Source organism: Pavona decussata, unplaced genomic scaffold, assembly GCF_977016875.1.
Source record: "Pavona decussata unplaced genomic scaffold, jaPavDecu1.1 SCAFFOLD_210, whole genome shotgun sequence".
NCBI lineage: Eukaryota > Metazoa > Cnidaria > Anthozoa > Scleractinia > Agariciidae > Pavona > Pavona decussata.
In genome coordinates, this window is record NW_028145615.1 from 16915 (window position 1) to 159325 (window position 142411).

A 142411-nucleotide genomic window follows, 5' to 3' on the forward strand; every position below is an offset into this window, starting at 1 on the left:
TAAAAATTACAATGAATATTTGTATCGATAAAAACTACACATTCACAATCATGAGTTTGTAATATACTCGGAGAAGTTTCAGGCAGTGTTCAGTGTTCTTGTTGTAAAACAAAACCCTTTCCGAGAAGAAAGACGGTACTACAAGTCCACGCCTATTTCCATTAATTAAGGTGTACGTGTTTACAACTTTCAGCTACCTTATTAAAAATACAGTACGTGGTTACAGAACAAAAAGTGTTGACATTGACAGTCACCTTCAAATGAAAAGATCTAAATAAATACAGTAAAAACTAACTTAAATAACAAGATATCGGCTGGTATAGATTCGGTAAGAAACACTGAATATCTTTACTAGAAAACGATAAAAAACAAGAAGGATGGCCATTTCCAGGCAAATGCCAGCGAAAGGTTAACTTAAGGTCAGATACAATAAACTACGGCTTGACCTTATGTAAACAATGTATTGTTCTTGAGGAAAAACTTATTTTAAACATATTTGGTAGAAGGATCAATTTCCTGGGAAACAATCCAAAACAGAACACCTGCTTATACCAAATCTATACCAGGAGAAAACAACATTTGATCAGAGCTAGATCAGCATTATACTAAAACATTAATAGAAGGACAAACCATTGAACTTTTTAATATTTTTATCCCTTTGATTCGAATATTCCCGTAAATATCGCATATGTTGTATCGCTTCCCAACACCGAACAATAGATAAACCCCAAAAAACCAATAATAAAATATTACAAGAGTGAGTTTCTACATTGTTTGTATTCTTATTGTTTAACAAACTTCCTTTGGGATCATTTTTAGGTGCAAATAACGCCCTCACAAAGAATTGAAAGAATTTCCTCTTTTCCCCTTATTCAGTCTCCATCTTTCCTGGGCTATTTCTTTGTCCATGGTCCCTTGGGAGACCTAAAACGTGTCCCAGGAGACGTTTGCGGACATTCTGATTCGATTGGAAGCTTTTTTAAAGATTATTTGTTTTTTGTCCAAAAATCGACTTTTTGCCAAGGGGTAAGCCTATGGCTTTTGGGGAAAAATGAGAAAAATTTTGAAGTCGGCATTTTCCACTCGTTTATGTTCCTAGGGATCTCGGCGTGTCTTTAAACTCCCTTTGGCATCATTTTTAGGTGCAAATAACGCCCTGACAAAGAATTGAAAGAATTTCCTCTTTTGCCCATTATCAGGCTCCATGTTTCCTGGGCTATTTCTTTGTTCCTAGTCCAATGGGAGACCTAAACCGCGTCTTAGGAGACATTGTTGGACATACTGATTCGATTGGAAGCTTTCAAAAGAATATTTGTTTTTCGTCCAAAAATCGACTTGTTGCGAAGGGGTAAGCCCACGGTTTTTGGTGACAAAATGAACAAATTTTGAAGTCGGCATTTTTCACTCTTTTATGTCCCTAGGGATCTTGGCGTGTCGTTGAATTTCCTTTGGGATCACTTTAAGGTGCAAATAACGCCCTGACAAAGAATTGAAAGAATTTTCTCTTTTGCCCATATTCAGGCTCCATGTTTCTTGGGCTATTTCTTTGTTCCTAGTCCAATGGGAGACCTAAAACGTGTCCCAGGAGACGTTTGCGGACATTCTGTTTCGATTGGAAGCTTTTAAAAGAATATTTGTTTTTCGTGCAAAAATCGACTTTTTCCCAAGGGGAAAGAACACGGTTTTTGGTAAAAAATGATAAAATTTTGAAGTCAGCATTTTTCACTCCTTTATGTCCCTTAGGATGTCGGTGTGTCGTTAAACTCCCTTTGGGATCATTTTTAGGTGGAAATAACGCCCTGACAAAGAATGGAAAGAATTTTCTCTTTTGCCTTTATTCAGTCTCCATCTTTCCTGGGCAATTTTTTTTGTCCATTGTCCCTTGGGAGACCCAGGAGACGTCATCAGACATACTGATTTTGTTGGAAGCTTTTAAAGGAATATTTGTTTTTCCTCCAAAAATCGATTATTTGCCAAGGGGTATGCCCGCTGTTTTTGGTCAAAAATGACCAAATTTTGAAGTCGGCATTTTTCACTTGTTTACGTCGTTAGGAATCTCGGCGTCTCGAGAACACCCTTGGGAATCATTGTTAACTGCAGATAACGCCCTGACAAAGAATTGAAAGAATTTTCTCTTTTGAGCTTGTTCAGGCTCCATCTGTCCTTGGCTATTTCTTTGTCCCTAGTCCCTTCGGAGACCTAAAACGTGTCTTAGGAGACGTTTTCGGACATACTGTTTCGATTGGAAGGTTTTAAAATAATATTTGTTTTTCGTCCAAAAATCGACTTTTTGCCAAGGGGTAAGCCCAACGGTTTTTGGTCAAAAATGACCAAATTTTGAAGTCGGACTTTTGCACTCCTTTATGACCCTAGGGATCTCGGCGTGTAGTAAAACTACCTATGGGATCTTTTTTAAGTGGAAATACCGCCCTGACAAAGAATTTAAAGAATTTTCTCTTTTGTCCATATTGAGGCCCCATCTTTTCTGGGCTATTCCTTTGTCTCTGGTCCCTTGGGAGACCTAATACGTGTCTCTGGGGACGTTTTCGGACATACTGATTTGATTGGAAGCTTCTAAAAGAATATTTGTTGTTCGTACAAAAGTCGATTTTTTGCCAAGGGTTAAGGCCACGGCTTTTGGTCAAAAATGACAAAATTTTAAAGTGTGCATTTTCACTCCTTTATGTCCCTTTGAATCTCGGTGTGTCGTAAAACTCCCTTTGGGATCATTTTTAAGTGCAAAGAATTCACTGACAAAGAATTGACAGAATTATTTTGCCTTTTTCTCTTCTCCAAGGACCATTATTTCTAGGCTCTTTTTTTGTACCTGGTTCGTCAGGAGGCCTAAAAAGTGTGTCAGGAGACGCTGTCGGACACACGGATTCGATTTGGAACGTCTAAAAGGATAGTTGTATTTGGTTCAAAAATCGACTTTATTCCAATGGGTCAGTCCATGGGTTTTTTGCAAACATGGCCAAATTTTGAACTCGGTATTTCTTACTTGTTAATGTCACTAGGGATCTCGGAGTGTCGTAAAACTCCCTTGGGAATCATTTTTAGCTGCAAATAACGCCCGGAAAAAGAAGTTTCTGTTTGACTGTTACCCTGACTTCGTCTTTTGTGGGCTATTTCTTTGTCCAGGGACGTTTTCGGACACACTGATTCGATTGGAAGCTTTAAACCGACCTTTTTCCATGGTTCTTGGCCAAAAATAGCCAAATTTTGCAGATAACGCCCTGACAGAGAATTTTCTGTTCAACTCTCACCCTGACTTTATCTATTGTGGGCTATTTCTTTGTCCCTGGTCCCTTGAGGGGCCTAAAAATTGTCTCAGGGGACGTTTTCGGACACACTGATTCGATTGGAAGCTTTTAAAAGAATACTTGTATTTGGTCCAAAAATCGATATTTTTCCAAAGGATTAGTCCATGTTTTTTGGCCAAAAATGAAAAAAAAAAATTAAAGTCGGCATTTTTCACTTGTTTTTGTCCCTAGGGATCTCGGCGTGTCCTAAAACCGTCTTGGGAATCATTTTTAATTGAAAAAAACGGCCTGACAAAGAATGTTCTGTTTAACTCTCACCCTGACTTCGTCTTTTGTGGGCTATTTTTTTGTCTATGGTCCATTATTGGGAGGCCTAAAAAGTGTCTCAGGGGACGTTTTCGGACACACTGATTCGATTGGATGCTTTTAATAGAATATTTGTATTCGGTCCAAAAATCGACTTACTTCCATGGTTTTGACAAAAAAATGACCAAATTTTGAAGTGGGCACTTTTCACTTGTTTATGTCCCTACGGATCTCGGCGTGTCCTAAAACTCCATTGGGAATGATTGCTTAGTGGAAATAACGCGCTGACAAAGAATTGTCTTTTTAACTCTCACCCTGACTTCATCTTTTGTGGGGTATTCTTTTGTCCCTGGTCCCTTTGGAGGCCTAAAAAGTATCTCACGGTACGTCTTCGAACAAACTGATGATTTTATTGGAGGGTTTTAAAGCATATTAATATTTCGTCCAAAAATTGACGTTTATCCAAAGGGCTAGTCCATGGTTTTTGGTCAAAAATGAACAAATTTTTAAGTCGGCATTTTTCACTTGTTTATGTCCCTAGGGATCTCGGCGTGTCGTAGAATTCCCTCTGGAATCATTTTCAAGTGCAAATAATGCCCTGACAGAGAATGCCATATTTCTTTGTCCCTGGTCCCTTGGGAGGCCTAAAAATTGTGTCAGGGGACGTTTACGGACACACTGATTCGATTGGAAGCTTTGAAAAAAATACTCTATTTGGTCCAAAAATCGACTTTTTTCCAAGGGGTTAGTCCATGGTTTTTGAAATCGGCATTTTTCATAAATAGACTTTTTTCCGAGGGGTAGTCCAGGGTTTGGGTCAAAAATGACCGAATTTTGAAGTCGGCATGTTTCACTTATGTATTTCCCTTGGGATCTCGGCGTGTCGTAAAACTCCCTTGGAAATCAGTTGGAAGTGGAAATAACGTTCTAAGAAAGAATTTTAATGCATAAGAATAAAAACTAGGCCTTTGTGTATGGTATTAGGATGAAAATGATGCAAAAATTCATAGTGCATAGTATTAGGACGTAAATTTGGCCAAAATCCATAGTGTATAGCATTAGACTGAAAATTAGGCCAAAATCCATAGTGCATTGTGGTGATGGTGGGCGGTCACTTCTCCAAACCCAGAGCCAATTTCAGACTAAACATGTAATTTTCCGATAACCCTTTTTCAGGTGTGGTTTCTAGAATCCACAATCCATATCCTCTCGAACATCATGTCACAAAAAAGACCACAAAAAAGAATGTGCAAAGTGGATTTAATCCTCACCATTACTGATATCATTTATAGATATTAAAGTTACAAACACAATATTTGACTCCAAATTTCGTTATTGATTCAGTTATTACTCGTGTAGCTTCTTTTCTTTTCTAACAGTAGCTCATGACCCTGGGCCCTTTTATCCGTGCTTTATCCAGTCTTTATTTTCGTTTTGTAACTAACCTACTTATAGTCCAAAAATTGAAAGCGGAATACAAAAGAACAACAGTCTAAAACCAGTGTTACCATGGTTTCCAGACTCGGTGCTCAAAACTGTAGCTTCTCTCCCTTCTTTGGTCCCTGCTGCATGCGCAGTAGTTTCTCCATCACGTTATCAGTGCGAGGCAGCGCCTCCTCCAGAGCTTCGAACTGGGCCCGACACAGGTCTCGCTTGTCACGGATCTCCTGCTTTTCTTGAAGAAACTCGACCAAGTCTTCCCCCTCCAAGGCGCGGCCAAGATCATCCACCAGTTGGGTGATAAAGAAATGCAGGATGCAGCGGGGAACTGTGTCACAAACGTTTAACTTCAGCACGTTGAAGCAGCGCACCACATTCAGTTTGATTTTCTTCATATCTTCGATCTCCTAAAAAACGAGGAACGCAATGCGCCAAATTCACATAAATGAACACCTTTGGAAGCACCAAACACCTTATAAAGCACCTTATAAAGCAGTCACCTTTTTAATAGAAATGAACGTCGAAAAGCAATCCATCGTCAAACGACTCTTTATTACGACTCTTTATTGCTTGAGTTCCAGTCAGCGGCACCTTATCTTTGGAATGTATTACCTTCAACAATTCGCAACATAAAGACATTGGACACTTTCAAGAGATGGGTGTCCATCTTAGAGAGATGTCTGCCTCACTGAAGTGAGGCAGTTTGTGGTGAACACCCATCTCAGTGAGGCAGACACCTCTAAGATGGACACCCATCTCAGTGAGGCAGACACCTCTCTAAGATGGACACCCATCTCAGTGAGGCAGACACCTCTCTAAGATGGACATCCATCTCAGTGAGGCAGACATCTCTCTAAGATGGACACCCATCGCAGTGAGGCAGACACCTCTCTAAGATGGACACCCATCTCAGTGAGGCAGACACCTCTCTAAGATGGACACTCATCTCAGTGAGGCAGACATCTCTCTAAGATTGACACCCATCTCAGTGAGGCAGACACCTCTCTAAGATGGACACCCATCTCAGTGAGGCAGACATCTCTCTAAGATGGACACCCATCTCAGTGAGGCAGACACCTCTCTAAGATGGACACCCATCTCAGTGAGGCAGACATCTCTCTACGATGGACACCCATCTCTTGAAAGTGTCCAATGTCTTTGTGTTGCGAATTGTTGAAGGTAATGCATTCCAAAGATAAGGTGCCTCTGACTGGAACTCAAATAATAAAGAGTTGTTTGACAAAAGAGAGTACCTGGATTTCTTCTTGATACTAATTAATTCAAACAAATAATTAGGAGTTAGACCATATAACCAAACACTTAAATGTCAAAAGCAGAATCTTAAACTTTATACGGAAATTAATCGGGAGCCAATGAAGGTGAGAAAAGAAATGGTGTAACATGACAGAATCTTGATGTTCCCGTGACCAACCGAGCTGCGGCATTTTGTATCCGTTGAAGTTTCATGATATGTGAATTCGGGAGGCCATATAGTAAGTAGGCTGTTACGGTAATCTACTCTACTGGTTATAAAGACATAAACTAATGATTCAGTGACTGGACGACTTAAATATTTCCTCATTCTACGTATATTATGAAGATAATAGAAAGCGCATGAGCAAGTTATGTTAATATGACTTGAAGTCATATTAACGTAACAAAATATATATGTGAATTCCTGTTATCATATAAAGTTGGATTAATGTGGAAAATTAGCTATATTATTGAAAAACAGATTCTACTAACGTTTGTGGTGATATGTGAATAATTTAACACGACCCATCCCTAATGCAGTGCATTTTTGTCCCCGACCCACCCTTTGCAATGTGTTAAAAGCAAGTGAATACAATAAAATCTGCGATTCCACAGCGACAAACCAATGAGTGGTGCCGGATCACTTGTAGACCTGGATCAGCAAATTATCTCAAATACAAAATATTAACGGCAGACTGATCCCAACGGCGGAGGTGACGAGCTTGATAGAACAAACAACAAAAGCTAGAATAACTGAAATATATTTGTTTTTTTAAAAAACAAATTCCCAAAAAAATTTGGGCCAAAAAAATTTGTTTTTTTAAAAAACAAATATATTCCAGTTATTCTAGCTTTTGTTGTTTGTTCTATCAAGCTCGTCACCTCCGCCGTTGGGATCAGTCTGCTGTTAATATTTTGTAAAAGCAAGTGACCCACCCCCAATTTTTCATAGCCCACCCCTCCCCCTACTTTATGACTGGTCCCTTAGCATACTCATTTTCGAGTCAAACCAGGTTCCTAAGTTTCGAACTTCACATGGTGGAGCAATTTGGGAGTCGTCAACCAATAAGATACTGATGTTACACCCATCTCAGTGAGGCAGACATCTCTCTAAGATGGACATCCATCTCAGTGAGGCAGACAACTCTCTGAGATACACGTGATGTATACGGACTCATTATACCACCTTATATTATTCATTTCATGAGGTGATCATATGGTGAACGCCCGTCAAGTGTGCTAAATGTACTAACCTTGTAGTTTCCTCGCCTATTTTGGCTCTCGATCTCATCAATCATTTTTTCAGGATAAAGCTTTTTGGCCAGGTACTTCAAATGACTCATCGTTTGAGACACCATGCAAGGGTGGGTTTTGTTCTGGTGCGTTGTTACGGCATCCCACGTGCTTATTTCGTTAGGAAACGGTACCGGGGCAAACACCACGTCAGTACTCTTCTTCTGCATCTCTAGAAATTGCTGGATAAACATGATCGTCTGATCACGTTTAGTTTCGAAAATTTTGGTCACCACTTTGACCTCCACTGCTTGCTTGAGGGTAGGGAACTTGGACAGGCTAAGGTCGATCGCGTCCTGAACAATCTTTCGCAGAGTTTTCTCCACGTTGTTCACAAGACCTTCAGATATCGGCATCAGTTGATCGACCGGGGCTTGGAATTCAACTACTTCAAATCTTTGCGCCATTGATCCTTAGGATAAAGATACAACACCGTTTAAAATCGTTTCCTATGCAAAGTCAAATACCAATTCAAGCCGTGTATCTTCGGTTCCTCCGAGAATAAAGCGTTTAGGAGTAACACTACTTTTCCGGGAGCATTCTTTCTTGAGTCTATGAGAGAGAGCACTTATCCCTTGTCCCCTTAAACGTTCTTCGGTTCTCAAAAGGATATGTTGGTTTCTGCTCCCTTAAAATAAGTACACAGTTCTTAGTTTACACTTCAGTACTTTGTATCCATTCTTAGCGCACACAAACTGGGGATCTCGTGTCCCATAGAGCACATCATTGCAGTCCCAAATTTGATGCTCCACATCCCAGATCCCCTTCAGTCAAACTCTCATATAACTTTATTATGTATCTCAGCTCCCTATAACCACCCATTAGTCTTCGTTTTCATTAGTATTCTACAAAAATTTGGTCGTAGCTAAAAAAAATTAGACTACGTTCGCAGTCTTCTATCTCGTCTTCCAAACAAAGGCGAGCGCGCGAGGTGTACGTGAAAAAAAAAGGAGTGCCGCAAGGTCATCTTCTTTCTTTCCATTACCCCTTTCGCGCGCCTCTCGTAGTGAGCAAGCGGAAAGACTGGGGACTTGTTTTCTTTACCGAAAAATCAAGGAGGAGCAGCCAAGTGATTATTCACTCATAGATAACTCGGACGACTAGTCTGACTGTTTTAATCGACAACTAAATTATTGTTATCGGAAAACAGGGATTCCGAGTCGTCGTCTAGACCACGACCAAGACCTCTCTGTATATCGCCAGTTGGTGAGGGAGCTTTCCTGTTAATATATTAATTATTATTTATAAATTCTACTGTCCAAGCCAAGACGGTAGGCAACGCACCTGTTCTGTATTAGTGAATTTCACGGCGGTCAAAAGTAAAAGAAACAATAAAAGCCCGTTAAAGACAAGATAACATTAAAAGGTCAAAGATGACAAGATTTTGTGGATCTGTGAGTTTTACGATTTACTAAAAACGTTTCAAGCTTGTTTAAAGTGAAGTGTGCGGAGACTGTAATCTCGTACCCAGATCTCCCACGACCTCCCCTAACCGACTGAGATCTGGGTACGAGATTACGAAGACTGATCACCACTTTGTGTGTATTTGAACTGTTTGAATGCCTGACATTTGCAAAACCGATTCACCTAATCTCACGGTTTCGTAAACCTTTTTAGTAAAATCATAAAATGATTTAGTAAACTCAGACTCACTAAACACTTGGCATCTTTGAGCTGTTAATGTAAAAACCTAATATTGAAGGGACTTTTCTTTCGTACATTAATGGATGGGCAATCACAATTCAGCCAATAATAATAATAATAATAATAATAATAATAATAATAATAATAATAATAATAATAATAATAATCTTTAAACAGGGTGCGTTCTCACAAAAGTGGTTTTCAGAACGGCCCTGTATAAAATAAATAAATAAATAGATAAGAATAAAATAAATAAAATTTACAGACATAACTATACTTAGTCTATTACAATGATATAAGATAAAAGGATAACATAGCTACATTACTATACATAAAATTATAATTTAAAAAGGTAATAGTTGGATATTAACAAAATACTACGATAAAAGCTGCACTTTCTTTTTAAGCAATAAAATCGATTTAGTTCCCTGAATTTCTGGATTAGATTCAATTTAATTCTGAACAACGAAGGGTCAATTTAATTCTGCACAATCACGTTGAACATTAACTAATTACACTTATTGGTAGACAGAAGTGATTTCAAGATTTTTTTAACTCGTCTAAGAGGACACACAATGTGGGCATTCTGACACTCTAACTCCCAACCCATCGCGAAACGCAGTCAATCGCTGCAGTAGATTTTCCCGCTAAGAGAGGATCAAAATATTTCCAGGTCAATAATTTAAGTATCTTAACCTGCGTTTCCTATGGTGCCGTAAGCGGTGGCGCCTGTTGGAATCATACGTCTCCCTTGGTATTTCTCGTAGAGTAGTTTCTGAAGCAGCTGACTATTTTCGCTGCTGTCTCCCAGAGGAGCGGCCACGCCCTCAAGTTTTTTCTGCTGTGTTCGAATCTCATCGTCACTTCGCGAAGCTAGAGGGTCCACCTACGCACAACACAAAAACAAATCTTGACTTAAACCCAGTCGATGATTATGGGATTTTGAGGAAAAAGCGGACTGAATACTTTCTCTGTAGGAGCAACAGTTTGTATTTTACCGCTCCAAAGGGTTCAGGTTTTTTGGAACTTATTGTAATTATCGTATTAATAGCCAATCCAAACCATACATAAAATAATGTCGGATATTTAATTTCTGGTCTACTGTTATTAGGTTTCCTTGAATTGATCCGGCATCCTTCCAGTTGGCTTCAATTTTCATCTCCTTATAATACGGAGGCGAAAAGCTAACAACGAATGTCTATATCACCTAGGTAGAGCATCTGATGGTAGTGGAGAGGCTAGGCTCGTCATGGTCCCAAAGGGGTTAGGGCTCCTGTCGTCCGAGCCAAAAAATGCAGTGCTCCAGGGATCCAAGTAAATCATAGATTTAGCGCCCCAAGGCCCCTCTCCATAATTCAACTTGGCCTGAGTCTGCATTATTGTCCGAACTTGAAGAAGAGAAAGGCTTTGGGATTTCGGCAACCCCCACTTAAGCATCCTGGCTCGTGGATTCAATTCCGTCGGGGGACTCCCAGCTCTCGTAGAAAACTGGATACAATTTGTTTTTTAATAACTTCGTAGTTAACCACCTTACCTTAAAAACATCGTCATGGAATTTGTTGAACAATCGTCTCACTTCCTCGCCTCCTCCAATGGATGTGGATGTGTTATTAAACAACAGCTTCTTAAGCTCATCGATGAGATTGTGTTTGATTTTCATCACAAGGGCTCCTCTTCCTTCGCTCGACTCTGGTACCTCGCTAAGAGCCAATATTTTGAGCTCCTTTTCTACCTAAAACCATCATCAGTTCGGTTAGTTTTTTCAACAGACAGGCTGTAATTGAACAAGTAAATGAGCTCCCTAACCATACGGAGCGGTATTCCGTGTAGTAAAACCAAAACAAACGTCCTCTCTCTGGGCAATCACAACGGACGTACACAACACAATGAACCAATCAGAATTCGAAGCAAATACAAGCAGTCTGCGCCAAGTGCGGGAAAACGCGTGCGAGCAAGTCGCGATTAGTTTTGGTTTTGTTCTCATTGGTTGAGACAGTGGTGCAAATTTTGTTGACAAATCACAGAACATAGTGAAGCAAAACCAAAGCAAACAGGAATAAATTTCGACACTCAACTGAAAACTGCTCTATACAAAAAGTAATAAAGTTAACTTTGTGAGAGGAAAATAGCACAAAGTCGAACAGGGTGCAGATTGGTTTGTGATCTGTAACTTGGATTTCAGTAAACGCGGCGAAACTGCTTATTAATTAATAGAGCTTACCTCTGACTTTCGGTTTCTCATTTCTCGCACTAAGATAGGAATCTCTTTGATCATTTTGCTTGCCAGTAAAGAGATCATGGTCTCCATAAGCCGGTCAATTCCACACAGATGCTGAATGCCTTTGTACTGCGGATGCCTGGCGAACCATTCCTTTTCCTTTTCACGGGTCGTTGGTGCGTCCCAGTCCTTCTCGACCGAGTCCGTGCCATCTTTACCTGTTTGTCGAAAACAAAATTTTGTTTTTATTGATTCAACCATCACTTAATGGACCAATCTTCATTTAAGGCGCTAGTGGAGCAGAAAAAGACTCTTTTAACTTGGAATTTTTTCGCAGCAAAACTGCCATATACTCATGCTTCTGAGGAATGACTAAGACTGGTAAGAAGGCCGATGCCACACTGAATGACAGGCAGCTAAAAGACGTCTTTTTTGTTTGGCTGGCTGCGGCAATTAAGGAGTCCTGGCTCACCTATAACAAATACCCTAAAACGAAGAAATCTTAAAGCCTGGTTCACACTTGTGACATAAGCATAAGCATAAGAATGTGTAGTGTGAACCGGTGTGACATAAGCATAAGCATAAGCATAAGCATAAGCATAAGCATAAGCATAAGCATAAGCATAAGCATAAGCATAAGCATAAGCATAAGCATAAGCATAAGCATAAGCATAAGAAAAAGGAAACTTTTTCTTTTTCTTTTTCTTATGCTTATGCTTATGTCACGTTATCACAAGTGTGAACCGGTTCGACATAAGCATAAGCATAAGCATAACGAGGCAGCAGTGTTTGATATCAGCGGAAATATAATTGAAAATAGTGCCCAATCTCTGCCGGCTGATCTGCAGTTCCAAGATGGCGTCTTCCGCGGATTTTTCGGAAAAATTAGCCGAAGCTGTTCGCATTTATCCTTGTTTATACGACAAGGCATCACCTGATTTTAAAGACAACAAGAAAAGAAACCTAGCCTGGCGAGATGTCGCCAAAGCCGTCGGCATAGAGAATGGTAAGTTGACATGATTTGTCTGAGTACTCAGCCTGTATGAAGAGTTTTTTGAATTTCCCGCTTGTCCTGGATCAAAGTCTGAAGCCCAATGCGCCTGCGTATGTCGCCTTTTTTATGCTTATGTCAGAAGTGTGAACATTCTTATGCTTATGCTTATGTTTATGCTTATGCTTATGTCACAAGTGTGAACCAAGCTTTAGTCTGCCTCGATCAGCTATGCTATATGCAGACTGCGTATTTCTGTAATTAATATAAAGATTAATTTTATAAAAAAAAAAAAGAAAAACAGAAAAAGGCGACCTCTCAAAACGGTTGTAGAAAGAGGGAAAACTAAAAACTGGAGGAAATATGTAGGGTACTCGGGCTCATATGGCTTTTCTTTTTTCTGAGTAGCTTATACGAAATTTCGTCTCGTGACAAATTGAAAGAAATATTTCGAACTTCGTATATAGCTTAATCACTTGTACGACACTAAAATTGAATAATTTTCATTGTTTGACAATGTTAAGTGTCAGCATGCAAAATTCAAAAACTTAGTTTAAGCCCCATGGCATTTCTAATGTTGTACTTAATACCAACCGTAATCAAGTTGTAAATTTGCATTGGACAATGTAGTTCTATTTATGTTGTACGCATGGTGTAAGCTAGTTGCCGGAACGCCACAGTAACCGTAAGTTAAATTTTACCGTTTTAAACGGTCTTAACGATAATTCAAAACACAATTCTACGTCTGCGGCTGCTGGGTCCCAGCAGTGAACACACAAAAGTAAATTCAAACTTTTCCTGGCTTTCGAAAAAAGCAACAAATATATAACGTTGCTTCTAAATGACGACCGTCAGGTGGATGTAGTCTACATAGCAATAAATGCGGATAACAAAAACAGTCCCAAAGCTTCTTACCTCTTAACAAAATGAAGCGATTGTCCTCCAGAGTAAAACTTGACATATTCAAGGCGACTTTCCTTCCCATATCATCCGAGTCTCTGAGCCTGTCCGGCTTGGTCAGGACACAGATGGTCCGGCTCTTAAAATCCGTGGCCTGGGTCATGACAAGGTTGATGGCACTGTCCCCGGTAGGGTCCCCAACTTCGGACACTATCACGATGATGCTCTTGGTGTTCTTCTTGATGTACTCCAGCACGAGCTCTTGGGTCACGTGGTTCATTCGGACGTCATCGTTGGCGAAGTGGGCGCCGGGAAGGTCCACCAAAGTGAGGGTCGTAAGTTCGGGGCCTGGGGAAGAGGGAAGAAAGCATTTTCAGCGGCTGTTTCCATAAGATCCTCATCGCCAATTGGCCGCAAATAGACTTGCTTCATATCTTGCATGTGAATTCAACTTTGTCCAGTTACTTTCAACACACTTTTAGTTTGGGCCCTGAACGCTTTTTTCCTCACTTTCAAACGGGGGGGGGGACTCAGTGGGCTAAAATTGGGCTAGGTTAATTTTTTTTCAGTCCTGTCATAGGGACAGAGAGCTTGTTAGAGAGGAGTTGCTTCATAGAGAGAGGTGGATCGTTATAGGGCTTTACAGCATGTTAGCTGACTCTGTTTGAGCGCAGTTGCTTTTAAATACAGATTCTATGAGATTCGTGTAACATAGGCAACAGGTGATTTCTATAAAATGTCCATAATATCGTAGGTTATCCAGCCAGTGCATGACTTGATCTGATATGATATATGATACGATGATATGATGTGGCACGGGATAGGTTAGGATAGAATAAAATACGATATACGGGATAGGATAGGATAGTACGATACGATAAGATAGGATACGATATGACTTGATTTGATGGATACAATTTAATGTGATCTGATGTGATGTGTGCATTGTTCTTGTACACCTCACCTTGCAGAGTTACGTTAACCGGGGTCTTGGAAATCGGAGTTCCCGGTTCCTTGGGGAGACGACTATCAACTTGCTTTAGAAACTCCTCTACCACGCCGTCCTTGGGGTTTTCCACCGCACCCCCAATATCCGGGATCTTGTCGCATTTTACTTCCACGATTGGTTTCTCGCCATTACGAAGATTGAGTATTATGGGGTATGTGGTGCGCGCCTGCAGGGTATTGGCTGTTTCATTGCGTCGCATAGGAAGAAGATAACGACCGATAAGCCGGTTGATAAGCGTTGTTTTCGCCATGTTTTGTCGACCAACCATAACTAGATGCGGAATGTCGAAATTTTGCCTAAGTGTATCGTTGCTGATCATGCGCTGAATGAAATCCAACACGACGCCAAACTCGCTACTGCGGCCATATTTGGAAACCGGTGACTGAACTGTTCCAGACATCTTGTGAGACTGAAAAGGCTGTAATGAAAACATACGGCACGCAGTGCGTGAATAGTTGTTAAACATAAACGCGTATATCAAAATGACCAAATTTCCTGAAACGTTTAGCGAATATTGATTTTATGGTATCACGTGATATCTGATGCTGATTTCACCTTTTTGATTGGCGCAACTGTACAGATTGATGAATTTACCAAAGCACAAGTTCTGAATCACGCCATTTACATCCAAATATTTTCTGTGTGTACCGTAGTTTATGCAACACTGACCGAAGGGTCGTTTGCACGACAGGGAAAATGTTACCTACCCATTAAAAATTGTTATGGGACCAATAATCCCTTTCATTCTGGATCCATAGGCGCCTATGGACCAAGAACGGAACGACTATTTATTTACCACCATTTCTTCATGAGGGTAGGAAAGAAAGGAAGGAAATTATCATAAAATACTTGATGCACGCAAAAAATCTAGCCGTTACACAATTTTTTAAGGCCATCAGCCCTAAGACATCGGACATACATCATCATCATCATCATCATCAAGTCGATCTTTATCAGTTCTCGATGAACGCCTTGCACAATTGCATGTCCAGCTTGCGATATCATATTTTAGTTCTGCCACGCTGTAATCCGTGAGATCATTTCTCCAAAATATAATATAATATAGAAACAAGTTCTCCTTCTCATTCTGAGAAATGGTGCGGGGCTTTTTACTTACAAATCTCTTCTTGTGGTTATTTTAAGGTTCCGCTATGGTCGCCATTTTCGGGCCGGCGCCTGCGACCGTCATGCTCTCAGAACATCAAGTGTATTTTGAAATCGCTATTGTTTTGTTTTATAATCCTGCTTCAGCAACGCTCTAACGTAGTGCATAATAGAGGCCTCTACCTGGTAATATTACTGAGTTGGACGATGGTTATAAGCAAATGTTCGACCCGCATCTGTGTGGTGCAGGTCGAACATTTGCTTAAAACGAAACTAACTTACAAGGTCAGAAACCAGCCTACGGGCCTGGATATGTGCCATTTTGAAAAAAACATGTATTTCAATTTAGCCGTTTAGTATACAGCTTTTATAATTAAAGTTCTCGGATTTTAAAGCCCCGAGCGTACGTGACAATACTGAAAGGTAGTATGGGTAGCTATAAACTACATGTCGTAATTCGGATGTAATTTTACGGATTTTAGTACCATAGGATAGTTGAAAATGTCTTAGCTACATCCCTGTCATAGACATTTGCTTCTGTATTTACTTTCTGAGAAGCTGAGTTTAATTAATTAATTTAAACATAATTACTCATGACACTTTGAAGTATTGTTGCGTACGCTTTCCGACAACGTTATTTGAAATGGCTGTATTCTTTGGAGGTTTAGAAGTTGTACCCACGGTATCCACCACAGCAAGAACGAATGCAAATTAACAGATTCACCTCTTTTAACGTCTGCTAGTTAGGTTCACCGGGGTTTTTGTCAAGAATGTATAAGGCTCAAGATTGTTTTTCTGTTGGTTTTCAAGTGCTATTTTTCAGTCACGTTATTAATTCGTCCGTTGGAATGTTTGAAACCGATTAGGTGATATCTTCACGATCCATGGTTGAGCGTGCTGTTACATTCAATTACTGGCCGGACCACGACCAAATTTTTCTAGTATTGTAGTGTTGTGAATTGCGATAATCATGGTTGTTGTGAGTTGAAACACCTGTCTTCAGTTGCAAGAACCTTTCTCCTTTTTTGTAATACCGTACCCATCATAAATTGTTTTTGTTTAAAATAAGGCTTCACATGTTTTGACTAAACACGGGGGTTCGATTCTATGTTAGCTTAACCTTTCAGTTTAATATTCCTCCACCTCAAACCTGAGAGTGGAATCTTTAAACCTTTAAGCTGAACTTTGTCACTTTACAAGACTCTCCCCACCACATGAGTTCAAAAGAGCGAGAAACTGGAACAAGAGAAAAAACAGAGAAGAGACGGGGGGGAGTGGCGGCCTGTCCTCTTTAAATAATTTTATCTGTTGTGGAAAGAGTTGCTGTTTCTTAAGAAAACCCTGATAGCACCCAGCAAGGGGCACAATTAAAGGTTGTATCACATTGGATTAAGATCCTTGAGGAATGATATGTTTTCCCCAAAATCTTTGTGTTTATTTAAATATCTTAAATTTAGAGATATTTCCTTAAAAAAAAAAACCTTAGGAAAAAATGTTGAAAAGCTTATTAAACGTTATCAATCATCAAGATTCACATCAGAATATTTTCTAGATATGTCTAAATATATCTTTAGTTAGTTCATTGATTATTTACCACAATTTACAATGACAACATTTTACTGATATTACAATTTATAATGAGAGGGAAAAAACACAAATTTATACTCATAAATTCAACTAAACAAATATACTCAAGAGGCGAGGAAGCCTAAAAGAATCAAGAAGGCTTAGGGGGTTAGGCTTCCTCCTTAAATAAACGTGAATTAAAGTAAATATCATATGTAGCTACATTATGATAATCCATGTAAGTGTTTGAGGTGACTGAGGTTTTGACAACCTGAGCGGAAGTCATCACCAGAGTCAAGTAAATTGTGGATCGTCAGTGAATGGTATTCAAGTAAGACGCTGGATAGAATTTTTATTCCGTTGCGAAAAATACTCCGGCCTGGTGTGAACAGAAGTGGCCCAAAACCGCCGCCATCTTTCCACTAGAATCCAATCCTCGCTCCTCGTTGTCGAGTTCCGTTCCGGTTCACACTACTCAAGGACGTGTTACGAAAACCTATCCACATGTGACGATTCACTTTCAAGACCAAAGCATCGCAGCATCGCTCCGGCACAAAAAATCGTTCCGAAATCGGCGTTTTTCGTGTGAATGAAAGCCCTATCCGATATGCTCTTGATGCCGGCACAAGAGTTATCCGGTATACAGTAGAGTCTAATCGTCAACGGACAGGTTTTGGCGTCCAATGACATGTATTTGATTACAAATGAGGCTAATAACTACATAGGCCAAACTTTTTTTAGCTTTGCTTTAAAAGAGGAGGAAAGTCGAATTAACATCATATGTTTCCAAAATATTACATAATTTTGTTCCAGTGTAGCAGACCGAGAATTGTCATATATTTAAAATTACGTTGACGATAGAAATGACCACGTGACCATGTTTACCCTACATTTGCCGCTCGCTGTTTTCAGTTTCTCCGAAAAATTGAATAGATTTGCGTTAGCATCAAAGGCCAGAATTATTTTGCACTATTCTTATCTATGTTCTTATTTTTTCAAGAAAGAAACGCGAATCTCACGTTTACCGTTTGCCGCTAACGCGATCCTAAATCTCTCTCTCTCCCTTGTTCGGCACAAGGATAAACTATATGTAAATCAATTAGCGTGTCTTTATATCGTTTCGTTTGTAGATTTCCAGCTTTTTAGGTTTTATACAGCATGATGTCAAAAACCATTGAAAAATAGGCTGTCCGTTAAATTAGATCTACACCTCTAAGTACGACATAAGAGCTAAACCGGGTGCGAGTCCAGCGAATCGGAAGGTACTGGTGGTCTGAGAATACGAGCTTTCCTCTGTGGGTCTTACCTTCCTTCTAAGCTTTTTCCAAGTGCGCTTGCACTCAAGGTGAATGTAAAATCAAACCGTCCTGACTCAAAGAGTTGAAATGGTGACCAAGCAGTAAAGCGCTCAAACACGCAGCTATATTTAAAAGCCGAGAGCGTGAGGTCAAGCGAACGCACAAACGCAAAGTAAGTCGAACACATTTATTGTTCTTGTCCAAACTTCACTGGGAACAGACCTATGTTCTACTCGTACTAACACAAGAGTAGAGTCATGTGTATGAGTTCAATTAGTTCTCACGATGGAATAGCTGTTAATATAACCTTCCGCTATTAGTCTGTTTATGTGCTTAGCACTAATTGCTCGGCGGTGTCAGGTGATTTTGGGTTTCGCTGAGTGAAAGCTCGTGCTTTTCGAAGCACCACTGCAACAGGTTTCACTAACGCCTCGTCTACTTTCACCGAAAAATTATAAATTAAAACACTGAAATTGTGCTTGTGTCTTTCTTGGAAGCCGGGCTTCACTAAACTTGTTTACTATCAAACTATATTCCCATAGTTACTCACCTTTCGGGCTTTCTGACACCGATATTTTCCTAACATTGAATTTTATCATACATAAGTTTACTTATCATACCTTAATTTGGCTGAATCCGTTGACCAGTGTCTCAAGAAACACTGAAGAAACTTTCGGACGATATTCAAGTGAATTTGCTTCTGGTTTCTTCGGAGCTCAGAAGGGTAAAAAAGCGAGTCTTCCGCTTTACCCAGAATCAATTTTTAGCTTTCTTGGAAAAGCGTTATATTATGGACACCAGGCCCCCAGCAACCAAGTCAAGCATCTCGCAGGCGGAAATAGACTATGTTCGAGTCTTCCGCTTTAATTTCTCGGAATCTATTTTCCACTTAATTGGAAAAGTGCTATATTGTGCATATGAGTCTTCCGCTTCACCCGCAATCTATTTTTGCAGATTTCCAGCTTTCTTGGAAAAGTGCTAAATTATAGATATCAAGTCCCCAGCGACAAAGTCAAGCTCTACTGGCGGAAAGAGGGATCTAAACGATCTCAAGGTGGGGGAGGGGGGGGGGGGGAATGCTTTGACGGTTGAGGGTTAAATCTGAGGGCTTTTGACGGTTGACGGTTATCAAGGGGGAAATTTCTTCCTTGAGTTAAAGTTAATATTAACTTTTGTGTTTTGTTGTGTGGTCAGAAACACGTTATCAATTTAATAAATCATTAATATTTTGAAACCGGAAGTAATTCCAAACGGAAGTTAGCTGTGATGTCAATTTAGACCCATAAAATGAGTATATTTGGGAACATGGAAACTGGTTTATCAGTTGAAACGATTTTTTGAGAGCCAAAAGTCCGGGGTAAGTAGCTGAAATAGTGATATTTGAAAGACCTTAGAAGGCTTGATTGGAGGGAAGGAACGTTAGGTGCTATCATGAGCAGACGTAGTAAGACGTGCATCAGTCACGCTACTCGCCGCCGTTCTCACACGTTTTGATGTCATCTGTACGTTATCAGAGTACAGACACATGGCAAAATGAAATCTTTTTATTAAACTAGTAATAATCTAAGATTAGGGAGTGCATTCGATGTCGCCAGGCTCTCTCTCCTTTGCCAAGTTGGTGATGATGTCATCCCCCCCTGCAAAATCTGCGGGAGATGCCAGATACGAGTCATTCATCCAATCAACGTTGTCCCATACAACCTCGACTCCAATTTGTATTAGGAGTGCGTTCTTGCTACGTCCAGCGCACTAATGTATTATGTAAAGCCCTTTTCATTTGTCAATAAAGTATTCAAAAAATAAGTTTACTGTATGGAATACGTTTTAACCATCTTCTGTTGTAATCATCACGGTGAGTTTCATGTGTTCAGTTTTCTTAGCCCTAGATGTTTTGCATTTGACGGAATCGAATGAGCTGCATCAATGCGTCTTGGAGATAGAATAATTACCTCAAATAATAGGATTTTGCGTGATCAGAGATCAAGACAATTAAACGCTGCACATTGCGTGATCAGTGATCAAGCCAATTAAACGCTGCACATTGCGTGATCAGTGATCAAGTCAATTAAACGCTGCACATTGCGTGACCAAGCCAATTAAACGCTGCAAATTGCGTGATCAGTGATCAAGCCAATTACACGCTGCACATTGCGTGACCAAGCCAATTAAACGCTGCAAATTGCGTGATCAGTGATCAAGCCAATTACACGCTGCACATTGCGTGACCAAGCCAATTAAACGCTGCAAATTGCGTGATCAGTGATCAAGCCAATTAAACGCTGCACATTGCGTGACCAAGCCAATTAAACTCTGCACAATGGGTGATCAGTGATCAAGAAAATTAAACGCTGCACATTAACTAATCAGGTCAATAAAATGTTCCCGTTTAACAGAAAGGCTTTATTTCAATACAACGTGACCATTTTAATTATAGAAGTTTGGCATATTTTCTTGAGATGCCAATCATTCAATTCAAGCAGTAGCTACATAGGATACTAGGTCTTGAATTGATTTCCTATAAAAACATATCTAATTGGATATTCGGTAAAACTATCCTAACTAACTTCCTATCTGGCATAACAAAACAGGACTTCCTTTTTTCCCAGAATATGACCTTTAAACTCTGTAAATGACGCTGCTGTGCAAAGCTTATTTTATACAATTTTTTTGCTACACAGGCAAGTAAAAACTAACGATATAAGGTTCCGACGCTTCGGCAACGTCATGACGCCATTCTCAAGGAATGAATAATATAAGCGAGTTCAACGGAGTAAGATCGGTCATTAATAACAAAAAAACAACAACAACAACAACAACAATACACGTTGTTACATGATTTGGTGTGAAAAATATAAATAAATAAATAAATTAATAAGAATCACTGTACATTTTTACGAGTTGTATTGTATTTTGCGGGCTCGTACTAATATACAGCAAAACCACACCAAAACATCTGATAAGAGATTCATTATCCGACGTGACCTTATAATATTAAAGCGGCGAGAAAACTATGAGAAAAACTGAATTACGATGAGCGCGTGCGTTCGCAAACCGAATATTTTACTGGACAATGTGTGAATAGTTTTTTTGGCGCAATATTTTGTCCTTTTAGGAACTTGTTTTTATTTTTGAAAGCGGTGACAAAACTAGCGATGCACTACATCGCCCCCGTCTAAATCCGAGCATCTGCAAATGCGCAACCCCAGGTCCCAGTCGTCTTCATCGCTTTCTAGAGCGTTTTAGTGTGTACAGGCGGAAACCATAGGAAACGCTTGTGTGGAGGGAAATATTTTGCTACGTTTTCGACGAGTTTAAAAACGGAGGGTTTTGAAAACGCATTAGTGTAGGCGTGGCCTAAGATATCACTATTACCCCTTTAACCCCTAATATCAAAGACAAATTCTCTTATCTTGTCCCTATACTATTCTTATAAGAGCACTGTGGAGAATTTAGTAACATATCAAGAAAATTCACCTTGGGTGATTATATCATTAATTCTCATGACCTCAGGGGTTGAATAAGCATTGATATCACAAGGAGAAATTTGATGCTGATCATTGGTAGGGCTTAAAGGGATAATTAATATCCCTAGAATACAAAAAAGGATACTTGGCACGGAAAATTGTTCTCAGCTAAAGTCAACGGTTAATTTATTCTTTGTTTTACTAAAGTTTTATCACGTTAGTTCTTATAGCAGTTACGTACTGCGAAAAAACTCTGTTGAGACTCCTCTGTAATACGCCAACCACCAGCTCCCTCTCTAGGGAATTCAAATTTTGTCATGAACCTCCCCTCCCTCCAATAATAAAAATTCTATTGTGAAATAAAGGCTTTTAAACACTCTTCTCATCGCTTATTACTGTCACGGTAATCATTCGTATGGAAATTAAGAAAATATTGCAGGCCAAAGTCTTTCAAAATAGTGGCCTTCCTCAGGGTTCTGATGGTCATTCACGAAGCTAATAGCTTTTTTGTAAAACTCGATTGGATGCTTCTTAATCATGTCCCGGGTTGCCGAGAAACATCCCGCGGGACAAAATACGTAATGGCCAGGTGGGTGTTCCACGCCAAACAGTTCATGGTAAAATTCTCCCATAGTTAACTTAGCACGTCGCATTACACCAGTATTTAGTTCATTTAGCCATTTGCCAATGTGGTGAATCCTTCCCCAGTTTCCTTCACTACCCAAAGCTTTGCAAGTAATGCCCTTTTTTATGTTATCAAGGAATTCATCCAGAGTTCTAAAGCAAAATTGAGACAGTTTCTCGCCCTGAACGAAAACAGTGAAATCAGCCAGCTTTTCATAATTGTTAATAATGTGATGCAGGTAAGTATGACTCTCGCGTCCAACATTTGGTAACTTTTCCCAGGCATACAATCCCATTGGCGGAGGCTGTAAATCTGTCCCCTTATGATAAACATGGCAATGACTGGCATGTGGCGCAAGCCAATCAAGATTTTCGTTATACTGAGCAATCACAAACTCGTAATCTTGCAGACGCTCTTTGAAAAACTGGCGACCAGTGTTTTTCCTGGAATTGACAAGATTTGCATCAAAGTAAGTTTCCTCTGGGATTCCTCGTACTAGCTTGTCGCTGATTTCAACACCCTGCATGAACGAGTGGTCTTGATTGGCAACCTCGTATCGCCAGCCTCCAAACCGACCTCGGGAGTAGATACCTTTGGATTCCAACCAAGGTTGGACCTTTTCAAGAATCCCTTCTCTGTTGACAGAAGGCACTGGATAGCCATGGTCCAGTCGTCGATAGTATTTTGAAACAACCATTTCCGATGTAATGAATCCGTAAGTGATTAAGGCTTGAATGGTAGCATCAATCAAATGTTCCTTTGTCCAATGTTCTGGATTGGTGTTTCTCAAAGGTTCAGCCGCCTCACACATGAGTGACCACTGTTTCCCAGGCTCTGGAACATGATCATCTGAGTAACTGGAGAAAACCGTTATACGATAGAAAGGAGCATCAGAATCAGGAAAGTACATCCAGGACTTGCTTGAGAGTGTTTCAGGAGGCTGACCTGTCAGTCCAATGCCTATCACGTGAGTATGTGAATAAACTAGCTGAGATGTCAGTTTTTTCATTTCTTCTAGAGAACTATCTTGCCCCTGTATCATATTGACAAATATATCGAGTGGCACTGTTGATATTAAAGAGTCAAATTTGAATTCCTGGACAGCTTTTGACTGTTCACCACTCTCTACTATTATAGATTTTGTGTCGATGTTTATGCCTGTAACTTTGTGATGGAACCTAAACCACTCGTGTGGAAGAAGATCGGCAACTGCTTGCCATATGCCACCTGTTCCGTTGTACTTTGGGAATCGAAAAACATTATTAGGTCCCCAAGCCGAGTCTTTTGCTGGAGTTCCACTGTCAAAGGCTGCAATCTTAGCTTTAATCTTGGCGATGTCTGGAACAGCAACTCGCTCACCGACCCAGACTGAGTTCATCTCCGTAGGATCTACAGTCCAAACCTTTCGGTTGTACTTCCTCATGAACACCTCGCAAAGACCAGCGCCAAAATGGCGAAGAAGCCACTGGTCAAAGTTGGCAGGCTTTTCCTTCACTGGATTTGCAGCAACTTCTTCCAGGCCTGCTAAGCTCTTCTGTTGGTCCACTTTGTCCATCACCTCGATGTTGTTCTGCACAGGGTACGGAATAAATCTTCTTTTGCCATCAGATCCTTTCATGAAGGCATATGCTGCTCTTTGTTTCTCATTCCACTCCTTTACCGCCCTGTCAAGGGTCGCATCAAAATATTTATAATGCGAGAAGACCACATGTCCACCCATATCCCAAAGGAAGCCTTGATCATCTCTCTCAGATGAGGCAAGTCCTCCAGCTTTTCCACTTTGTTCAAATATGGCAACTGATATGTTAGAAAACTCTTTCTTAAGCTCATGAAGCCTTTGAGCTGCACCCAGAGCTGTTGGACCTGAACCGATAATGATGATGTTAAATTTACCGGCAATGTTAGACTCAGACTTATGGAGACTTCGATCTTTCCCAGTTGCTGTTGGTCTTGAACCAATCACGACGTCGAATTTCCTGGCATTGACATAATTCTTGTAAGGAGGGCGATCGCAATCTATATAATAATGTTAGAAATAAACAGGTGTCAATCAGTTTCTACATTTAGAATTGTACTGTTACGATTTTGATGGAAACAAACAGCACAGGGTCTACTTTCTACATTTTCTCGTGATGACGAAAATCAATCTTGTAATTGTTTCATTTACATTATACAAATATTCGTCTGTTCCATTTAGATTATACAAATATTTGTCTGTTGCTTGAAATGAAAAAGGTTGAATCTTCTGCCTATCTTTTATTCAGTAGCAACACTGATCCAACTAATCTGCATCTTTTCGATGGTTATCCGTTAGTAACGCTTCTTTGATTGATGTTTGTTAAACAGGCACTGCGTCGGAGATACGAAATGATTTCTCCGAAAAATAATAAACTAAAATGTGTTTTTAGCGTTTTCTTCAAAATAACGTCAGGGACTTGAAAAAATTGTTGCAATCCATTTCTATCCCAGCTGTCCACAAAAATGATAAATACTAGTTTCTTTCCACTATAGTAGGGTTATTTGTAAGAAAATTGAACCATTATATTAACTTTTCCATCGATGCAAGTATTTTTTTTTTCTGCTAAGTGACACAAAATATAAGTGCCACTTCCCCTTTAACACATTAAAAATCGGAAAGACGCTATTCGGTTGATAGCAGCCAAGATATAATGACAAAATTTTATTAAAAGACTATCAGAATGCAAAGAAACTATCCACGGATATTTTCACCGGCAGATGACCAAGATAGAGAGGGGTTCAAATTTGAAAACGTCTGGCGGACGTTTTCAAATTTCGCTGTTGTAACGCACTAAAAATCGCCAGTTGTACTATATTTTGGTTCAACCTTTCGTCTTAGAATCACTATTAATATTTCTTTGAATTAACGATTGAGAAATTAATTAACACAGTGTTCAAAGTTTAAATTTAGTGAATTTTGGCCAAAAATCATGATATATCCCATCTCCCATGATACTGCCCCTTTAAAACATCCAGAACAGTACAGAACACGTGAACACACTAGTTGAAACGTAATACTAGAAATTCCCAAGCAGTGATGACAACTGGGTTGGCCCAGGCTTTCAAGGTAATTTTCCAGGTAGTATTTCCCTAGTGGGCGAGACAACTCAGAATGTCACATTCTATATAGTTAACCCAGTAAATAAAAAAGTTTTTTCTCATTGTTTTTTATTTTTTAACCATTGAAATTATGGTTACAACACGATCAGTATGGGGTATCGTTTTCCAGTAGAACTTTATCAAGTTTATAGACAATTTATGTTATGTCATAAATTAATCTACGAAACAAGCTCCCTCGTGGCAAGTCTGAACAACGTCCTTCTCAGAGCTGGGCCACAGGGTCCTGCCACCGGGCACCTACTCTGAACAGAGCCTAAAACGTGATGACTTGCTGATCGGTCTCATTTTATTGATTGTATGAATAAAGTATTATTATTATCAGGGACCGGGACCTCCGAATTTCAAGTCCAGCGCCCTACTGAACCGCTCGCCCACGTGGCGTCTGGTTATGTGTCCTGTAGTCCGCCAAGATTAAAAGCGACCTTAAGATGAGACGACGACATCGCCAATGAAAACAGAACTTAAAAATAACCTTTCCATTTTCAGAATAAATGCACGATAATTTTTTTCCATTTAGCTTGTGTACTGTGGCTGGTGGGACGTTTTATGGGGGACGTAAACACGTGACGACGAATTTTTCTTTCTCTTTCTAAACTTGGGTGCGGTGTTCAAGAATTCAGCTCCAGCAAATTTCACCTACATTTGACTTTTAAAGCGAGTGGGAATATTCGCGACGACGTTTGCAAACACGAGAATTCATTTTAATAGTGACGCTTTCGCTTCCGTAGCCGTCGTCGTTGCTAAGGCTCCCTCAAGCCCCAGACAGTGTCGTTGAAGACGCACTAGAGCCGATGGTTGCCCTGGAAACATAATCGTTCTTGAGGCCCTTTATACTTGGCGAACTATGAGAGGCATAACCAGAACAATGGGGATACAGTCCATCCAAGACGCACGCATCTCTTAAGAATTTAAGAAAAGCACCATTTATTGTTTAGCTTTGGTTTATTATTTGTAACTTTTATAATCCTAGTTAGGTAGATAGATAGTTAGTTGATAATGATAATCTAAGTAGCTGATGGAAAAACCGTGTATAAATAAAGTTATCCTATCCTATCCTAATTAGTTTACCAATGAATAATTAGCTATGAATAGCTTTAGCAATACTGTATTTGTTATAGTCATGCAAATAAAGCTTGTTGTTGTTGTTCCATTTCTAGCATTAAACGGCCAATTTAGAAAACATTTGTTACCATGGGCTCTTGTGACCACGTCAACCAAATTTTTCGTCGAACCACGCTATGACACTTTCTCGATAATTATGTCAACAACCATTGTTTACCTTGCATTAATTTTTTTATGTATATTCCATCAAACAACTGACAAAGAACCACGTATTGTTGTAATATTTTCCGATTTCGCTGTTGTTACGCTGTGCTCAAAACACATATATTCCTGTAGGAAAAGTAAATTATTTTCGATTTACTGACTTTTCTAAAGTCGAGATGTACCCACTCAGTTCTGTCTCCGTTGACCCTTTAATGAGTTACGAACAGAAGTCATCAAAAATTCAGTTCATGTTGTACTTTAAAGTTGTTCGAAATTAGCATAAAGTGTTATGTTTGATCGACGACGCTTTACATGAAAAGAACTGAACACGAAAATGTAAAAACTTGCTTCAGCGCCACCGGCCTTATGTCTTTACTGCAGTGCATGGTTACCCCGTCAAAACTTATGCACTTCTCGCGTTTATTTCGAGTAATTTAACAGACTAAACACTTACTAAAACATCATTTCCCAACGCGACGAAAGCATATTAAACGTACCGATTAATCGAGCCGATTTGGCCCAATTTGACAAAGAAAACCAACGAGCGGACGCAAATCGGTCCGATTTATAAATATATGTGGCAGTGCTACAGATTTTTGGAATCGGGCCGAATTTCACCCCTCGCTACACCGACAGAAAACCGAGAAATCGACCGGATATTGTAACGTGTAAATTGGCCCAAGCGATCGGTTATCGGTGTAAATCAGCCGTCCTTCTCGGCTACTGTAACGACGAAGTTCAGCGAGTGACCATTCAACTTCAATCGTATATCACGAGCGTCCGGTTGAGTATTAAAACTGAACAACGGCAACATATTTTACAAGCCAGGCATGTAAACAACCGATCGAGGAAGTATAAACGTACGAACACGTTCATTCGTCCTATTAAATCAATAACATACTCTTCGCCAGTTGATATCGCCGGATATCTGCTGAAATGCAGCGATTTAAAACATCAAAAGAAGGTAATGGCGGGTTTTTACAGACGGAAAACGTGCAAACAGAGGCGAAACCAGAGCACGATTCTTCGTCATGTTCAAAAATAATATTAAACTACCCACCAGCTTCAGTTGTTACGATCGGCATGACAAGCCTGTCCAAATTAAAGAGGCAAAAAGTCTCGCTTACCGTGCAAACAAACTTGCTTAGGTCTTGCCTTGAAATAAAACTGAAACACAAGGAGGCAATGAAAAGCAGCCAGAAAACCCAAGAAAAGAACGCAAGTCAACTTCCACGAAGCCATGTTTATAATCAAGCTGTCATCAAGCTGCCATCTTGAATCGCAAGGCATTATGGGACGTCACGGCAGCAGGACCGCACTGGTCAGTGGTTACTCGGATGGGAGGGAGTAGGCGGGGATGGGGGGGGGGGGGGGGGGGTTAGATTGGGACTAATCAGAGTTTCATTTTCAATCAAATTTTCCCCCCTGTTAAAGCGGGGATAAGATTGTATTGACCCACCATCTCTACCAAAAGCAAACATGTTGAGACTGTTCAGGAGGGCGACAGACAGCCAGGGGTATTCTTACTAAGAGTGCTTTCCATTCATCAGAAGTAGCCGGTCGGACCGCCCACTCTGTAAATGGAACGCGTCATTTTAGGGGACGTATCACGCAAATTTGCTGTCATCTCAAAACCCCAAAAAAATGTTTGTCTATCAGCAGAAACAAAGAAATAATTATCAAGTTTATTATAATTATCCCCCCAGTGCAATAAAACTGTCGATTAGTGCCTCTGGCCAGAGACAGAGTAGGTCGGTATGGATTGAAACTTGAAAAATGCTAGGTTAATGTTTTTCAAGTTCTCGCATTTCTGTTTCAAAATTAAACGCGCCAGAACAGATCACGAGTTGTTCCTTTCAAAAATTGAGTTGATTTCTTTCCTCTCGTCATTCTAGAATTATTTGGCAGCTTTTTGAAGGTCTCATCATTTTTAACAAAATGTATCAAAAAACCCATGATACTGCCCCTTTAAGGGAATGGTGCTGCAAAATCTTGAAAACGAATCACTCCGAAACTGGTACGCGCTACTTTGAAGAAACTGGAAGGACTGGGATAAAACTTATCAAGAGAGGATAATCGTCATCCTCTATTGAACTTATCCAGCTTCCAAATGGTACATTCCGTTTACGAATGACCTTCTAGTCAGCCAGTTCTGACAAATGGAAAGCGCCCTAAGCGAATCAGCCACTTAACAAATCGACGGCAGTTTTCCATGTTCTATACTCTTATAGACCATAAAATGACGTCAAAAAATTTTCTAAACTCAAGTGGAACCACGAGCTGCAAGCGAGTGGTTTCACTGCCAAGTTTTGGACATTTTATGGCGTCATTTTATGGTCTATAAGAGTATAGACCATAGAAAACTGCCGTCGATTTGTTTTTTACAATAACATGGAAAAAGTACGAGCGGAATTGGTTTTATTTTCCGTTAAGAAAACGCGCGCGTTACATCTGACGTCATTTTTATTGTCTCTACTCTTATAGACAATAGCTATGAGCCAATCAGCGCGAAGGAATTTGGACAGTTATTGTAAAAATCTGTTTATTTTGTGTTGTTATATGTTATACCTTGGTTTTGTACGTTTACAGCTGGCAATGCAAACTGGGTAAATTCAAACGTGGAATACTGACTTCTACTAAAAGGAATAATTATGATTAGCGAGGTCATCTGAACACGGCTTTATATTTTTTACTCAGAAGCTTCCTTTCCCTGGCTTTGCCTAGTCGCCAGGTATCTTGATGAATTTTGAATTTGTAAATGAGTAAATGAACATTTCACAGTCTAACCGGCTTTGTAACATGACTTTTGTCACATGTCACACGGAAAAGAAAAACATACAGCGGAACCTCGATTTAACGAACCTCTATACTGATTGCGAAGTCCTCGGTATAACGAATGATATTCTCTAGCCGGCTTTTTAAAATGTATGGAAAAGAACCTCGATAAAACGAACCAATTTCCCGAGTCCCTTAGCACTTTGTTAAATCGAGGTTCCACCCCAGCAAGAATCGAACCCAGGTCTCCCCGGATGCTAGTGGGTGTGATGACCACTATACCATAGAGGCGAGTAGAATCATTCGCAGGTCATTTCATTTCATTGTATTCTATTAATTGTTTATTGCAATAACATAGGAAAAAGAGGCAACGAAATATTCTTAGCTTAAATACGCCAAACTCGTAAATTTGATAAGAATTGCAAGGAGCAGATCGCAAACAGTTTATTTTCAAAACTATGATGACCTACACGGATGTTATTTTATTTAAAACAAGCGATAAGCGATATAGCTGTCATCCAAAGTCTATGAAGGTTCTCAAAGGTAAAGTATATGAGATAATCAGTGATCTCTCAGCCCCGTCAAGACCTGATCACTGATTATCTCATATGCTTAACCTTTGAGAACCCTCAGAGACTTTTTACCGTTTGGATGGTACTGTATGTCCACTGATTTCCTTTATTTTCCGTTTTTCTTGTGTTTTCTTTCATTTTGCCAAAAGGACGTAAAAGCAGCAATTTAGAGATAGTCTTGATGAAGAGAACAATTTTCCGCCTTATATTGATCATATTTGTAATTCCATCCGTAAACTGACAATGGCACAGGAGTTGCCGAAACATGTCTTTAAAATTTAAAAGTCTTGTTCTCTTCATCAAGATTCTTAAATTTTCTTTTTAACAAATCGATGGCAGTTTTCTATGGTCTATAATACTCTTATAGACAATAGCTACAAGCCAATCAGCGCGCGGGAATTTTGACAGTTATTGTAAAATCTTGAATGGAAAAATGGACAAGTATTATTTAACTTAACTAACAGATTAAGTTTAAACATTAGTCCCCGTATTTACGTGTGCAGTGGACGGACATCAATTACCAGACGTTTGATTCTGCTACACGGATTTAACATCTCATGGTTGCTAAGAACGTATGTCTTCAAGAAAGTCTATGAATCAGGTTAACTATTTTAACTCTTTTACGCTATTATTTTGAATTATATTGCAAAGTTAGCTCTATAGAACATTTTTTAAAGTTTTAGCGCTTTAGAAATGCATTTTGCTATGTGTTATCATTAAGAATAAGAAATTATATCGAGCTATAGTACTCTGGAAATTAAGAGAATATTGTAGGCCACATTCTTTCAAAATAGTGGCCTTCCTCAGGGTTTGGATGGTCATTTACGAAAGTGATGGCTTTTTTGTAAAACTCAATTGGATGCTTCCTTATCATGTGACGGGTTGCCGCGAAACATCCCGCGGGACAAAATGTAAAACTGCCAGGTGGGTGTGGAAATCCAAATAGTTCTTGAAAAAAATCACCCAAGGTCGACTTAGCTCGTCGCATTACACCACTGTTTAGTTCATTTAGCCATTTGCCAATGTGGTGAATTCTTCCCCAGTTGTCCTGGGGTCCCAAAGGTTTGCAAGTAATGTTCTTTTTTATGTTAATAAGGTAATCTTCTGGAGTACTAAAACAAAAATAAGACAGTTTCTCGCCCTGAAGAAAAACAGTTACTTCAGGCAGGTTGTCATAATTGTGTATAATGTGATGCAGGTAAGTGTGACTCTCGCGTCCAACATTTGGTAACTTTTCCCAGGCATACAATTCCATTGGCGGAGGCTGTAAATCTGTCCCCTTATGATAAACATGGGCGTGGTCGGCATGTGGTGCAAGCCAATCAAGGTTTTCGTTGTAATGAGCGATCACAAATTCGTAATCCTGCAGGCGCTTGTTGAAAAAGCGTCCAGTGGACGTTTTATGAAGACTTTGATCCTTGCCCGGAGCTGTTGAAGCGGAATCAGTGATAGTGTTGAATTTGCCGGCATTGTTAGACTTATGAAGTCTTTGATCCTCGCCCGGAGCTGTTGAAGCGGAATCAGTTATAATGTTGAATTTGCCGGCATTGTTAGACTTATGAAGTCTTTGATCCTTGCCCGGAGCTGTTGAAGCGGAATCAGTGATAGTGTTGAATTTGCCGGCATTGTTAGACTTATGAAGTCTTTGATCCTTGCCCGGAGCTGTTGAAGCGGAATCAGTGATAGTGTTGAATTTGCCGGCATTGTTAGACTTATGAAGTCTTTGATCCTCGCCCGGAGCTGTTGAAGCGGAATCAGTTATAATGTTGAATTTGCCGGCATTGTTAGACTTATGAAGTCTTTGATCTATGCCAGAAGTTTTTCGCGCAAAATCCATGATAATGTTGAATTTACCGCCATTGTTAGACTTATAAAGCCTTTGATCCTTGCCCGGAGCTGTTGGAGCAGAATCAATGATCATGTTGAATTTACTATCAGTGTACGTCTTGTTATTAGGCTCACGAAGTTCCAGAGTGGTTGGATCTGAACCAATGTTGCTGGCACTGTAAGTTTCGTTATCAGGGTGATTGCAATCTATAGCAAAAATGTTAGAGAATAAATAGTTGTTAAATAATTTTTTGTGTTTACAAAATGTAGTGTTACGATTATGACGTAAACAAACACGGCACAGGGTCTACTTATTACATTTTCGTGTAATGAAGGAAATCAAACTTGCGATTTTTCAATGCAAGGTTACGCCAATAATAGTCTGTTTGAAGAAATGAAAAAGATAGACTCTTCTTGTTTTCCCTTTATTTTACAGCAACACCGATGAGACTATTCCGTGCAACTTTTCGTTAGCTACCCACGGGGAGGCTCTGCCGGAGCTAACCACTGTCATGGAGATTTTGCTGTATGTTAGCCAAAATTAAACAGCTCAAATATTTGATAAAGAATCCCTTCTTTAATTTGAAATTGCTCTTAGAGCACCGGGAGGAAAATATGAGAGGAATTCTCCGAGGAAGACTATAATCAATTTTTTAGCGATTTCTTCAAAATGCATAGGAGGAACTTGACAAAAGTTGGCCAATTTTTTCAAGTTGCAATCCTTTTCCATCCAAGCTGATGGAAAAGACATGCGCAGACTAAAATGATTGATATTAGTTTCTGTGCACTAGTAGGGTTGTTTTTACAATATCGACCCATTATTTCAACGTTTCCATTGATACAAGTATGTTTTTTCACTATTCAAAGTGACACTAAAATAAGTGACTGTAGTTTCTGTGCATTATGTATAGTAGGCTTGTTTTTACAATATTGACCCACTATTTCAACGTTTCCATTGATACAAGTATGTTCTTCGCTATTCAAAGTGATGTAAAAATAGGTGACACCACTTTAAGTAAAAACAATCTGTTCAAACAATGAAACGAGTCTATCGTTAGCATACTCATGAGGGTCAAAACTGAAATAACATCGCCAATGGCGACATGCCTTGGTTGTATAGTTTTTGTAAGGTTTTCGTCTGATTTCCAGTTTTCGGAAAGAAGGTATATCACTGCCACTGATATTGATCGCCGTACGAAAACAACATACATCTCTGAAAATTGAAAGTAGCTATTTGTGGAAAACGTACCGTAACGCTGTTTTCACCAGCGACGGAGTCGTCAGCTCGATAGAAGGTGCGATCAAAATGAAACATCGGAGTCGCAAGCAATTTTTCAGTTTGTGCTTTTGATTCTGTCGCTTACGATCAAGTGAAATGTTAAAGGACAGAGTTTAGTACTCAAACCAAGACGTAGAATTAAAGTTGTGAGCAGTTTAATTTGGAAGTTCTTGAGCATACAAGGTCGAGCGTACCCAAGGGCGAGCTGAATTCAAGTCAGTAATCGAACGCATTACAAGCAGTTGGTTTTCCTTAAAGATAAGTATTATTGTTATGCGAAAACTAGGTGTCCTTAGCTGCCATGAGTCCGAAAGCTAAAAGAATATGAAACTGGGTAGGATTTATTTGCTTGTGCAAAAATTTGGAAATACGAAGATATCTGAAACCGAGCTTCGATACAGCAATTCAAATCGCTAGTCTGAAACGTTACCGCAAGTTTTACTGAGATTCTGTCGAAACGGATTTTAGTTTAAGGCTGAAAAGAAAGGTAAAATTTTACTGAAAATAGTCCAGTTGACAACAATGGACCTAAGAGGTGTTAAAGTGTGCGAACGAACTAAGATTTTAATGAGGTTTGCTAAACTAATAATTATGCGAACTTCGGCTTCAAGGTGTGTGTGAACGTTTTCCCATTTCACAGCTGAAAACACCTTCTAAAGAAAGTAATTGCTTTTGTTTTAAGATAAGTTTCTAAAGGTGTTGTTTCCCTTAATTGAAAACTTAAACAACAAAATGCTAAGAACTCAGTTTGTATGAAGCAAAAAATGGAATTCGAGAAAGCGGATAAATATTTAGGCTTCAGTGAGAAGTGAATATAATAGGGTAAAATAGAGCTAAATATTATCGTACTTTTTTATCTGAACATTGAAGTTTTAGAATTTCTAGGAATAAGCCAAAATATACGCTTACAGAAAACCAGATTGTCGATATCGGAAGCAGAAGCGGAAGAATAAAATAATCGCGATGCCCGAGAAAAAGCATCATAAGCGCACTCGGAAGAAAATGTAACCAGCTTTAAACAATTTGCATCTTTAAAGAATTCCTTTCAAATCATGGAATTGGCCTCAAAATTCAAACTTCAAGAAAGTCCTTCTTCTTCTCCAAGTACAACCTGAAATGTAGAAACATTTCCTTCGTACGTCTTCGCGCCTTTTGTATATATGAGCTTTTTCCTTGGTTTGGTTCGCCTGAAAAGGTAGCCAATCATGTGGTTTTTGCTAGCATCATTCCATTTGGTAAATAAGGAAGGTAGGTCGCCAGTTTACAGAGTATAGAAGAACTCAAAGAAATCGCACGCATGCAAAGGCATTTTACTGGCGTGTACCGCGTGCAGCCTTCGAAGTACCCGCGTGCACTGAGTATAGAAACCGCACCTGGAGATCTGGAAGAAATATTAATGAAAAAGTCATCTGAATCATACTCCTTTTTTGTATTGTCCGTTGTCACCATTTTGAATTTTTATTCTTATAACATTTATGTTGGACTGTCCTTTTTAGTCAGAATGGAAATTTAAGATTCTGAGAACGGTATTAGTGAAAGCTATTTTCAGCAAGTTAATTAAGTAGCTTAAATTTGGCGTACATCACGGAAATTTTTGGCTTGTACACAAAACGTGCGCGAAAGATACTCGCGTGTGCAGGAGCCGTACAGTGGAACCCCAATACAACCATGTACCAACTAGGAAAATATATTCGGACGTTAGGAATGAAACCCTGTTTGTTTGAGGAAAAACAACCGAAATCTTCGTTATATCAGGTTTGTGCTAACACACTCAATTTGCTGAATTTTTCATTTTATAAGAACTGATGAGAAAACTGAAGAGACAGTGGATAAAGGTCATAAGAGGTGTGGATGTCATGTGCCGTCTAGCGGTATACAACAAGCTTTCAATGAAATCTAATAGGGAAACACTCCATGATGGGATTAACGTCCAGAAATAATTACACCGGAATGTATTGTGCTCACGGAAGGTTTATCGGCAATAGTTAACGATCGATAGCTTCATCAGCCTGCTTGGCTCGCGAACTAATATAGGAACAAACAAAGTTGAGAGGAGGGGAGGGGGAGAGGAGGAGAAGTTTTCTTTCCACTTCCTCTGCCCCCCTCCCCCCTCCGTTCTCCATTATTTTTGCTACTTCTGCTCGGTTGCTAATTAGGTTCATTTCTTGAGCATCCGCTCGCCTGGAAAGGAAAAAGATTGCGATGCATGGCTATGCTTAGATAATCAGCCCTGTGTGCGACTTTTCGATCAGACATCGTAGCTACCAATCGATATCAATCGATTAATTACTAACAACTAGTGCTGATTGATCGATTCATTGGGTTACCGATGATTGTCTTGTACCGACACAATTACAAAGCACTGCTTACGAATTGGATTAACCCTGGGGGGGTCAACGGAAAACAGTCACAGTTTGGTGAAAGAGTTACATTTTTGTGGAAAATGATCGGCTTATGTTCATTTTTCTGTGGGATAGATATATTTACAAAGGGTTGCGTCGGTTGTTATTTCTCGATTATGCCTTAGTTGTCCAGTTTGTTATGCTCGGACCGTTCCAGGCCTTTATTGAATATTTGAATGGGCAAATAAAATGCTTGATTGATTGACTGATTGATTGACGGCAACCTATTAAGCGCCATGCACGTAAACACAAATTCGTGCTCAGAATACTGTATCATGTTTTCAAACGACAGATTTACATTTACGTTTCCTCAATAGAATTAACAAATAGATGGGAAAGCTCAAAAGAATTCCGGCCTTTTCTTAACGCGAAATTATTTCACTTCACTTAAAACGAAATAAAGGCGAACAGCGAACGGACGTACACGCAGGCTGATATGCTCTGATGGACACGTGACTATTTTTTGCCATTTGTCGTTTCTCGCTGCGTTTCTCGTCAACGTCTCGAAAACGTGATCGTAAAACTCTCTGATATTACTGAACTGATCTACAGAAACGAAGAAGAAGAGAATAATTGGTTTTCACAAATGGAAAGAGTATATATAATCCGAAGCGAGAGCAAAGCAACTTCGTCATAATCATTTAAAGCTCATTGTGATTCGGTCAGGAATACAATCAAACAAACAGACCAAATAACCTCTCTCACTTACCTTGAAAGCAAAAATTGTTAAGTCTTGCCTTGATATAGAAGTGAAACACCAAAAAGCAATGCAAGGCAGCCAAGAGACCCAACGAAAGGATACAAAGCAACCTCCACGAAGACATGTTTCAGATGCTTATTTCCCACGATCATAGAGAGTGTTGAATGTTTTTGACGGCTTCCGGCAACGTTTACGTCACTTCAAGTCTGGAGGTCAAGCTGTCAAGTCCTGCGGAAGTTTAAACAGAAAAAGATTTAACAACATTCCATTTTCTGAGAATTATTGTCTCGGAGATCGGAGTACAAAGGTTAACAATGTACTGACAGCCTTCTCTTCTTTATGTTTATTTTGAAGATAAGTCAGTAATTGAAAAAAAAATTATATATATATATATATATATATATATATATATATATATATATATATATATATATCTAGCAATTATTCACCGAAGTGGAGGTGAATGGATACCTCTTTATACTATCCGAGCTCGAGGTCCGTACTGAAAGTTACGGACCGAGTTTTTCCCCGTTGATTTATGGCCCAAGCGCGAAGCGCCGCATGGGCCATTAATCAACGGGAAAGAATGAGCATCCGTAACTTACAGTATAGTCTCCCTCGCAGCCGTTTTTTGGGCTGTCACGCACCGCTCCCCCCAAAAAACAGCTGCGAGGGAGACTACTTACAGTACGGACCGAGAAAACGAGGTTAGTAAGATATTTATTATATCTCTGAGGTTAATCGGGCGCCCGGGAAAGGAAACTCTTAAATTTAGCGGGCCGTACAGTGAAGTACCTGAAATATGGCCCGCAAAATTTACCATTCACACCGCGCGTACTAACTCGCGGCTCGGTAAATATCCATCCCTTTCACGATACTGAGGTGAATAATTGTTTTAGTATATACTACACAAGCTGAATAACTAGCAGGACCAAAAAATTATTTTACTTCTGACAATATACCGACAAATGGTATGAAATTTTAAAATCACGCGCGCCACGCGGTAAGCGATTTCTTATTGTAGAAAGTTCCGTCTCGCTTTCTTGCAGACAAATAAAACTTTTGGAGACAGTTGTTTAGTTCCTACGCACCCTGCTAGCAGAGCCTTTCTTTTGTCTGCTCGATTTTGGCGTTCGCGTGAAAGTTGAAACCATGCTGAAAACTATTAAATGTTTCATTGTTTTCATTGTAATTTTAGTGCACGGCAGTTTTCGTAAACAAGGGATCGTATTTTCATTTTTCGCCTAACAATATGAGATTGAAAAGATTAAATAACTTACCATTTAATGCCGTCAACCAAACTATGTATCTCTTTTAACAGCCGCCTCGTTTATCGAAATAATTTCCTCTTAAGTAACCGTGGCGAAACGGGGATCCATCTTGTTTCTCCTCAGCTGCTCGGAGGTGAATAGTACTTGGCTAATCACTTCCGAGCTAGCCAATCAGCGTGCGCGAAAAGTACTATTCACTTCAATAAGTAAAATAATTTTTTGGATCACTAGTTATTCAGCTCGTGTGGCATATACTAAAACAATTATTCACCTCAGTGTCGGTGAAAGTGATGGATATTTACCTAGCCTACGTGTAGCCGTACCCACTTCGGGGGGTGGGTACGGCTACACGTAGGCTAATATTTACCTCACCGCTTGTTAATTATTAACACAGTATATTATATTATCTGTATATTTTATTTGTATAATATTGTATTGCATGATTAGAGGTTTACTGAAAAACTTCAGTAGAAAAATTGAAACTAACGCGGTCCGACGTTTCAAAGTGACTGTTTATTCGTGGTTTGAATTTAAATGAGCGAGTGTGTCATAAACAAGAAAAGACAAACTAAGGAAATAACGTTTTCTCACCTTGGATGTATTTGTCTGCAATCATGCCGTGACCATCGCTGGTCATCACATCGGCAGCAGTTACGTTTTCAATTGAGTGTCGAAAGTAATTTCGTATTTGCAGTGGTTTTGCTTTACTACGCTCTGTGATTGGTTTGAAAAACTGTCGTTACTTTCTTAACTTATGAAAAGCAAGACCGAAAGCAATCGTGACTTGCTTGGTCGCGGCAAGCGCGGGCTATGTATTTGCTTCGAATTCTGATTGGTTCATTGCGCTGTTTAATTTCTAAAACGCGCGCGCTAGCGCGCGCGTTTTAGAAATTAACGGGTTATCGAAATTAAAAACCCCTTTACGGCTACCCCTAAAAATTTCACAGTTGTTCTTGAAGCGACTTTTAATTGAGTTATTAATTTAATTACGAATAATTAATTTTAGTTGTTAATTATTCTTTTAATTATGATAATTCAGTGATGATGATTGACGTTTTTGTTCAACTTGGTTCCCAGGGCTTTTCCCTTGTAAATTGGCAGGGGTGAGTTTACAAGGGGGGAACAAGGTTGACTTTAGTTTCAACGTTACGCGTCTTCACGAGTTAAAAACAGTAAATTGCTGTAGGTTTTAGAACAGCATCAAACACCAGTAACATTATTCAAACAACGCAACAATGATACTTGCAAACCTGCAGGTAGCTATTGAGCTTGTCATGCAAGGCGGGCGCAAGAAAAAGAAATATAGAATGAACGAATGAATATAAAATATTAATTTACAAACTCTAGAAGCAACTCAAGTTTAGTATCGTTAGCGCACATCATAGATAACGGCGTGTAGGACGATAATAATATACGTCGCCATTTTTTAAACTTTAAAGGGAACCTCCACTCTCACAACAAATTGACAGGTAAGCGTTGGAAATAGTGTCTGAATTCTAAATTTTTGTTTAAAACGTAGAAATGACATTCAAGTGTGTTAAAAATTAGATATGATTATCGACAACTTTCGCCTTTAAATTTCCTGGGGGCATCCATTTTGAATTTGATGACGTGTAATGGTTGCCGCTATTGTTATTCAGCAGAAGTTTTTTTTGTGTAAAACAATTGAGCAACCTTATTACGTCATGAAATCCAAGATGGCGGCGCGCGGGAAATTTAAAAGCGAAAATAGCCGATAATCAAAGCATGTTTTTTCCACCACTGAAATATTATTTCCATGTTTTCGAATGAAATTTCAAAGTAAATTGTATTTTTAATAGTGCAACGTTAACATGTTTCGAGAGTGGAGGTTTCCTTTAAAGCTCACACGCTTTATCTCAGAGACTCCAACCACCGAACAGACAAGTACTTTAGATGAAGTATTCCAAAACATTGTCAAGCCTGGAAGCACCTCTTCTTCACTTTCCAAATTTCGACCAAGGAAACATTTGGCAAACGCTCCACCGACTCACGTCAATGCCGCTTTTAGAAAAGAGATGGATGATCGTTCTGAGCGGGAATGAATCGATCTATTTCCTAAAGCACCAGTATGGTGATGTACGGAGACATGACTCGAGGTCATCGGAAAAGGAGTCAGCATCCTTGCCGCCATATCGTCCTTCAATGCCGGCATAGCCTCGTTCTTCCCTCTCTTCTTGTTGAACTATATGTTTTATTATTCTACGTATTGTAACTGATAGTTTATTACACTGATTGTAGGTATTAAAAACCGTTGTATTGCTATCTTTTAGTTGTTAGAGTAATTCGGCAGCCTTTTTTGTTTTTGCCTGGTGAAAGAGGTGTTTTAATAAAACTTAAGTCTATGTCTGACTTGCGGGTTTAAATTGATTCTATCCTTCAAACGGCGGGCGCCGGGCAAATTTGCAGCGAATCTGACGTTATAACTGACAGAGCTTGCAGGAAGGCTTCGAACTTGACGAGCATTTCGCGTCGCTTCGATAACTTCTAGGCGTCAAAACACAGTTATCAACAAACTCATCTTCCAGTCCGTTAGGGAACAGAATTCAGTGTAAAGGGAATCTAGAATCCAACCAGTGAACAGTCCAGCCTTCCAGCCGCAGACGACTTTCATGAGTGTCGCTTGCTAAGTCGACAGTGCTATCGCAAAGGCAAGTCACCACACTGGATGTTAAAGGTTCTGGTGGAATTGCAGTAACATGACAGGAACAATAAATGTGATTTGGATAATTAACACATAAGACAAGTCAACCGTTGACGTATGTTCTTGTACTTATCCAGTTTTCATTCTAGAAGTTGTCCCCGGAGTGGGAAATGTGTCCAACTGTCTAAAGAAATTGGGGACATTTCCAAGATAAGAGGTGACATTACTTTAAACTCAATGGAAAACTGGGGACTTTTTTTCTGTTCAGTTATGACTGTTTTATCTGAATCAGATGCTTCTTATTATGCGCTGTTTAATAGCTGAGAAAAGAACCGAAGCACATGCTACTGGCAATGAACTGAACCCTTTATAATATTATCTATATCGAATAGTCAAGTCCAGGAATTTGAAGCTTTTGCTATTCGAACAAACAAACAAAGAAGAGAAAAACAAAACCAATATATACAGAGTAATGAACTGAATCGATAAGGTGTAACAACTGAACGCAGTCTAGTCAGCTTACGAAAAATATAGATGCATGGTAGAGCGAAAATATTTTATTCAGAAATATCGAGAACTAACGATTTGTCTCATTCTTGCTTTGCTTTTTTAGGGTTGGTTTCCACTGGATTAGGATCTGAAAATGTCAGTTGTCGTTTTGCGCAATCGACCAGCGGCCTTCGCCGCAATAAGGCGGCCTTAAAGATTAAACGGATTCTTTCATCATGCTCATCGCTGAAATGGTAAGCTAAATCTATTTTCTTACTCGGAGAATCTACAAGAGTCTTACCCCTTAGAGAGGAAGTGTCATAGAATTCTCCTGCTCTTGCCGCAAAGGGCATTAAGTCTTCATCTAAAGTTTTACGTTCTTTTAAGAGCCTTTCCATAGTAAGGAACAGTTCGGTATCGATGCGACATTGTGGAAATTTCTTCAACAGGTCTACAATGTTTGAATAATTGTTCTTTTCCAGGAGTTTTCTCAGGAGTGAATTAGTTGCGAGGGAATCACCAATCGCATCATGGAGTCCTTCTTTCCAGCATTCTTCGTTCCTCTCGAATAAAGAATATTCTTGCACGATTTGTTCCCCATGAGAATTTATACACGATAATTGATAATGAAAGGTTTGAGCCTTTTTCGGGTGTATTGAGAACTTGTTAAATAAGGTACCAGCTTTAAAATCTGGCAAATCCTTAAAATCCTCGTGAAACGTTTTGGCAGTTTTGATAGCAAGACGATAAACGTCAATCCACTGGATTTTTGAAAGAAGCTTCATGCCCTCTTCTTGGTCGGTGGCATCTTGGAGCCGGCAAAACTCTGCCACCAAAAAACTCCAGTCGAACAAGCAGTTGTAGCAAAAAACGTACTTTACGCCTTCCAAGAAATTTCGCAGCTTGGGTGCAATGTCTTCAAATGTTTGTTTATTTATGTTGAAAATCTTTGGCGAGATACCTTCATCCTCAAATCCATTTAGCTGCGAATATTTACTTTTTTTAGGGTTGAGATATGTCATCCACGGTTTTATCTGGTCATTCTCGACTTTTATAACACCTATTTGAATGATGCGGTCTTCTTTTCGATCACGTCCCGTGGTTCCGACGTCCAACACTGCATACACTGGCTCAAAAATCTGACATTTGCTAACGGAGCACATGGTTAAAATACTGGTAAGTGGTGACTCGGAAGGTCCAAAGTCATTACGGTCATAACTCGCTTCTTTCTCTCACTGGTCAGGACTGACACTGTTCACTGATTAGAAATTACTGACAATTGTAAAAGTTGAGACTGACTCTAGCAGATTTTTTGGGTTGTAGAAGAGAAGAGTATTTTCTTCTCAGCTCCCTCATCTGATCAACAGCAATTTTCAGTAACGAGTGCAGACAATTTGCAGAATTTGAAGCAGGAAATCTTAATCTGAGCTTGCCTTGTGTTCTCTTGTAGTTATGCTCGAGAAGACCGTCCTCGGAATGCTCATGTCCACGGAATCAGGCTCTGACTGCAACCGAAATGAAACCCAAGTATTAAAAGGTATTATTTTTCCATCATCCTGACCCTATATAATATGTACCAGAGGTTATTCCAAGGAGCTGAAAGAAAAGAGAGACGGTGGGAAGGAGGTGTTATCGAGCGATCATGTGTAGGATAAGCTTGCGTGTGGTAAGGTGAATCGCACGCTTCAGTCATGGAGCTAACATTTGCAGAATACGTTGGCGCATGGTAGCGCTTAGATGAACTGCTCGGATGTCAGCATAATCAGAAAACTGTAAACAAACAAAATTGGAACTGAAAAGCAAATACTAGACAAACTGGAAAATGCTATGGTGCCAATGTGAACAGGCCGGCTCGTAGTTTCATGAATTTGCCAAACGGTTTCTAAATCATAGCAAGCCCCGTGCAAATCTCACTTGGAAGAACTGAATAGGAGTTCTGCACACGATAGCCAACCACGATACCAAAGAAAACCCACAAGCACAATCCTGCAACATCATCCAGTCGTCAATATAACGCCGATTGAGAACTGAGCATTACATGAAACTGCACTGTACCTGAGTTCACTCAGATATGCAAAAGTTAGAACTGAGGTTTGCTTCTAGGAAAGGTTTACTGATTTGAAAATTAGATACTCAACAAATGCGAACCAATTCGAATAACCTACAGTACAGAATAACTCTTAGCTCATCCTCTCTTGGAATAACTTACAGTTTTGCAAGATTTGACGGAAGCAGTCCTATTGTATTTCAGTTTCGATACTTTACCACCGAACAACGCGAACTAATACTTACTAGAAGTCATAGAAAATAATATCCAAGGTTCCACATCACTTCCATCAGTAATGGAGCCAAACCGACCACATGGTCTGCATGTGAGTATAACAATGCTAGAAATAAACGAATTCTTGTGTCTGAGGCATAAACCATTTGCATTAGGAATGTTCCCCTGGACTTAGCTCTTACTCGCTTTGCGTGAGGCATCTCAGTTGAATAGCTCCTCAGCTTAAAGTCAAAGCGGACGTATTATGTTCCCTGTAATCGTTGTGAGACATTGTCGTCTGACATTATTACCTATAAAGTAAAATTGCCCTTAAATGATTGAATCAATATCAACGCAATCAGCTGAAACGTGGCAATAAAAATAAAACTGCTTGTTATCGTTTCATCAAATTGCAGTCAGTATAGCTAAGCACTGCAAAACTGGGCCACCCCATTTTTAACTGAAGATATTCATATGTGAAAGGTACACGGATTTTATTTTCTCGCAATATGTAGCGCTGTTTATATACGGATATCAGTCGGCATACCATAATAAATTGAAATGGATCAAATGCGCATATATAATCACTCACTGACTGAATTGTAGTCCACCGGACAGCTATTTGGCGGCTAACTTTTTTGAAGTACTTGAGTGTTTGTTGCAGTAAAGTTCACTATTTAACTGACCAAATTCTCTCACAGATCTGAACTTAAAGTGGCTCATTGCAACATCAAGACCATGCCACGAAACTGAGCGTACTCTGACACCTGGGCATGCGTCGTATTGCCAATGTGTTTAAGAAACAGACTGACATCATCGAATGTAAATATCTCAGTTAATAACAAAACTTGTCACGGCAGAATTCTAAGAAAGTTTAAACGTTACAATTAGTTATAGTCCTCACTTTCTCTGCCCACTGTGATTTTTAGGTCACGTCTCGTTTCGGGTCTCCGATTTTAGTCGCGTGGAATTAATCCAATTTAAGAAAAAAATCAGTTGAAGTTTCACTGTTGAGCCATAATGAATGTATTGCGTTTATAGATTTCACGGTGTTATAGTTCGTCAGTAATATGTTTGATAGTGCAGTTTATTTATTTGTCTTTGAAAAGCCTCCTTGAGGAAAGTTAATAAAGTATATATATATATGGGGTTGAATCAAACTCTACGCAGCCGAACGGAGATGTATTAAGACTGGATAGTATAGTCCATGTCGTGTTCACTTCCGGCTGATTTCTCGGAATCACGGGAAGGGGAGTTTTCCCGCAAGCCTGAACAGGTACTTTTTCAGATGTTTACCAAAATAGGGATTTCACTGAGTTGAAAGTGAAAAATAGTTGTGGGGAAAAGACCATCTTAGTCATATTTTCTTGCCGCGGTGTACTGTCGTGTTATCAATCAAAAGTGGACGAGTCGTTGCTTTGTTCTGGAGAAATTTGCACAAAATATAAGCTTCGATATCGATCGATTCCTTCGAGAAGCTGAAAGGTAAGCACAGTTTAGGTAATCAATTTTGTACCACATTTTATTCTGTTCGTAAGAAAAATAAGTAGTTTTGGTATTGTATTCTTTAGTTTTGCTGGATTTCACAATTGTAATATAAAACCTGCCAATCTGACAAGTCTACTCGCCCGTAATCGGCTGCAGCGGAATAACGAATCGTCGGGATCGAAAATGTGTTTGGAATACCTTTGGATTTATTAAAATTCTGATGAATAATGGAAAACTTTCTCATGAAATGTCACATCTTACTCTCTTATTACTGGAGATTTAATCCCACATTTTGCCCAGAAAAACAAACTGCGTTTGGGTGCGAAAACGCAAATTGTGTTAGTCTATACAAAAAATACCCGACTGCGAGCAGAGATCCTTTCGAAAGGACTTTTCTAGAAAGATTGAAGGGATCGTTCCTCGCAGGGTACACAAAAATACGTTAAGTCAAGACACGAGAGACAGCGAATGGTAACCAAATAACGATATTCTAAGCGATTGGTTTGCTTGTAATTTGCATAATTGGAATTCTCGTTGGGCGCCTTTGTGATATGTGTGGTCGGTTCCAGCTTCAGACTAAGCTTTTAAAAGCAAGAGAAAATGAGGTTCTCTTTCCGTAAAAAGTTAGTAATTAATTTGGAAAAGGCTGGAAGAAATCTCGCAAATTGATATTTCATAATTTTCTGCTGATAGACAGCGAATTACGTTTGGTCTGCAAATTGCGGTGAAATATTGATGTATGTTTACCGTTAACGTTTAAGAAGTACTAAGCATTTATCTGTGTGACGGATCGTGTGACGGTAGAAGAAGTAGTTAGCATACAGGCTTCGTGGGAAATGCGTCTTTTTGTAGATTTAAAATACAATGTACAAACCTTTGTAGCATCTGCCAGGCTGAAGTTTTTCCCAACATCCCATCGTGTTTATAACAATAGCCACTCAACCGATCGAAGGTTTGAATCTTTCGGAAGCTGCAAAATCAAACTGATGGTTCTCGCGAACGCTGCCGTTTCTACAATTTTAAACGAATGAACGTTAGAACCTGATCTCACCCCGAACGAAATCAGCGCCGATTAGCACTCGGTATTAAAGCAATCTGTACCTATCCGTCTCGCTGCAAGAAAACTTGTTTGTTGTTTATCCTGCAACGACTCGTTGTGATGCATAGGTACCAGTCTTTTTGTCGCCCGTCCGTCATTTGAGATAACTGTCGCGTTTTTTTAACGTGTGCAACGAACTCAACCGGGGCCACCCAACATTGATCAGCCAATCATAGGTCACGTTTGCAACAAAGGAGTCTGGCTTTGGTAGTTTGTAAACCAATCAAAAACGAGAACATTTCTTTAAATTTCAAAGTGTCGGGTTTTTTTTGGTGACCCCAGTTGAGTTCGTTGCACTGTAACGGACGTGAATCAAAATGGTGAAAACGTTTGGATAGCTTACGTCCGCAGAGTCTGCACAAAACTTTTTCCGTGGACGTAATCTATTATCTCAAGTCTATTATTCGCACGTAAAGTTACGCGATGGTGCATGGAAATCTGGCCCACCATATTAAGTAATGATATTTTACCAAATTGTTGTATGATTAACACAGGTTTTACGTCTTTTGTTTGCCCAAAAGTTTGTATTAACAATGGCATCAGGGTCTGATGATGACGTCAATCCGCACTTGGGATTGAAGGCGCACTGGCACGAGACCTTTGAACAAATCTTCCAGGACTTTAGTCAGGACGAGTGGAGACTGGAGCCCACTAAAAATGCAAAGCCACAAGAATGGGGAAAGTTCACGGACGCCGCCAAAGTAAAGTTTGTCTGCAAACAATGCGACAATTCCTGGACTTCAATGAGGGGTGTAGTCATCTTTTGGTTCAAAAAAATTGGCGAAGGAGAGAGACGTGTAGTGCAAAGAGAAGACGAAGGCAGTGAGGATGCAAGAGAAACAATCACGATTGGAAACGTTTGTAGGTGGATTTGCAAAAAACTATGTTTTTCTCCACAGTTTGTCAAAGCTTTAAGCCTACGAATAGAAAGACTACCGAGCAGATTTCTGCTGTTTTGTTCTTCAAGAAAAGAAAAAAAACTTTCACAAACGGGTTGTCATTGTTACAAAACTGAACTGCATCAAAAAAGGCTCGAATTTCCTGAACTTAATTTTTTAGAAATCTAAGGACATCTATCACACTGGCGATCATTTCAGCAGTGCTTACTGGAGAACGAAGGAAATGGCAAAAAAGAAAACTGCTTCGTTTAGGATTGTTTGCTTTTTGTCTTGAACCTACTTACGACACCATTCGTCTACCATTAATGTCAAGTCGCAAGGGCAGGGTTTCTGCTTACGGAGGTTTCTCCTTTTTATTCTTACTAATTGTTTCTTCAGCAACATGAAAGAAAAATGCGATGTTAGTGATGAGTATCTTTGCTTATTTTTAGATTCCTTGAGGTTTAAGTTGTATGGTCAACAGTGCAACAGATGTTCTGATGAAACATTCCAAAACCCAAGTTGGTATAAGGAGGAGGTGGATAAAGTGCTGAATAATGTTCACCAGAAAATAGGAGAGGTAAGTTGACATGAACATTGTACTCGCATCGTCCACAAGAATGCCTTTTCACTCAAGTATATCATGTTCAGACCACTTTTTTTTAACTCGTTCGCTCTTGTATCAAACGCATTTTATTACCAGAATGAATATTTACTTCCCCTGGCCATGTATGTTATGCCATCTGATAAACTGTGATGGGTATATTTCAAAAATCATATAAAAAATGAAGGCAGTCTTGCCTTCGAGGCACGTTTCACTTTGGATCTGATGTCGATTGGATTAAGTTCAAAGAAGCTTTTGTGAACACACACATTAAGTATACCCATAAACTTTAGCTTATTTTGTAGCTCTCCGAATACACAGTTTGAAAATACCTTAAGAAAGCACGTGTTTAAAGAAAAATATGTTAAAAAGTTAAGTGATCGTTAACTCGCTGACGTATTAAAGGGTGTCGCAATTTTATGCTTTTAAATCTCTACCAGACCATTTCATACAATGTGTTAACAAACCGGAAGGGTTTACTGCCAGTCAGTATCATCTTTGCATAATGCTATTTTGAACTATCGTATACAGTGATTGGTTAATCAAGGTCACTGGAATCATAGCCTGTTATAGGTGTTCACACAGTGGGCAGCCACGCTAACTAAAAAAAGATAAAGGCGAGGAGACCTGGAGAGAGAAGGCGAGCACTTTCGCCCCTCTCCTCAGTCTCTTATCGTTTTTCTCTCTCTATGCTTCCCACTATCCGAACGTTTTCCCGACAGGCTACTGGAATTATTGGTCACTCACTGAGTAATAAAAAAAATCAGAAGTGTATGGAGTTCATAATTTTCTCTTCAGCAGTGCGGTATAACATAGTTGAGCCAATTGTGTGACTTCAATTTACAAACTATCATGGTTTTATACCTTTACAGGCCTTCTATGGGTTTAGCAGAGCAGAGCCCAACAGCAACATGAGGCATGGTAGGCCAAGGAGGTCACATGACTCCGCTCGGTGCCAGGCATGCCGAGAGGGGCAGTGTAGCAACAATCGAAGGAGATGAACTATCGCTGATCGCGTTTATACACCACGATTGATAAATGAAAAATTTGTACGAGGCTGAACCCCGGGGTGGAAAGAACCAGGGAGTAAAATTGACCCGAGAGGCCGGTAAAAAATTTTGGATGATACGATATTTGGATCTGTTAGGTGGAGGGGAGAGTTTAACGTTTGAGTGGACCAGTATGTTTTTGCTGATAGTGGGGTTCTTCTTAGCTTGAAGGGTTTTTCTTAGGCGGGGGGGGGGGGGGGGGGGGGAGCGGAGTTAGCATAAACGAGAATTGGGTGTGTTTTGGATATTTTTGGTAGTGGTTGTCGGGGGTGAAGGAAGAGTTTTAGCCCATGGCAAGAGACCATTTTCTTAATCATGGTTTGAAATCCCAGTGATAGGTTACGCCACAATGTTCTGTCTTCATTATTCTTGGTCTCGCTTTACTCGTGTGCAATTACCACGTACCACGGGCTAAAAACTAACCCCACCCTCCCCTCCCCAAACAAAGAGCTAAAGCAACTTAAGAAAAATTGCAAGCGGTTATACTAGTCAAAATGTTCAATTTCACCCTCATCTAAAAATTTCCTAATATGTGTCAAGCAAACTCCAAAGATTCGTTCCCACTTTTCCGTCCGTTGAGATTGTGGGAAGCAAATAATAACACAATCCAAAACGAAATATTTTTTTGCCTCTCTACAATCTGTGTGCCTTAAACGGGCTAGTGAGCTTAACAAAATCAAAGGTCTTAATAATTTTACTAAATTTATAAAATAAGGTACATTTAATGTACTCAGTTCTCTGCTTTTCGCTTTTCTTTAAATTTTTGTCAGCGCCCAAGTTTATGGTCCGATTGTGTAATCTTGTATTTCTTTTTCATTACTGTAAACAGTGCTGTAGTGAAATCGTCCAAGAATTGTTAGCATTTTTGTCTAAGAAAAGCTGTATTAAATAATTTTCTTTTATAATTATTTGATCAAGGAAAATTTTTCGTTTTAAAGATCAAAGCAAAAACGAACAAAGAAACGCCTTTTTAAAAGCTGTTAGCTTTATTTTCGTTGAGAGTTTCATGAAATAGCTACATAACAGACTAGTTTCAATATTTCCAGAGTTATGCATCTTTCTAGCCTTTATATTGACAGATTTCTTTGGGTCTTGAGCGAGAGCAGTGTTTGGAGGGGGGGGGGGGGTGGGGAGGGGGTTGAACCTCCCACTTTCTAAACCCGATTATCCGTGGTTTCCTTCCCATCTTTTGGGCTACAGTTACTTTCTGATTTGCTATCACGACAATATTCCGTATTTTTTTTATTTGCACAGTTGCCGCCTTCTACCAAGTCATGTTTACCAAGAGATTGCTCGTAGTCTTGTGTTTAACTAAAATGTGTACATCTCGGCGAAAGATTGGCTTGAACAGCACCAAAAGGAACTTCAATAAAACTTTCAACTCTGACTACTGTTATCAGAAATGACCAAGGGTACCTTCACCCGCAATGTGGATCATTGATCAACTCACGTAATAAGACGCTTGAATTTATACTTGGCGCAATGTCGCGCTGGGAAGCGCGAGTAGTTGATTAAAGCGCTTTCAATTTATACCAGGCGGTACTCGTTATAAAGATTCAAAAGTTGGACACTTTGCAATACTGAAGGGTCAACTCCAAAGCTCCAGATTTTTCAAAAGCTGCAGCTACCGTGTGTTTCCAAAGTCTTGTTTATGGCTGGTATCGAGTGGCGTATGAGCACGGCTAAGGTGAAAGAATCACTTATGATTACAAGATTTATAATGCTTTTGTCCTAATTCCCTCGTCTCTAGTGAGTTGCTAAAAGTATTTATCTCAACTTAGTTCCCATGGCTTTTCTCTTGCAAATTTACAAGGGAAAGGTCCTGGAAACGAGGTTGGTTTCATGTACCTTGTTTTTATTCGTCTTGTTTTTCCGACACTATTTTGCGTGAACAAGTGTAACAGGCTACCAAACGTTTGCTATAAAAGTTGAGTAAATGGTGGAGAAGGCTTTGCCCTTCCTCACGTGGAAGTCAAGTGTGATTTTGTAGAAAATCGCACTTGACTTCCAATGAGGAAGGACTAAGCCCGAAACGACTGAAATTTTTTCAAATTTTGTCACTTCTCCACCACTTACTCAACTTTTATAGCTTTTATATGGATAGCACGCAGCTGACGATCATGACTATTACCATAAGATTGCGTGATGAAATGTGTTGCGTGACCTAACGTATATACACTGCGCTCGTTCTTTGCTCTTGTCGTAAACGGTCTTGTTTACAGCAAGTTAAAAGCTGCTTTATTCCTCGTCTTATATCTCGACACCAGAATGCGTAGATTGCAGGATTAATGGCGGGCACCGCGTAGACCAGGTACAAGAACGAAGTAAAAACTTTGGGATGAATCCAAGCGCCGTCATTAAACTTCCACATGGTTAACGTCACGAAAAATGGCAGCCAACTTATCAAGAAAGCGCCAGCTATTGTCACGAGCATTTTAGCGGCCTTGAATTCTTTCCTGAAGTTCGTAATGTGTTTAACAGTTTTGCTTGTGCTTCCAGAATTCGTAGGATTTTCGTTAGAAGTCGTCGTGGAGTCTTCGTAAATACTCGGCCGCACTTGCTGAGCATGACCCCGAGCGATTTGGTAGATGCGAAAGTAAATCAATGACATGATTCCAAATGGAATCACAAAAATCAATATCCATTCGGCCGTCATGTAAACGATCTCGTAAGTAACATGTCTTTCGTAAGATTCTTCTTCTCCGCAGATCACAGTAAGCGGCCTCCAGATCAAGGGAGGGGAGGCTAAGGCAATAGCGCATGTCCAGATTACAGCGACTGAGATAAACACTCTTCTCTCATTTACAATGGTTGGGTATTTCAACGGCCGAATAACAGCGAGATATCGATTTATAGCTACCGCTGTTTGAGTGAAAACCGAGGCCGAAGCACAGAGGACGCTTGACGCGATGATTATATAACATGTGAACTCGTGTGGTGGTCGCCAGTTCCGCTTAATCTCCCGAGTTGTGTTCGAGCAAGTTTCGATTAGTGTGAAGAGGAAGTCACTGACGGCTAAATTGGCGATGAAAATGTTATCGATTTTGTGAAGGCGTCTGTCGACGCAGATGACGACAAATATGAGGATATTGCCAAGAAATGCCAAAACGATGATAATGATGACGTACACGATCTGAACGTACCACGTGACTGTGGCCTTGTCTGAGGAGCTGGGACGGGTGCTACTGTCAGCTGGAGGGAGCATAGAGCTGATGATATGAAAAGTAAAAAGAACACAAGATAATGAGCGCTTTCCATTTGTATGGTAAAACCGGTGAAAATTTTCCGCCAAATGGAACTGTACAATTCTTGGGTGCATTCCATTTGTATGGAAAAAATAGATGTTCCGTTGGGGAATCAAATGGAACGGTTCTTTCCAATGGCAATTTTGGGGAATAAACCGTATCTTACCAACGAGCATGGTGTGGTGAGGCAAATGGTTTAGTGATCTTCTGGTCATTTCGGTAAAAACGAGTAAAGAAGTTTACGTCGCAAGTTCCTTTTTTTCCCAAAAATTTCCAGTGGGAAGGCCTGTTCCAATTGTTGCCCCACAAGAACGACCGGCTTTTTCCATTCAAAAGCGCTCATTGACTACCGAATAGAAAAAAAACGTAGAAAGTAACATGGGCAAGGGAAACGTGAGAATATTTAGTCAGAATTAGTGGTTATTGTAGGATTTCCTTTGAACCAAAACAAAGAGGCTGAAAGGTACTTGATTTTCGTTATGGCATGCGTATTGGCAACTCAACTCACAAGGCACTTGTCAACATTGCGTTGAAAGAAAGGAGAAAATGTTCCTCGGATAACAGCGCTTTAAATCAGAAATAGTCAAATAATCCCTTGGTTAATATGATACTCCAAGCATTCCATGTCCCATTACAGTTTTTACACTACGCAATCAAACGTTTCATCTTAGTTTGAAGTTTTCGCTATTGCCAAAAGCTTTTCTATTTAATCATCATAGTTTACTGTAACAGTTTAACTTTTAGAATGACAAAGAAACGCGATTCAGCTGTGTCAACGGTAGAATGTTGTAGCTGGTTGAGTTTTCCCACTCCCTTACAAAATAACAATAAGTCGTTACAAATCACCAATCAATAGAGGCAGTTATTGCGGCAATACAAATGGCGTAAAAATGAAAATATACTCATCAAAGCCTGGCTGATGTAAAGGAGGTCATTGCTATTACCAAGGAAATGTTGCCTCGTTAAAAACTGTAAAAATTATACACTTTCATTAAAAAAAATTTTGAGGAACACGACTGATAGTAACACATAAAAAGCACTGGCCAATGACTGTCACTTTTCAGATAATATGGAGTAGCTTTCGAATTCATTTGAATGGCTGCAATTTAGGCCGCGAAAGGGCGGAACCACCTTTACAGCATAAACAAACAGTTCTTTAGAAAAGTGCTGCCCGAGCTTTTACGATCTGCTCTTTGATTGATGTTCCCATGTAAACAAAGGGATATTTGCCTTTCAACAAGAGATGATTGATTTCGGTTCCTTTCGGTGCATCCCATGTTCTCCGCCAAAGCAGACGAGTTTCGAGTCACTAGCTGCCTCTCTCTGTACAAAGCGAAAACTTAGGAATCACCGAATTTTAGGCCATTTACCTCTCAAACTAATATGCACTACTACAGAGTATCGTTAGTGTGCTTGTTTTGGTTAATATACTGAGGCTTTTGCACGACGTTTTGCGTTCGATGACGCGACTGGTATGCGATGTATAAATTTTGCTTTACTAACCCTAAAGAACCTTTTCTGTCATTTGGTGAGGGATGAAACAAAAGATTCAACCAATCCAATCGAATCTCCTGAAAGGCTACAAAACACCAGTCATACACATCTTTAGTGACGTACGTAAACAGTTTTTAAGCTACCGTCCGTGAAGTCAATGAACATATTCTAGCAGAAACTGAACAAGTCACCTGCGCATTTCATACAAACTTAGCAGACCGCATTTTGGAAAAGTCAGTGAATTCAATCCCTGATCGCAAATCCATCCCTTTGTTTGCAAAATCCATCTGATGAAAACGACAAGGCGAACATACAATAATAAAAATATGTCCTCCACTGATGGATGCTATATTCAACTATAAGATTATTTCAACAACTTGCTTTTGTCTTATGTTTTTAGAGCTCCTCATGTTCTGCGGCGAAGACAATTATAGCTTCAATTGTGTTTGAATATTGCACATGATATCTGTTCATTTTACCGCGAATTTATGGACATCCAGGGACAAAATAGGGCGATTCTTAAGAAAAGCAATAGACTAAACCTTCTTTGTTACAAACCAAACGGGATAAGTAATATACAGCAAGATAATTCACCAGTGTTTTTCTCAGAATTGACTTGATTGAACATAGTTACTGAAGTCGTATTTATCCACGAGCGCTTACCTGGCTTCTTTGAGAACACTTCAGTTGCTTTTTTGCGATCACTGTATTCAATTTGTTCTTCTTTTCCTTAAAGACTGTTTATCAAAGATTAAACAGTCAAAGGTCTTCTCTTCTGCTTCTTTGCAATCCTTAATTGAAGATTACATAGGCTTAAAATTTAACGACAAAGGGTAAACGAAACAAACTTTAAAAACATGAAGTGTAGTTTTCTACTTCGCGAGCAAAGAAAAAACGTACACAAAACCTCGGGAGCCGCGAAATGTGTTTTGCCCACTTAATTTCCTAATCATAGGTCGGAACGAAGCCGATAATTGCATCTTTACGGAAAATATCAGTATTTGTATTACGTGTGAAGATAAGTATACATATTTACCCTTGAAGGAAGCTATTATGCATAAATTAGTCGGCTGCTATATAGTATCAGCTGTCACAGCGTAGGCCAAAAACTTTTCGGAGAACAAGTATTTATCCAGTTGTTAACAAATTAAAATAAAAGATCCGTTTCACTTCCATCCACCGGAAAATAAATGTCTTTTTTGGAAAAGTTTATTGAATTTCACGTTGACTAGTGAAATTAAATTATGGGACGAGCGCATTTTCAACATTTGAAGTCAGGCGAATCGGTTTGGATCCTTTTTACAAAACACAGGCCAGAAGAAAAAGCTAGACAACCTGAAAAAGTTACAATTTTAGAGAATGAACTTCAATCGTCATACTTCTTCGGATGCAACTCAAATTCAGAGCTGATCGATCGATCACAAAGCAAAGTTTCATTTTACAGAACAGGACGTTCTTGATGCAACTTTTAGGGGCGATTTTTAGTGACATTTCAAATCACTTTTGCAAACTACCGACAGTCTGGCTGGACAATTTCACCGCGATTTTAAAATAAGACCGCTTGACGTCTCCCTCTCTTATGATCCCTCAAGTCTTCAGTTTATTATCTAAACGTGCGCTGCTCAGTGCAAAACAGGAGATAAGAACGAGAAGGGACTGGGGCGAACTCTTGTGCGTAACACCTTGTCTCCTCGCCCAGTGTCCATTGCGGGCCTCAGCCAGAAGATTATTTTGTGAGAAAAAAAAAAAAAAAAGAACATAGCAAACAAAGCAGTCTCCTTTAAAAATGTTAAGGGAAAGATAGAGAGGGGCGCACGTGATATAAACACATAAAAAGTTCCTCTTGATAGGAGAGGTGCGTTTTTTTTAATACCAAACCCGTCGAAACAAGTAGCCACGGCACATTTGAAATCAAATCGCCGCAAAACTCGGACTGACATTCGGCTGTCATGTTTTATCACCCGATACCGTTTACCATATAAAGTATTTACCATTTCTTTTTATGTCACAAACTACACAAAACCTCGATTCATCCAATGGGCTTTTAACCTGTTAACTTTTAGCTTATGGAAGAAATCTTCCAAGTGTGCCATTCAGATGATAGCAATCAGTAAATAGTACCTTCAAAGATGTTCGGCGTGAATCGATATTTTTATAAAACTTGCTAAATTTGATCCCTGGAAGAGATTACTAAGTGGTCATGGTTGCTATCGCCAAGACAAACATGCAAATTACCTGCAAACTCTATATTTAGCAGTAAAAAGCTTTCACCACGGATCGTATGTAAACATTTTAATCTAATGCTATAACGCGAGTATTATATTTGTTTTTATATTGAGTTTCCTCGCGCGCCATTACAAGTAAATGGATTATTTCCGGAAGAGATAATTCAATTGCTACAAAAAGCATAAAAAACCTATTGCATTGTTTAGAGGGTGCGTTTGTGTTGCCTCAAATAAAACAGATTCACACAGGGAGTTCCCTCTTCCCGTACCTTTCCCACTCTAGCATAACAACAACGTCAAAAAAAGAAAAAAAAAAGAAGATGAACGAAATTCTACAAGTGTCGCCTACGTCATTGCAGTATGGGAGGGGAAGGGGGACGGGGGACGGGGCAAGGATAGGGGGAAGGGGGGAAGGGGGAAGGGGGGAAGGGGGGAGGGGCATGGGAAGAAGTAGAAAAGGCGTTGCTTGAAGAAAATAATGATCCTGAGCGCTGCGGGTATTCCTCACGATATGTTTTCTCGCCCACAATCTTTCCTTTTATTTTTACACTCGGAACGGGCTACACTCTGGCGATACCAAGACATATTTAACAATTATTCTACGAACGCGCGTTGCATGTGACATGATAGGCACGTAGTGCCGAGTTGGCTATAATGATCTTACAACCAACAAGCGCGAGTGGAATAATTGTTTTATTAAAAACAACCAAGATCAGTGAGATTTTGCTGATTTCATGTTTCAAGAAAGACAAGAAGACGATTTATTGGCTGCTATTTGTCGGGCATGCTATAATGGCTCATACATTATGGCGCTAAGCCAATCAAATTGCATTGTTAAATGATCTAGTTTAGTAAATGATGAGCATATACCAAACCAGTGCGTCAGGTAGTGTTTTTCGCGCGTTCTGATTGGCTACTCAAATTACGGATACTATTTGCTATTCTTCTGATCACGACATTTCCTCGGATTACGCCCCCACATTTTTTCGAAGGCTGGCCAGTATCCACTGAGTTGGTTTCTACTAAAACCGTGATGTTCATCATATTGTCGATGAACAGTGGTAGATATTTATCTTGCCGCAATATCCACCACCATATTTCTCTATAATTTTTGAGACAAACATCGAGTAAGCAAATATTCATTTTCCGTATGTCTGTTCTGTCACACTTTATAATACAAAAGCTGTCGCATTTTGAAATAACCGTCATCGCACTTTGTAATAAAATAAGCTATCGCACATTGTAATAAAGTTGCTGCATTTTGAAGTAACCGTCATCGCACTTTGTAATGAAACAAGCTATCGCACATTGTAATAAAATTGTCGCACTTTGAAATAACCGTCATCACACTTTTATTACAAAGTGCGATGACGGTTATTACAAAGTGCAATAGTTTTTTTGATTTCATTACAAAGTGTGACAAAAGTTACTACAAAGTGTGATGACAATTATTACGAAGTGGGATAACTTATTTTATTGCAAAGTGCGACAGGTATTACAAAGTAAGACGATTATTACAAAGTGTGAGAGAACAAACGTAGGAAAATTGTGGTCACGTGGTCATTTTTGCAGGTGAGGAATCGAATGGAATAAAATTTCGGAATTTTGGGTATTCCTCGCAAGGGCGTGTCCTAACGTTCCTGAAAATTCCATTCCATTCGTCCATTTCTACTCGAGTGCAGTTTCTCCGACGTAAGTTGACAGTGTTGTTTTGGTTTACGTGGAAAACTCGTGAATAGAACGGGTTTGTTTTCAAGTCGGTTGCACTTAATCCTGAAATACCGTTCCATTCCGGAACGTTTGAGCTAATGCGAGCACCCGTGATCCTAAATCTCTCTAATATTATGAATTTCAAAGTTAAAGCATCAGATCAAAAGTATGTCAGGCAAAAATTTTAAGGATCAAGCTGAGGAAAACAGTGAGTAAGCACAATTTCAATTTTCCATATGTTTGTCTGTAAATGTTCTCACGGAATCTGACAGGTTTTTTTTGAGCAGCACTCAACGCTTCATATGGTGGAAAAGTTTTTTTAAAAACCCTTAGGGTCAAAGCTCCGGAAATTCGGTATCCGTTGTTATAAAAGCAAGAGTTTTTTGGTGATATATCAACTCAGAAATTCATACTGTGGAAAATTGGTTCTTTTGTTTTTGAAAGGGCAAAAAAAAAAAGTTTAGAGCGCGAAATTCGGATATTTGAAAAATTCGGGAGGTGGGATTTCGCTCCCTCAAATTTTCTGGAAATTAAAATTACAACTAAAGAATTTGAACGTATTGAACTATATCAGGATACACAGAAGTCGCTTTTAAAGCTCTGAAAACGACCTTAGGAAAAAAAACATTCAAAGTATTCTCCTTGGGTGCTCTTGTAAATTTAATACAGAAACATTAAAAAGCGATCAAACGTTTGCTAGCTCGTCTCCATCCTCAGATTACAAGAAAATATTGTACTCTTACTTAGTTTGTTACGTTTCCAGTTCATAACTTGTTCAGAAATATTTAATTTGACACAGGATGTCAGGTTTTCTCATACAAACATTGTCAGTGTTTGCTTAAGTTTTAATTAAAATGGCGAATTTTTCCGCGAAAACCGACGAAAGTCTGACTGCATGGCAAGTTGCAAACAACATGTGATGCTAAAAAAAATCTTGCGTTTACAAAAAACAAAAATGTTAAAAGTAGAAAAAAGAGAAATTCATGTGCGTTTTACTAGGCCTTATTTCAAAATTCATTTCGGTATGAAAACGTTTCGGTATGTAAACACAGAAAATAATATTGTCATCTCGTAGCAGAGTAAAACTCAAACTTAGTACACAACACTTCCCTGCTGAACACACCCCGAGTTTGTTTTAACTTGTCAAATGTGGTTACGGTTCTGAGAATCTTTATATCCTGCTTTTGAACTGTCATCAAGCTAATGTTATGAATAAAAGGAATTCAGCCAAACGTTCGCCTCACTTTATCCATCACTAATAGAATAAATTACAGAATTCTTTGTTGTTTTGATGAATTGCTTGCGGCTCTTTTAGACGTTTCACGCAAATTTCAAGCATTCCTTGAGATTTAAACTTGTAAGGCTAGTTTGATTTGACAAAATAATCAAAATAACTTGTGTTAGTCCGTGACAAAAATGAGATTGTTCGCTTTGGTAAGAAGGTGCCCGCCTGAGCCTGAGAAAGCTAGCCTGCAGACGACGCGGGGGACCCAGCGTTGGCGTCACGAAACGCCCTCCTCCGTTTTCTCAGGCTAGAAAAAAGATAAAAATGAAGTTTCCTTACCTCGATAGATTGATCGTCTGCGTCGTTTCCATCACATCGAACTTATAGTCAATTCATCCACGTAACGTTTTCCTTTGAAAAAATAGAAATAGAAATATATGAAATTCGCGGACTTGAACTTCCCTGACTGCAGTTGTGTTAGATTCGGAGCGCTCTCAATCGGAACGAGATCTAAAATTGCTTTTAGCGACTCTGTGGGAGCTTACACACTTAATGTATTTTGTGGGCTTTGTTATGACTTGTGGTATTCTCGTGCTCAATTTAAAAACGCTTTTGACAGTTTCGTTTATGAAGTATAATTGAACCTTTCGTGCGTTCTCATTGGTTAGAAACTATTTTTTTTTATTTTGCAATACTAAATAACTACTTACAATACTTACAATGCTTACACTAAACAATACTTACAATACCTACCCTACTACATTACAATACTGACAAGATTCCCGACATTGTTTAGATTAATCAATTTGTAATTACAAAAAAAGAAAAAAAAAATTATTGGTTAGAAACTAAGGTCATGATCATGCTATGATGTTAACGTACATTAAAAAACTTGTACTCACACGAGGTTTTACTCGAATCTCAACTTTCTGGTCCGCAAGTAGTTTCGTGAGGGTTCACTTGCTGTTGAAACGGTACCCCGACATACGAGACGTGCTCAATAGATCAACAACTAAAGTACTAGGAAAGCTTTCTCCCGCATCCTTTAACATAAGAAGAGCTAAAAGCGCGCGAGCGTTTTACGTTCTCGTCCACGATTCTGTAGTGACCACAGGCTTACCATCGTTTGTGTGGTGGACTGTGCTTTTAAAAATGGCGGTGTCCACGATAAATTTTAATAGCCTTTCTAAATGCAACAGATAAGGCGGTTTTACAACTTTCAAGTTTAACTCATTCAGATATGTAGGAGGAAGAAAAACAACTTTTGTTTTCTTTTCTGTTACTTCTGAGTGAGTCAAACCTCGACTTCATAAAACCTTTCTCGCAAGCATCAAATTAACAAAACAAACACAGCAAAATAAATCTCAACATCGTGTCCAGTTCACACTTCTTAGCTTCATTCTGATCTGTTTAAAACGCTCTAAATACCAGGGCACTTAGAAAGGCTAAACTTTCATCAGCGCCGCCACCATTCAAATGCATAGTTCACCAACACAAACAGAAGACGGTAAGCCTTTTGCTGTGACAACCGATTTTACTATTCAACGAAACATGCACGATTGCTTTAATTTTAATATTCGGGAATTCGATATTCGTTATATATATTCTGCCGTATTCTTATCAGGGGCACCCAACGACAGTTTTCTCCTAGATCCTTTGAAACGCTATTTTAGGCTATCTGGAGTGCCTTTAAAGCTCTGTAGGTTCATTTCAGGCCGCGCTATAATATTTTTATCTATTCGGTCATTCTAGGGGAACTTGAGTCTTTTCGAAATTCCTAGGGCACTTTTGTCCATTTCCCGGAAACTTAAAGTCTTATTCCTTCCCGAAAATCTTAGCTGACCTTTTTTCAGCACCCGAAACCAAATTTTTATCAATCCGAAGACACTAGGCCTTAAATTTCCCATATCAGGAACGTGCAAGGTGAAAGTTCCCTTCAGAAAATTGTAGGGGTTTAAGGGCCCTCCGAATAGGTAATTCACCGAAACGATCCGTTGGGTGCCCCTGTCTCATTTTGAAGGTTGCGTGCGCCTCGTGTTTATCTTGTGACTTTGTAATTTGAAGCCATCTGTTTCAGCTAGCTCTCACTTTCATTACTACAGTTCCTGTCTGTTGTTAAACCAACAAATCGTGATGTGTTCTCTTTTAAGCCTCAACAGTACCTAGTATCTCATTCTCTTCTTGACTGAATATATGGGTTATGAAAATAAACGAAATTATCTGACCAAAATGTCTATTCTCCTATCCAGTACTTCATATAGTATCATATCGAAAAGTGAGTAGAATATGTATTTTGCACTGATGGTGACATTGAGGCTTGAAGGGCTAACAAAAATAGTTGCGCTAACGCACCTGTCTGTAACGGATGGAGATATTACGGAAATAGTATGGTGAGGAGCTTAATCTCTGAAAAATGAAATTCTCGCCTTTTCAGTGAACAATCTCTTTCCCCTCATTCAGTGGAAAATTCTCAGAAATGTATGTGGAATAAACGGAAGATAGAGTCGAGCACAGAGCGCTGGAAAGGAAATGTAGCTCCAATTTCCAGTCTTTCGATAAAAACTAAAACAATATCTTAAAGTGAGACCATTTAAATGAAAGCTGCTGAGCGAAATTTTTTGTGGTGCTGTTTATTATGATGTACAAGTTGGTTCTAACTTTTTCTGTCGATGAAATCCTAAAGTGTGACCATTCTAATGAAAGCCACTGAGCAGTACTTTCCGTGTGGTGCTGTTAATTAAACTGCACAAGGTGGTTCTAGGTTTTGAGTCTATGGATGAAACCCTAAAGCGCATAAAGGCTACTGAGCAGTACTTTTTGGTAGTGCTGTTTATTATACTGTACAAGAGTACAAGACAGTTCGAACCCTAGATTTTGCGGACGAAACCCTTCATGCAGTGTAACCATGTTTCAAGAGATCAGCTCTTTGTTATTCTCTACAAGGTAGCTATAGCTTTTGAGCTGTTTCAGCTGTAACTTCTTGTGGTTTATGTGAATTTTGTTATGACAACATATTTATCTAATAGAGCACACGAGATACGTCACGGCATGACCAAAATGTGAAGATAATGATTCCACTGGTTCGTTTTCAGATCAAAGGGACAGAGCACAATTTATAACTGGCGTAAACATGTGACTCATCTAAGTTCGTACTTTTTTGGTTCAAAGAGTGCCAAAAGCCTTGCTACAAGACAGGGCCTATACAAGAAACCCATGCACTAACTAGCGTGACCGCTTGGCAGTTGATTATTGTGTTGACGCTACTTCGGCAGCGTAACAGCTAAGAAAAGATTCGCAACACGATTGACAACCTCTCATAGCAAAGTGCTATGGAGGAAGTAAGTAAAAGATTCTTTTAATCGCCGAGAATAGTCGCCGAAGCGGACAGAAAATCTGGTGATGTCATAGCGCAAATATAGCCTTCAATCTGTGTTTACAGTCAATGTTAAATGTGCTTTGTTTTACACAGCTAGTGTCACCCGCATAAATTCTTACCTTACACGAGTTAATTCTCACGGTCCACTGTACCTTTTCCCGAAGACACTTTTTCTTGGTTTTAAGGAGAATTACTGCTCGTGTTGTCTTAGCGCGGAAATTGGTCATGTTAAGATCAGACGCGTTATCATGTGCCCGCTGTATTTCTTAATGCGGTATTTTTGACTCACCGTACTTCCTCAATTGAGCTCCCGGAGTGTACCCATACGGTATGTGTATCACCAGTTTCAGTTTCGATAGCATGAGAAATGATGACTATATCCACAATAATCTAAGGTTTGTAAATATTCTAAGTATGTATGTACCCGGCGAACCGATTTTGCCACAGATTTCGCCGCCGGGTAACAAATACCAGACTCTATCCTTTTATAATTATTACAACCAGTTTTATTTCGTTATAGCCTGACTGCTGTTTTGGGGCTACGACTTCCTGTTTTAAAACGATGTTTTCGAACAGTTCTCGTGATCGAGTAAAACCGGTATTCCCCTCTACGATCACATCGAATTTTAACAAGTATTATTAATTATTGTTATCTGACGTTACCGTATAAAAATTCAATTTCACTTGGCGGAGCAAAAAAAATTAATAATAATAATAATGCTAATAATTTGAAGCTAATCTGGATCACAAAACAGCGTTGAATTACAAGACTCAAAACGATCGATAATTTGCTCCAGTTGAGAACCCCTTCAGGGTCTAACTTCGTAAGAGCTTTTATAACGAGAAAATTGAATTGAGTGACCCTACTTCCTGAACGGGGTCAGTTGCACGACGGTATAATCGGATGGAAAAGGGGGTGACAATTACCCCACAAGAAGATAAATAAAAAGTGAAAATATTCTTATCCCTATCCTATTTCAGACCCACTGCCAAACGTTTTGCCTTTTCGGCGGTTTCAGGCTTAAACGCCTAAAATATACACGGTAGTGGTTACAAACTATTGTACCAATCACACTTTATTTCAGACAAAAACGGCTTTTAAAAAACCTTTCCACTTTGGAATGCTCAATTAAGGGTTTGCAGTCTTTGGAACTTCGCCAAGGACGCTAATTTTGCGTTTGCTCAGCCAGCCCCAACCCCAGCCCCACAAGTGCAAGCTTGAAACACAATTATTAAGCAGACGATTCCGAAACCATTTCAGCTAAATTGTTTACCTTTGGTTTTGCGGTTTCTCTGCCAAGGGCTAACTGGTTCAAAATATTCATGCAAACTAGTGATATTCGGCCAACCAAGGGATTGCAGTCTTGAGAGTTGGTACTTCGCCAAGGATGCTAAATTTGTTTATTTTGCATTTGCGCAGCCCAGCCCAGGGCGTGCACGCTTCTTTAAAACACAATGATCTTTCAACAGTGGATTCAGAGAACATTTAAGCTAAATTGTTTACCTTTGGTTTTGCGGTTCTTGCTCTGCCAAGGACTAACTGGTTCAAAATATTTATGCACTGATTGGCAAGACACCTTATAAATCACGCCTCATTAGATCATTACGGTTTCAGAGCTGTTCGGAGATTACTGCGGATTATGTGTGTGGCGAGTTTGATTTTTATAGTTTCACCGGCAATCGAGGAAGGCCTGCTCTGTGAAATGTCTTCATTACTCAAAATAATACGTACTATTTTTTATATGTAAAATCGTGATCCCAATTTACACGTGGCACATTTCAATCATGTTGTCAAATATAATTCAAGCCTCTAGCAATATGTAGAAAAAAAAAAAAAACCCTGAACAACAACTTAACCGACAACAACAAAAACCAGCCAAAATCACAATAAATCTGCCCCTAACTACATAGACAACACTAATGACTCTAACAAAAGTTGAACAGATTGCAGTTTAATTCAGAAACTGTTGGGTTCGTCGACGCAACAATAATGGGATGTAAAAATTTTGGGCTTTGCACGAAAACTTCGCTATTGGTAGTTCCCATGAAGGAAACGGACGGAAAATGAAAGCGACTTTAGGTAAAAAGAAAGACCGAATGGCCATAACTGTTTCATCTGTCTCCAGCAAACTAAAACATTCGCGAATAAGAAATTATCAGGCCTCAGACTCCTTTAATCTTCCTATAATTTTTCTTAATCGTATTAATCCGGCGAGACGTGAAGCAAATGGGAGAGAATTTGAGTTGGAACCAGTACGCGATCAGCGAACAAAATGCGTGAATCGTTTTAACCATTTTTTTTTTTTTTTGCGTGAATGGCAACTTGACAAAATCTATAGTTAACGTCATCTGTAATTAACAATGAACTTTTTAAAAAGCTAGTGCCACCATTTCGGGCACTAAAAGTCAACTGATCATGATACTGAAAGCTTACCTTTCAAGCAGTGTTACGACAACAGAAGGCCGCCATATTTTTCCAATTAATTATTTTGGAAACTTTCATTTGGATCACTTAAATATATAAATAATCACACGCATTTCAATTTATCCTCCAAGATAGGAATCCTCTGTCAAGGAACATAATTTTATCGTTCGGAAATAACAAGTTCATCTAAGACGGTTTTAGACATTTTCCTGGCATATCACCCAATTTTTAATTTATTAGTGAGTCGTTTATTCTCTTTTTCAATTATTTCTTTACAAATTTTCATCTTTATCCTTCCGGCCCAGTTCATTTATTAAATTTTCTTCTGTAAATTCGGGTTCGGATCTTTTAAAATGTATTTATTGGCATCACTGAAAATAGATCAAATAAATAATTCTGTCAGTGGTTTCTCAGATTTCTCGTTCATATTTTCTGCTCTGAATCACTAACTGTTCCACAGCAGGAGGGTGGGGGTGGGGGGTTATTATTTGGCTTGCGAGAATTGCCTCAACCATTATGTCACCGGGAATTAAAAATATGTCATATTAAAATCTTTCTCTTTATCAAACTTGGACAATCTTTTGACTTCTAACCTGTAATTAACGCAAAGTTGAGGAAATTACCCCAGAATAAATTCATGATAATTGTTATCTTTACTTCCAAGAGACGTGCCATGTCAAACAATAAATATATTATGTTTGGTTATTGGGTCAATCCTGTGTCAATCAAAATCTGCTAGCCTGATTCTCAGACGATCCAGGTCGCTCGCGACCACTCTCACTGGCTGTGTTTTCGTAAGGTCCAAATACTGATCACGTGAGGTAACGTGAATGGTCACTGTGGAATCCTAAAGTGAAGCGTTTGTGTTCACTCATCGGTGCCAATATCTCATTCCGTTGCAATAAGGTGCTGATTTGGCGAGCGGGTATTTTTCGTCATACGCTATCCGAATATTTCACCGAACATATCGGATCCTATTATTTCACAAAATTGGATGTTTATGACGTCTTACTTTAAGACTCTCTTCTAGAGATTTTTTTTCTGTGACGCTACAATCGGGAAAAAGAGTCGTGCTTGCACTGCGCATGACTAAAGAGCTAGGGAGGGAGACCTGGGACGTGTTTGTGTTTGCTGACAAATCTTGCCACAGTTGTTCAAACAACAGTTGATAAATTGCTATCCATCCGGCCAAAGGCGCTCCAACTAATTTTATTGGCTCAGGATGGCGACTTACCCACTGGATAAAGGTAACCTCTCTTTGAACAACTGTGAGTCTCTGGGTAAAATCTTCACAGCAGTAAAACACAAACTAGTGCCTCGATACTCGTAACCAATAAAAACGAAAATGCTCGACGTCAAAAACTCAATTTACCAGATTACGGGTTGGCATAAGGAAATACCATAAAATACAAAAACCTCCACATGTATTCAACTGGCACAGGGTATAAATGGGTTTCAATTTTATTTACAGTGAAGTAATACCCCGTGTCAGACTTTCAGAACAAAATTTTTAAAATTAGGACCGAAACGGCTCCAAAACCATTCCCCTTATGGCCGCACTTACCTATCTAGCTTATATAGGGGAGGACCCCTAAAGCAGAAAGAGCACTCACGCATGCGCAAGACAAGATTGTTGAAGACAGGCAGCTGTTTCATCCTTGTTAGTACTCATCATGACATAATCCGGGTCAGGGATTGGAAAGCCTCGAAACGTCAACTGTTTTCATCTCCAACCACTCTACAGACGAACCGGGGAAGGTTGCTTATATCTCAGCTCTGTAAAGTCCTCGACATTGCGTGGGAGAGGAACAAATCTCCAACAAAAGGGATGCATTCTGGACATAAAATAAATAAATAAATAAATAAAACATTTGTTTGAAAGACGACCTCAAAGAGTTCTGTGTTTGTTTAGTGTATGGTGATAATAGACGCATGAGCAAGACAAGATCGTTGAAGACAGGCAGCTGTTTCATCCTTGTTAGTAAGCCAAGGAACCACACCCACATCTAATTAGTTTTCTGATGAAACGGCAAACAATTTTCGCCCTTAAAACCAGTTTCTCCTGTTTTAAGTGTCACTTTAAATAGTTATAAAACATCTTTGTGTCGATGGAAAAGTGAAAATAATGGTTCAGTTTTGTTAACAATAACCCTACTAGTGTACTGGCGGCGGATGGTTAGGATTGAAATGGATACCAACTCAGTATATCCCCCCGTTTTTCTAAGAATAATCTCAAGTTGGAGAAAAGCTTCTTTGTCAAATATTTGAGCAGTTTTGCACAACTTACAGCAAAATCTCCCTGCCAGTGCCCGTTTAGGAACCGAAATAACCTTGCTTCTCAGAAAACATCAAATATATAGCGACCGTGTTACGTTAACATGGAAAAAAGCTGTACCATTACTGGCCCATACAGGATTGAACACGACATTTTAAATTACCGTATATCTTCGGCCTTCCCAGACATTATCACCCCTTTCGAATAACCACCCTTCGTTGGAGAAAACGTGCCGAAATAATTATCCCATAAACTTACTTGGTACTGAAGATGGCCTTCCTTCAATTAACGCCCCAATTACTGTTTGAAGAAGCAAGATTATTTTTTGTCTAACGCTTCGTCGTGAGTGCCACTGGGAAGATAGAATGTAATTAAACCTTGGAGAAAGCGTGCACAGGGGAGAATCAATCCTTGTTCTCGTGCATTGCCAGCATTAAAATGTGGTATTTGGCTGCTGGGCATTAATTAACAAAATGGGATTTTGTTGTTACCACTGAGTTCAGAAGGATGGGTAAAGGGTGACCGCGGTGTCCTTTTATCTTCAGAAGATGGAGAATATTTTGACATTGTGTTAGGCCGTAGACAAATTTCAACACTGGCAGAGGAAACGAATTCCAGTAGAAGCACCAGATATACGAGCATCAATAAAATCTACACGTACGGATTATCTTTTTTCATCTTTGGCAAACGACGTTGATGTTTCTGAACCTAATAAACAAGTAAAGAGTGTCCCGTTTTCGGATATTAACATTTGAAAAGCTCAGAGACAGGTGAACCGTGTGTATTGACATTTATAAAGCAAAGTAATTATACATCATGAAGCAGTTTTACGTGAAGTTTGTTTAAACAAGGTTCGCTTGTGTTGTCCACTAAACCGCAACAAAGTCAAAGAATCACCCTTAAGGTAAATATTGTTGTTAAATACACGCAATAGACTTTTCGCGGTAAAATCCACTATTTTCAACAACAGTGTACCACAGATACAGTAAAAAATATTTTATGGTATTTGCAGGGCAAATTCTGAAATCCTATATGAAATAATGCCCGTGAGCAAATTGCGATTTGAAAACTTATGCCAAGTAGAAGATTATTCTCTTGAAACCTGAGTTGGAAACAAGTAATCGGCGCCTGTTTTCACTTTTCTGCTACATTTGCGTTTGCAAACCCCTACCAAAGAAAATGTGATTACTCACTCTCTGACTCAGTTGCAGCCCTCAGATTTTTCCAGTCGTCTTAATAACTTGAATTTAATTTGATTTCGTATTATCGTTCACCCCATTTCAAAAATGATAAATTTTGGCGGTCTATTTAGCTAACGTATGGATGAAAGGGCCTTATCCTCAAGAAGAAAATTAAATAGAGTTGTGCAATAAAGTTTTTAAATGTTAAAGACTGTGGATGAAATTATTAAGTGTGACTATTGTAATGAAAGCCCTTGAACAATTTACTCCGACGCTGCCAATGTTAGTCGGTCTTTTTCTTATTCTTCAGTCAATTTTTGTCCAGTTCGAACCATTGTGCTTTAATTTGATCGGATTCTGATCCTAGATAGGACTGATTTCACTTTCATTCGTCTATTATTTCTATCACAAGACCAATTTTATTTAGGTTTAAGTCAATTTTAAACCGCAAGATTCTTAATTTTACTTTTATTTTTGTCACATCATAAGTTTTCAAAATTTTGGGTAGCCAAATTTTGGGTATATCATTTAATCTTGCAGCAAAAGTCTCTCATTTTCGGTAATTTTGTTTGTTCCTAACTTCATGCATTTTATCGAAATTTTGGAAAAAAAGCAATCCATTAATTGTTTGAACAAATCATTACAGACAAATTGCATTTTAAATTGCAGTCGTTTAGAGGTGCTAGACGAGCCTTTTACTCAAGAAATGTTTATTTTTCACAACAGCATTGTTAAACAAATCATTGTTAACAATAAAGTGGAATATTCGGCTTGTCATGAACAGTTTTCAGACAGCAATTAATCCATTAAATTGCCTTATGGTTTTTCTTAACTCATAAGATGTTTGTTCGATATCTGGTCCTGTAGCTTTTTCAATGCGTTTCGCCTTGTCCTGGTAGCATTTCGTTCTGTGGATCAACTACGAAGGTGAGGTGAGGTCATTCAAATTAAATTAAACAGTTCTGAACAGTTTTCCTTTTCTGAAATTTGTGCCTTTTGACAGTACATTCTTTAGGTCAATTAAACGCACGGAGAAAAAATTGGATGCTGAAAGTGCAGGTTTTGTGCTGTTATGGTTCATCGCAAAGCCGTTTTAAAATCTCAGTGATTTTGTGGCAAATTCTGACTGAAATCTTGGCCATCTGCTGAAAGAAATAGTTACTGAGCTGTACTGTTTTCTGCGGGTCTGTTTATTGAACTTTGATTAATCGCCATAATTTTACTGTGGCTGTATTTATTTTGTTTTACAATGCAGCTGTAACAGTTGAGTCTGCAACTGAATCTCAATTAGAGTGTGAAACTTCAAATCAAAGCTGCTAAGGAATACTTTTATGAAGTGCTTAGTGTTAGCTATGTGCGCTGGACAAGTAGTTAACATCGCGGTTCTAATTCCCTTATACATAAGCGTGATTCAAATGAAGACAGTGTGCACTTTTTATTATGTAGTACAACGTAGTTCTAACTTTTGATTTCAATGATAAAAATATTAACAAATAAATAAAACACCAAAATAATGAAAAATAATAATCGTTCTTAGATCCATAGCTTTCGTGGTTAACAGAGACAAAGACCAATCAGTTTGAATTCATTTGAGGACTGAGAGTAATCTACACGTACATTCAGTAGCATTGCGAATGATTAGAGAAGCAATTAACACTTTAGAAACTAAAGAGGCCGATTTATCTCTGATAATAAAATTTTCGGCAGATATTGCATTGCTTCCAAAACTTTTAATTAAAGTAACACTCGAGCTCGTCCCGTATCAAACTAAAACAAATAATCACCTTAAGCTTTTTTTTTTTCACTGGAATCGACCTTCAGTTTGAAAAGTAGAAAATGGTGAATGCAAAACTGAATCCTGTCCCCGAACACTTTTTACTTGCTGGGTTTATTGTTGTTTTTTTTGTTATCATGAAAACCACCAGTCTTACATTAAAAACGTTATGTATCTGTGTATTACAACAAAAAATTCTGTAATAAACCATCTGAAAGCAATGGTCATCGTAGTTAAGTTCAAAGTCCTTTAATTTAATTTATATTGTCAATGGTCAGTGAATATTTTAGCCTCCAAAAAGTTAAAACAAGAAAGTGGCCAGCGTTTTTTAGGTCAGATCAGAGTGTTGAAACCGCCTTACTTTTGTTGAGCCAGCATAAAAACTAAAGCGGTCATTTTAACATGTAAAATATAAGAGGTATCCTGGGTATCCTGTGATGGAGTAAGAGCATTGCTACTCACGGCCCCTGGATGGGATGCTAGTCCATCACAGGACACCCAACATGCACTGACATGGAGTATTTCTACTCCCCACTGGTTAGATTAATGACCTTTACGTTGCCTTTTAACAGAAATAATCATTTTTTATGGCGATGGAAAACTCAACGAGTTCAGGTACTACAGGAAGCCTACAGAAGTGGTGCGCTTTTCGTACGGTCTATGATGATGATGACTTGCCAGTGCTCCTCCAGGCTTCATTTATTATCAACAGTATTATTAACTCCATCCTGTCCATCGTGACTGTCATCGGCAACATCCTCATCTTGATGTCCCTAAAAAGAACCTCCCGACTGCACGCTGCCTCAAAAGCTCTCTACTGCAGCCTGGCTGTGTCTGATCTGGGGGTTGGTTTGTTTGTCCAACCTGCCTTCGTTTCCCGGTTAATAACAGGAAGAGAAGGCTTGACGCACTTGTGTTATCTTATGGAGATTATCGTCAACGTCGTGGGTGTCATCTCAGTCGGCGTCTCTCTCCAAACTCTCTCAGTCATTAGCGTCGATCGAGTACTCGCCATTCGCATCAAGATGCGCTACAAAGATGTTGTAACAATCGTCAAAACACGAGTTGTCTTGGTGATGTGCTGGTTCTTCAGTACGTTTCATGCAGTCATGATATTTGCGAGCAAAGCATTCTTCAATTTGTTCCAGATCCTTGGAATAATCATATGTATCGGTCTCTCCACTGTCTCATACATCATTATCTTTCGTGATCTGCGACGCCTTCAAAACCAAATTCAGAATTACGGTCCTGGAGATGAAACGACGCGGAAAGCATCGTTCAACATACAGCGTTACAAGAAAACTGTTTCTACTGCGCTGTGGGTTTATGGTTCCCTCATCGCTTTGTATCTTCCTTTCATGATAGGTGCAGCCACGCTCATGTCGGTGGGGCCAAGTGCGACCTTTGATGCTATTCAGTGGTTTGGGATAACCCTTATGTATATGAACTCTGCTCTTAATCCTATTCTCTACTGCTGGAAGATTCCAGAAGTGAGGGAAACTCTGAAAGAGATTTTAAAGCAGTATTGTTCTTGTATTAAGTCAAAAAATAACTGAGCTATTAGAAAAAGCATGGTGTACCAGATCAGTGTTGCAGTTTCGGCAGTCTAATTCGGTTACTTAGAGCTGAATATATTACAAAACAATTGTTCTGTTCGTTTTCGTTTAACATTTAACAATTTTCCTGCTTAATCTTGGGAATATCGCGCCTGATACTTAGCCGGTGAGGCCGTCGGCAGATTTGGCTAAAATCAGGGGTATTCCAAAGATTGAACAGAATAATCGTTGTATTATTCACCACATTGATAACAAATCACATGCACAGTTTTATTGCAGACGAGCTGGGGACGTTCTTTGTCTTGTCATTTTTCTCCCCGACACACGAAATAACCTATATCTCAGGATGTTTGTTGACTACGGACGACGAACATTCGGCTCACCATGACCATATTTGAGCAGTGTTACAATGTGTTGAATAATAAGAACTGTTATCTTACGTGGCAGGTGCTAGAAAGCAAAGAGGGAACTTTCTTCTCCCTCGCGCTCACTTCTCGCACGCGCGCCCGATTCCCCTTTCCACCTTTCCAGCGCCTTCCACGCGGGGTAAGGAACAGTACGCCAGGTAACGGCGGGACGCCTTTCTCCTCATTCATTGGCGTACTGGCGAAATGTGCAATCCATATCCATTATCTTTTAAAAGTGATAGAGACCATTTGATGTCAGGTTTTCAGCAGTGAGTTTGTAGGGAAACGCTAGCGTACGTAAAAGGTGAAAATGATAAAAAATAGAGCTTGCTTGAAACACGTTATACGAATTTTGAATTTCTGACCGCTTTTTCTTAAACTGATCATAATACTCTTACCTTTTGTTTTAATACTATAAGGAATGATTTAATTTAAGTCTTAATATGTATAAATAATATGTTTCGTGTGCGAAGTATAGTGTTCATGTGTGACGTTTTGTATCGAAATTACGGTTGTATAAACAAGACTGTTTGTTAAAATAGGATATATATTGCATGTTATCAACGTCCAAAATGATGCAGACGTGGTCAAGGAATACCTATAAACTTCCGTATCTGTGGAATGAATATAACATACAAAACAAAACAAAAAAATCCAGATTGTACGCTGAATGACGAATAGATAAGGGGGTTATTTTCTAAAGAAACTGGGCAGAGAAGGATGTTCTACTAAAGGAACTTAACTTTAGCATCCCATCTGCGCAATCTTTAGTGTACCAAGGACTATGACACCAGATTTTAAATTCCATTAGTTGCAATTTTGATTTCAAATTTATCATAAGAAAATATTTTAATTTTAAAATGGTGTATGTAGATTGTACTTTTGCAGATTTACGTAGATTGTACCTTTAGTTATTATAAGCAACTTGTACTGTAAATAATTTTATTGTTAACATAAACGACCCCTCAAGCATAATTTTAAACTTAAATTACCAATCGTGTATAAATAAAGGATGATTGATTGACTGACTGATTGATTGATCTAACACTTTTTTACCTCAGTCAAGTAAGTTCAGTAATTGTTATGTTAAGGTTTGCAGATTTCGGAAAAATCGTCCATAGGTATAGAAAATCATCGATTTTTTGAGAAATTTAGAATTTCGTCTTTTCTGTGTCGTTAAGTTTCACAGTCCTCACTCTTCTCGAAAGCTTCAAGAGACTGCCATTAGATGACCAGAAGCAGGAGCAGAAGCCTACAAAATGCCACCCACGTTTAATAATTTATCAACTAGAAAGGGTTAAACACTTGATTATGCATGTTTTTTCTCTTGTACAGTAAATTCTTGGTGTACCTGTAGTCTGAACTTGAATGTGGTGCTGAAGTTGATTTTTCGTCGACTGATAAATTTGTTATTAATGTGCGTTGACTAGAGTGATTTTTCAAGGAGGGCGATTATTCAATGTACGGTAGTCTTAGAGGAAATTATTTTAAAACTACCTTTAAAGATGGAGTCCATAACCAACCATTCCCTCCCACGGGTATTTCTGTGGACAAAAGTAATGTTCATCATGGGTCCGAGGGAAGACAACTTTTTAAGACTGTTTCCTTGTCCCTGATGAAGGCAAGTTTTGCTAGCCGAAACTTTAGGAAAAAAGTAACACTTTGAAAGGTGTACATCTCTTTCACTTAAAAAAAAATAAGCTGAAAAGGCAAGCTCTTTCCCAGGGTCTCTCCTCTTCACGTCCCAGATCCTTGGCAGGAAGTTCAGTACTGAAAAGGCTGATCATATCGATGTTGAGTTTCGTTAAGGGTAAAAAGATTGGAATTTCTGCTTCACCCTCCTCTCCCTGATTGCTATGAAAACTGGGATCAACTGACTGCGGCGATCAGTTATCGGTGCAGGCTGGGGCAAGAGAGAAGGAGGACAGGTATGTGCATTGCGGTAATATGTGAATAAGATAATTTTGATATGATGATAATAATTGACGCATTGTAGCTCCTTAATCAAGGGTCACTGTTTGGCGTGATTGCATATTGCGTGTTTTTGTCGGTACCTCTAAGCCTGCAGCTGCATACTGGCTGAAATTTGTCGGACGACAAATAATGTTACTTGTCAGTTAGTGAGCGGTTAAATAAGACAAGTTTACGACAAGATTCACTTTTCATTCAGTTTATAGTCTTGCAATGTCATCATGATCCTTCAAAGCATAAACAAGACAAGATAAAGTAGCTTCGTTGAGAGAGGACGTCATTTTGAGTAATTTTAATCTAGTAGAGTACAGCGCGTTCTTCACGACAAACTGAATCACTTATTATGCGGCTACCTAATGGTTCAACACATTTTGCTCCGATTTCGGCCCCATTATAAATCTGCCCTTTTCCTACAAAAAATATCGGCCAGTGTGTCTGGTTTTATTGTTGGTCATTGTTTCTCATTTATAGCCTATCGTGGATTCTTGTAGTTCACTGTATGTCATTGTAGTTTATTGTAGAGTTGGTAGCTTGTCGTAGATCATTATGAAGTCAATGTTAGTCATTCCTTGTTTTAGCCAGTTACAAACTACTTCGATTCGACTGTTGCCTATGTATTTATTTATTTATTTATTTATTTTACCTAGTGTATACACGAGTTCCTATTTATTTGGAGACCAACAGACTACCAAATTTCATGTATTTTCAATTTTTAAAAAAGGAAAGAAGGGATGAATACATGAATGAAAGAAAGAAAACCCAAGGAGGTCTGGTACCTAGTTAAGTTAATAACACGAGACCGAGGCTTGTACAATCATCATGGCGGCCGCACTACAATCAGGAATGCTAAGTCATCCTCGACAAAGTAAAATGATGGCTTCTTCTGAATGTCCAGACTGGATGACAGCGGAACACAAAACGGGAGTGAGTGAAGTCTTTATAGTTTTGTTTTTAAGTCTTCTGTGTGCATGGAACCTTATTTAATGTCTTGTTTTAGACAACCATTATGGCGGTTGAATTCGATGGCGGCGTGGTGATTGGAGCTGATTCGCGTACAACGACTGGGTAAGGGAATTGTATTTCATCATTTTACACAAGTTTGATATTTGCGTTTGAGTATTATGTATAAAAAGAAACCATTTACCGTTCTTCAACTGGGACTTAACATATGCCAAGTAAGCGTGATGAAATGACAATTAAAAAATAATAGAGTAGATATAAGCTTACATACATGTACATGTATAACCTTACTAAAGAACTTAAGCTTTATACATGGAAGCTTAAAGTTGAGCTTACATTTTTGTTCTGTCCCTTGTCAATTTAAAATTCCTTAGAATTCCCATTAAGACCTTAAACAGTAAAATAAAATAATAATAATAAATCTACAAATAAAATAAAAAATAATGTAAAGATTTCAGCAATCCCACCAACATTAATAATTATGATTGAATATGCATCACTGTCATGTTAATCCCCTTCTTACACAAAGAATGAGCATGAATAGAGTTCGAGTCACAAAATATATATGTAATTAATGTATAGGGTTGTGCAGAAATCTTGGCAAAATGAGTGCCAGCCAATGAATGTTTTATTTTGTGGTGCTCAAAATAGTAAACCCATTGACTCCTACACAATCCAAAGCTGGCTGTGCCACGTGTGTGTTCAGTGAGTAAAATTTGAAACCTTCTTCCCCTAGCTAGGTGTCTTTTTAAATCCTCTAGAGCTGTCAGTTGTTTAGGAAACAAATAAATTTATCAGAATCTGTCTTTTGTCTTTTGCACATAATTATATTTGTGAGCTTTAGGGGGTATGGGAAAGGTTTCTTCTTAAAGTACCACACTGAAAATGGTACCCGGCATGGATTGGTCCAATCGCTTGTTATTGATAGGTACATATTATCTTCCCCTTTAAATGACTGGCTGCAAAACCATGATGAGGCAAATGTCACTAACAAAATAATGTTATCTCACCTCTCGGCAGGGCTTATATTGCTAACCGAGTGACGGATAAGCTAACACCAATAACTGATAGAGTCTTTTGTTGCCGCTCGGGATCTGCAGCTGCCACTCAGGCTGTTGCTGATGTTGCTAAATATCACTTGAATTTCCTTAGGTAAGTCAGTTATACATTATTTTATCAGGAATATGAATGATTCTTTCAGCTTTCCTATGTGTACACAATTTACACGGAATTTTATGATCCCACATGTCCTTGATTGCATTGTTTTGTTAAGCACCTTACCCAGATTAAGGCCACAGAAGAAACAATACTTTGCTGTACATTCACTTCTTGAATATGAAAATCACACTCACCAGTTTGGATGAGTGATCTATGACTTGTACTTGCCTGACGGAATCTTACACTCGCATGGGCAAGCATTAATTTCCAACCCTGCCTATGTTACTGTTTTTTGCTTTTAAGCATTGAGATGGGAGAGCCTCCACTTGTGAAAACTGTAGCAAATATATTCCGTGAAATTTGCTATGAAAACCGGGATCAACTGACTGCGGCAATTATCTGTGCAGGCTGGGACAAGAGAGAAGGAGGACAGGTATGTGCATTGCAGTAATATGTGAATAAGATATTGTTGATATGATGATAATAATAAAGGTTGACAGACAAGGCACATTTTATTAATGCCTGGTTCATGAAAATTAAAGGGCCTTTGTCACAATTTTTTTTAACCAATAGGAAATCGTAATAATCAACACTGCGTGGCAGCGTTAACCGCAGGCAGTCTGAGGTTTTCACGTGCGTTCTAAAACCTCTTTGTTTGGCCTTTAACCTTTTGTATTTGTAAGATATTTATGTTTTACAATGTTTTACAATGTCCTCTCGAGGACATCGATTTTCTCGACAACATTCAAATAAAAATACAAAATATGCCATTTCAATCCCTCACAAATGACCAAACAGTTCCTCTATATCGTTATTTTCACTTCTACAAGCCTCACAAGGTGGATGGAAAAAGATTTTCCTCGCAGATGCCTACTTTGAAAACTGTTCCGTCGGATCAGAAATCAAATCGCCGCACATGCACAGAAGAGTGTTAAATGCCCTTTAAAGAGTATTTTCCCCAGTTTAGCTTTACTTTTTTGTGATTTATTCAACCTGTGCTATAGCCTATTTCCAGCAAGTGAAAGATATGTTCTTTGATTTTTATTGCAGGTTTTCTCAGTTCCGCTGGGTGGCATGTGTGTGAGACAGCCATATGCTATAGGAGGTAAATACATGTATATTTCACCTTGGATGACTGTGAATAAAAATTCCAGCCCTTATGTTCAATCCTACCGTAGGCTCTACTTTTCTAGTATAGAAACACCAATTTTACATGAGGAAAGAAAAAATCTACAGCTTACTTTTTTCTCTGTCATTTCAGGCTCTGGTAGTGGATATATCTATGGTTACTGTGATGGTACCTTCAAACCAGGCATGACAAAGGAGGAATGCTTCACATTTGTTTCAAATGGTTTGTTTTTTCATACTTCTTAAAGGTTTCATAGTCAGTTAATTCAATAAAGGAGTGAAAGGAGTGAAAACATTGCTGAGTTAATGTGTGTGCGAAGACATGCTGGTGTGATAGTACACAATTTAGACATCAGGACCCTGATTAAGTTTAATGACTAATCAATAAAGATTCTTCCAACAGATTTTTATCCTTTATTTCTGACTTGGACTTTTCTTTACCATTAGCTTACAATTAGCTTTTGAAAACATCTCTAACAAGCAAGGTCAAAACCTTGGTTAATTTTAATCTGGAATTACTTGTAGCATAAATCAGCTTTTGAACAGTAGGGCGCTGATGAAAGTGTCAGTGGTTTGAATTGTGTTGTTTTCTTAGTTGTCTCTTACATGTAGTTGTATTTAAATGGATACTAATGATGGTAGCCTGGCAGTGCCCTAACATCCACGTGGGGGGGGGGGGGGGGTGAGTAGGGGAGGGGAAGTGGAAATCCACCTTGCCTTGCTTCATGCTACAGAATCTGGTTTAAGCTGTCGCTTTGTGGGCCTCCTGTAGCTCGCATATGACTTTATCTTTCATTTTTATTTGCAAGGCTGAGGGCCAACAACAAACTTGACCCTCATAATAATATTATGATGCCGAGTAAGGGTATCAAACCCAGACTACAGTGGTGGAAGGTAAGGGCTCTCACCACTATGCCATCCCTGCTCCCCCAACACTTAAAGCTTGTCAATTTTTATGATTACCATGTTGGAATGTGCATCAATTTGGCAATGGTGCAAACATCTGTCCATTCCTGCAAGACAGTTTTTAACACTTCTCATAACTTGTAAGTTTTCAAAATGTTTTTTTTTGTTGACAAATTGAACAAAACAGTTGTGAAAACTGTACAAGTCATCGTACTTACATGGTGTTAGCCAAAAGGGTGTCCAGGTGTTGCTTAGATGCCCACTTTTTTTGGGAAAAAAAAAAAGAAAAAAAAAAGAAACAAATCAGTGAAATTTTCTCAATATTTAAACATTTTAATGTATGTCCACTTCTCAACTCCTGGCAAAACTCCTTTTCCAGGTACATTTTTTGATGCACTTCTTTGCTAATTCTAGTTTAAAATTAATTTGTTTTTAGCCGTGGCTCTGGCGATGTCACGTGATGGCTCTTCTGGTGGAATTATCCGCTTGGCTGCCATAGATGAAACAGGGGTTGAGAGAAGAGTGATTCTAGGAAATGAGCTGCCCACATTCTATGAGGGATGAAAGTTCATCAAACGCAACTCAACTTTGCTGTATTTACATGTTAATGTTTTGAAAATTAATCTATGCTGTCTGTAGAACATAAATAAAGTAACTCTGGTTTGATGGCACTTTTGAGGCAAAATTATCTCTGTTATAGAATGCGTGGTTCCAGAAAAAAATCCACCATCCTCCCAGAGAAGACCAATCTCGAAATTCTTAAAGCGAGGGGAGGAGGAGGTCTTAATCAGCAAAATTGCAGAGAGGGTCCCCCCTTTCGCTCACTTTTTCTAGCGTCCCTTCGCCCTCCCCTCCCTGATTACGCCTGCTACGCAGTCTAATTGTATTGTAATGAGGATCAACTTTCTCTAATTGGATATAATTATATCATACACAGTCGTTTTTCCTCACAAGTTTACAGATAATATAAGTGGAGAGCTAGTTATTACAAAATCTGAGATCTTAATAATTACTATTTCGGGGGATATTATCAAACGACGTACACACGTCTTAGATGGTTGGTCGAGAGGACAAAAGAACGAACAACAGAACAATACTTTTAACACTACAAACAATGCAGCTGCAGGTTATCAGGGTCCAGTGAAAATAGAGCTTTTGAAAGGTACAGGTCCACAAGTAATTCATGGTAAGGTACCATATAGTCACCCACATAACCCTAACCCTCCATATAGTCACCCTTACCTTATCACGCAGGTCTACTGAAATCTCGCCCCTATACGGAAGAGGTTGGGGCGGGGTTAAAAGCGCTTTTATGCTACAGTTAGCTGGGTCAATACCATGATGTTGTCTCCTTACGTGGGAGACGTTTGCTCCTCATTGCCATTACCTACAAAAGAAAAGTAACAAAAAAGCGGAGCTGGGCCGGAAAGGGCGATAGACGACAGTTTGACAGAAATGAGAGTAGTTTCTCAGGAAATTTAATAACGATAATTTTGTTTGTTCACCAAACATCCTGTAAGCTACTCCATTAATTTTGTATACTTGAGTCTTTCCGCCGCTCAGATGGTGGTGACGGTAAAACCGCCTTAAAAACCACAACTAATACAAATTGAGGATGCAATTAAACTGTTTTAAATAAACGACTGAGATTGTCGGTCTAATTTATTTATTTACAGAACCTTGAAATTCTGCCCCGTTTTACCCATGAAAACGTGTTCTATTTTTTTGTTCTCTGACGAGCCTATCGTTTCAGAGCTCTTCCATTTAGCAACTTGAGGATGAGCCGCGATTAAGCTTCCTGCACCGGATTCATATTACACAAGCTTCTAGTAGAAACTGATATCGGTTTAGTAAATTACGGAAGGAACTTTTTTTCCGACGTAAATATTTAAACAAGCTAGCGCTGTTTTCGGATAAATTGGTGCCGAAAACTACATGTGTTTTAAGGAGTAATTACCTAAATTAAACACTTCCAACAAAAGGCAATTACAGTAGGAAAATATCGAAAAACAGCTAAAGAAACAATTTCGACAAAATGGGTCATTTCCAGTAAATCCATGAACAAGCTGTGTGTATAATTTTTTAAAATGTTAGGTTAAATTAATTCTAGAATCAGACTCGGATCAGCTGAGTAATTAATAAAATGTGTTATCTTCAGATTGTATTTGATTTTGTCGACTGTGTTTATTTGCTCTGTTGGATTTTCATTTGCGAGAGAAAGGAAAAGAAAAGACTACTTTCCTAGATGTAAACAATCTAGGATGGTTAAGAGCGATAACATTTCGCCAGGATACGATAGCACTCATAGCAGACTGACAGAAACAGTGTCTCTTCTCGTTCTTGATGTTCTTTGCCTTGCTTTCTGTTGCTGCTGGAACAAACCATATCCCGGCAACGAGAGAACCAGCTCAGCTGGAGGAAAAACAGGTTTTGGTAAGCCTTAAGGATTACCGTTTGCTGACGCTGTGTTTAAAACACTTGTAGCTCCTTTTCTATCGATACATTAACAAAAGAAGTTTTCTTGTTATGCTAATTTTAATCTGTGTCGGCCTTGAAGTCCAACACTTCTCTTTCCTTAAACTGGGCCGCACTGTGTTTAAACTCTTCAAATTCTGAAATTTCAAGGGAAACGTTGTGATAAATTTATCAAATTCTACTGGAAAAATTTGAACAGGAGTTCACAACAGGAATTAAGGACTCCTCAATATGCTGCCTAAATACCTTTCATTTGAATGGTCACATTTTAGTATTCCATCCACAGACTCAAAAGTTGGAACTACCTTCTACAATAATATTACAAAACCCTTCATTATTTTTTTTTGTCACACTTTAGCATTATATCCACGTTTTTAGAGTTCGAACCACTTTCATGACTGCATAAAAAAAAAAAAAAAAAAAACCAGTATAGTACTCATTTATGCAGTAAATCAAACTAAAATTTTGCTAACAACCACGAAACACAGGTTCACTCCTGGAACTGAAAGATTTACCCCTTTAAGTTTCTTTTTACCGAACATCATTTCATTTATAATGAAACTGAAAACGATGTTTCCTGGGCCGTTTTTTAAGAATAATTTTTATCACAACATTATGATTATTTCGTTAAAAAATATCGTACCGTGTAACACAGAAAGTCATACACTTTTTGCTAGTGTCATTTGTTTTTAGCTTCAATACTCACTGACACAGTTTAATATGTTCGGGTCATCCGAACAATTTGAAGTATTTTAATATGAACGTTTAGTGATCTTTATTTTATTCCCGGCCAAGAATCTCTGTAGCTGGCCTTTGACGAACCCAAAACCAATTCACTTTTAACTTTTTTTATAGGAAGCGTGAGGTGACATTTTATTAATTAAAGAGAACCCTAGTTTTTCAGCACAATAAAATTCCAAGATCGACCCAGTCCAAATAGCCTGGTAATAAGAATAAGAATGACACAAGTCAATATAAAGTAATATGATATAATTGAATTTTAATTTAGAACCTTGAAATAATTAATAGTCTCAGTTAAATCGCCAGGAAAGGAAATACGTTTCCGACAGCTGAAGTAATGTCGAGAAACTTAAAATCACTTTGTTTGATAAATTGTGACCGTACATTAAAGTAAGGTTTTAGATTTCACGACTAACACGAGAATGAAAAAAGGAAGAAAAACGATCTGTTTTGTAATGAAAATTTTCAAACGCTTAAGATATTAAGGGTGGAAACTTTCGGATTCATTGCGTACTTTGTACTTTTCTAGCCCAAACGTTATGACCAGACGATCACATTATGCACAGTTTCCAATTTATATATAGTCTGTAACGTTCAACTGAAGGCGCCGTTCCTAAGCTGTTAACTCAAACTAAATTCTAATAGAAAGCGCAATTAGTAAAATTTGCAAACCTGCCTTACAACTAACTTGGAAATTATCGTAACGAAATTTGTTTTTGTAAGGAAAACATGTTCTGGGCATGCGTACTGGCCTTTATGGCAATTCTGAAGTGGTCAGCCGCTGAAGGAACCATATTTGGTACAGCGGAACTAGAGCACGACTGGGCCGAGGCCTTCAAGGTGATCGTCACAGTCAAAATGCAGTATCCAGTCCCTAACGGTTGGAGGATGGCGCTGATATTTTCGCAACCAATCAAAAAGGTCGACGTGTGGCGCGCGAAAGTCATAAAAATATCCGATGACAAAAAGACCCACGCACTGAAGCACATGTATTTTAATGAACGTTTAGCGAAGGGCGAAAATCTGAAAATGGCTGTGGTGGCTTACAAAGTCAAGAGAGGCGCCAAACCTGGCAATGTTACTGTTCTGTTCAAGGGTGGGAATGTCATCCCTGAACTCCCTACCCTACCTCCGGTAAGTATTATACATTTCGGAGGTGGGTAATAGGAAAGTCTAATCTCGTACCCCGATCTCAGTCGTCGGTTCGGGAATGTCGAAATGTGAGATCTGGGTACGAGATTAAGGAAAGTCATAGATATACTACGACTGTGGGGGAGAGGAAACGAGTATTTAGTTCTATCAACTGAGTTGATAAGGGAATCAGTTGGCCACAGTGAAAGGATTCAAGAGCTGACGCTTTGAGCGTTAGCCCTTCGTCAGAGCAAATCAAGGAATTTTGGGTCGTTTGTGGTTTATATAGTAAGCAGTGGAGCTACACTATTGGTGCAAACAAAGTATGGTTTAACGTTCATTATTGACCTCAAGACCACAGCAGTCATCTAAAGACTATTCACTCTCGCTAATTCAAAAAGATCTCGTGGCCCTGAGCCTATCTTAGGCCAAAAGATGATAAACTAGTTCATCCTCTCTTGCTTAGACCAAATGTGTGAATTCCTCCTAACCAATTTAAAAACCCAACGAATGTTTAACAAAACTGGCTTCTTTAATTTACTGGTAAATTATCATGAGTCGGTTTACTTTTCTTCAGACCGGTAGGCAAAATATACCATCCTATACCAGCCCAAAATTGCCAAAACGTAGACCTAGTTGCACAATCACATACTTGTTTCTTGCCGAGAGTTAGTAAATTTTAGGTTAAAAATCTTCCATTGTCTATTTATACACACCTAGGTAGAAATCTATGGCATTACGAAAGTGAACTGACATATGACTTAAAGCGTTTTTATTTTTCTATTTCACCAGCCAACTACAGAACCCCGGCAGCAGATACCGATATATCAACTGAAACCAATCGATGAATCTGATTCTGGATTTAAAATGATCATCAGATATCAAGTCCTCGAGGCCATGAAATACTGGAGCATATCACTTAAATTCACCAAAAATATCAGCACCCGTCATTTTACCATCGACAAGGCAAAAGTCGTTCTTCCAAAGGAACCTACCAGCGACACGTTCTGTCTTGGACCCTGGCCATACAATACAAATCTAAAGGCGAAATCCGTGCTGCGTCTCGAGTTCAACTGCCACAAAGCCAAACTCTACAAGGCTGCTCCAAACGCGTACTTCGTCTTTCAACCCAATTCCTCGAAATGCGAGGATTTCGACCTCCCTACGCCCGCACCAGGGCCAGTGGGACCACAGGAAAGCACAGTCGCAGAGCTGATCAATCACTGGCCCCCGAATAACTTCAAAATGAGGTTTGACCTTCAAGTGATCAACTCCGTCCGAGGAGGCTGGAAAATCGCGCTGGAATTTTCCAAGCCCGTGGCGACGATATACAATCTAAACACAGCAAAGCTAGCGGGAAAGTCCAAAGATCAGCGCACCTACCACATTGAGAATTTCCCGGGACAGATCCAGAATGCTAACTTGAAGCAGTGTGAGCGCATCAAAATCGAGTTCGCTGGGAAGCTGGTATCGAGTGCGGCAGGTTCAAATAACCCGCTGACCGCCTCAGTGTTGTTCGAAAGGAAGGAGCCAGAATATGGGGAAATCAATCCCCTGGGGGCGTGTCCAACAGCTCCCCCTATCAAAGTTCCATGAGCAAGAATTTTCAGCTGGGAACAATGATATTATGACTTGAAAAGAGGGTTTAAAGATATGAGGTGTTATGGACAGTGAGTGACATAGAGTAGGATTTAGTTCTGCAATAAATAACAAGGGGTTTTAAATTTGGGTGAATCAACTGGAGGCAAATAAAACAATGAAAAATTGAAATGCACTTTTGGTACCCGTCTGAGATCATTTACCAAATATAGAATAAGAGCTTAACTGGAATTACTTAAAACTGCGAAAATTAAGGGAGAATCTTAAACGACCCGACTAGCTTATGAAAATAGTGTTCTCGCTTTTTGCGCCATTTCTCATATTTTCATATCAAGACAATACAGAGTGGTAAAACTTGCCAAAATTAAAAACTTGCAATAAGATGGGCCACTTACCAGCATTGCGAGTTCATATGAAGACTGGAACTGAACAAAACTCACTCTTTACCGTGAAATCATTCATTTGCTTTTTAATAATATACAGGTTCATACAATATGATTTGTTTCCCGATTGCGTGCGCACAGATTTGCCACCCATTTGGCGCGCGTTTCGCATTCACTCAGTGCAAATTAAAGTGTTCGCCTGGGATGGCTACAACAGTGTCGATTTGCTTTAGTCTGCGCTGCCGGCGGTATGGTCCGTCGTTCGCCCGCCAGCTACGCAGGCTACACTTGCTTGGGACTTAACACTCATTAAGTTCACAGCATTCACGAAATGTTTGAGACTACAAGGAAGAATCTCCCAAGTTTGGCCAAATCGTTTACTCATGCGCACTAGCTGCTTTCTTCCTATCGTGTAAAAAAAAAAAAATAAAAAAAAAACAACCCGATCGTATGTCGGGTGCTGTGATCTCCGAGTTACCGAGGCAACTGCAGTGCGTTTCAGTTCCAATAATTAAAGGAACAGCGGTTGCTAGACATATTATGCTCCGAGCAACCTCGTTTACGAGGGAAAATCCCTGGGAACGAGTTTGATGCTCTGAGGCGTCTTGGATTGGGAATTACTACGCTGGTTTATATTTCAGATCATAACAGATCACCCTCGCATAGGAATCGGGGCCAGTTTTCTCTTTTCGCTATTTTTAAGGGTAAAAGGAGATCACGAATTAAATTTGACACTCAAGTTGCGTTTTAGTATTATGGGATACAGTCGAACCGTTTCAATACAGGTACAAGGTACAACGATCAACGAGGGATTTAAGAGAGGCGTGGTCTTCTGACCTCCCAATAACATCCGGTGTTTCTTGGAACTGGCATCAAAGACAGCGAAGTTTTCAGTCGTTCATGCGTGTAATCTGTATATTGTATTTGAATTTTTTTGTAGTTTCTGAGAAATCTATGCCCTGAGGGGAGAGTTAAATTCACTCGCCTTCAATCTTTATGAAAATTATCATTCAACGTTCTGCTTAACTAACTAGCGACAACTTAGGTTTGCTGCACTGCCCAGCTCACTCACAAGATCACTCATGTCACCTTCACATCCGGAGTTTCTTGGAACTGGCAGTTCAGTTGCCCTTGCGTGTAATCTAGCTAAAAATTTATATTTAACGAATTTTTTTGGTTTCCGAGAAATGCGATGAAGCATTAGCTGAATTAATCGACTTTCACTCTTCTTCTTACTCTTTCCAGTAAATGACAGCGGCACAACATATGCAGAGCTGGACGACTTGAAGGTTCTCACTAGATCATATGTTAGGAGAGAAAATCAATAGCTTATTGTAGTTGCTATAGTTTTAAGGCCCTCGTTACAGAATAACGAATTGTACTATTGGATCTTTCAGCACGCGTAAAAACAAACCATATTTAGCCAGGTTTAGTATTAAGCCATTCATATTTACTCGAATTGCCATTCATTTGTTCGCTTTTAGAGAATAACTTAATTGTTACTTATTTTGCTCGGCGAGGACGCCTCGATTTAAGGAAGGACGGATGTTACGAGAGATTTCGCGTTTCACTTTAATACATTTAGCAAGCGCGTTTCAATAGCTTTGCATTTGGAATAGAATACATAATCAGGTGGTTACAATAGCTTTGAGATTTTGAATAGAATATTTAATCAACTTATATCTGGACACAAGAAGTGAACACTCTCGGTTGTATTGACAACCGTAGTGATTTGTGTGTCATCGTTCGATATTTTACTTGTTTTCGCTTTTGCTGCTTCATTTTTAGCTGTTTATCTTATGTACTTTTCGCTTATAATCATTCGTTTTCATTTCAAACCAGCATAGGGTTTTCAAACAAAGAGTTCTTATTTTAATTTATTCTAGTTCAACAGGTGGCTTGTACACGTGTAAGAGTTCATTGTACGTGGCTCATGTACTTTGCTCGATCACGCGAGTCCTTAACCTTTGTGCCATAATCTTACGAGTCAGCAATTCTTGTGATGTATGCTTAGTTTCCGCAGTCAAAGTTCAGTTTCCTTTGTTATGGATATAGTCCGGAAAAGTACTCTCCTTATAAGGAACTCTCAACAATTACACGCACGTGAAAATAATATATTCGTAAGTGACTTTGTCTGTTGTACCCTCGTGCGATTACAACACGCAAGCGTCTTGAACAAAAGAAAGTACTTTAACCTTTTGTAATCAGTAAGTATATAAGCACTAGGCGTACAATTGTAAATCGGTTACATCGTGGTTACCTTCAAGATAACGTCCTGTTTACATCGAGGTTAGAAACGCAGTGCTGAATAAACCTATGCTGGATTGAAGAAGATTGTCTATTCTCTGCTGTTCGTCGAGTTCCAGTTGGCTAGATCCCTGTACCTAAGAGTTGTGACGAGCTCTGTCTTGCTAGCGAGCGAGTGCTCTCAAGCTAATTCCCCCCGTTATTGTCAAGTCGCCGTTGAAGTTCCATTTGTCCCTCCCGTGCGCTCGAGCAAGGAAAACTCCGTCGCCACAAGGAAAAACCCGTCGTCACACATACATTATCAAACTTAAAAAGGTTAGAAAGGTAACCGTTGACAAAGCTTGATCGCGAGACTTACGATCGGCGTTCTACTCACATACCAAAACAACCTCCTTTCACGGAAAAATGTGTAGATAAGCCGGGGGTCATTAATTTGTTGAAATAAAGTGAAAAAAATGGGTCTTTCTGAATTGTTTCGTTAGTATAAGTGGAAAATGAATAACAAAAGTTAATTTCTTTAACGGCAAAAGCCTCATGCGTGAAGTTCAGTTGATGAGTTGACAATCCTGCAATACTGCAATCCTTTAATATTTCCACACTTCTTCTCCATAAGGTTTCAAAAAGAAGCAGCGGCAATAGCTAGATTTTCCTTATATAGAATAGAAATTGATGAGCGTTTTAGGTGTATGTTAAAACTTACGAAAAAAACTGCCGTGATCAAGAGGTTAGCAAAGTTAGCAATCATCCTTAGCTATATTACGATTTACAATCAGTGTATCAGTTACCTGAATTCACAGTACCCGACCAAAATTATTGCATCAAGTATACTAGCTGATATTCTAAGTGCACACAAATCAAGAAACTGATGTGTTCTCAATCGTGATTACGGATAACGTAAAGCAGGTAAGATATTTTTCTCCTGAAGCTAATTACCTGCAGATTATGGCAAAGTTATAGTTTTTGTACAAGTTTGTCGAGGCATTCTAAATAGGTTGCCACCTTAGCTTGATCAACTTTGACTGAGGTGTCGGCTTCGTTAAATACCACCCTTCCGGACAACCCTCCAAGGGGACAGCCACTATGAATGCAGAGTATCGCTGTTGTGTGGAAATCACGGATATCTTCAAAGTATTGCCGCTTGAAGGTTTGAATATCACCGATCTCTTGGTCATCGCGTGGTGTAAAGCATTCGGCATGATGCTCCTGGTAGGCTTCAAAAAGGACTCTGAGATTCTCTTCACCCATGGCACTGAACGCTGCTGCTGAGCGTGTATAAATGGTGGTTGTCCGGTTGTTCACCAGCAAATGTATCTTCGGTCGCCTGAGCCCATACTTGGTAGCTTTGCTGCTAAACATGTACTCTCGATATGCTAGGAAGTCTTCGGGTTCTTCCTGATCTTGTGGATGAATACCATAGACCAAATCCAGCATGGCTCTCACGGCTTCTACAGAAAAATCATCTGCATTGATTGGGACAATCAACTTCCTTGCTCCAGCGAGGGCAATCTCGGTGTTCACGGAGAATGCAGGGTTTGTGTCAATAAACACGACCCAGTTGTTTGCGTCTTGGGTCACCCCGGTAATTTTTCCATCTAAACCCTCAATGAAGCTTCGGATGGAGGAAGTAACATTGAGCCAGGGATTGATCAGAGGCACAACAACCCCAGATCGCACATGTTCAAGGTGGCGACCAACCAATTCAAGGTACATGTCGCCGCAAAGGAGAAAGAGATTAGCCGGCACTTGATTATTGTAGTCTTGAACACGAGTGACAAATTGTTTAGCATCTACCGTCTGTCCGGGCTCAAGGGAGCGTTGGAGATAGAAGCTGACAGTTTTGTTCTGTCTGTACAAAGAGGCGAGATGAATTGACCCATGCCCATGGTTTTGGGAACTCAGTAAAGCCATCGAGACATTCGCTTGGGGACAAAGATCAATCACAAGCACATTAACTCCAGGCCTGCGTCTAGCATACTGTGTAGCCATATGGAAAGTAAGAGTAGTTTTTCCCACTCCGCCTTTGTTGTTCCAGATTACATAGGATTCTAAGAGGGGCATTTTCAAATATCGTCTCCAAAAAGGACGAAAATCGTTGCAAGCGCAATCTACTTGTGATGTGAAATATTGAAAGCCGAAGTAACCGAGACACACCTAAAAGTCCGTCTGAATAAAGTGATATGTACGAATAAATTTTAAATTTGACAACTGTCAATCATGCTTATAAACCGAAAGAGGTCTCCAAGCTACTATTATAAAAAGGCTGAACATATAACCCTTTCAGTGCCTTAATCTGATAAGTGAATCGAATGTACCAAGTTTTATTGTAATCTCCAGGATTTAAGTTTGTAGTTGAATAAAATTTTACTACTTTCAAACATCTGTCATCGTGTGTGACCATGAGATATAATGATTGGGTAGTTTGGAAAAAAGGGAGTACCGGAATTTGGAACCGTCACCGGAATCCTCGGAATGACCTTAATTAAACAAGAAATACTTAAAATAATAAATAAATGAATGAATAAATAAATAAATAAATAAATAAATAAATAAATAAATAAATAAATGAAAAAATAAATAAATAAGTAAATAAATAAATGAGCAAAAAGAAAAACAACAAAAGAGAACAAACGTACAAGAACAATTTATCTGCGATCTGCGATCGGCGTGGACAGGCGAGTCCTGTCTAAGAATAATTATTGTAAATCAATCCGTGTTGACATTAGATTGTATCTTGATTTTGCATTCTGAAACTTAATGGATCTATAGTGTAATTGATTGACATAAGTGTCAAAATAGTCTACCATTGTATTGGAAAAGATAAATTTGTAAAATCGAAGCTCATGTATCAGTTGATACGAAAGTTCGGAGTTGTTAGAGATTGTGAAATGTAAACAGTATATAATGGAGAACGAAATAAAGAATTGTTGAAAGGAGAAAGATACAGTCCTCTTATTGAGTCGAACCAGTGCCGGGATTTCCCGAACATTTGGTCCTTCGAGCCGGATCATGGGAAAGACAAAGACATCTAAAACAGGCAATGGAACGACTTCAGAAACGAGAAAGGAGAGCAGAGAAGAGACAGTGCAACTGAGAAGGAGAGAAAGAAAAGGGCATAGAGCGTACCTAAAATACGTCGGCGACGAGTTAAAAGGACTCTTGCAAACGTACAACGAGGAGCAGCGGGCGAAGACCATTCAGTTAAAGGGTACATTATCGGAACTGTTGGACATTACTGAAGAACTTGACGGCGAAATTTTGAGATTGTTAGTCGAAATCGAGGAGGTGTCGGACGAGGAGATAGCAGAGGAGATACGATGCGCCGGAGACTTGAGGGGAGAGTTTACTGCACTTGTCGCCTCAGCAGAAAAGGCACTCGGTGGAAACTCTCAACCTCCAGCATCACCACAAGAGCCTTCAAGTAACGGGAGCAATAATTCGTCCGGCACAGTTCAAGTTCGATTGCCGAAGTTGGAAGCGAAGCGGTTCGCGGGGCGTGTCGAGGAATGGCAGGAGTTTTGGGACGGTTTCGTAAGCTCCATACACTCCAATCCCAAGCTATCGCCCGTAGACAAGTTTTCCTACTTACGCGGATTACTTGGGGGAACAGCACGTACGGCTATAGCGGGATTGGCCTTAACGGAGGCAAATTATGAGGCCGCCATCGACCTGTTAAAGCGGCGATTCGGGAAGAAAAGTACAATCGAACGAGCCCACGTGAACGACCTTTTAAAGATTCAGGCTGTTTTTAATGAAAGGGATATTGGTGGCCTTCGCCGATTGTACGACTTGGTGGAAGTCCACCATCGAGGCCTTCAGGCGCTCGGAGTGGACGCCGCTACATATCAAGGGATTGTTGTGCCGGCCATCTTGAACAAGATACCAGAGGCCATACGATTGCAGATAACCAGAGGGAAGAACCATGAGGAGTGGAGAATGGACGAAATGCTAGCTGAACTGTTGTGTGAGCTGGAGCTGAGAGAGGAAAATTCATTCAGAAGCGACAAGAACTTTACGCGTGAGCCGCGTGAGAAAGATCAAAGAAAATTTGGGGGCGGACCCCCAACAGCCAACGCCCTGTTAGTAAAGACATGGGACAATCTGTGTGCTTATTGTAAGGGCGAACATGCCCATGAACATTGTATGAACGTTACTTCTGTTGAGGAAAGGAAGCTCCTTTTACGTAAGTACGGACGATGCTTTATTTGTGCTAAGAAAGGGCATATTTCCCGTGATTGTGCCACTAAAATTGTATGTAATGTTTGTAAGAAAGGGTGTCATCATGTCTCCATTTGTGTTGACTATGTGGGTCACAACGCATACCAGGCGCCGCGTCAGCCTAGGCCCGCAAACAATGGTGATTATGATATCTCGCCAAGTGTCAATCACGCGCATGCCAGTCATGCCAGTCCCGCCCTTCACGTGGGATTAGTTGGGAGGGTTGCATTACAAACAGCCCAAGCAGTTATTACAGGGAGCAAACATTCGAGGGTTCGGGTTTTATTCGACGCGGGTAGCCATAAGTCCTTTATAACTACTAGAGCTGTACAGTTAGCGGGGTTGCAGGAGGTGCGAAGGGAATGGATCGAAATTAGCACCTTTGGGCAGCAAACGAGGGATAGTGGGTTGAGGGGTCTGCATGAGTTTGATGTGTTCCCTTTACAGGGGGGGAATGGGATTAGGATCGAGGCCTATGAGGTACCCAGTATCACGCAAATACGAAATGAGCACATTGAGAACAGGAAAGCCGAGTACCCCCATCTCCAGGGCTTGTGGTTCTCGGATGTCAATCGGGATTGGGAAATTCTCGATGTAGACCTGCTCATTGGGGCGGATTTTCTCTGGTCCTTTCAAGGGGGGAGAACGGTAAGGGGGGAGCCAGGTGAACCCGTCGCCGTAGAAACCCACCTGGGTTGGGTCTTGTCAGGGCCCCTGAAGGGAGTTTGTGATGATTCACAGATAAATGTCCACCTTCACCTTGTGGGTAACAGTTTGTCACGCAATGAAGAGGCGTTTGTTGATAATCGAAAATTGGAAGATAGCGCACGGAAGCTGTGGGACTTCGAGACACTCGGAATTCGGGAAGGGGATCAAGTCCACGAAGCCTTGAAGGACGCGATTGTGTTTAACGGAAACAGATACGAAGTCTCTCTACCATGGAAACAGGGACATGGGCCCCTGCCGTCCAATTACCACAACAGCTTGAGACGGCTAAAAGGTCAATTAGGACGGTTAAAGAGTGACCCCACAGTTCTGAATGCATATGACGGGATCATAAAGGAACAAGAAGAGGTTGGAATAGTCGAGCGAGTGACGGAGTTAGAAACGACTGAGAAGATTCATTATCTCCCGCATCACGCAGTCATCCGGAAAGACGCCAAGACGACCAAGGTCAGGGTCGTGTACGACGCATCGTCTAAAGAGGGAAAAGGGGGTGTGTCGCTGAATGATTGCCTTCATGTGGGACCTGCGTTAACACCACTGCTGTATGAAATTCTAATTCGTTTTCGAGAGAAGCGCGTTGCGTTAGTTGGTGATATTGAAAAGGCATTTCTCAATATCGTTGTAAACAGACGTGACAGGGATTGTTTGAGGTTTCTCTGGGTAAATAGTGTTGACAGCGAGCAATTAGAGCCCATTGTTTACAGGTTTTGTCGTGTTGTTTTTGGAGTTAATTGTTCACCATTCCTACTCAATGCAACACTGCAATATCATCTTGATTCGTTTATTGAGCTAGATCCTGAGTTTGTTCGTATCATGAAGAAGAGTTTTTACGTCGATGATCTCGTTTCTGGAAGGAGAGACACGCAGGAGGCAGGTGAGTTGTATGACAAGGCGAAAACGAGACTCGCTCTCGGTGGGTTTAAATTAAGGAAATGGTTAACGAACAGCGGGGAGTTGAGGGCCAAAATAGAGCGTGAATTGCGTGACGAGACAGACGTAAACAAAGAAGTCGAAAGCGCCGACGAGAGTTATGCCAAGGAGACCCTTGGAGCGAAAGCGGGAATGAAGAATGAAAGGGTGCTTGGACAGTCGTGGAATTGTGAAAACGATGTGTTTATCTTTGAGCTGTCAGAAATGGTTTCAAAAGCGGATGACTTGCCTGTCACGAAAAGAAGTATTTTGAAGGTGATTGCAGGTGTGTATGACCCCTCGGGGTTGGTGAGCCCAGTTCTTGTCAGTATGAAGGTTTTATTTCAAGAGCTGTGCATGGGCAAGGTAGGTTGGGACGAAGAGTTAAGTGGTGAATTGAAGACACGTTGGATGGGGTGGTTAAGTGACCTAAAGGGAGCGAAAGAGGTTCAAATTCCTAGATGCGTTTATGGAGTACCCCTGGGCGAAGTTACTTGCTCACTGCATGGATTTGCCGACGCAAGTAGAAAGGCTTACTGTGCTGTGATTTATTTTGTGTGCGAGCTTTCTGGAGCTATCTCAGTGACGCTGCTCACTTCCAAGACGAGAGTTTCCCCTCAGAAGCCACAGACGATACCGCGATTGGAACTCATGTCCGGCAGAATTCTATCGACGCTCATGAGTACAGTCAAAGAAGCCCTCGAGGGGGAGGTACACATAGCGAGCACACAACTGTGGCTGGACAGCAAAACGGCGCTATGGTGGATAGCAAACAACGGCGAATGGAAGCAGTTTGTTCGTCACAGAGTCAATGAAATTCTGAAGGTCACGAAGAAGGATGAGTGGGGACATTGTCCGGGGGAGGAGAACCCAGCGGACATAGGTTCGAGAGGTGAACAGGCATCCAAGCTGAAAGAAAACGTCTTGTGGTGGAACGGTCCACCGTGGTTGACTGGACCAAGGACTGGATGGCCAAGCACGGAGATCAACGAGACTCCACAGAGTAACGAAGAGATGAAGAAAGTGACTGTCACGGTAGCTGGCGTGACAAGAAAACGTGGAGTCACAGATGTGATTGATATCAACAAGTTTAGTACCTTTGATCGGTTGTTGAAGGTTACGGCATGGGTGAAGCGTTTTCTGTTCAATTTTGTGTGTACCAGAAGGGGCGTGCAAGGGAGAGCGGGTATGTTGCAAAGAAGAGAAATGTACGAAGCAGAGCGAATATGGATCGGAACCGCGCAAGCGGAATTAAAGGGCAGTAAAAGCTATGATGACCTTGTCCGACAATTGAAACTAGAGAACCGTGACGGAATCTTGAAATGTATTGTCAGATTGGAAAATTCGGATCTGGACCTGGAATCGCAGGAACCAATCATTCTGCCCAGAAATCACAGGATGACCAAGTTGATTATCGAAGAATGCCATAGAAGAACGAAACACGGAGGAGTGCGAACGACGTTGGGAGAGTTGAGGTCAAGGTTTTGGGTTCCAAAGGGTGGACAAGTTGTAAAGAAGGTGTTAAGAGAATGCGTGACGTGTAAAAGACAGCAAGGAAAACCCTTTGGAGCGCCACCTGTAGCAGCATTGCCAGAATTCAGGGTCAGGGAGGCCGCACCATTTTCGAAGGTAGGAGTAGATTTCTCTGGTCCAGTGTATGTGAAGTCTACAGATGGCGAAATGGTGAAATCCTATATAGCGTTGTTTACTTGTTGCGTGACACGGGCTGTGCATCTGGACCTGGTGGCAGACTTAACAGCGCCGACCTTTTTGCGTTGTTTACGAAAGTTTACGGCCAGGCGGGGCACACCATCGTTGATAGTTTCGGACAACGCGAAGACCTTGAAGGCATCGGAGAAGATTTTGAGACGAATGTATGACAACGAAGAGGTAAGGGCGCATTTGGAGACAAACCGGATAGACTGGAGGTTCAATTTAGAGCGGGCGCCATGGTGGGGAGGATTCTTTGAGCGATTGATAGGAACTACGAAACGCTGTCTTAGAAAGGTCCTTGGAAACGCGAAGCTTAACGCGGACGAAATGATAACAGTCTTAACTGAATTGGAAGCCACCATGAATTCACGTCCCCTGACGTACGAATATGATGAAGTTGGGGCGGAAATGTTGACACCATCGCATCTCATCTATGGACGGCGCTTAATTAACTTACCAGAGGAGGTACGAGATGACGAGGAAGAAAATGAACGTGGGTTCCTGAAGAGGTTCAGATACCTTGCTAAGTTAAGAATCCATTTCTGGAATCGGTGGCGCAAAGAGTATTTGGTGGATTTGAGAGAGCATCATCGTGGCAACAAGGAAGGCAAGCACGACAAGGTAAGTGTTGGAGATTTGGTGTTGGTTCACGAAGACAATGTTAAGAGAAGTAACTGGAAATTGGCGAAGGTGGAGGAGTTGATTGTGGGCAAAGATGGACAGGTAAGAGGTGCCAGACTGAAAGTAATCACGAAGGGAAAACCTGTTTTTATGAACCGGGCAGTTCAAAAGTTGTTTCCCCTGGAGGTTAGTTGTGTCACGGGGGGAACTCAGGGAAATGTAGGAACCGGGGAAAATGGCAATCAGGGTAGGGTTAGAAATACCCCAAGGCGAGCGGCAGCACTGGATTCGTGTTGGCGCACGCGAGCCATGATTAATCACTAGTTGTTTGCTCGGTGTATTTTGTAGCGCGATCGTACTTTTCGGACTTGTGTACTGTGTTTGACCCTGATTGGTCAAAGGGGGGAGTGTGTCTAAGAATAATTATTGTAAATCAATCCGTGTTGACATTAGATTGTATCTTGATTTTGTATTCTGAAACTTAATGGATCTATAGTGTAATTGATTGACATAAGTGTCAAAATAGTCTACCATTGTATTGGAAAAGATAAATTTGTAAAATCGAAGCTCATGTATCAGTTGATACGAAAGTTCGGAGTTGTTAGAGATTGTGAAATGTAAACAGTATATAATGGAGAACGAAATAAAGAATTGTTGAAAGGAGAAAGATACAGTCCTCTTATTGAGTCGAACCAGTGCCGGGATTTCCCGAACAAGTCCTAAACATGTATATGAAAGCCTTACTTATCTCCCCAACGCTGTTGACTTTATTAGAAACTGACCATTCTAATTTGTTTCTGAATGAGGAGGCGGGGGGGGGGGGGGGGGGTTTGGTGGAGTTGGGGGAAAACCCAAAAAAATCCTGCACGTGAGAAGTGCTGAAAAGAAAAAACTCGTGCACAAGCAAATGAAAAATAAAAAAATCGTGTTGAGTTTGAAATTGAGGCCATGTCCACACGTATCCGGAAATTTTTTTTTCCGCAAATATTTTTTTGCGGATGCGAAAATTTTCGCGTCCACACGCAGCGTATTCGAATCGTTTTCAGCCGTCCACACGTATCCGATTGTATCCGGAAATTTTCTGATTTGCTCTAGTTCGCAGTTCTAAAATTCTCTCTCCATTCTTCTTCGATCGTTGTGCCACTGATAAAATTGTCCCACTATGCGCTTGTCCTTCTTGGTTGCATCCAGAATAACAACCTCAAAACATCCTGTCGATTTCTAATGTATTGGTTGTGTAAATTTATCGCAGCTGCAATTATCTGAATGCATGATATCAAACTAGAAATCAGAGCAACTAACAAAGAAGCTACAACCCGGCTTGCTGTACGCCATGTTTGTTTATAATGCTCGCCGTGAAGACTGGATCCAAGAGAATGACGAAAGCGTATTCAAAAATTTCCGGATACGACCGTCCACACGTATACGTATTCGTATCGGATAAAAAAATTTCCACTCTGGAGAGCGTTTTCAAAAATTTCCGGATACGGCCGGAAAATACGCTGGATACGTGTGGACGCAAGCCGTATTCGTAAAAAAAAATTTGCGTTTTCACAAATTTCCGGATACGTGTGGACGACGCCTGAAATAGAAAAATAATAATGCCAGGTACAATTGCCCAAGCGCCTCCCCCATCCCCTCCCCCAGAAATTTACTGGTCCATCCCTTCAAAGACCGGCGCTGGAAGTTGCAGGAAGGTCCAAAAACACTGAAATCTCCGACCAGCATCGTACAAGGAGTCACTTTTTCAATCGGCTCAAGCCTGCTATGTTATATTTTTCCTAGATAAGACTTTATTTCGATCTCGGGAAACCTTTCGCTTATTAGAATAGAAAATGTTTATGATTGGTGTGTGTGAGAATTTGAAAATATTTAGGCAGTGATCTGACTCTATAAAGGGCTACGCTAGGTTTGTACCGGAAACTTGTAAATTTACTTTGAAGTACTTTGGCGTCACTATACAAAGCTATTCCCGGATAGGAAGTCTCAAGTAGACAACGCGACTTTTCGACATTTTCCACAAAAGCTCTTATTAACTACAGTATTGAATCAATTGAATAAAAACAACAAAGTGAATCTGCAATAAAACATCGAATGTCTTTTACCGCAGAGTTCCACAATTTGCTTTAAATATCCTGAGAAACGAATCGCCTCAATTCATCGGAATTTATCTTCACTTGCTCACTGACTCTTTGCCTTCTCAAAAACTTGGCTTTCTCCATGAAAGTTTTCCACATCCCAGTTCATTGACGGTCGAGTGATCTTTTAGGGTATTTTCTTTTCATTTCCAGCCATAATTTTTTTTAATCGAGTAACACATGTCGAATAGAACTTTAAGGCCTCAATTCCAGGGCCGCGAAATCGAGGCAAATTTGGTGATTGATACAGCCGAGATTGTGGCACAGGGAACCCAGGGTGTTCACGTACGCAGCCTTAAATAGGGTATGGATTTTGCCCTCCTCTGTCCTGAAACAGGTGTAAAAATTTCAAGTGAGTCTGTCCTAATCAGGGTCTGGACCCGTCCTAGACAGGGTGGCTGCAAGACTGTCGTCGAGTATTTAGCAATCCGAGATCGGAGACGTTTATCTGTATTTATTTAGCAGGTCACCCGTCAACTTTAGATTATTTGCAGGACTAGATATTAGCGCCATTATTTTTAGTATCTGAATATCTAAATAGCGCGTTAAAACAGAAGGCGTTGACCTAAACAGGGTACGTATTTAAGGTTATTTTTGTCCTAAACAGAGTCAGGGTTTCAAGCCCCCAGTGGCACCCCTACGGCCCAAATATGGGTCAAGTACCATACGCCCCTTCCTCCGCGGAAACCATGACTGAAAATCCCTTGAACATAAGTTACTGTCGAAAGCTGTATTAATTATGCAGACACCTAGCCCGCGAGCACGCTCCCAAACGGCTCGGTCTGCCCTTCCTTTCTCGCCCTCAGACCGAGCTCGGCGGGGTTTCTATTCGCCCTATCACCCAATCGGGAGTTTAGCCTAGCCTGTTCACAGTCTAGCGGAAACCAGAAGCGCTTACCATTTGAATGAAATTTTAGGTAAGAATTTTTCGACAAATGGTACTGGACGTTTCGCACCTCTGAAACGGAAAAGGAATGAGCTGTACCATTTGTGAATCTTTTAAAGAATGCCGAAAAAGTCTGGGTACAAACAAACATGGCAGCCACGGTTTTGCTTGGACTACTTGAGATTTAAGTGACGAAAACGAGTTTCTTGAAGAAGCAGACAAAGAAGTGATTCTTTTCTTTGCTGTATCTTCATTTACCAAGAGAAAGCTGAACGGATATAGCGATTCCTGATGCGTTTAACTATGGGTCTCATGCAGCAAACATGACTCGTAAAAGTTGAAATAAAACGTAGTAGTTACGTTCAAAAACACCCATCACTCTTACCTGTGATTTCACTGTTGTGTGCAACAAAGTCTGCTAGCAAGGTGGATGAAAAACAACATTTCACAAGTATATACTTGAACTTGAACATTTTCGTAGCTTTCCGAATAAACCGCCATGTTAATTTTGACAAGCGATGTTTCGCGCTCGCGCTCTCCTGCTGGAGCCTGGTGCTAGCATACAACAAATTCCGGTCGTAACGGTGAAACCAAGAAAAATGTAATGTTACTTTTTTTCCGGAAAATTTCCGTTGGAATCAAGCGTTCCATTTATTTCCCACTGGAACAACCGGTTTTTCCAAACAAATGGTAAGTGCCTCAGAAGCCATCAATCCGTATCCTGTGAATTGAATGAAGGTGAATATCAATAAAGTAGTTACCCCAAAAAGATAAGTTTATGGCACTGAAGCTGGTGCGTGGCCCGGGGGGGGGGGGGGGGGGGGTACTCCCTTATATGGGCTATATAGGTATGTGCGGCGCTAAAGGGTATGGTTTTTCGGCTGTTTTGGTCATAAATAGGGTATCGCTTTTAGCCATTTTGCCGCCATTTTGGTAATAAACAGGGTATAGATTTTTGCACTCTAGTCCTGGGTTCGATTTTTTTTAGAAGAAGCTACTTCAGGTCATAAATAGGGTAGGGAAGATCGCAGATTTTAGTCATAAATAGGGTAAGGGTTTTGGGAAGCGGGCCGCACAACCCTACCCAATTTTATTTGGAGTACCCCCCCCCCCCCCCCGGGGGTGCGTGGCCAGGGTTTGAAACCCGATGCCCGGTACGTCCGGATGTACTTCCTGCCCGAGACAAGTCGATAACTGGTCGGACGGTCGTCGGAAGGTGTCATGGGTTTCTCAGCTGGGATATATCGCAGGCGCAATGCAACCAGACGAGACAACAGGAGTCTGGAAACGAGAAGAACCATAACAAACAAAGATGGCTGCGAGTAAGGTGGAAGGTTAGATTGAAGGTGCGTGTCTTTTCTTTTTACTCTGATTTCTCCTATATATTTAACACACACTTACAGATATTCACTTCCATCACGACCATCCCAGTACTAATTCACAAACGCAAATTTCTTACCGCGTTCGTTTCGATCATTCATTTTACCGTTGTGACGTCTGGGAATAAGTTAATTCCCAGTTCAGTTTTTACGTGTTATGAAAGGAGCCGGCTTTTTGGTGACGTCTTTTGTAAATCTAACATGAACATGATTCATTTTGCGGCTAAACTATAGAATACAGGGCCACTTTTCCACTATTATAAATTCAAGTGGTTCTGCAGCTCGCCAGTTAAACTGCGGAGCCGTCGACGAGCTGCTAAATTATAAGCCTTACTCGTTGCGTGTTAACCATTATGACTGCTGTTTTGTCTGAATCTCACCGCTGAAAAATTTCTTGACTTTCCAGGTTTAAAGCCGTTATAAATTTCCTTGTCAGATTTTGTTACCAGTGTAAGCTCCTTATGCATCAGTATAAATTGTGTTTGAAAGTATAATCGAACGAAAATGATAGTTTGGATTTAAGCTTAAGACTTACCTTACAGTAAGGACGTCAGGTTTTCTTTCCTTTGTCTTGCAGCTTTTTGTTACCCTTCTCTGTATTAATTTAACTATTTTAACTTTATTTTATACCATCTGTGCGTTTTAGAGCGTCTTACACCAACGTAAAGCTTGCATTTTGTGCTAGGCATTCGGTGCATTGGGTCTTGTTCATTTCAGTATTAATTATTGTTTATTTTTGTATTTCTTTATTACAATTCAAGGCAACAATACATTAGATACAAAAAGAAAAAAAAAAAAAACCAAATAAATAAATACCACGAGGGTGGCCAGTAAAAGAGTCTCTTATCCTATTCCCTGACAAACTAGTCCTTTCCCCTGAAAATAAAAATACAAATAAATGTATATACCCTCAAATAATACAGATAATTAAAAATAAAAAGGAAAATTAAGTTTCATGACTTGACATTTAGCAGGAATAATTTTGATTATTTCTGTGTATTTACTTTGCAGTTGATGCTCATGAGCTGTAGATACTATGGGTCAGAGATACACGCTGTTCTTCACAGCGCGAGAGGGGCGTGAAGATGACTTACGGTGGGCTCTTTATGACAGGAAGATCTCTCCTGATCTGCGTGACCCTGATACCAAACAGACAGCTCTGCACTTGGCTGCTGCTAAGGGCCGTGTGGGTTGTGTTCAGTTATTAATTGAGGCTGGTAAGAGAATAAGATTGTTGCATATTGCATGGTATATACATGTAAGAGCTGAAGTCATTTTTTAGTTTGTTAAAGCTAAACAAAGGTAATCCATAAATCAGTATCATTGGGGTCAAGAGTGAGAGACTTTTGTATATAATATAATTATTAATTTCCACTCCTTTTTTGCATAATGTAAACATAAGTACCAAATTATTTGTTCATTGTTGTCTTCCATCTTGGGCATGCCACCCAAGAAATATAACTCCTTTAACAGGATCTAATTTAGATACCAATTTTTTATGATGCTGCTTTAACCCTCATTTGTAGAAATAAAAGTATTGTGTTGTATTGTATCTCAGCATTGCTGTAGGGATAGCATGTTATTTCAAGAGGGTTTTGTCTGCCTAGGATGTCTTTATAACTAACTTCATAAATATGTTCATTGTCATTAACAAAGCTCCGGGAATTTACGTGATAAAATACAATACTTTTAATTTTAGAATTTGTTGGACAGTGTTTGATGACTTGCCATTTTTCTCCTGGCTCTGTGTTGTCTAACTTTGTGGATTTTACAGGAGCAAAATGTAATGTACAGGAGAAAGACGGCCTTACGCCCCTCCATCTTGCTGTCTACCATGGCCATGTTAAGTCTGTCAAGCTACTGATTGAACATGGAGCGGATGTTAACAGCACATCAAGGTAATTTCTTATTTGGTAATAACTGGATTTGAATTTAGTGGTGATACTTTTGTACCTAGATTTTAATTCTTGGGTACAGTGCAGTAAACATAGCTTGTGTTTATAAATATACTTGTACAGTCAACTCTTAATCCCTTAATCCTCAAGCTATAGAAATCAGAAATTTTGGTTGGAAATCAGATGGATCAGAAGCATTACTGGGGGTCAGGATAACTCCATAGGCTCACATGCAGAACAGAGTGTTGGATCAGTCATTTGTCATTTCTCCTAGCTGTTTCCAGCTTCCTATCAAAGAGAATCACCCGACATTGTGAATAGAAAGCACCATCTCTTTTGGTTGGTATGCTGTTTTGAGAAAGAGCATTCCCATTATTAAACAGTAATACCAACAGTTTGATTCTTGCCCATGGTAAATGCAAGTTGGGGATCAGGGATGGCCCCGTAGTGAGAGTACTGCGACGCCTCCCACCAGTGTGGCCTAGGTTTAATTCCCGGTCTCAGCTTCACATGTGGGTTGAGTTTGTTGTTGGTTCTTGTCCTTGTTGCGGAGGTGTTTCTCTGGGTACTCCAGTTTTTCCCTCTCCTAAAAAAAACCTGACATTTCCAAATTCCAATTTGATCTGGAGAGTATTCCCATGGTGCAAAGCGCATTTGATCATGTTGTCATGGAATTATGCATTCTTCAAATTTACAAATTTATTTATTTATTATGATTAATCCCTGGTTGTTGGGTCACCTGTAACTCGTTTGAGACCTTACCTTTAGTAGACAGTGACAGTGTTGTTGTTGTTGTTCTTCTCAGGTTTGGTAGTACCCCTCTCCATCAAGCAGCATATTTTGGACATTTTGACTGTGCTGCCGTATTGCTGGCAGCTGGTGCTCTGGCTAATGTGGAGGAAGCCTGGGGCCAAACTCCACTGTTTCTGGCAGCGCAGCGTGCTCATAGGTTTGTTTGGATATAATTCAAATAGATATTAATGGTGCAATTATCTACAATATCAAAGTTAAGGATTGTGCCCTCCTTTCGCTACTATTGTACACATCCTGGGTACCTCAGGATGATCTGAGAAACCCTGATTTCTTGAGGACAGTCCCTTCAAAGGTATTTTTGTGCAGTTTATGATTATACATTGAAAGGAGATCTTAGTAAGGGCTATTGAAATCCAAAAAGAAAATTAGCTAACCACAAATTAAAAAAAAAGGCAAATATTGTTTTGTACATGTGTATTTTAAAGCTCTGAAAAATGTGTGGTTGCTTCCATTTTTTTTTTATTTTTATTTTTGATTTCAATAGCCCTTGCTAAGGTATTGTTTTCCCACATAGTCATAAACCACACCAAAATACCTCTGGTAAGTCCCCCATGCCCTAGATAATTGTGCCCCTGCGAATCTCAGATTCTAGAATCTTTCTGAAAATAGGTCCTTCTTTGTTTAAGTTCATGGACTGTTCTAGGTTAATTCAAAGTATTTCAAGCTGTTTTTTTCTTCTTGTCAAACCGAAACAATTTTGAAATGCAAAATTTCCTCCAATAAACAAGCCACCCTCTCCCCCCCCCCCCCCCCCCAAAAAAAAAAAAAACAAGAACAAAATGGAGAGTAGGGATGGTGCAGTGGTGTCAAGAGCACCCACCTCCCACCAATGTGGCCTGGGTTCAATTCCCAGACTCAACATTGTATGTGGGTTGGAGTTTGTCATTGGTTCTTGTCCTTGCTTCAAGAGGTTTTTCTCCGGGTACTCAGATTTTCCTCTCTCCTCAAAAACCAACATAATTTTCCAAATTCCAAATTATTTGATCTGGAGAGTTACCTCAATTAGTGCTCTGCACTAAGTACATCAACACAAATGAAGTGATTTATTTTTATTTATAAATCAGCCCTTTCAGAAAAAAGCACCTCCAAAATTCTGTTTGAACAAATATACATCTAGGGCTCACATTTTGAATTTTAAGTTGTATTCAGCAAAGCTGTTTTGACATATCTGTTGTATTCTTGAGAGTAAGATCATGTCATCATTTTGAGTAACACAAACGAGATTTGACAGAGCATTGGTTTTGTTTTCCAGTGATGTGCTCAAGCTTCTGTTACAGTATGGTGCATTTGTAAACCAGACTGATAAAGCCCATTACAAGACTGGTCTTCATGTGGCTTGTGAGGCTCAGAGTGTCGCCTGTGTGCAGTATTTACTTGATGCTGGGGCTGATCCTAATGTCCAAGCAGAACAGGGTCGCACACCACTTCACATAGGTATACCAGCCTTTCACGGCAAAGGGGGAGGTATCTAAATTGTAACAGCTTGAACCCCAGGGAGATACTCAGGTATATTGCTGATGCTGGGATGCAGAGACCATTGTTTTTTACTTGTGCCTTGAGGCTACAAGTCTAGAAATGGCCGGCATTCAAATTCTTTTTCATGTCGCAAACTTCCACAGGTACCCCAAGCTTCAGAGGTAACTGGCAAGCTCTATGAGTTTTTGTAAATAGTCTTTCTATTAGCTGAACGACACAAGTAAAGGCTAGCTCTATAGCCTTTAGTTGTTGAGTTTGAAATAAGTGATTGGGGACATTTTTGGGGATGAGAACTTTTCTGGTGGACGTTGTTTTGGGTGAGCACATTATGGTAGGGATTTTGTTAGGGCTTTCATGTGGAGCAGGATAGACTTTTCTGGGTTACATTTAGGGTTGTCTGTACTGTGTTATGTTCCAGATGGCCCTTTTTGGGGTCCAGTTTAATAGGACTTTTTGAGGTCTAAAAACTTGGACTCATGCGTTATTTAAGTGCCCCTCCTTCCCCTACCCGCCAATTTTTATATAAAAAAATGACATTAAAAATGAATGTGCATGTCGGAAAAGGGTATATGGCAGGCAATACTACAGAGTCATTGATATTGCTGAAGCCAGAAAAAAATAAGACCTAAATGAGGAGCTGTAAGGACTCACTCTTGAACCAAGCATTGCAAGCATAGTAATTAGAATTGTCAAATTTAATGGAAAATGCTAGGTAGGAATGCCTAGTGGGTTTGAGCGATGACATCACATTCTGAGGCTGTGTTGATACACACATGCACACACAATACAATATTTATTTTTGCCATATACAACAATTACAGATGGAAAAAAAAATGATGAAAATTGACGAAAGAAAATAAATGGCGAGGAAACCTGAAAGAAACCACGAGGCTTATAAAGTCAGGCTTCCTCACTTTTAAAAAATAGCTATCTTATATTAGAATTATAATATGGACTTATGATAATTATATTTTACCGCGCACACGTACACTCACACGCACACACATATTAAGTAAGTTAGTTAAGAAATACAGCCTTACAGAAGTTAATACCTAGAGAGAAGAAAATCTTTAAGCTTTCTTTTAAAAGAAGCGGAGGAGGGAGAACTACACACATGCATAAAGTTTATTTTCACTTGAATTGGAGAGTAGTCGAAAGCTCATGTCTTCCAGTTTACTTAGTATTGTATGAGATTGAAACATTGGTGTGGTCAACATGTATGTTTTGATAGAGTAGTACATGTTGCATTTCAGCCTAGTTGGGGGGAGGAGGGGTGGGTAAGTTGAGATTTCAGTCCCGCTTTGTTAACAAATCCTCTCATAAAAGCGTTGAAATTACATGAAGAAAGTTTGACAGCCCGGGGTGACAATTCCACCTGAAATTTGTCATGTAATCAGGCAAGAAATATGGTGGTGAATCTGACACAAACAACAACTTTTTGAAATCTTTCAAGCCTGATAGAAATTTTACAGTTGGTACTGTTTGCTTTTCAGTATTTTTATGTTTTCTTTTATTGTGGTTCAGGCATTGCTGGTAAAAGTAATTGTTATTATTTGTTACTTTTAAGTACTAAGAGGGGAGGAGTCGGGGCCCTTGACACAGCTGCTGGTAGAATATGGGGCGCGATGCGATGTTACGGATGACAGCGGAAATTCGGCAGAAACTATACTTCAATCACTAGTCACGCGATATGGAAATGGACCATCATATCAACAATTGCTACAGTTATTATGGGATAGTCATGGTGAGATACTAAGAAGTACTTTACATTATGTACAAGTATTTGTACATGTAACAGCGTCATGTGGTTGTTATTCAAGTGCTTTGCTCCGCATTCGAGTTAGTGGAAGTTAGAGACTTTTTTCAGCTTACCACAAGGTCTTTTATTTCTGGTGGGCTTCTCAACCAATTAATTAATTAATCAATTAATAATTGATTTTTGTGGTTTGGCCAGTAAAAGGTTTGTCATCTCTGTTTTGATTGGCTTGTGGTCATTTATGAACGCCCGGGAAAGGTTACGGATTTTTCGTTTTCCAGATCTGATTGACAAAAGTTTAATAAAAGTGTGTTTGGTTTGATCAACAGAGTTTACAAGGTAATTTAGTCACTGTAAAAAGATTTGAGTGCTGACGTTTGAAACGTTAGCCCTTCATCAGAGCAAACCCCTCATTTGTTTAAACTTTTCACTGATGCAGCCCCACAGTTTTTTTAGAAACTAACCCCCTTTAATATCCATTACTTTTGAATAAAAGTGCTTTGATGTTGAAGTCCCTGAGGTTATAACATAACATAACATAACATAACATCACATAACATCACATAACATAACATCACATCACATCACATCACATCACATCACATCACATCACATCACATCACATCACATCACATCACATCACACAACACAACACAACACAACACAACACAACACAACACAACACAACACAACACAACACAACACAACCTAACATAACATAACCTAACCTAACCTAACATAACATAACATAACATAACATAACATAACATAACATAACATAACATAACATAACATAACATAACATAACATAACATAACATAACATAACATAACATAACATAACATAACATAACATAACATTTTATTCAGGAGGCTTTAACACAAATACAAAAACATCCTGAATAGGGAAATCGTGAGGTTAACCCTATACAAAAACAATTTCCCAACGCCAACGTTATGCCTTCATGTGCCACATTATGATAATCTATTTTAATTTATTTTTCAGATAAACCCAAAAGCTTGAAACGCCTTTGTCGTCTTTCAATTCGGAAGCTCCTCTCACCATGCTCTCTTGAACTTGTGAATTCTCTCAGTATACCTGACTGCCTCAAAATGTACATTCTACATGTTGTGGAAAACAGGAAGGAGGACAAGATGGTGTCAAATTGATATTGATGTTGTTTGTACAGTTGTACAGTGAAAATAATACTTCATTAGGTCTTCTTGTGGTTTGAAAGTAAAAGTGATATTTTGTGGCAATTGGGGGTGGGGGTGGGTGGTGTCAGTCCCAGAAATTTTCTGTTTGTACACTTTTATTTATTTATTGGCAATGCCCTCAGTTGATAAGTGCAGTTGCTAGCAGTGCCGATTGCCAAATACCTAGGGGATGAATTCGCATATCTAAAAGTGATGGGGAATATGAGTGGAGCCATAATTTGATAGTAGAAAATATCTTAAGGTCAAAACAGTAACTAACATCCCACCTCCAAAGAATAAATAAATAAATAAAAAAATGACTGAAAGAAAACGCCTTTTTTGGTCTGTTTACACATCTCAGAAATACCCAGGCTGTTTTCCATTCGCAAAAAAAAAAAAACAAAAAAAAAAAAAACACAGTAAACGCTTTCTTCAAAACACCATACCAACCGAGAGGGGTAGGACCTTCTAAGTACGATGTAGCGGTGGTGGGGGGGGGGGGGGGGGGGGAGTGGCTTGTGACACATTTGGAGAGGAAACGACTGCTACACAGACTAACTGCAATGTTACGTGACAATCCTTATAAGGAGACTAGAAATTGGATAAATCAACAATGATTCGGAATTTTCCGAGGTTCCGTTCCGAAAGGTTCTCGATGGTCTCGATATTCCGTAGCTAGCCACAGGGTAGCCACTAAAAATTAATACCCGAGTGAAACTACACAAAGCTTTTTGGGCAAAAAGGAAAAGATCATGAATTCTGTAATATCCCATCTGGGGTTGACTGTTGTGTTGTTTTTGACAGTCGTAAATTAATTTGTCTTTTCATTTGTGGTCTGTAACATGTTGTTCAAATGAAAGCGTATAGTAGTCCATGTTGATTCTGCCAAAAGAATGCTTTAAGCCCTAATAACAAAGAAAAAATTCTCCTATCTTGTCCCCATACTTCTCTCATAAAAGTACTCGGGAGAAGTTGTTAAAATGTCAAGAAAATTCACCTTGGGTGATCATGTCCTAAACATTTTGACCTCAGGGGTGAATGAACATTTATATTACGAACAGAAATTTAATGCTGATCACTGTTAGGGCTTAAAGGGTTGAAGCATGGAAAACGTAGCCAAACATTTTACTTATTTACCGTATTTTCTCGATTAAACGCCCCCGGCGTTTATTTAAAATTCGACAGTTTTGACCCGGCGTTTTTTCGAGGCCGGCGTTTAATCGGGGTCCGGCGTTTATTAATGAAATGCAATTTTCAGCCATTTTTCCACATTGATTTATTATTACCGATCCTCGGAAACCTAGGGGCAGTTTGTCAGTGCTGGACAATTTTCTCCTAGATTACCCAAAGTTACAGTATTATGGTACCGTACATGCGGCACGTGTACCATGTTGCAATCAAGATTGGTATCACTAACAAACAGCACATAAACAATTTATGAATGATGTAGGAGCAAGTAAATGATATGAGTACAAAGTTTTAAGTTTATAAACGGTAATGTCGCCAACGTCCTCCTCGTTTGTGCCAGCCAATGTGTGCAAATAATTTGAGTTTTAATTACATGTAAATACACGTTGGGACCCCGAACAAACGCCGGGGCCCCGATTAAACGCACCCAACGTTTATTTAAAAATCGGCAGTTTTGACCCAGCGTTTATACGAAGCCGGCGTTTAATCGAGAAAATACTGTGCTCATCTTGTCTCTCTACTTGGCCCTCCTGAGCAAGAACGCTGCAAAAAACAAACAAACCACTTTCGAACAACAGAAAAAATTTCGGTTTATTTGAGCGGCTAAAACCTTCCTAAAAGCCTAACCTGAGGTTGTACTGTGAATCTAGCAAAATTTTGGGCAACTAGCCGGCTTTAAGTCACTCGATCCGCCGGTGCAAGGTTACACATTCAATTATTCATATTAATTAATAATAATAATAATAATAATAATAATAATAATAATAATAATAGTAATAATAATAATAATAATAATAATAATAATAATAATAATAAATTAACTAGTAATAAAAGAAACTTAATAAAAATCTCCTTAGAAAACGTATTTACAAATCTTCACGTAGACTAAAATTTTGATGAAATGAAAATATTAATCCTAAAATACTTATAATTTACAAGCTCACGCCATCATCGACTTTGTAAAATTAGCGGACACACTAAACAAACTAATTAAAATTGAATGCAATTAACAATGAATTAAAAGAAACCATAAAACTAAGACTGACTTTACTTAATAAAAAGAGAGCATTATTTATTCTTATCCCACTTTTTATCGTTTTAACTGTTTCTGACCCTTGTGCTTAACAAAGTACGGTATAAAACTCAGGCAAAGTAACACTTACGCTAGTGCTAATACTAATAAACTAATACTAATACTAATACTAATACTAATACTAATACTAATACTAATACTAATACTAATACTAATACTAATACCAATACTAATACTAATAAACTAATCCTAATACTAATACTAATCCTAATACTAAATTAAATACTAATACTAATAAACTAATCCTAATACTAATCCTAATAGTCATACTAACACTAAAACTAATATACCAATACAAATATACTAATACTAATACTAGATCATATCAATATAAGAGTTTATTTTCATAAGGATTTTTTTTTACTAAAACTGTATTGATTCGCTTATAAAGCAAAAATTAAGAAGTATGTCGATTTTCTCTGATCAGCTAATGCTCGGACCCTGGACTCCGAACAACCTTAGTTCCAATAAGTTCTTTGGCATACATACATACATACATACATACATACATACATACATACATACATACATACATACATACATACATACATACATACATACATACATACATACATACATACATACATACATACATACATACATACATATTCTGAGACTATGATACATATTTTGATACATATTTTGAGGCAGACTGATCAGTGATTTGAACATACTAGCTGTACGTATACATGTAGCACAACCAAATCGTTGACGGACAAGAACGAACGTGTTTAAGAATCATTCTTGTCAAAAACAACTTAACCGAGAAGAATTCGATGACAAACTGCTAGAAACATGTGCTCTAAGGGGAAATTTCGAACTGTTACGTGCTCTTGCAGCCGCTTATGTGAGTGTATCCCGGTCAATCAGAAAAACGAGCGTGGTACGTGTAGACTGCGGATAAATAATGAGCAAGGGGAAGTACAGGGTTCGACTATTCGAGTAGACTTGCTTCGAAGAAAAAAAAAAAAATTTTATCCTCATTAAAATAAAATTATCTTTGATTTCCACTTCTTTTTCCACCTATACTCCTTTTTCCAAACACTCGAGAATTGGTGGAAAATGGATTTTAATGCAGAAGAAGTGAAAATAAAAAACACAAGACAACAGATCAGACCATAAATGATAAATTTTTTCAAATGTTGATAAAATTTTGCTTTTTGTTCGAAAAAAGTCTGCTTGGTTCAAACCGTATTCTGTGCCGCGTCCTCCAATCCTCAAACACTCAACAACGCATGGGTATTATTTAAAACACCATAACTTGGTGTAAACCGCACTGTATCGTACCCCCGGTCGTTACATGTTCAATCGGTAGCCAAATTCAGTGATTTTGGATTCTCTGCTTGTTTTGTTCGGTGGAGAAATTTCCGTTAAGTAAACTCGCTCTGCCTGTAGTTCAGACTTGGTTTGCAGAAACTGCAAGCTGGAAGAAAACTATTTATCTACCTTGCTCAAGGATTGTGATCCGATGGTGCAAATGGGTAAAATCGGCTTCCCTTTCACCTAAAAACTACTTCACGAAAAAGGCGTACCTGTTAACATTTTAGTGAAAGTGGTTATTTTATGATATCACACAGAGGACGCTGTTTTATCTAGACCTGCCTAAACCCTATGACCAGTCATGTAGTAATGTTCAGTATTGTTGCTTCCAATTTTTGTCATTCTGGAGCTCCTGAGTTGTGCAAGTTCGTGCTCTACTCTTTCCTTCATTGCTATGTTAAACAGTTCCCCCATGCATTGAACCGAGGCTCTATGCTGAGTAAAAGTATCTGGGGAGAGTTTGCACTCCCCTGAGTAACGAAAAGATGGATGAGGCCTTGCTTTAACATCACCCATTTTTTCTACCAGCAGGCCAATGTAAACATCTTCCAGTTTGAAATGCTTCTTACTGACATCAAACATTTCCACTAACTTGTGGACCATATCTGATGATAACACATATGCTGGACCGGGGCAGAAGTCCGGATACCTTGTTCTGTTGTAGTCTTCCACAGATACTCCATACTTCCCTCCTCGAAAAGGTATCGCACCGTGCCAACAAGTTCCTGTGTAAAGTTTTGTTGTGGGTGTGTCAGGCTTTCGAAGATAGTCCACCAGCAAGTAAGGATTAACAAAAACATCGTCATCAGCCTTGAGTAGGTACTGAAAATCGCAGTATTTTGATGCCCATTCTAGACCCATCTGCGTCTTCAAGGTAAGATTATTATACTCATCTTTTTGAGCTCCTCGTATTAGATCTCTGTGCAGCATTCCCTCAGCTTCCAAGTATTCATTCTGTACGCTGTCATCTGGCGCCTGACCGAGAAGAAACACGGTTTTCCATCTCGTCTTCATGGATGGATCAGTTGCCCATGTTTTACGAATGACTGATCTTCTATCAAAGTAAGAAGGGCTGGTAAACACCATAATCAGGAGAAATATCTCTTGGGTACATCGTGTTCGAGATATTAAATATGTCTTGTGTGAGAGAATTGCTTCTTTGGTTGGCGATGGAGTCAGTGTTGTCACTTTTAAAGAAAGTGAGGCTTCCTGGTTTTGCAGATCCTTGGTATTCGTATTACATTTCAGATACAAGTCCTTGTTCACCATTACTGTTATTATGATGGTAAAGATAACTCCATTTAGCAGCAAAACACTGATCATTGACTTTCTCCGCGTTACAATCGCCACTGGCATGGTAATTTGTTTGAGAGCCTTGGACGACATCTTTCAAGGAGGCTTTGATAGTGTGACTTTAAGAAGAGCTGGAAAGGGAGTTCACGAAAGAATACGTTAATTTCATCTTTTGCTTACCACGGGAGTTCCTGTGGCCAGATTATCATTGAGGTTTCGTTTTGTTTCCAAAATCTCTTACCCAGACCCTAAATAACTAAAATATGGTTGCATTCCCAAACTAATCACCTCTCAAAAATAGCGACATCCCGTGGCTTGTGATGAAATTTAATTAATGAGGCTCAAAATGATCTTTGTCAAAGCTTATTTCCCTTTCTAGTGGTTGATCAACATCAAATGCCTTCTTGTAATATCGATACCTATTCGACTCGTGAAGTCATATTAGGGGTTAACTCTTTAACCCATATTATCAAAGAATACATTGTCTTATCTTGTTCTCATACTTATCTTATAAAAGACCTGGGGAGAAGTTATTAAAATATCAAGAAAATTCATCATGGGTGACCCCTAATATTAAATAACAAATTCTCTTAGCTTGTCTCCATACTTTTCTTATAAACCTACTGGGGAAAAGATGTTACAGCATCAAAAAAATTCAGCTTGCCTGATCATATCTTTAATTCTCATGGCTTCAGGGGTTGAATAGGCATTGATATTACAAGGAGAAATTTGATGCTGATCACTGTTTAAGGGTTAAACAGTTTGTCAAGAAGTGAGTAGCTTTAGGTTTTTTCTACGACCGTACAGAACTGGCTAAGCAGATTGGAAAACGAAGACTGGATGGGATTTATAAACACGGACTGGATTTGTAAAGCATGCCCGGCCCCTACCCCTCCAATGACTTTTTGTTAAGTGAGTTAAATGTTTTATTGAACAAAGCCTTCGGACTTCAATTTAAGTGTTATTTATAGTTTTCATTAATTTGTTCTGTTGTTAGTAGACTTTCTTTTGTTTTGCTTACTTTCTAAAATATTCCTCTAATGATGTCAATGATTATAAATTATTAACGTTTGTAGTCACCCGGGTACATGTGACACTTTTTTTTGGCAACCTCTTTCCCAGGCCCCCTCCTCTTCTTGTCCCTGGGAACGAGGTTGCTTTTTTCTTTTCTTTTATTTATTATTATTTTTTTAATCAGAGACCACGTTAAAAAACCTTTAACACACTACTGGTTACCGTTCACTTTGTCATCGTTTTTTCTTCATCATGAATTCCTTATTGAAAATTTGGACATTTAAGTTGTGTTAGGAAGGTTTTGCCAACATTGGCTGTTAGTAAGAGATATCTATCTAGTAAAACGCCAGTATGTGAGTTGTAAACCGACAAGCGTATTCGACAGTTCAGTATTCAAACCAGATCCTGTACACGTTGAAAGTTGAACTTTATCCATCACCCCTTCAACAGCTCAAGTTTCTTGGAGATTATTTAATTTGTTGACAACTTTAGGATTCAAAGAGACTCGGATCTTCTGTTCCATACTTGCAGAGTCAAGCGTACCTTTTGTTGATTCGCAAACAGTGTCGGTGTTTCCTTCAGTTCAAAAATACCTTATGTTGAGATTCCTTTTGGCAAGGGGATTTACTTGTACTACCAATCTTAAGTTTAAAAATATATCACTCCACGTGAACTTTTACTGTCATCGAATTCCAGTTAGCCAGATCCCGCGCGCTGAAGAAGTTGTGAAGAGCTTCGTTCCCGTGCAAGTGAGTAGCTCTTGAGCTAATCGTTTTGCCGTTAGTCGCCAAAGTCGCTAAGTTACGTAAAAGTTCTTTTGAACAGTTGAGTGACACGACTCACTGAGGAAAATCCATCGTCACAGTTGCTGTTTATTCGGGCCACTTTAATCATTACGAGGTGATGCATTGCTAGTAACTAATTCAGGATACTACAACTGACGGAAATAACAATCACTGGAACTGTGTTATAAGATAAAAATTGCTGTTGATGAAAAGTGTTCGAGTAACTAAAAAGGGCCGAACTGGCGATTAAAAAGCTGTAACGTAAAAAAAGGACGTTTCGACGCCGGCTTAGGCCCGGTTCATACGTCGAACTTTACACGAGCCGAACCTAATACCTATTAAGGTCGACCCAAATAATTAAGTTCGGCAGTTGACTCAGACGTCGAACCTAACTGAAGTCAAACTTAATTAGAGCTCAAGCGAGAAAGTAGATTTTCGTGGTCAGCGACTGTCGTTTTTTCTCAACAAGGTTCAAAAAGGCGGGAAAGATGAGTTCTGACATGGAAAAGCTTGTTTGGTAAAATGGAATTGGGAGTGGTCAATAGTTTATTTTAGTATTAGTTTTTATTGATATTTCTTATAATTCTTTATAGTTATTATATTTTTTATATAAAATTTTTAAATTCATGTAAAGCGCTTTTGATCATTTTAATGTTAAAAGGCGCTATATTAAGTGAATAAATTATTATTATTATTATTATTATTATTATGATGATGATGATGATGATGATGATGATGATGATGATGATGATAAAGACAGGCCAAAAACCGCTCCTATTGGTCGAGATAGGAAGAATATGACCTTCAATACTAATTTGCTCTTACGAGTACGTCTTTCAAAGAGCTCCCTTTTCTGTACGAAAGTAGGGAAGGGTCTTTAAAGATCTCTCTTAGCAGAGGCTGATTTTCTATCAAGTGCCATTTACTCATCTGAATGATAATAATAATGGTTTTAGGTTAGGCACAGAAGGACGATATTCCGTAACAAACGGCAAAATGTTTTTGCGCGTTTTTTGTTTGTTTTGTAGTGCCGACATTCTTTCGCTGAAATTGACTTCTGAGAGAGTTTTATCTATGAGGTTATCGAGGTAACCTCAGTAGCGTAATCTCTGTTTGAATAGAGTAATGTTTTCTTCAAATGTTGTTTTTGAAGATTTTGTTCTGAGAAGTCTTGACGCTTCGCCTTTGATATAGCCTGTATTGGAAAGTTTCTGTCGGTTTGAAGTGCGTGTGCACATCAAGAATAGATTCTTTTTTTTAAATCTTTCGCATCTCAGACAAATATATTTAGTTGTTTCGAAACAAGAAGAATAACCACATTCCTCTTTTCCCGCCATCTTGTTCAGAATGAAGTCCTTTGTGCATGCCACTGGGATAGATATAATTTATATAATTTATACGTAACGTATGCATTTGGTTCGGCACGTGTAAAGTTCGACGTATGAATCGAAGTCGAACTTTTGCCGTTCTGTTCGACTGGCGCAGTCGAATAGAACGGCGGGTCGACCCAAATACAAATCTGTCGATCCTAACTGATTCATACGTCGATCTTTACATGCGCCGAACCAAATGATTAGGTTCGGCTCATGTAAAGTTCGACGTATGAACCGGGCCTTAACGTCATTATCAAGTCAAAAATATGTATACGATGAAATTTAGAAATACTAAAAGAGTAGAAGTAGAAATAGAAAAGTAGAAATTTCCTGGAAATAGCCTTTCTTCGCATTTTCGATTATTTGAAGTTGTTCATTAAACCGAAGTCATTATAGATGGTAGTTTCTTTTAAGTTGACTTTCACAAAAAGTTTTTACATGCAATTACGGTGTAACACCTTTAAATTCGAGGTCACTGTAAGAGTAATGAACTACTGTTGTAAATCATTCGCATTGAATTATCTACTTCAGTAATTTCTAGGAAAGAACTAATATTGTGAAGGAAAATATGCTAATGCTGGTGCTACGCAAGATTATGAACGGATAGATCTGTCTTTAAAAAGACAGATAAACAAAAGAAGTCAAAAGGAGCAGAGGACCGTAAACGTTCCTTCCTTTCTTTGTGTTAATTAAAACCCTAACATTTGGTATAACATTCTAACTTTTCCCGGATTCTTTGTACTGAACTCCTCACAATTTCATAGCTCATTTCTCAAAAACTATTTAACATATTGCGATCAAATTTTCAGCGAGTACTAAGTTTGCCAACGGCTCTGTCAATTTATACAGCCAGTCCTTTTTTGTTTATGCTAATGTGAACAAGTGAGGCCTAACCCTAAACACATCCATTGTTTTAAGATATTGTTATTGAAATTTTCGGTGAGGTTTTTTTCCTTTGCCTCTTATGGTTTCCCGTTTCCTTAGGGCCACAAACGCTCAACTGGCAATTCATGACTTCACTTAAACACTTCAACATGCACTGCAGAGTTAATTTTGTGTTTGCGTCGTGGCACACCCGGTTGCACAAAACAGGTGTACTTGTCTTTTATCCGATTTTAATCATTTTGAATATTCATCCTCTGTCTTGAATATCGAATAGATTTTAATTTCGGCGTGTTTAATTATGGGTCCAAATGAACCCGCTAAATACTCAAAATGAACGACTCCAGTAAAGCGATGTTAAGTTTTTAGTTGAACTCAAATAAGAAATGCATCATGGAAAGAAACGCCTGAAAATCTGAGTGTTGCCCGCGAAGGTGTTGATACGCACAACAAACAATCCCACTTGATTGCCTCTGCAACACAATATTTGTTGTACGGTATAGTAAATCGCATAAAAATCGTTGCCATGTATTGAGCCTCTCTATGGGTACCCACGGTCTTCGTTTTCTCCGCGATTTTTCTGCAAATCTTCGGGGTTTTTTTTAGGAAGATCTTCGTTTTTCGGATTGAAATGGTTTAAACGTTTATTCAGTGTTATTCACAGTTGATAAATTTTTCGCTTCAATAGCATATTGCATAACTCACTGTTTAAATTCACGAAACTGAGCAATATAAACAGTCAGCTGAAACAATAAAGGATTGTTGGATTATTTGGCGACGTTAATGTTCTGTTCATTCAGTGTTCTATGCCATTTACGACATTTGAAGACTGGGTTTTTTTTATGCGATCCCACAAGCTCGTAGCTAAATTTAACATACACAACTGTTGACTCGAAATGAGGGTTATTCGACCCTCCCACCTTTGTCACCTTTTTAGTTTTTTTTTTAGTATGTCAGGAGTACAACATGTACTCATTTCTCCTGTGGTTTCGCGGCAGCGACTGTAAACCACTGTTGACACCGTTGTTAAAATCGCGGTAAAATGTGGTCAAATGCCAAACTTCTGAAATAACAGATATTTTCTGTAGTGTTTACGAGGTTTGACAGTTTTATATCTGAGTGTTCAATTTGATCATGCAAATTTTGGTTAATTTTCAGATCTTCGCTTCAATCTTGAGATCTTCGTTTTTTCCGCGGTGATCCTCGCTTCTGTATTGGCCTTACGTTCCTTCTAGTAAAGTTCCAGAATCGAAGCTCACACGACAATATAAAGTATGTAAACGTAATATTAACTGAGTTTGCATTTCGTTACGGAATGAAAATTAATTGTATCTGGTATTTTATAAACACTGTTTACGCTGCCTGGTACTCTAGAAGGTATTTATAAACGGGTATATCGATAATACCAGATGTTTGCAGTGCGTAATCGCGCTAGCTCGCTTAGAAACCCATTACCCTTGGATACGACCGCCGCTGCCGGTTGTAGGTATCTTTTACCGACCGTCTTTGTTTCTACTCAGCATTAAATTATGGTGTATTGTTAGAGCCTGTTAACTAGAGGATAAATCTGAACTTAACATCGAAAAAAGCGGGAAGATGTTACTCAGTTTTCAGTCCTACAGAAACATTGTTTTACTGAATTTTATGCAACAGCTTTACAGCGTATTTCAGCGACTCATTTTGACTCAGTAAGCTTTGAAATCAGTGCCATTTCAAAGCCCATGGTAACAAATATGATCTAGTTTGGCGGACAGAAACCTTTGAAATTTTCTACAAAGTAGATCTTCCTAGATGGTTTTGATGTGGAATTTGAAACGCGGCAATTGCGAGTTCTGAGTTCGGGTTAACTATAAATCGCAGCCCATTTCAAGCGGTTCAGCATGGCCGCGTTCATTTTATTTCGCGAAGAGCCGTACAAAGCAAAAGCAAGAGAAATGATTGTTGGCCGGCAAGGAGAAGAGAGGATAAGACTCTCGTCATCTCCTATCGCGTCCTTCTTCCTCTAGGGAGGAAAGACAGAAACTCCATTGAGTCTGTTTGTCTTTTTTAACAAGAACAAGAACCCCGTTACAAACACAGACATGCAAAAACTTTATGTAGTAACAGGTTGGGTTAATTAAGGCTAAACGCTGCTGCTAACGCAGCCCGGTTTCAAGCGGCGACGAAACGTGTAAAGCAAAAGTAAGAGAAATGATTATACCGGGCCCTCCAGCAAGGAGAAGAAAGGATAAGACCCTCATCATCTCCTATCGCGTCCTTTTTCCTCTCGGGAGGAAAAACAGGAAACCCCAGTCTGTTTGTCATTTTCAGATTTTCGTGCACGCGCCACGGGGCTTAATATTTATATCTCACCACTGCTATGTCGCAAGTTCGAGTTCTTTTTCATGCTCGGCTGTACTTGAAGAAGCATTTAGCGAGTCGCAACAAAAAGTGGCTGATAATCAGTTTAAAGCAGCCAAACGAGCTTACCGGAAGAAAGAAAAGATCGTCGGTTGTAGAATTTTGTACGACCGTCTTAAAACCGCCATTACACGTTGAAACTCTTAGCTGAAACTTGTATGCAATGGCGCTGCGAAACAAGCGGTTTCAGCAGGCGTGGCACCGTGTAAAATGCTCGGTTTCGTGAAACCTTTTTCGAACTTTCATTGCGAGACAAGTTTCACGAAAAATAGAACCGCTTTCTACTTCTGCAACGGCTCGCAACGGTCGCAGTGCTGAGAAAACAAGAGTTTCACCGTGTAACACCACTTCGTGAAACTTGGTTCGCGCAGCGCCGTTGCACACAAGTTTCAGCCAAACGTTTCAGCGTGTAACAGCGTGTAACGCACATTCACAGTGATGGGAAACGTTTGTGAATTATAATATATTAAAAAAAATAAAAACGGCGACTTTATCTAGTGGCTCAGTGGCATAAGCACCTCGTGTTGATCCTGGACAGTTCATAACTGACAGGTTATTTGTATTGTCCGCCATTTTTGTAGCGACTCGCTAAAAACCTCTTCAAGCACAAAATAAACTGACTTTGAATAATTCTGAAACCTTACTGTAACATCTAAGAATGTTTAGAGCCACGTAGGGCAAATTTAGACTAAAAACAAACTTTGCTTGCTTGCCTCGGAAAGTCTACAAATACAAGATCGACAGTAAACATGAACGTTTTGGCAGTGATGAGAATTTTCTTACCTCCGGTGAGCTTTGAAGGCGCTTGCAGACTCTGATGGCAATGATAAACCAGAAGACGATTTACCAAGCGCTACAGTAGTTAGAGATAACCAAACAGGCAGTTCTCGTAACTGTGTGGTTTGTTTTTTTAACAGTATTCGGCAAGATTTCAGCACAGCCCTATACATTAATTATGCATTCAGTCTAAGTTCAAAGGAAACATCAGGGATAACAATAGAGTGCCACTGGGATTCCTTCACTTTTTTACGTTGCCACGACAACAATGGTGCCGCAATTAATTAATTTCTGCTGAAAGGGCCGCGATCCGCGACCATGCGCAATCTTTTGTTTTAAGATCTTTTTAATGTTCACACTACAGCCGAATATCTTACAGTAACATGAACGGTTTTATCGGTCAGTTGCTCCTTCCCTTTTCAGAATCCATTGTTGTTTGTACAGGGTCAAGGCCAAAAATGCTAACGAAAACATCTAACAAAGATTCCGGATAGGCCTTATCATGGTTTTCGACGCCATTTTGACGGGTAGGCAAACAGGCTTGAAATAACAGTGTTTGTATGGAAATCCGATGTCAAATAATTTTCATACAACATCGCTTCTGAAAAATTCATGAATTGGAAACTTTTGGCACTAGGAAAAGGATTTTAAGAACAATTTTGTTCTTAAAATCCTTTATCCTGTTATTTCAAGTCTGTTTGCCTACCCGTCAAAATGGCGTCGAAAACCGTGATAAGGCCTATTCAGTGCAGGTACGCGTTACGTCAAGGCGGCCATTTTGGTGGTATGCAACAATAAGATTTTTCTCCTCTGGGAGTTAACTCCATTTTTATGCAAACTATGTGAGCAAATTTTCTTTTGTTTTTACCACCAACATTACATGGCGTCAATGCAATCCACCTTGATTCAACTTCGAAGCTGTTCCAGTCAGTCACAGCAGCGGACCGGATACAGTGACGATAAGAACAATTTTTGATGGTGTATCTGTTCAGCGTTCACGACTTTTATCTGTGGTACAATGGCCAATCACTACACTTCTTGAGGCGGCCCTCGTTTGAATATTCGGAAAAATTTCCGCACAGCCCCAAACAATAATTATGCATGTCCTTCATTGTTTTTAGGGACAAGGGGTCACCCAAGGTTTTCTAACCAATCAGATTAACAAAGAATTTCGACTTTGTGGTTTTAAAAGTCAATCAGATTTATTCCTAAATTTAACTTGCCGGTTGGAACAGACGCGACAGATCCAAAATGTCACAGAAAAATGCATGTATCCTGAAGCGACCTGGAACAAACTTCGGGCTTTACTGACCGGTCGAAATTTATAAACAATTTGAAAACAAGAAATAGCCTTTCTTCCAACCAACAAACCTCATAAAAATACGGAAGCCGAAAAATGTGGATCTAAAATAACATAACACATTTTTTTGGCATTCCCATATAACATTAATGGCAGTTGCAACAATAATGATAAATATAATAATTACAAGTTCAGTTACGGATTAACAAATCATCACGCCTCCAGGACGCAACGAATATGCCCGACTTCACATCTGTTTGTAGACTTTGTAGGGCTTCGCTACGGCTGCGTGATAAAATTGTCGGCCAACCTTTTCCCAGCGACCAAACATTCTCCCGTTTAAAGTTAAAGTTAAACAGACATTTCAGCGCAACAACACAAAGTCGAAATTCTTTGTGAATGAATTGGCTTCTGATTGGTTAAAAAACCTTGGGTGACCCCTGTTGTCTATGGTTGAATTCACCACAGGCGGCCCAAGCTCAAGCTGTGAGCGATGATCATCTTGCGTAATAGCGTGCACGGCGCAAACAATAGTTTGTATGGATGATATTTAATCGGGTTTAGGAGGTACAAATTTTTAGCAAACACAACAACTACAATTTATTTACAAATTCAGATGATATAAGTGGCTCGTCCCGCAAATAGCCACAAAGCTAGTCGAGGCGGGACAAGACGAGCACGAGAACATAATAGAAAAAAAATAACAATAAATTACAAACAGAAAACGGAAAAAAACTTAACTTTACATAATATTAAACGCGGATTTAGATAAGGCTATGCAGCAATACTAAAGTACAACAAGATTAAATACTTCAAAGTTCTTAATAAAAATGACATACCTTGCTTCTAAGGTTTATTGCCCATTGCCTATTGCCTGTTAGCCGTCTTTTGCTGATTTGTGGCCATTTTACAGGGGCACCCAACGACAATTTCCTCTCAGATCCTTTGAAACGTTATTTTAGGCGATCTGGAGTGGTTTTAAAGCTCTATAAGTTCATTTTAGGCAGCGCTATAATATTTTTATCTGTTCGGTCATTCTAGGGGAACTTGAGTCTTTTCGAAATTAATAAGGCATTTTTGTCCATTTCCCGAATACCTTAGGTCTTATTTCCTTTCCGAAAATCTTAGCTGACCTTTTTTTGGTACCTGAGACGACATTTTTATCAATCCGAAAACACTAGGCCTTAAATTTCCCAAATCACGAAAGTTCGTGGTGAAAATTCCCTTTAGAAAATTGTAGGGGATTAAGGGCCTTCCGAACAGATAATTACCGAAACGATCCGTTGGGTGCCCCTGATTTTAGCGAGTCACTTCCAAAACCTAGGATGACGACGGCGATGGGAACGACAGAGTGACGCCGCAAAACAATGAGCAAAAAAAATCGCTCTGCACGTGCGTTTTACATTTTGGTACATTTATCTGCGTCCTCTGCAAACAACATTGTGAAATGACCACATTTAAGGCTGGTTTCCATATGATCGCAGATCGCAATAAGGTCTGCGATCGTCTGCGATCCTGCGATCGTGATCGCAGACGATCGCAGAAGATAGAACCATGTTCTATCTCTTGCGATCGTCTGCGATCAATTGCGATTGTTTGCGATCTGCGATCCGCGATCATATGGAAACCAGCCTTTAGATAGAACATGGTTCTATCTTCTGCGATCGTCTGCGATCACGATCGCAGGATCGCAAACGATCGCAGAAGTAGTTTCCATATGATCGCAGACGATCGCAGACCTTATTGTGATCTGCGATCTGCGATCATATGGAAACCAGCCTTTAAGGTTTTGTGAAGAACGTGAACGTACGACGGTGAATTTTTCATTTTCTTTCTTAACTTGTACGCCACTCCTACCAATTTGGTTCCTGGATAGTTCGCCATTTTTGTAAAACTTGAGCGAGTTGAAATAATCGCGAAGTAGCAAAAATGAAATAAAGTTATATTTTCGGGTGAACTTTTCGTTGCTGTTGCCGTCGTCGTTGCTTATATAAGCTCTCTATTGATCACTGTTATGTTTTGAAGGGTTAAAGCATGGAAAACCTAGCTAAAAATTTCGATCACTTATTTTCTCTCCTCCTTTCATTCTCCCTCCTTGGCCATCTTCAGCGAGAACACTTTTGCATCAATCGAGAAAGTACTTTCTCTGACATCGCTTGCTATATCTGTGAAACTGCCAAAAATATTCTGTATCATTGTTTAACACCGGGAGATCGACCGTTAGGCAAATACGCCAACAGATGTGATTAGCTACCTGAAAGCGTTCAAATTTTCGCTTAACTCACAAGTGCACCGACTATTTCTACGTTTTCTTTTGAAGGAGGCTCCTGTTGGTGGCTATTTCAATTCCCATAAAACCACGGGGTGACGTAGTTGAGGGTGGGTAACACGATAAGACCTTGGATAGTGGCATGGAGAGAAGTGGATTGGAAATTGGGCAAGTGATAATCGAAATTTTGTGAAAATATGTACGTCCTGCGAAGGCAGGAAGGGAACGAGATTGTAAGAAAACTACAGCAAATTGCTAACAAAGGATTTGATGTGTATTTGATCTATTTAAGTGGTTATTTACAATTTATAGTTCTATCTATTCGCCTGAATTTGGTTGAAGAAACAAGAACAATACAAACAGCAAGAACTAAATTTATAAATTTCTCTTTTGGTCAGGGTACTGCGGCTATCTAAGTTCTCATAGTTTGTTCAATAAAATGACATGGAAGATATCTCTCTCCGCTATCCCGGCTTTGAACGAATATTGTTTTTACCACAACTGTTTCTAATCTCGCAAACTGATTGGCTAATTTTCCGTTGTCGATAAAAGTCTAGACAACGCCGCTCGCGTCAATCAGCGCGCGGAAATTTTGACAGTTATTGTAAAAATTTTCTCTGACGTTGATATTGTGGTAAAAAAGAAATCGAATGTGGTTTGGCGCAATCTCGTACCCAGAGTCTTCAGGCTTTTTGGTCAGCGGGGCAACGCCGGGAAGACTCTGGGGACATCGAAAAAATTCAATTTTTTTGATTGGCTGTTCCGTAACGGTTTCCATTGTTTTACCGCAGAAATCCTGCAGTAATAAAATTTGATGTCCCCAGAGTCTTTCCGGCGTTGTCCCGCTGACCAAAAAGCCTGAAGACTCTGGGTACGAGATTGGGTTTGGCGTTGTCTGTACTCTTATCGACAACGATATTCGTCATCACAGCTGCGCCTCGTGAGTCCACAACATTTTGACCACTGTGATGACGAATATCGGTGTCGGTAAGAGTACAGACAACGCCAAACCACAGTCAATTTGTTAAACTGATGGCGAGCTATGAGGGCTAAGGATGAGCAAATTTAGCGCAGTGAGACTGGGAAGAGGCCCAGTCGACCTCACAGCGCGAAATACGTTGTAACTTGGCCAGATTCAAAACTGAACAAAAATCGGCAGTTAAAACGCTTTTGAACAACAGCGCACTAGAGAGGTTTTCAATTGAGTGTCGAAAGTAATTTCGCGTTTGCGTTGGTTTTGCATAACTACGCGTTTTGATTGGTTAATAAAATTCGCGCCACTTTCTTAACCAATGGGAATCAAACCAAAACCAATCGTGTTTTCGCCACACGCGTTTTCCCGCGCTTGGCGCCGGTAACATGTCTTTGCTTCGAATTCGGATTGGCTCGTAGTGTTGTTTACATTTGTTGCGATTTGCCAGAGTAACTACTTTGGTTTTGGTTTTATGACACTCGATTGGAAACCGCTCTAATACTAATACTAATACTAATACTAATACTAATACTAATACTAATACTAATACTAATACTAATACTAATACTAATACTAATACTAATACTAATACTTAATACTAATACTAATACTAATACTAATACTAATATTAATACTAATACTAATAAATACTAATACTAATACTAATACTAATACTTATACTAATATTAATACTAATACTAATACTAATAAATACTAATCCTAATACTAATACTAATGCTAATGCTAATGCTAATGCTAATGCTAATACTAATAAATACTAATACTAATACTAATAGTAATACTAGATCATACCAATATTTGACGTTTATTTTTATAACGATATCTTTTTTTTTCTTTTTTTGTCTTACAAAAACTGTAACGATTCGAATACTATAAATGAAGCAAAAATTAAGAAGTATGCCGATTTTCTCTGATCAGATTTGCATCGGCCTTACACGGAATGCTCGGACCCTGGGCTCCGGAGCTTAGTTCAAATAAGTTCTTTGGCAGATTGATCAGTGATTTGAACACACTATTTTTTTTCATTTTGTTTTGTATTTCTACGATTGGCCGAGAAATATTATTTACTTACAGTGTATGCTACAGTTTGTCAATAAGGGAGAAACGAGAGCACTGTTATGAAGTTATATTTTCTCTATTTAAGTTTGTGACTGGACTTGTTTTTATTTGACTTGGTTATTTACCATTTTAATTGATAAAAGCAGTTGATCTTATTGGTGAATAATCTGAAGGAAGGATGGGTGCATTTTTTGCCACATTCCTAAATATATTGCTTAACTAAAATTAATAGATGATTTAATAATCGAAAATCTTCCTTCTTTTGCCAGATTTCCAAAAGAATATCAGTATTAGAGTCCAGCCAGAAGCTCGTTGTATAGGAGCATGTAATAAGTTAATTTTCGAGGGATTCGTTCTTCTGTTCACAGAATGTGCATAATGGTGAAGTTATCAAGCCTATTTTATTAAAAAATGAATTTGCTATTAAGTATCTGTTCAAAATTTTTACATCAGTGGAAGTCCCGAGATTCTGTATCCTCGAGAAGTTTAAATTTGAACACACTAGCTGTGTACGTGTTGCACAAACAAAATCGTTGACTTAAAGAACGAACATGTTTATGAATTATTCTTGTCGAAAACAACTTTACCGAGAAGAATTCAAAACTGCAAGAAACACGCGCTCTAAGGGCAAATTTCGAACTTTTACATGCTCTTGCGGTCGCTTATTTGTATCCCGGCAATCAATCAGACAGAAAAGAGTGGTGTAGACTGCGGATAAATCATGAGCAAGGGGAGGAACACGGTTCGACTACTCGAGTAGACTTGCTTCGAGCAAAAAAGCAAAATTTTATCGTCATTTAAATAAAATTATCTTTGATTTCCACTTCTTTTTCTACCTATATTTCTTTTTTCAAACACTCGAGAATTGGTGGCACATGAATTTTAATGCAGAAGAAGACGTGAAAATCAAATACACAATAGACAGCAGTTGAGACGATAAATGATAATTTTATTGAAATCTTCAGAAAATTCTGCTTTTTGCTCAGAAACAGTCTGCTTGAGTAGTCGAAACCTATTGGTAAATACTACGCCGCGTCCCCCAATTCTCAAATACTCAACGACGCATTAGCATTTTTTAAACTGAACACCTTAACTTGGTGTAAACTGCACTGTATCTCCCCCCAGTCGTTACATGTTAAATCGGTGGCCAAATTCAGTGATGTTGGACTCTCTGAGTGTTTTGCTCAATGGAAAAATCTCTTAAGTAAACTCACTCTGCTTGTAGTTCAGACTTAGTCTGCAACAAGCGAGAACAAACAGAGCTATTTGCATCAATCTACCTTACTCAATAATTGAGATCGGTGCAGCTTGGTCATCCGTCTTACGAAATATCATGTAACCATTTCACGAATGACAGGCACCAGTTAACTTATGTAGTTAAAGTGCTTATTTTGTATGATCACACACAAAAGTCTGTTTTATCTAAAATGCCCAAACCCTGTATCGAGTCATGTACTAATGTTCAGTATTGTTGCTTCCAGTTTTTGTCATTCTGGAGCTCCTGAGTTGTGCAAGTTCGTGCTCTACTCTTTCCTTCATTGCCATGTTAAACAGCTCCCCCATGCATTGAACCGAAGCTCTATGCTGAGTAAAAGTATCTGGGGAGAGTTTGCACTCCCCTGAGTAACGAAAAAATGGATGTTGCCTTGCTTTAACATCACCCATTTTTTCTACCAGCAGGCCAATATAAACATCTTCCAGTTTGAAATGTTTCTTGCTGACGTCAAACATTTCCACTAACATGGGGACCATATCTGATGACAAAACATATGCTGGACCATTGCAGAAGTCCGGATATGTAGTTCTGTTGTACTCTTCAAAAGACACCCCATATTTCCCACCTCGAAATGGCCTCGAACTGTACCGGCACCTTCCCGTGTAAAGTTTTGTTTTAGGTGTATCAGGCGTTCGTAGATAGTCCATCAGCAAATAAGGATTAACAAACACATCGTCATCAGTCTTGAGTAGGTACTGAAAATCGCAGTATTTTGATGCCCATTCCAGACCCATCTGCGTCTTCAAGGTAAGATTATAATAATTTTCTTTTTGAGCTCCTCGTATTAGATCTCTGTGCATCATTCCCTCAGCTTCCAAGTATTCATTCTGTACGCTGTCATCTGGGGTCTGACCGAGAAGAAACACGGTCTTCCATCTCGTCTTCATGGATGGATCAGTTGCCCATGTTTTTCGAATGACTGATCTTCTATCAAAGTAAGCAGGGCTGGTAAACACCATAATCAGGAGAAATATCTTTTGGGTACATCGTGTTCGGGATATTAAATATGTCTTGTGTGAGAGAATTGCATCTTTGGTTGGCGATGGAGTCAGTGTTGTCACTTTTAAAGAAAGTGATTCATCGTTTTTGTTGACCAGTCCCTTCTGTGAGGCTTCCTGGTTTTGCAGATCCTTGGTATTCGTATTACATTTCAGATACAAGTCCTTGTTCACCATTACTGTAATTATGATGGTAAAGATAACTCCATTTAGCAGCAAAAGACTGATCATTGACTTTCTCTGTGTTACAATCCCCACTGGCATGGTAAGTTGTATCACAGGCTTGGACGATATCTTTCGAGGAGGCTTTGATATTTGACTTTAAGAAGAGCTGAAAAGGGAGTTCACGAAAGAATAAGTTAATTTCATCCTTTGCTTACCACGGGGGTTCCTGTGGCCATACTATCATGGAGGTATCATTTATGCCGGTTTCCAAAACTATTTATTGTTTCGTTCCCAAAGTAATCACCTCTTGAAAATAGCGACAATCGGCTGCTTATGATGAAATTTAATTTAATTTAATGTTTCTCGAAATGATCTTTGTCAACTTAGCTCATTTCCCTACTAGTGGTTGATTAGCATCAAATCATATAAATACCTATTGAACTCCTGAAGTCATAACAGGGGTTAACTCTTTAACCCCTATTATCAAAGAACAAATTCTCTTATCTTGTCCCCATACTTATCTTATAAAATTACTTGGGAGAAGTTATTAAAATATCAAGAAAATTCGCCTTGGGTGATGATATTCTTAATTCTCATGACTTCAGGGGTTGAAAAGGTATTGACATTACAAGGAGAAATTTGATGCTGATCACTGTTAAAGGGCTTAAAGGGTTAAACAGTACACAAGCTGGGTATTGTTACGAGACAGTATTGTATAAACCGCTTCGGTAGCTGAACCATTCCAAAAGCGGCTGCTTTAGATCGAAAGCAACAATCAAGTTCGGTTATTTTTGCAACTTTATAAGGTCCGGGACATTAAGATAACAACATGTTTAAGTTAGAATGAGAAAATCTAGAACTGACAACTGAAGAGTCGCTGGCCATAAATGTTCTGCCTTTCAATGTGTTTAGCGACTGTCGTCGTTATTTCCATGGATGTTTATAGAAAAGAGGGAAAGGTAAACAATTTATAAGGTTTGGTTTTTGTACAAGAAGTCAGTAGCTTAAGGTTCTTTTACGACCGCACAGAAAGACTAGGCATGTTGGAAAAAGACGACTGGACATTGATAAAAAACCTTCGGAATTCAATTTAAGTGTTGTTATTCATAGTTTCCATTAATTTGTTCTGCTGTTAGTAGACTTTCTTTTGATTTGCTTACTTTCTAAAATATCTCTAATGATGTCAATGATTATAAGTCATTAATTTTATTTAACAAACCTTTTTGAAACGGTAAATCGAAAGAATAACTTCTAAAGAATACTCGACAATTACTTTTAATAGTGGAAATTCGAGAGTTCATGGCAAAGATTTTACGCTTCGAGTTGTAGTATGCTTATCTGATCAGAAATCATCGCCAGTGCCATGTCGAAAATTATGTTTGAGCACTTGTAGGAATCCACCTCACCAAAAAATTAGTATTTAATTTGATTGTTATGAAACGTGCTCCGCACGGGTCAATAAATTTGTTTCAAAATTGACTCGCAATTCTTTCTAATTGCTTACGTACACGTTCACTTTTTAGACGTAAACTGAAACGATTATTTGAAAAAAGATTTCATTTGGGAAGGATTTTGTCTGTTTTTCTGCGTACTTTCGTTGATAAAACGTGGTTCCTTGACTTTTGTGTCCGTACAAGACGACTAGAGGCGTTCACGCGGGATATTTTGGCACTTGGTCGATAAAAATTAGCTTTAATAATTTGAATGGCTACCCACAGTCACAATAAAACGTACAAATAAATAAAAACGCAATTGTAAACACTCAATTCAGCATTAGAAACAGTGTTACTTGGGAGAAAGAGCAACACTTTACTGTTGCATGAAAGTGACACAGAAATGCCTCACTCCGTTCTAATATACCCGCTCGACTCAAGGCCGCCAATAGGCCTTTTTATACAGCTTTGTGTCACTGTCGTGGGGATGAACTAGTTATTGTTATATGACTAAGTGCCAATATATGAATATTTGAAGAGGAGAAACCACGTAAACTAAACGAAACAAGTATTTTCCAGCTATATAAAATCGAACAGTAACGACAACAAACTGAACTGACATAACATGGAAAATATTCATAGCAAGTTTTGGCTGAAAAACTCGGGAGCATTAGAAAAGCACTCCAGTATTGAGACGTTCCAGTTTGAACGAACACATTATGTAATGTTCTTTGCTTGATCATGAAACCTTTAAGTGGTGTTCATTTAAAGCGCAAGCGCGAGATGCGAGACTGGTTGACTCAGCTTGCGTGCAGTCATAGTTGAAGGAGATCTGATCCGTTCGTGAGGAAAATATGTTTGTTCACGTACAAAAATTTCGTGAAAACTGTCAGGAGTACGAAGATTCGGTCCATCAAAATAGTATTTCAGTTAAAATTGTTAATCAAATTTCTAATTTTTGTGAGGTGGATTCCCACAGGTGCTCGAGCAGCTTCGACTACATCCGTCGCGCCAGTGATGATTTATGATCGATTTGCGATGTATTCGAAGCGTAATTTCTTGGTCGCGAACTCTTGAATGTCCACTGTTCAAACTGTCGAGTACTCCTTATAATCATTCTATCCATTTACCGTTTAAACAAGGTGTTTTGTTTCTGAAAACGGAATATTGGAGTTTTGAAAATTTACTCGTAAACAAACACGGCCACCATTTTGATTTTTATAAGTGGAAAAGGATCCGGGGCATACTAACGTACTTTTCTAGACCCCACTAAGACCTACAGAAAATTGGTTCTGATTGGTCAGTCTTTGCTGAAGACAATTGGACAAAAATATCCCTTCTGGGGGAGAAGAGGGTTTAATCCAGGTTGAATGAATAAATTAACACGTTAATTTGTGACTAAGATGAAGAAAAAGAAACTCTTCGAAAACCTCAACGCGGTCTACTCCAGGGCATTCCGCGTAAAAAACAACAAGGGCTCTTTATTCTACCAATAACAAAAGTTCAAATTAAAGTTAATTAAATTAGTTAACCAAATAATTAATTGGTACCAACTCCCTGAAATAGCTAAGAAGCTAAAAATGCCAGGGAACTGGATTTAATAAACTAAACTAGTAATAAACAAAGATTAGTAGAGTGTGTTCGAGCTGTTCACATACAGAGAGTTACAAGGAAGGAAGGACATTATTTGACTTCTTTAGTTTGGTAATGAAACTTGGTGATTAGTGTAATGTAGTTTTGAGAACAATGGGTGTGTTTCAAAAGGAATGGCCTTAAAGGCTTTATATAAAGGGCTTAAGTTTCTGGAATGGCTATGTGGTTGTCACATCTTGTTTACTGAATGTCAGGGTGAATCTCAAAACTACACAAGTTATAGGTAGAAGCAAAAAGTAATGTCAGTTGTTGCAGTCAGTGTGTCACTTCATTTGCTACAGCTTACATTGCAGAATGGTTTTTGCCATTTGAGGTTGTTTGGGTTTGTTTGAAGGAGGTTTAGTTTTTTTGTACATGAATAATATTGTTAGAATCCTTCAACGAGGTATCGTTTTCATACAATTCCCTTCCTAAACAGAGTTTAAATTTCAAAGCCTGTGTGGCACATACCCACCCGCAACCAAGTCGTGTAGCCCCCCAATCGCCTCCCCTTGGAGTCTCATTAAAAACTGAAAATTCTACTGTTGCGTTCTGCATGAGTAAGTATAATTTTCATAATGATTCAGTTCTGCAGCTTATGACATGCAGTAAGGGCCATCTTCAATAATTTTCTTTCATCCACAAAAAAGGAGCTGCAATTTACAGTTTTAAGTGTCCTTCAGAGTAAAATCGATGTGTGACTGCGAGCCAGTGAGCCAATCCACAAACCTAAACATGACAATGATAAGCATCACGTACGTAAACGTACCATCATAATCCCAGCTGACTCGTGCTTCATTTCATCAAAACCATCAACAATATTTGTACTGAACTTTCCTGGTTGTCTTATGCCTTGACAAGCTCTAACTAGCTCTTGCACACTATGTTTCAGTTTATGCTAATGTTACAAGTGACGCTAAACCCTGAACACATTCATTATTATTGTAAATTTGTCACTGAAAAACCCCTAAGGGAAGTGTCAATAAAGTATTGTATTGTATTGTATTGTATTGTATTGTATGGTATTATTTTAAGATATTGTTATTTAAATTTTCAGTGAGGTTTTTTTTCCTTTGCTTCGTGTGGTTTCCCGTTTCCTTGGGGCCATAAACACTCAGTTGGCAATTCATGACTTTACTTAAACACTTAAGCATACACTGCAGATTTAATTTTGTGTTTGTGATTGTAATGCTAGTGGTACAATACTTGTCTCACTTGCCGATTTTAATTAGTTTGAATATTCGATTCATCGTCTTGAATATGGAATAGATTTGTATTTTGGCGTGTGCAATTATGGGTCCAAATGAACCCGCTAAATACTCAAAAACGACTCCAGTAAAGCGATGCTAAGTTTTTAGTTGAACTCAAACAAGAACTGCATCATGGAATTATGAAAAGCTGGAAAATAAGTTTTGCCCGCGAAGAATACACACAACAAACAATATTAACTAATATTGCAACAATATTTGTTGTACGGTAAATAGAACGAAAATCGTTGAATTTGTTAATTAGCCTTACGTTTCTTCTAGTAAAGTAAAATTTTGGTTCCTGAATCCGGCGAAGCTCACACCACGATATATAGTATGTAAACAGTTTTCATTTCGTTACGGAATGAAATTGCAACTAGTATTTTGTAAACCCCTATACAAGCTGTATTGGCATGTGCCGCCCCGAAGGGTATGGTAGTAAAGTCATTTTGGTCTGAAAACGGGTACAAAGTTTGACCATCATGGTCTTAAATCGTGTATGGTTTTTAAGGGAACTACGAAAGCGTAGAAACGTATTTGTCTTTTCAACTCCAAATGAATAGTAGAGAAAGAAAAGGATCCAAAATATACCATTCGAGCTGAATTTTCGGGTGAATTTTACCAATTCTTGACCGACGGCACTGATATGAATCGAAGCTTAATTACGCCAGAAGCTAGTTCTGAAAGCGGGTGTGGAAAATTGCATATTTTGGTCTGAAATAGGGTCAGGATTTGGAGAACAGAGCTGCACACCCCTACCGAGAATTTCGAGTAGTACCCCTCCCCCGGGCTCGTCACCCTCGGATACCGGAGCCGCTACAAGTTACCTGTTAACTTGCCTCCCACGCAGACGTTCTTAGGGGTTAGTCACGCGTTCCTGCCCCACGACGTTCGCCGCTTGTAAATTTTATGAAAGACCAGGTAGACAAATTGGCAAATCTTGGAATTCTTGCCACTTCTCTGAGTGAAATCACTGAAGAAAATGCAGGGTGTTGTGGAAGGAAAAATTTCAATCGTATAAACTATATGCACGTCCGGAAGCGGAAATATCTCCACGGGTGATGATTTCCGTTGTTTCGCAGTATTTTATTGGCTTTACTTGTCATAATGAGTCAATGCTGATTGGTCAGTTCAGACAAAGGCAATTTGCCGACGAACGGAAGTGGCTGTTCGTTTCAGCAGACGTTCGTGGGGCAGGAACGCGTGACGAACCCCTAAGAACGTGTGCGTGGGAGGCTACCTGTTAACTACCATATAATGTTTTCGACTGTTTCTGTTTCTACTGCATATCTTATGGTCTATTGTTTGAGCCTGTGGGAAAATCTGAACTTAACGCCGACAGAAGCCACTGAGAAGCGGGAAGATCTGGACATTAAATACTTCAGTAAAGCTAAATTCAGCTGTAAATTAAATATACTCAGTTCTCAGTGTTACAGGAAAATTTTTATACTGAATTTTATGCAAAAGCTGTAAAGCGTATTTCCGCGCCTGGGGAACTCATTTTGACTCAGTAATTAATGCCGTTTCAAAGCCAATGGTAACAAATGTGATCTAGTTTCGCGGCCAGAAACCTTTGAAATTTTCTAAAAAGTATATCTTCCTGGATGTTTTTAATGTGGAATTTGAAACGTGGCTATTGCGAGTTCTGAGTTCGGGTTAACTATAAATCGCAGCCCGTTTCAAGCGGTTCAACATGGCCGCGTTCATTTCATTTCGCGAAGAGCCGTACAAAGCAAAAGCAAGAGAAATGATTGTTGGCCGGCAAGGAGAAAAAAGGATAAGACTCCCATCATCTCCTATCGCGTCCTTTTTCCTCTAGGGAGGAAAGACAGAAACTGAGTCTGTTTGTCTTTGCAGACGCCGCGCGGTGCTTAATATTTATACATCATCACTGTCATGTCGCTAGCGAGTTCTTTTTCACTTAGCGAGTTCGGGCTAGCAAGAACATTAACAATTTATTTGAAAAACAAGAGAATGAATGGCTTGTCCCGCAAATAGTTACAAAACTAATCTAGGCGGGACAAGACGAATACAGGAACACTTTAGAAAACTAGCAAGAACTTACAAAATACAGTCATGCAAAAACTTTACGTAGTAACAGATTGATTAATTAAAGCTCAACGCGAAGTCGTGTCATTTAGCAAGTCACAATCAACTTACCGACGGTGACTTACCTCCGATGAGCGTTGAAGGCGATTGCAGACTCCGGATGACAATGATAAACCAGAAGATATCGAAAGACGATTTATTGATAGCCTGCGAGCAAGCTCTCGAGGAAGAGGAGGGGTGGGGAGGGGAGAAGGAGTGAGATCTTGGAACCGAAACCCTCAGTACTCCTCGCAGCTTCCTGCTCTCCTAGCTGTTAGGATTTGGTCAATCGGCGTCAACCAGAAACAATAGCAAACGTAAACAAACACGTGAAAGGTACAATGTCATCAGATACCGCGCGTGTAGCACGAAAATTTTGCGGATTGGCGATTTTTTGTGGTTTGCAGGAACAAACTTTTGCGGTTCAAGATGACTGAAATTTCTGCTAAACTAATTTTTGCGATTCTCTGTTCAAGCAGCAGAACATTTAAGTGGAAGAAACTTAATATTTTCAACTTTTATTGTACGGTATGTTGAGTCACAGTTCGCTCTTCTTACCTTTCGGAGACATATCACTGTTAGTAGTACCTTACTGCAACAACTCTTTCATTAATAGGGTTTAATTATACAGACTAGATACAGACTACCGTATGTATCTAAGTTCTGGTTGCTTTTTCCAATGGAAAATCATGTTACTGTTCTTGTTTAACTCCAATGTATATCACCTCAATGGTACAAGTCTTATTAAAAGCGGAACTAAATTTGTTCCATACTTCAAACGATTGTGAAGTCAAAACCATGCACGGCATGAGGCCAGAAGCCAATCGATCACGTCGCGATAGACTAGCATACTCTAATACTAATACTACTACTAATACTAATACTAATACTAATACTAATACTAATACTAATACTAATACTAATACTAATACTAATACTAATACTAATACTTATGCTCTAATACTAATACTAATACTCTAATACTAATACTAATACTAATACTAATACTAATACTCTAAGACTAATACTCTAATACTAATAGTTATACTTATACTAATAATTATACTAATACTAATACTAATACTAATAGTAATAGTAATACTAATACTAATACTAATACTTATACTAATACTAATACTAATACTAATACTAATACTAATACTAATACTTATACTAATACTAATACTAATACAAATACAAATACTAATACTAATACTTATACTAATACAAATACTAATACTAATACTTATACTAATACTTATACTAATACTAATACTAATACTTATACTAATACTAATACTAATACTGATACTAAATACTAATACTAATACTGATACCAATACTCTAAGACTAATACTCTAATACTAATAGTTATACTTATACTAATAATTATACTAATACTAATACTAATACTAATAGTAATACTAATACTAATACTTATACTTATACTAATACTAATACTAATAGTAATACTAATACTAATACTAATACTAATACTAATACTAATACTAATACTAATACTTATACTAATACTAATACTAATACTTATACTAATGCTAATACTAATACTAATACTAATACTAATACTAATACTTATACTAATACTAATACTAATACTAATACTAATACTAATACTAATACTAATACTAATACTAATACTAATACTCTAATACTAATAGTTATACTTATACTAATAATTATACTAATACTAATACTAATAGTAATAGTAATAGTAATAGTAATACTAATACTTATACTTATACTAATACTAATACTAATACTAATACTAATACTCTAAGACTAATACTCTAATACTAATAGTTATACTTATACTAATACTAATACTAATACTAATACTAATACTAATACTAATACTAATACTAATACTTATACTAATATTAATACTAATACTAATACCAATACTCTAAGACTAATACTCTAATAGTAATAGTTATACTTATACTAATAATTATACTAATACTAATAGTAATACTAATACTAATACTAATACTAAAACTAATACTAATACTTATACTAATACTAATACTAATACTAATACTAAAACTAATACTAATACTAATACTAATACTAATACTAATGCTAATACTAATACTAATACTTATACTAATACTAATACTAATACTAATACTCTAAGACTAATACTCTAATACTAATAGTTATACTTATACTAATAATTACACTAATACTAATACTAATAGTCTAATACTAATAGTTATACTAATACTAATAGTTATACTAAAACTAATACTTATACTAATACTAATACTCTAAGACTAATACTCTAATACTAATAGTTATACTAATACTAATGCTAATACTAATACTAATACTAATACTTATAATACTAATACTATTACAAAAATACTAATACTAATACTAATACTTATACTAATACTCTAATACTAATATTAATACTCAAATACTAGACTAATGATAATACTAATACTCTAATACTAATACTAATACTAATACTAATACTAATACTAATACTAATACTAATACTAATACTAATACTCTAATACTAATACTAATACTAATCATACCAATATTTGACGTTTATTTTTAAAACGTCAAATAAAGTAGTCGCGTTTTCATCGGCTTTATGCGGAATGCTTTGACCCTGGTCTCCGGACCTTAATTCCAATAAGTTCTTTGGCAGACCGATCAGTGAATATTTGACGTTTATTTATATAACGAAATCTGTTTTTTTTTTTTACAAAAACTGTATTGATTCGTTTATAAAGGAAAAATTAAGAAGTATGTCGAGCTTCTTTTATCAGTTGGATTTAGATCGGCCTGACACGGAATGCTCGGACTCTGGTCTCCGGATCTTAGTTCAAATAAGTTCTTTGGCAGACTGATCAGTGATTTGAACACAATTTTTTTTTATTTTGTTTTGTATTTCTTCAATTGGTCGAGAGATATTTTCTATTTACAGTGTATTCTACAGCTTGTCAATGAGAGAGAAACGAGAGCACTGTTATGAAGTTATGAAGTACATAAAGCGTAAAGTCTATGTTTTCTCTGTTTAAGTTTGTGACTGGACTCGTTCTTATTTGACTTGGTTATTTGCCATTTTAATCGATAAACACAGTTGATCTTATTGGTGAATATTCTGAAGGAAGGATGGGTGCATTTTTTTGCCACATTCCTAAATATATTCCTTAGCTAAAATTAAAAGATGATTTAATGATAGAAAATCTTCTTTCCTTTGCCAGATTTCCAAAAGAATATTAGTATTAGAGTCCAGCCAGAAGCTCGTTGTATGGGAGCATGTAATAAGTTAATTTTCGAGGGATTCGTTCTTCTGTTCAAAGAATGTGCATAATGGTGAAGTTATCAAGTCTATTTTATTAAGGAACGAATTTGTTATTAAGTATCTGTTCAAAATTTTTACATCAGTGCAACTCCTGAGATGCTGTATCCTCAAGAAGTTTAAATTTGAACACATTAACTGTGTAAATGAAGCATATACAAAAAATTGACGGACAAGAACGAACGTGTTTATGACTTATTCTACACAAAAACAACTTAACCGAGAAGAATTCGTTGACAAACTGCAAGAAACATGCGCTCTAAGGGGAAATTCGAACTTTTACATGCTCTTGCGGCCGCTTATTTGTATCCCAATCAATCAGACAAAAAAGAGTCGTGTAGACTGCGGATAAATCATGAGTAAGGGGAAGCACACGGTTCGACTACTCGAGTAGACTTGCTTCGAGAAAAAAAAAGCAAAATTCTATCGTCATTAAATAAAATTATCTTTGATTTCCACTTCTTTTTCTACCTATACTCCTTTTTCCAAACACTCGGGAATTGGTAGCAAATGGATTTTAATGCAGAAGAAGAAGTGAAAATCAAAGACCCAAGACAACAGTTTAGACGATAAATGATAATTTTGATTCAAATGTTCAGAAAATTCTGTTTTTTGCTCGAAAAGTCTTCTTGAGTAGTCAAACCTTGTGTTTCCCATCGCTAATTGATATGCCGCGTCCCCCAATCCACAAACACTCAACGACGCATTGGCATTATTTACAACACCATAACCCGGTGTAAATCGCACTGTATTCCCCCCCCCCCCCCCCCCAAGTCGTTACATGTTAAATCGGTGGCCAAATTCAGTGATTTCCGACTCTCTGAGTGTTTTGCTCAATGGAAAAATGTCTTGAGTAAATTCACTCTGCCTGTAGTTCAGACTTAGTCTGCAACAAGCGAGAACAAACAGAGCTATTTGCATCAATCTACCTTACTCAATAATTGAGATCGGTGCAGCTTGGTCAACCGTTTTACGAAAAGCTATGTAACCATTTCACGAATGAAAGGCACTAGTTAACTTTTTAGTGAAAGTGCTTATTTTATGTAATCACACAGAAGACCGGCCGTTTTATCTAAAACGCCAAAACCCTGTGTCCAGTCATGTACTAATGTTCAGTATTATTGCTTCCAGTTTTTGTCATTCTGGAGCTCCTGAGTTGTGCAAGTTCGTGCTCTACTCTTTCCTTCATTGCCATGTTAAACAGTTCCCCCATGCATTGAACCGAGGCTCTATGCTGAGTAAAAGTATGTGGGGAGAGTTTGCATTCCGTTGTGTAACGGTGAAAAGATGGATGTGGCCTTATTTTAACATCACCCATTTTTTCTACCAGCAGGCCAATGTAAACATCTTCCAGTTTGAAATGCTTCTTACTGACATCAAACATTTCCACTAACTTGTGGACCATGTCTGATGATAACACATATGCTGGACCGAGGCAGAAGTCCGGATATGTAGTTCTGTTGTAGTCTTCCACAGATACTCCATACCTCCCTCCTCGATAAGGTTGGGAACCGTGCCAACAACTTCCTGTGTAAAGTTTTGTTGTGGGTGTGTCAGGCTTTCGTAGATAGTCCATCAGGAAGTAAGGATTAACAAACACATCGTCATCGGCCTTGAGTAGGTACTGAAAATCGCAGTATTTTGATGCCCATTCCAGACCCATCTGCGTCTTCAAGGTAAGATTATTATACTCATCTTTTTGAGCGCCTCGTATTAGATCTCTGTGCATCACTCCCTCAGCTTCCAAGTATTCATTCTGTACGCTGTCATCTGACGCCTGACCGAGAAGAAACACGGTCTTCCATCTCGTCTTCATGGATGGATCAGTTGCCCATGTTTTACGAATGACTGATCTTCTATCAAAGTAAGCAGGGCTGGTAAACACCATAATCAAGAGAAATATCTTTTGGGTACATCGTGTTCGAGATATTAAATATGTCTTGTGTGGGAGAAGTTCTTCTTTGGTTGGCGATGGAGTCAGTGTTGTCAGTTTTAAAGAAAGTGATTCATCGTTTTTGCTGACGAGACCCTTCTGTGAGGCTTCCTGGTTTTGCAGATACTTGGTATTCGTATTACATTTCAGATACAAATCCTTGTTCACCATTACTGTAATAATGATGGTAAAGATAACTCCAATTAGCAGCAAAACACTGATCATTGACTTACTCCTCGTTACAATTCCCACTGGCATGGTAAGTTGTGTCACAGGCTTGGGCGATATCTCTCGAGGAGGCTTTGATTGTGTGACTTAAGAAGAGCTGGAAAGAAAGTTCACAAAAGAAAACGTTAATTTCAACTTTTGCTTACCACGGGAGTTCCAGTGGCCAGATGATCATGGTGGTCTCGTTTTGTTTCTAAATATATATTAAAAAAGGTCCTAAATAACTAAAATATCGTTACGTTCCCAAACTAATCACCTCTCGAAAATAGCGACACCCTGTGGTTTATGATGAAATTCAATTTAATTTAATTTAATTTAATGAGGCTCGAAATGATCTTTGCCAACTTAGGTCATTTCCCTCATAGTGGTTGATCAGCATCAAATCATATTAATACCTATTCAACTCCTGAAGTCATAACAAGTCTTAACCCTTTAACCCCGATTATCAAAGAACAAATTCTCTTGTCTTGTCCCCCGTACTTATCTTATAAAAGTACTCGGGAGAAGTTATTAAAATATCAAGAAATTCGCCTTGGGTGACCCCTAATATCAAGGAACAAATTCTCTTATCTTGTCTCCATACTTTTCTTATGACGTACTGCGGAGAAGTTATTAAAATATCAAAAAAATTCATCTTGGGTGATGATATTTTTAATTCTCATGACTTCAGGGGTTGAATAGGTATTGACATTACAAGGAGATATTTGATGCTGATCACTGTTAAAGGGCTTAAAGACTTAAACAGTACACAAGCTGGGTATTGTTATAAACTGCTTTGATAGCTAAACTATTCCAAAATCGAAAGTAATAATCAAGTCCGGTTACTTTTGGAACTTAATAAGATCCAGGACATTAAAATAACAACATGTTTAAGTTAGAATCAGAAAAAAAAAAAAACATCGAGTACTCCCTATAAGTCACTCTATCCATTTACCGCTTAAATAAGGTTTGTTTTCTTTTTCTGAAAATGGCATATTGGAGTTTTCAAAGTTTACTCGTAAAGAAACACAGCCATCATTTTGATTTTTATAAGTGGAACACGATCTGGGACAAAAGCGTACTTTTCTAGGCCCCACTAACACCTACAGACATTGGATTCTGATTGGTCAGTCTTTGCTTACGACAATCGGACAAAAAAAATCCCTTCTAGGGGAGAAGAGGGTCTAATCCAGGTTTAATGAATAAACAAGATGCCTATACTGGCATTTACGCGAGATGCATTTATTCCAACTGTATACTTCGCAGATTTATAAAACTATCCTTGCTAATGGAATAGTTTGAGTCACGACGATCGCGTTACGTTGTTTCCCTTGTGTTACGCGACTCAGACTTTCACTGGAAATGTCTGAATTTCCATTACGATAACCTAAGCTTCTCAATGACCTCTTTTCAGTCTCGCATCGTGGTCTAAGACTGTCAAACAAAGCACGATTCCTTCGCCAGGACCTCTCCAATTTTCACCGTTTTAAATGTTGAGGGCTTCATAGAGGTTATTCTTTCAATTTACCGTTTCAAAATGGTGAAATTTCCGTTTGAAAACGGCACACTTGAGTCCACAACATGTTAACAATATGGCGCCACCAATTTAATCCATGATTAATGAATAAATCAAATTATGCTTTGACGTCACACAAGTAGGGGTGAGTGGGTCCCTTCTCTCGCGATATACGGCCTGCTTTTGTTGAAGACAATCAGAACAATATATCCCGAGTAGGAGAGGGGAGAGTTTAATGAATAAATTAATGTACCGATTTGTGGCTACGACGAAGGAAAAAAAAAGAAATCGACCCGTTTTTAGACACGGTATGCCTCTTCAGGGCATCCCGCGTAATTAATATGTCAATTTGTGACTGCGATGAAGAAAAAAGAAACTCTACGAATTGCAAAAACCTCAACGCAATCTGCCCCAGAGCATCCCGCGTAAAGAACAACAACAAGGACACTTTATTGTTCCCATAGCAAAAGTTAAAATTGTAGTAAACAAGATGCCTATACTGGTATTTACGCGAGATGCATTTATTCCAACTATATGCTTCACAGGTTTATAAAACTATCCTTGCTAATGGAATAGTTTGAGTCACGACGATCAGATTACGTTGTTTCCCTTGTGTTACGCGACTCAGACTATTAGCAGAAATGTCTGAAATTCCATTACGATAACGTAAGCTTCTCAATGACCTCTTTTCAGTCTCGCATCGTGGTCTAAGACTGTCAAACAAAGCACGATTCCTTCGCCAGGAATTCTCCAATTTCCACTGTTTTAAAGGTTGAGTGCTTCTTAGAAGTTATTCTTTCGATTTACCGTTTCAAAATTGTTTATTTTCCGTTTTAAAACGGCACACTTGAGTCCACAACATGTTAACAATATGGCGCCACCAATTTAATCCAAGATTAATGAATAAATCTAATGATGCTTTGACGTCACACAAGTAGGGGTGAGTGGGTCCCCTCTCTCGCGATATACGCGACAAGAATGGATTTTGATTGGCCTGCTTTTGTTGAAGACAATCAGAACAATACATCCCGAGTAGGAGAGGGGAGAGTTTAATGAATAAATTAATGTACCGATTTGTGGCTACGACGAAGAAAAAGAAATCGTCCCGTTTTTAGACACGGTTTGCTCCCTCAGGGCATCCCGCGTAATAAATAAATAAATTAATTAATTAAAGGGTACCAACTCCCTGAAATAAGTAAGAAGCTAAAAATGCCAATGATCAATAATCAAGGATTAGTAAAGTGTGTTATACTTAAGAATTGGGTCATGCTTAGCGTGCGCATATCGAGTTATGGATGCACGCGGGAAGTTTGGAGAGCACGAGAGAAGCGTAAGAGTTGCTCGAGGCGTAGCCGAGAGCAACTCTAGCTTCTTGAGTGCTCTCCAAACTTCCCAAGTGCATCCATAACTCGATATACGCACAGCTAAAAGCATGAACCAATTCTTTTATAACATAGTGAAAATAAAGTAAACGATTTCTGGAAATTAAAACAGGTTTTGTTCCTGATTAATAACAAAAACTCTGAACAACAACAAAAAAAGTGGTTTTTCATATTGGTTTAATCTCAACGTTTCATTCACTTTGACAAGCTCTGATAAATATACATTTTTTATGGTGCTGTCTCTCTGTAAAACGTTTTTTATAACACAGCGCGCGCATGCTTCTCCTTCATCTAACTTGCACACGTCATCGGATGGACGCACGGCCGTGCGTATGTTGAGAAATATACCATGATGACGCCAATAGAAATTAGATTAGGATGCGCGCGCGCTATGTTATAAAGTGAGTAACAAGGAAGGAAGGACATTATTTGACTTCCCTAGTTTGGTAATGAAACTTGGTGATTTTTCTATTTAAAATGTAGTTTTGAGAACATGGCTACTGTCATTGTCACATCTTGTTTACTGAATGTTAGGGTGAATCTCAAAACTACACAAGTTATAGGTAGAAGCAAAAAGTAATGTCAGTTGTTGCAGTCAGTGTGTCACTTCATTTGCTACAGCTCACATTGCAGAATGGTTTTTGCCATTTGAGATTGTTTTGGTTTGCTTGAAGGAGGTTTAGTTTTTTTGTACATGAATAATATTGTTAGAATCCTTCAATGAGGTATCGTTTTCGTACAAACTCCTCGCTCAACAATTTTTAAATTTCAAAGCCTGTGTGGCACATACCCACCCATAACCAAGTCGTGTAGCCCCCCACCCCCACCCCCACCCCTTGGAGTCTGATCAGAAACTGAAAATTCTACTGTTGCGTTCTGTATGATGATTACGTTCTTCAGCTTGTGACATGCAGTAAGGGCCATCTTCAATTTACAGTTTACAGGAGCTGCAATTTACAGTTTTAAGTGTCCTTCAGAGTGAAATAGATGTGATTGCGAGCCAGTAAGCCAATCCACCAATTTTAACATGACAATGATAAGCGTCACGCACTTAAACGTACCAAAATCCCAGCTGACTGATGCTTCGCTTCATCAAAAACATCAACAATATTTGTACTGAACTTTTCTGGTTGGCTTATGTCCTGACGGTGCAAGCTATAATTACTTCAAATTTGATATTTTAGTTCACTTACACACTCTAAAAATAGCTCTTGCACGCTATGTTTCAGTTTATGCTAATGTGACAAGTGATGCTAAACCCTGAAAACATCCATTGCTTTAAGATATTGTTATTTAAATTTTCAGTGAGGTTTTTTTTCCTTTGCTTCGTGTGTTTTCCCGTTTCTTTAGGGCCATAAACACTCAGTTGGCAATTCATTACTTCACTTAAACACTTAAACATACACTGCAAAGTTAATTTTGTGTTTGTGCTGGTGGCACAATACTGGTCTTTTTGCCAATTTTAATGAGTTTGAATGTGGAATAGATTTGTATTTCGGCATGTGCAATTATGGGTCTAAATGAACTCGCTAAATACTCAAAAACGACTCTAGTAAAGCGATGTTAAGTTTTTACTTGAACTCAAACAAGAACTGCATCATGGAATGGAGAAACGTCGGAAAATCAGTGTTGGCCGCAAAGAATACGCACAATCCCACTTGACTGTTATCAATTAATATTGCAACAATGATATTTGTTGTACGCCAAATCGCACGAAAATCGTTGTCTGTGTTAATTGGCCTTTCGTTCCTTCTAGTAAAGTAAAATTTTGGTTCTTGAATCGAAGCTCACACCACGATATAAAGTATGTAAACGCAGTATTAACTGAGTTTTCAATTCGTTACGAAATGAAATTGCAACTAGTATTTTGTAAACGCCGTCTAGTACACTAGAATATGTACAAAGTGTATATCGAATATACGATATGTTTTCATGTAGGTATAATCGCGCTATCGCGATAAGAAACTCGTCATTCTCGGACATGGCCGCCGCTGCAAGCTA

At 39.0% G+C, this 142411-nt stretch overlaps 13 protein-coding genes across 22 annotated transcripts in view; 6 read left to right on the forward strand and 7 right to left on the reverse strand.

The window, feature by feature from the left end:
- Positions 1 to 4812: 4812 nt before the first annotated feature.
- On the reverse strand, positions 4813 to 19068 carry LOC146460548 (dynamin-A-like). The gene is made up of 8 exons (XM_085087990.1): positions 18907 to 19068; positions 14274 to 14736; positions 13325 to 13657; positions 11422 to 11636; positions 10735 to 10932; positions 9897 to 10086; positions 7517 to 7968; positions 4813 to 5416 (listed from the first exon to the last, which is right to left on the reverse strand). The coding sequence occupies exons 2-8, from the start codon at positions 14716 to 14718 to the stop codon at positions 5099 to 5101; spliced, it is 2151 nt and encodes a 716-aa protein (XP_084944116.1). The 5' UTR covers positions 14719 to 14736; positions 18907 to 19068; the 3' UTR covers positions 4813 to 5098.
- A 2851-nt stretch (positions 19069 to 21919) lies between these two features.
- LOC146460549 (uncharacterized) lies at positions 21920 to 45849 on the reverse strand. Of its 3 annotated transcripts, none has more exons than XM_085087928.1 (3): positions 45379 to 45849; positions 36344 to 36562; positions 21920 to 24391 (listed from the first exon to the last, which is right to left on the reverse strand). In XM_085087928.1, the coding sequence occupies exons 2-3, from the start codon at positions 36456 to 36458 to the stop codon at positions 22173 to 22175; spliced, it is 2334 nt and encodes a 777-aa protein (XP_084944054.1). In that variant the 5' UTR covers positions 36459 to 36562; positions 45379 to 45849; the 3' UTR covers positions 21920 to 22172. The 3 variants fall into 3 exon arrangements, with proteins under 3 accessions (XP_084944054.1, XP_084944053.1, XP_084944052.1); XM_085087927.1 differs by lacking the exon at positions 45379 to 45849 and adding an exon at positions 37615 to 37802; XM_085087926.1 differs by lacking the exons at positions 36344 to 36562; positions 45379 to 45849 and adding an exon at positions 27907 to 28044.
- On the reverse strand, positions 40803 to 41935 carry LOC146460550 (uncharacterized). The gene has a single exon (XM_085087945.1). It carries the CDS (start codon positions 41917 to 41919, stop codon positions 40858 to 40860), a length of 1062 nt encoding a protein of 353 aa, XP_084944071.1. The 5' UTR covers positions 41920 to 41935; the 3' UTR covers positions 40803 to 40857.
- On the forward strand, positions 40879 to 49521 carry LOC146460551 (receptor-transporting protein 3-like). Of its 3 annotated transcripts, XM_085087953.1 has the most exons (5): positions 40879 to 41010; positions 42207 to 42293; positions 46125 to 46464; positions 46934 to 47061; positions 47958 to 49521. In XM_085087953.1, exons 3-5 carry the CDS (start codon positions 46137 to 46139, stop codon positions 48084 to 48086), a joined length of 585 nt encoding a protein of 194 aa, XP_084944079.1. In that variant the 5' UTR covers positions 40879 to 41010; positions 42207 to 42293; positions 46125 to 46136; the 3' UTR covers positions 48087 to 49521. The 3 variants fall into 3 exon arrangements, with proteins under 3 accessions (XP_084944079.1, XP_084944080.1, XP_084944078.1); XM_085087954.1 differs by lacking the exons at positions 40879 to 41010; positions 42207 to 42293 and adding an exon at positions 44180 to 44501 and having other exon boundaries at positions 46098 to 46464; XM_085087952.1 differs by lacking the exons at positions 40879 to 41010; positions 42207 to 42293 and adding an exon at positions 44182 to 44501.
- On the reverse strand, positions 49100 to 77576 carry LOC146460552 (alpha-1D adrenergic receptor-like). Of its 4 annotated transcripts, none has more exons than XM_085087943.1 (3): positions 77369 to 77576; positions 58373 to 58444; positions 49100 to 51343 (listed from the first exon to the last, which is right to left on the reverse strand). In XM_085087943.1, the coding sequence occupies exons 2-3, from the start codon at positions 58402 to 58404 to the stop codon at positions 50299 to 50301; spliced, it is 1077 nt and encodes a 358-aa protein (XP_084944069.1). In that variant the 5' UTR covers positions 58405 to 58444; positions 77369 to 77576; the 3' UTR covers positions 49100 to 50298. The 4 variants fall into 4 exon arrangements, with proteins under 4 accessions (XP_084944069.1, XP_084944067.1, XP_084944068.1 ...); XM_085087941.1 differs by lacking the exon at positions 77369 to 77576 and adding an exon at positions 61529 to 61652; XM_085087942.1 differs by lacking the exon at positions 77369 to 77576 and adding an exon at positions 61562 to 61593.
- LOC146460553 (beta-2 adrenergic receptor-like) lies at positions 69658 to 70620 on the forward strand. The gene has a single exon (XM_085087975.1). It carries the CDS (start codon positions 69658 to 69660, stop codon positions 70618 to 70620), a length of 963 nt encoding a protein of 320 aa, XP_084944101.1.
- On the forward strand, positions 73798 to 77821 carry LOC146460554 (proteasome subunit beta type-6-like). The gene is made up of 7 exons (XM_085087951.1): positions 73798 to 73922; positions 73996 to 74063; positions 74979 to 75110; positions 75420 to 75549; positions 76167 to 76221; positions 76378 to 76467; positions 77587 to 77821. Exons 1-7 carry the CDS (start codon positions 73818 to 73820, stop codon positions 77712 to 77714), a joined length of 708 nt encoding a protein of 235 aa, XP_084944077.1. The 5' UTR covers positions 73798 to 73817; the 3' UTR covers positions 77715 to 77821.
- Positions 77822 to 78903: 1082 nt separating this feature from the next.
- On the forward strand, positions 78904 to 84784 carry LOC146460555 (uncharacterized). Its single transcript, XM_085087931.1, has 3 exons — positions 78904 to 79583; positions 81090 to 81500; positions 82290 to 84784. Exons 1-3 carry the CDS (start codon positions 79494 to 79496, stop codon positions 83091 to 83093), a joined length of 1305 nt encoding a protein of 434 aa, XP_084944057.1. The 5' UTR covers positions 78904 to 79493; the 3' UTR covers positions 83094 to 84784.
- Positions 84785 to 88476: 3692 nt separating this feature from the next.
- LOC146460556 (uncharacterized) lies at positions 88477 to 94577 on the forward strand. The gene has a single exon (XM_085088000.1). It carries the CDS (start codon positions 88733 to 88735, stop codon positions 94232 to 94234), a length of 5502 nt encoding a protein of 1833 aa, XP_084944126.1. The 5' UTR covers positions 88477 to 88732; the 3' UTR covers positions 94235 to 94577.
- A 3638-nt stretch (positions 94578 to 98215) lies between these two features.
- Positions 98216 to 105475, forward strand: LOC146460557 (uncharacterized). The gene is made up of 7 exons (XM_085088003.1): positions 98216 to 98280; positions 99325 to 99530; positions 100088 to 100211; positions 101014 to 101157; positions 102274 to 102455; positions 104065 to 104241; positions 105259 to 105475. The coding sequence occupies exons 2-7, from the start codon at positions 99350 to 99352 to the stop codon at positions 105420 to 105422; spliced, it is 972 nt and encodes a 323-aa protein (XP_084944129.1). The 5' UTR covers positions 98216 to 98280; positions 99325 to 99349; the 3' UTR covers positions 105423 to 105475.
- A 3378-nt stretch (positions 105476 to 108853) lies between these two features.
- LOC146460558 (beta-1,3-galactosyltransferase 5-like) lies at positions 108854 to 118009 on the reverse strand. The gene is made up of 2 exons (XM_085087935.1): positions 117581 to 118009; positions 108854 to 110474 (listed from the first exon to the last, which is right to left on the reverse strand). Exon 2 carries the CDS (start codon positions 110434 to 110436, stop codon positions 109333 to 109335), a length of 1104 nt encoding a protein of 367 aa, XP_084944061.1. The 5' UTR covers positions 110437 to 110474; positions 117581 to 118009; the 3' UTR covers positions 108854 to 109332.
- Positions 118010 to 123005: 4996 nt separating this feature from the next.
- Positions 123006 to 132389, reverse strand: LOC146460559 (beta-1,3-galactosyltransferase 5-like). 3 transcript variants are annotated; one of them, XM_085087938.1, is made up of 2 exons: positions 132122 to 132389; positions 123006 to 125801 (listed from the first exon to the last, which is right to left on the reverse strand). In XM_085087938.1, the coding sequence occupies exon 2, from the start codon at positions 125732 to 125734 to the stop codon at positions 124652 to 124654; it is 1083 nt and encodes a 360-aa protein (XP_084944064.1). In that variant the 5' UTR covers positions 125735 to 125801; positions 132122 to 132389; the 3' UTR covers positions 123006 to 124651. The 3 variants fall into 3 exon arrangements, with proteins under 3 accessions (XP_084944064.1, XP_084944065.1, XP_084944066.1); XM_085087939.1 differs by having other exon boundaries at positions 132108 to 132153; XM_085087940.1 differs by lacking the exon at positions 132122 to 132389 and adding an exon at positions 129470 to 129744.
- A 2998-nt stretch (positions 132390 to 135387) lies between these two features.
- LOC146460560 (beta-1,3-galactosyltransferase 5-like) overlaps positions 135388 to 142411 on the reverse strand; it is an 8735-nt gene continuing 1711 nt past the window's right edge. Inside the window, exon 2 of the mRNA XM_085087936.1 lies at positions 135388 to 137630. Coding sequence (XP_084944062.1) covers positions 136478 to 137563 — 1086 coding nt within the window. The 5' untranslated portion in view covers positions 137564 to 137630 and the 3' untranslated portion in view covers positions 135388 to 136477. The remainder of the gene's footprint in view (positions 137631 to 142411) is intronic.

Excerpts from the sequence above, each read along its gene's own strand:
- LOC146460558 (XM_085087935.1), bottom strand. The coding sequence starts at position 110,436 with ATGTCGTCCAAGGCTCTCAAACAAATTACCATGCCAGTGGCGATTGTA.
- LOC146460551 (XM_085087953.1), top strand. The coding sequence starts at position 46,137 with ATGGCATCAGGGTCTGATGATGACGTCAATCCGCACTTGGGATTGAAG. Across the intron at positions 46,465-46,933 it reads AATCACGATTGGAAACGTTT|ATTCCTTGAGGTTTAAGTTG; the intron begins GTAGGTGGATTT and ends GCTTATTTTTAG. Across the intron at positions 47,062-47,957 it reads TTCACCAGAAAATAGGAGAG|GCCTTCTATGGGTTTAGCAG; the intron begins GTAAGTTGACAT and ends ATACCTTTACAG.
- LOC146460555 (XM_085087931.1), top strand. The coding sequence starts at position 79,494 with ATGTTCTTTGCCTTGCTTTCTGTTGCTGCTGGAACAAACCATATCCCG. Across the intron at positions 79,584-81,089 it reads TGGAGGAAAAACAGGTTTTG|GAAAACATGTTCTGGGCATG; the intron begins GTAAGCCTTAAG and ends TGTTTTTGTAAG. Across the intron at positions 81,501-82,289 it reads AACTCCCTACCCTACCTCCG|CCAACTACAGAACCCCGGCA; the intron begins GTAAGTATTATA and ends CTATTTCACCAG.
- LOC146460548 (XM_085087990.1), bottom strand. The coding sequence starts at position 14,718 with ATGTCTGGAACAGTTCAGTCACCGGTTTCCAAATATGGCCGCAGTAGC. Across the intron at positions 13,658-14,273 it reads GGTTAACGTAACTCTGCAAG|GCCCCGAACTTACGACCCTC; the intron begins GTGAGGTGTACA and ends CCTCTTCCCCAG. Across the intron at positions 10,933-11,421 it reads TGAGAAACCGAAAGTCAGAG|GTAGAAAAGGAGCTCAAAAT; the intron begins GTAAGCTCTATT and ends TGATGGTTTTAG.
- LOC146460557 (XM_085088003.1), top strand. The coding sequence starts at position 99,350 with ATGGGTCAGAGATACACGCTGTTCTTCACAGCGCGAGAGGGGCGTGAA. Across the intron at positions 100,212-101,013 it reads GATGTTAACAGCACATCAAG|GTTTGGTAGTACCCCTCTCC; the intron begins GTAATTTCTTAT and ends TGTTCTTCTCAG. Across the intron at positions 102,456-104,064 it reads TCGCACACCACTTCACATAG|TACTAAGAGGGGAGGAGTCG; the intron begins GTATACCAGCCT and ends GTTACTTTTAAG.
- LOC146460552 (XM_085087943.1), bottom strand. The coding sequence starts at position 58,404 with ATGGAAACGACGCAGACGATCAATCTATCGAG. Across the intron at positions 51,344-58,372 it reads CAGACGATCAATCTATCGAG|CTCTATGCTCCCTCCAGCTG; the intron begins GTAAGGAAACTT and ends TCATATCATCAG.
- LOC146460559 (XM_085087938.1), bottom strand. The coding sequence starts at position 125,734 with ATGCCAGTGGGGATTGTAACACAGAGAAAGTCAATGATCAGTCTTTTG.
- LOC146460549 (XM_085087928.1), bottom strand. The coding sequence starts at position 36,458 with ATGTCTTCGTGGAGGTTGCTTTGTATCCTTTCGTTGGGTCTCTTGGCT. Across the intron at positions 24,392-36,343 it reads TAACAATTTTTGCTTTCAAG|ATTGCGATCGCCCTCCTTAC; the intron begins GTAAGTGAGAGA and ends ATTATTATATAG.
- LOC146460553 (XM_085087975.1), top strand. The coding sequence starts at position 69,658 with ATGGAAAACTCAACGAGTTCAGGTACTACAGGAAGCCTACAGAAGTGG.
- LOC146460556 (XM_085088000.1), top strand. The coding sequence starts at position 88,733 with ATGGGAAAGACAAAGACATCTAAAACAGGCAATGGAACGACTTCAGAA.
- LOC146460550 (XM_085087945.1), bottom strand. The coding sequence starts at position 41,919 with ATGTGCTCCGTTAGCAAATGTCAGATTTTTGAGCCAGTGTATGCAGTG.
- LOC146460554 (XM_085087951.1), top strand. The coding sequence starts at position 73,818 with ATGGCGGCCGCACTACAATCAGGAATGCTAAGTCATCCTCGACAAAGT. Across the intron at positions 74,064-74,978 it reads GATTCGCGTACAACGACTGG|GGCTTATATTGCTAACCGAG; the intron begins GTAAGGGAATTG and ends ACCTCTCGGCAG. Across the intron at positions 76,468-77,586 it reads CTTCACATTTGTTTCAAATG|CCGTGGCTCTGGCGATGTCA; the intron begins GTTTGTTTTTTC and ends ATTTGTTTTTAG.